Raw genomic sequence first — 144179 nt, 5'->3', positions numbered from 1 at the left:
GTCACCTATTTATACCCTCCATGATTGTAGTTTGATGTGTGTGTGTGTGTGTGTGTGTGTGTGTGTGTGTGTGTGTGTGTGTAATTTCATATGTATGGATGCTTTGCTTGAATGTATGTCTGCGCTACATTTGTGCCTGGTGCCTTCAGGGGCCAGAAGAGGTTGTCAGGTCCACCAGAACTAGAGTTACAGATGGCTGTGAGCCACCATGTGGGTTCTGGGAATCAAACCCAGGTCCTCTGGAAGAGCAGCCAGTTCTCCGAATTGCTTAGTCATCTCTCCAGTCCCCCACCCACTTGCCCTAATTATATTTTTCTGCCACAATGGTCCTGGCCACACTTGCAGTGATCCTCTTCCTGTTAGTACATGAAGAAGAGCCACACTGAGTGGACTGTCATGGGCAAGGTGCCTCGTGTCTATTGTGATGCCTGAAGTATGGAATCTTATTTTAATTTTTGTTTAGTGAAGTTCCCCAACAGCATGATCTGATTCTAGCTATTGTTTCTTGCCTCTTTCACTTTGGGAATGTAGCTTTAATCTATTAAACCTCCATTCATCATCTGTTAAGTGGAGATAGTGGCATTTAAGGGGCTGGTGTAAGGGAGAAACTTGTAAGTCCTTAGCACAGTACTATACACAGGGAAAGTTACAGAACTGTTAACAACTACTGTTCCGCAACATAGGTTTTTGTTTATGTTGAAACAGGATGTCCCCACATAGCCCTCACGCTCGCAGTCATCCTCCTGCTTCAGTCATGCACCACCATGCCCAGCCACGGCGGGTTTGGACAGGAAGAGCCTGGTACAGTTGATGACTTACTCCCATAAGCCATTGCTGGTCTTTCTCTGTTAAACAGGAAAAGATATGGTCTGCTTCTTACTGGTGACCATTAACGTTTGCTGTAATAACCAAAACTTCCTTAGTTAACCATTGTGAAGGGCTGGGATGTTCGGTGCTGGAATTTCTGAATGAGACCCTGTGTTTGGTCCTCAGCACTATTTCTAAGCAATGTCTAAATAGGAGACAAAGCTCATTATGATAGCTAAAGTAAATGAAAGTCAGGTATGTATATATTTACTGTATCACCAACTCTCAGCTGTGGCCCATTATATCACCCCTTCTGGCCTGGAACTCACTATGTAGACTAGGTTGACTTCAAAATTGTGTTGATCTGCCTATCCCTATACCTGAATTACAGGTGGGAGCCACCATCCTGGCTGACATGAGTTTAGTCTTTCAGCTAATGGAATCTCATACCTTAGTATTCAGTTTTTAAATGATACATAAAATAATGTAATAATCAGTGATGTTTCAGGTCCAATAAAATGTGGAGTTCTGCACATGATTGCTTGGGATGGCCCCTTTTGGAACTATTTTTTCAGAAAAAAAATATTAAATCAATCATTGGCTTAAAATTATTTTTGGATGGAAAGATTAAATAAATATATATATATTTATTTTTTGTTGTTTTATGTGGTTTTGAGGGATGTATTCGGTGTTAATGAAATGTTTAATATTCAATTGGAACATATGCGTTTCCAACTCTATAGTATGAAATTGCTCAGCCTTCTAACTTTAAAGTAATATTTAAAATACTATTTTAAAAATTACATCTTATACTTCTGGACTTTGTCAGACTGCATGCTTTGGGTGATTTCTCCTGATTTCCAAACACAGTGTGGGTCTGAAAGGGTGTGTGTAAGCACAGACTTTCCACAGTGAAGCAAGTATTTACATCCAAAGGAAGTAGTGCTGTCTGTGACTTGGACAGTTGCTGATGGGTATCCTGCCTTGGACCTTAATTCCCGAGCACCAGATGTGGAGGAAGAGATAAATCCCTCATCATGCTTTGAACTTGACAATGCCTACCCACCCTCATGCTGGGAACGGAGCTCAGACAAACCTCTGTTGGCTCCAGACTGGATATTTGTGGGAATGGTGAGCCATATGCAGCTCTGGAGGTGGCTGGAGTGTGTCTTCCAAGCATTCATTTGAGTGTTGGCATTTATTCTTTGATGTGACGTAAGAATAGAGTGGAAATCGGCCGATTTGATGCTCAGAGGTGGGGTTTGGGGGCAATGAGTAGGATTTTGTTAGGTTGTCAGGTTGGAGGTCCTGGATTCTGGTGGCTTCAGAAGGAGAGAGGAGGAGGAAGACGAGGAAGAGGAAGACGAGGACGAGGCGAGAGCTCTACATGTGGTCCCTGTCTCCCACTACCTTGGAGCTCTGGCAGCCAAAAGATTATGAGCACATGTGGCCTCTTAACCTTGGACCTTAAGAAATCTGAGTCATACTTAGCTTCTTTTCTTTAAAAGTTACTCAGTCTCCAGCATTTTATTGCAGTAATAATAGAAGATGGACTATATGGGCTGTGTGTGTGTGTGTGTGTGTGTGTGTGTGTGTGTGTGTGTGTGTGTAACATTTGACAGAAAGACAGAGTATCAGGTTATCAGATTTCTTTTAATTTAGAGTAATGAACAAGATCAGAGAGAATTGTTATTCTGAAAGTTCTCCTTTGATGGAGGAGGATAGCATGTCTCAGCCATGCAGAGACTAGTAAATCAGAAGACAGGAATTTCTCAGTGTGTGTATGTACCACTGTCCTCCACTAACTGGGGCAGTGATGTCCTCAGCTCATCTTGCAGATTTTACTCCCATGTCTTCTTTTGTGTCTAAGAAGTGAAAGTTATCTCAGATTCAGAGAGCCAGAGAATTTGTGCTGCAAGGGATGGATGGGTACTAGTGTCCCCCAGTTGCTTTATAAGTGAGGTGAGGGTCTAGATTCTGGCCTCTAGAAGTTAGGATGTGTTTGGGTTCCTCGGAGTTAAGACTGTGAGATTCCCGACGCCTCATAAGCTGAAGTTGCTAGTTTGTCAAATGCAATTGTGTAACAAGAAAATTTAAAGGAAATGATGTAGGTACCCAATGATGGGTTTCCACAGAAACCTCCCCTGGCTAGCTTCAGTGAAAATGGGGGAATTTATTGGAAGGAAGCTGAAGTGCTGCACACAATTGCATAAAACTGAAGGAAGAGCTGACCAAGCAAGACTGTGATGGGAAGCGACATGTGGGGGTGGGGTGGAAGCCAGTGCTCCCAGCAGACATCTCTGTCTCTGATTTAAGTAGGAGACCCTGTTCTTTCCTTCCACACAGGCCTCAGCATAAGCAGGAAGTGTTGAAACAGGCCTCTTGGACCAGGGTACCTCTCCGCCCCCATCCTCTCACCCAGATTTATTTTGGCCTGGGGTGGAGTCCGGACTTGTGCATTTATCTTAAAAGATCTGGTGTTATTCAGATACACAGCTGAAACACTGACAGACAGAGAATGTTCTGTTTTAATCAGATTGACTAAAAAAGATGTTTCAGTGGATTAAGGGTGATGGATCTAGCATAGATCCTTATAAGTATGCCACTGCATACAGGACATTCACTAGAGCCCTACCAGATGAAGTCCTTAGTAGATGCTCTAGGTATATTTTTTCTCATGTTCTTGTGGGGTTGGTGGCAGGAGCCATACATTCCAAATGAGTCAGCTCAAGGCTGAGGATTAAGTGTCTTCCCAAAGTCCGATGGTAGTTTAGGATTCAGATTTAGGTTGAGATCACAATTCTCAGCAAACACAACCATTGCAACAGCCAACTACGCCAGGATTCTGACCTACTCCCTTGGGTTGGTGCCCATGAAGGAATATGTGGTGACTTTGGCAAGAATTCTCTGCCTGTATGGAGGTTCGTACTAGGTGGGAGGATTTCCACGGCAAAAATAACACTTCCAGACATTCCTAACATCAAGGATTTCAGATGTGGGTCCAAGGGAGAGTGCATCTTTATGGAAGTGAAAGTATTTCAATTGCAGGAAGAAAGTTGGGCCTTGCTAGGTCTTCAGGGCTGGTTAAGGGAAATATGAAAAATGTGTGCATGGCTGATGCTGAGGGTAGTTTAGTTAAAAGAGGAGGAGCAGGTTGGGATGCATTCAGTGGTAGTGTGCTTACATTGCTTGCTCACTGTCCTGAATTCAGTTCCTGAGAACAAACGACCAAAATAGATAAATAAGGACATTTCGATTGTCTTGCCTTTTTAGGAAATGGAGATGTAATTGAGTGTTTGCACTTGGAGAGTTGGTAAGAATAGTGTGATATGTAAATATGGTGAGCTGGTGAAAGCATGGTTTTGATGAGGGACGGGCACAGACGGATGGGATAGCTTAGTGGTGGTGGGCTGCTTAGCATGTACATTGTAACCTCCACAGAAAAGAAAGGAGAAAGATAGACCTCACCGAAGGCTAAGACTCTTCTGCCTGAGTGATTTGGAAATGAGCTGATTTTAACATGAAGGGATGGGGGACTACAGGCAACTGTAGAGTCTCTAAAGAATTAATCCTTTGGGCTTAGTCATTAGGCAAATGTAGCTTCCTGGTTGCAAAAAGAGAAAACATACCCACACACAAAAAAAAAGAAAGAAAAACTCAGGCCCCTGGGAACAAGTAGCTTCCTCCTCCTAGGGTGGCATGAAAAAGTCCCTTTCCTGCTCAGCGTGAATCTGACTGGGGAGGTGGCCAAGAGGCCACGGGGTGCTGGAAAGGGAGAAGCTGTACACACTGGCTTCGGGGGCAGGCTTGGAAGGTGCCTCTTCAGGCAGAGAGGCGGTCGGTAATTTTACATCCACAGAAGGAAAGAGAGGGCTCCTGTGGCTGTGCCTCCTCTCACCTGCTTCTTCATCTCCTCTCCTTCAATTTAATGAGACCTGAGGGTACAAAGGAGAATTCTTTAATTTTTACTTCCTTGTGGATAGACTCAAAGAAGGAATGTGAAAGCCAGTCGAAAAAGAACCATCCATAAACATGACATTTTTCCCCCTGCCATGTGCTTGAGCATGAAGAAAGCAAGAAGAAACCGCGCGCAGCAAGCAGAGGAGTCGCCTGGAGCCAGTGTGAGCCAAAAATCTGAAATTTTAACCACTGAATTTCAGGAGAAGGAATTGAGGGCCACATTCGGGAGCTCGTGCTGAATAGCTAATTGCAGGGACAGTCAGAGTGCTGAAGCTGTTAGTTTTTTCAGGCATGAAATATTTCGTTTATAGAAACTTTAATATGCACATAATTGACAAAACTATTAGCACAGTTTTGTTGTTCTTAAAAATCATTTTATTATTTTATGTGTATGGATGTTTTGTCTGTATGTATGCATGTATGTATGTATGTGTACACATGTGTACCTGGTGCCCTTAGATGCCATAAGAGGGCATCAAATCTCCAGGAATTGGAGTTACAGATGGTTGCAAGCTACCACATGGGTGCTGTGAATTGAGTCTCTGTCCTCTGGGAAAGGAGGAAGTATTCTTGACCACTGAGCCATCTCCAGCTCCAGTATATATTAATTGTACAAAATAATAGATTTAACTATGAGATTTTCATACATGCATATAATGTACTTCCAGAGTGCATACTCTCTTCCATACACTACTCACCTCCATTTCCCTTCCTGATCACCTCCCTCTTCCCCAGAGCTCTTAGCAAATTCTACTTAATGATTTTGTTTGTACAGAAGGTCCCAGGAGCTTCTCTTCCGTCAAGTGTTATTTAGTTACCATACTCGGCTTTCCTTGCTGTAGGGGAAAGGGAAGGAAGCTGGGACAGAACCCATTGTTTACCTGCTTTGTGAGACACATTTAACATCTGGAATTTGATTTAATTCACAGTAACCTTTGGAAGAATGGGATATCTAAATTTCACAGATGAAGTCAACTAACTTACATTATGGAACTTTCTGGTGTTTGAAGGAGACCCCCAAATGGTGGTGCTTCCTCCCAGACACTGGATTAGGTACAAGCCACACCCAAACACCTTTTTTTCTCAGAGATCCTTTATTAATCAGGGAAGAAATATTAAAGTGGCTGCTTTCTGACTCAGGTAGAAAAGAGCAGCAAATGACTTTGTAGGTGTGATTGTTAAGAGGAGAAAAGGAGAGCACAGGCTGTGTGAGAATAGGCTAGGATGTGGTAATAAAGGAGATAGAGGAAGAGGGAGAAGGGGAAGGGGGTAGGGATATTTGTCCTAGAGGGACAAAGGACTGCCTCTGGATAGAAGGGGGACAGACGTAGCCCTTAGACAAATAGTGGTTTATAAAGGCAAAGGGGGAAACCCTGCATTAGGATGAGGTGTTTGATTTTAATCGGGTGAGTTAATTATGTGAACCAAAGGGGACTTTTGATTGTTGGACCTTGATAGTCAGCCTCAGGAGAAGGAAGTGACCAGATATGGGATGAGACCTTGGTGTCTAGCTTTAGGAATGTAATCTAATGGTTTACAGCAAGGCAGAGGGAATAGGGGAGAAGGGCAAGGCCTGCCAGAGCCACATGCTCGCTCTAGTAGGCTAGTGTTCCTTCAGTGCTCATGTGGCTATTCGTAAGTAGAAGGTCCAGGTTGGACCCCACTTCCCCATACCACAGCCTTTTGCTGCTTTACCACAGTGAATCGATTGTTTTAAAGTGAGAATCTTTTAGCTCAAACCCTTTGAGTGTTGCCCGATTCTTAATGAAGTGAGTGGGAGCTGGCTCAGTTCAAGGTGTGGCCATGTCTGACACTAAATAACTTTGGGAACTAGCATTTATTGGTCATTTATTATAAACAAAGAAATTGTGGCTAAAAATGAATAGGTTCTACTTGCAGATTTGTTCAGGACCACAAAACAAATTTCTGAGTTCACATTTGACTCAATACATGGTGTTTGGAGGAAGACTATTGTTTATCCAGAAGCTTAGGAATTTTTTTGTTTTGTTTTGGTTTTTTTTTGTTTTTGTTTTTTTGTTTTTCGAGATAGGGTTTCTCTCTCTGTGGCTTTGGAGGCCGTCCTGGAACTAGCTCTTGTAGACCAGACTGGCCTCAAACTCACAGAGATCCGCCTGCCTCTGCCTCCTGAGTGCTGGGATTAAATGCATGCGCTACCAACACCCGGCTGAGGCTTGGGAATTTATTTAGTGATTTTTGTTTCTGTAACAGGTCAAGATGCCTCTCTTCACTTAAGTGTGAGATGTCACAGAGGTGACAAATGTGAAGTTGTGTCTACTCTCAGGGAGTATGCAGTGGAGTTGAGAGAGTTGCCCATGTTTCCAAAGCAGAGGGTTCCATGCACACATAAAGTCACACTTTGAGAATTATTTACATTGTCACTTGTGACTGGGAAAAGAAGAAATGAGAGGCAGAGAAAACTGTGAGCAAGGGAAGGCCACTTGGCATGGCCTTGAGTTCAGTTTGAAGGGATGGTTAGATTTGCCTACATGGGAAGATTGATGGTGCTGCCTTGTTCACTAGTTGAAATCTCTGTCCCTGACGGAAGGTTTCTGCTGGAGCCACACTGATGATGACAGGACAGGCTGGAGCTAGGTGTTGTACAGATATTTATGGAATGTTTACAGTGCCTTGTACCGGCAATTCAGTAGTGTACACCGTTGACAGAAACCCTCACTTCCAATGCTTTCATGGGCCTGTATTTACATGAGAGAATGATGGATTATGAATTAGGGAAATTCTTGTGCTTGTGTTACAGAGGGACAAAGAGAGCTATGGGTTAGAAGGACCCGGGGAAGAGGACATCACACTTTATAGCTTGTTTCTGTGTGTGTCCTTTGTATTCGACCAGGAAGATAATAGATGGGAGAAGTCCTCGAAGAATTTTAAATGTAAAATAATATATGAAAATCCTTGTCATAACCACAGTACAAGGGCAGAGGGAAGACCAACCCCATGGGAACCAGCTGGGTGTAGCCACACCTCAGCAGGGCTATCCCAGATAGCTCCTTAGTCCTTAATGTCATGTAGGTCTTCTGGAAAAGAAGACCAGTGTGGAAAATTCAAACTCACCATTTGCTCACACATTCCCTTCCCTGCACTCAGAACTCAAGTGGTCACACTGCCACAGAATTTATGGGACTGGATAGGGTTGGATCTCATTAGTAAAGTGGACACTGGATAACTGGTGTTTCCAACACTGAATGGCTAGTGGGCTGAGGAAGTTTAAATAAAAAAATGGAAATTCCACAAAATTTTGTGATACTCTAAGTATTTTAAGAATTTCTCACCAGGCACAGTGGCATGTACCTTTAATCCCAGCACTTGGAATGCAGAGGCCAACATGGTCTATGGAGTGAGTTCCAGGACACTCAGAGAATACCTGTCTCAAAAAACAAACAAGCAAACAAGAAACTTCAACCTTTCAATATACTACTGAGGCACAAAATATTTTATTTTAATTTAGTGTTGGAATTTTATGGTAATAGTATTATAATCTGAAATGTTAACTTGTGCTTTTGAATTCTTTAAATATTAAAAATTTCCATTTAATTTTATTTTATAGTTTTTAAATTTTATTTATTTATGAGACAGGTTGGCCTTGAACTTAAATAGCAAAGGATGAACCTGAACTCCTGATCCTCCTGCCTCCACCCCAGGTGCTGGCACTAAAGGTGTGTGCATCCCACTGAACAGATTTTGCATTTTATAAGACAAAATATTCTGAAACTGATTGGCAGTATTCCCTACAGTGTTAACCCTTCTGGAAAGCCAGTAATGTCTCTGTCTAGGGTGTGGGCAATGTAGAAAGTGAAAGCAGAATTGCTCAGTGCTGGCTGGTGGTCATATACTGTGTGACCTGACACCATCCTCTAGGTGCAGCCTTTGCCGGCCCCTCCCTCTCCTGCTAGCTGTGTTTCTTATTTTTCCCAAGTACTGGGTGCCTCTCTAACACTCTTGGTTCTTGATTGTAATTTTTTTTCAGGTAGTCCTAGAATGGAAGATATTTTGTGAGTAGTGAGTGAGGTCTAAAAATAGAGTAAGTTTTGATTATAAGTACCATTTGAAAAGATGGCATACAGTAGAAGGGAAAAATCCTATTTCTGTTATTTTTTAATAACCATAGTCACTCACAAATGGGATGTGTATACCTTGCCACACAATTTCTCAAACCTTGGAAATGTACTCGATGTTACTTTTCTGTTTCTATTCCGTTTGATTTCCAGTTGATACTTACTGTTTTTGAATCACACTAGCCCAGCAAACCTGGCTTCATGAAGTTAAGATGTGGCTGGAAGGAACACACATAGTGTGAGCCTTCAGCTGGGCTGAAGAAACCTCGATGCTAGAAACCATGGCCATTTCCCTTGAAAACTTGAAGCACCCTGAGGCACTCTGTGACATCATTGATGCCCTGAGGCAACTTGACACATGGAGAGCCATCCTTTTACAATGTCTCTTCTACTTAATCTGTGGCACTTCTTGGCCTTCCTTATTTTTAAGAGGACCAGCTCTGAACCTGGTTATGCCTTGTTTCTTCCTTTCCATTTTTAAACTCCTGGGGTGTGTTAGAGTCTCAACAGGACACTTCAGCATCCTACACTGCATAGCTTAGCCACATGGTAAAGTGCCTTATTTAAGTTTTGAGAATCATGGCCCTGGTTCATTACTGGGGTTAATCGTCATACTTTACCACATGCTCACAAATGTATCAGCCCTCAAGGGAGAAAGCTTTTCTATGTCCTTGCCCACTTTCAATAGATGTGGACCCCAGCACAATCCAATGGCCCTGTGAGCTGAGACTGCCCTGTTCTCAGGTGAGGCAGAGCCAGGCATCAGATCACTCGCAGGTGGCTACCTCCCCTGGTTTCAAGGGCCACATTGGGTGCAGGTGAACTGAATGAGTTAGTGTTCAGTTGTAACTTTTATAACCATGTCTTTAGAAGGGTAAAATATGGTAGCTCATGTGGCAATGAGGAAAGAGAAAAATAAAAACTGACCCACCATGGGAGAATAAGGATTAAAATTTTTATTTCAATTTCCTTTGCTTCTAGTAAAGCCTTGCAATCTTTTTATATAAACATAATATATATTAAATGTATATTTATATAAACATTATATTAAAATGTATAAATGTATGCTTATATAAGCATAATGTATATTAAAACATTTTTGGACAAAATTAAACTAAATATTTAATTTAATTATATAGCTCTTTTAGAATTTTTGTACATGTATCAGAATAAATAGTATCTCACAAATAAGAACAATTTTTTATGCTCTGTGGATTTATTATCACGTGTGTGTGTGTGTGTGTGTGTGTATACGAGTGTTAGAGACTGGACCCAGGCCCTTGAGCATGTGGAACACCATTGAGTGCATCCCCCGTGCTGATAAAATTAATTAAAAAGCAGTTCCTAACTCTGACAAAGCAAACCCTGCATATAATTTAAATATCAAAACAGGGACCAAGGAGATGGCTCAGTAGGTAGTTTCCACAAGTGAGGACATGAGTCATATCCCAGAACCCATGAAAAGCTGAATACAGGGATGCTCTTCTGTAATCCCAGCTCTCCTACATCAAGATTGGAGGCAGAGACAGGAGAATCACCAGAAACTCATGCCAACTAGCCTGAGGCCCAGAGCAGAAGAAAGAAGAGACTGTTTCTAAACAGACTGATGACTAAGGGAGTCCTCTGATGTCATATACATACCATAATCCTTCCCTCCATACATACAATGGGGGGAGAGGGAGACACAGAGAGTGATATTAAATATCAGAACAATAAGTTAGGCAGTGGTGGTGCACACCTTTAATCTCAGCACTTGGAGGGCAGAAGAAGGTAAATCTCTTGAGTTCAAGATCAGCCCAGTCTATAAAGTGAATTCCAGGACAGTCAGGGCTACACAGAGAAAACTTGTCTCAAGATTTATTTTAAATATGTATTTATATATGTAATTTTTTATTCACACATACATATGTATATTTTAGCTCTACAGTAGTCCACTGAACAGTGTGGCACATTTTCCAGTGGCTGCTGCCAATCCTGTTTTTACTTAGTTGAGTTACATGTTAAAAGTGGTTGCTCTGCCAGGTTATAAATTGCTGATAAAGTCCTGTTCACTATGTAAATTTATACATTATACAAACATCTCAAGTACATTATCAGATGTACTTGGCTCTGTTTTTTATGAGCCCTGTCTAGTTGTACATTTCATTTCTTACAGATGGCTACAGGCATATCAGGAATAATGACTTTTATCATTAAACATTAATAGCTTGCCCAGCTCTTATCAGGCATTTTCTCAAAGTAAAAAAGAGACGTTTGAGAACTGTCCCAAGAAGATTTAGTGCAGTTCTTCTGTCCCTCCTTTTCCTCTGTCCCCATCCTCTTCCCTGCCCCTTACTCTGTCCCTTAGACTGCTCTGAAACTCCTGGGCTTAAGTGTTCCTCTGGTTACTAAGGCTGAGCAGGCAGTGCGTCCTTGGTGTAAAGGCTGTGGAGTATTGCCAGGCGCATGATCTGTAGTAGAACTTTTCTTATAGAAATGCTTTAAGGTAATAGTCTTTTCAAAATTGAGGATTCATTTCCTGAAAAATTGATTCAAAAGTTTGCAGATTGTTACCTTTTCTATCACAATACATGAAAAGCGTTAATGGAGTTAGAATTGTAGTAAACTGGCAGGAAGAGTCCTTGTACAACCTCACTGATCCTGCTCCCTACCAATTTCCATATTAGCATCTAGCATTCCTGCAGTGGATACTGGAGTGATGAGCCAGTACCGACACATTGTTATTGGAAGCCCGTGGCTGTCACTACTGTCACTTTTTATGTTGTATGTTCTATGGATTTTGACAAATACATAATGACATGTGTTTACCATAAGCATCATGAAATAGTGCCAGTAAAACATCTGGGTTTGTCTGTCCATTCCTCCCTCCTCTCAGCCCCTTGACAGCCCCTGATCTCTGTTTTCACTGTTTCTACATTCTGCCTTTTCCAGGCTGTCATGTGGTTGGAGCATGCATCACATAGGCATTCTCACACTGGTTTGTTTCACTTCGTAATAAGCAGTACAGGCTCCTCCATGGATATCTTGGTTGCTTTCATATTTGTGGTCAATAATAAATAAAGGTACATCCATGTGCAGGTTCTTCAGCTCCTTAGGGTAAATATCAAGGAGTAGGAGAAAGTTAAAAGCTGTTGCCCTGAGTCTCTGGGTTACTATTCTATATGCCCCTAGCAATGAGTGAAAATTCCTGCTGCTCCTTATCTCCTGCCAGTGAATGCTGTTAGTATTTTAGGAGCTTGCCAGTCTCAAATGCTTGTGGACATCTCATTATCATTTTAATTTACAGTCCCCCAGTATATGATGTGGAGTATCTTTTTATGTGCTTACTTGCCATCAGTATACATTAAAAAAAATCACACTTTCTATTGATGAGGGGAGCTCCTGCAAGTTAGAGAAACTGTAGGAATCAATTCTCTCCTTCCACAATATAGGACCAAGGGAGCAAACTCAAGTCTTCAAGCCTTCAGGCTTAGTCATGTGCGCTTTGCTCCCTGAGTCATCTTGTGGGCCCCTGAGCTTTTTGTTTTTGGGTTTTTGTTGTTGTTGTTGTTTTGTTTTGTTTTGTTTTTGAGAGGTTTTAAAGTCTCTGATACATTTTAAAAATGGGTTGCTTTCTTTCTTAGTATTGATTTTTAAGAATTCCTTCTATAATTTGCATGTCAGTCTTTTACTACAGAAAATTTTTTATAAAGATTTCCTTCCTGTAGTGGCTTAACTTACTTTTCCTTGTTTCTTTGATCTTACTTTTTCTTTTTAAGATATGGTGTTACTAAGTAGCCCGGGAGCTCCTTATATAAACCAGGCTAGCCTGGAACTCCCAGAGATCTGACTGCTGCTGCCTTCTGAATGCTAGGATTAAAACCACCCTCCCCAGCCATCCTTCACTTTAGAAACAATGGTTTTTATAGAGTAGACATTTCTAATTTTAAAGAATTTCAACTTTTTTCTTTTGTAGATCTTACTTTTGATTTGTATCTTAGAATTCAGCACCAGCCCATGTTTACCTGTTATTTTTTTTTCCTGTGTTATCTTCTAGTTTTTTGTTTCACATTAGATCTGTGACTGTGACTGGGTAAGGGTTAGGCCATCATCCGCTATTCCATATAGGTGTTTCGATGTTCCATACTGTTTGTTGACAAGATTGTCCTCTGTCTAGTGAACCACCTTTATTCCTCTGCCAGAGACCAGCTGGTTATGTGTGTGTGATTCTATTTCTGTCTACTATGTCATTTTAAATGAGTTTAGTTTCTTTTAGTGAAAATGAAATCTGAATTGCTAATCTTGGTTTGGCTTTGGGGCCCTTAACTGTGCTCCGAGAAGGGAATAGGCTTGCTGTTTCTTCTATCTTTAGTTCCTGAGACTAGTTTATATTTAAGTTCACAGGCAGGGTGCGATCAGGTCTGTCTATCCTGAAGACACCTCTGTCAGAGTGACAGACATCTGTTTGGACAAGTTCTCTAGTTATGCTTCTTCTATTTGCTATGAGATATTAGCCCATCTTTCACTGATGAGTAAGAATGCATTTTTGTTCTACCCAGTCTCTAACATAACATAAACAAAAACTTAACGGTTGTGTCATCAATAAGATGTTAGATTTACGGTTAAGGAGGTTTCATCAAGGGACATTAGGCAGTGCCAAGAAACATTTGTGGCTGTCACTAGTGGTAGTAGGGTTGGGGAGATGAAGAGCTGTAGGCTACAAGTGAGTAGAGGCCAGGCTTGCTACCAAATGTCCTACAATGCACAGGACCACTCCCTCCCACCCATCCCCGCCCCAGTTATTTTTCTGCCTGAACTGTTTGTATTACGGAGGCTGAGAAACCCTGTCCAGAGAAGGTAATGTATTTATACCTTGGACATGTTTTCCTCATTGTGTCGCCTCTAAATAAGTTAGAGTTGTGTAGATTTGCCGCCTACAATTGCAGATGTCAACCCTTCCACAGCAGGAGCTCAGTTTTACTTTTCCCTAATTTCATCTGTTATTTGCCTTTTGTGTGAGGCTTTGACTACTCAGTTGAGACAAAGTCCACAGTTGTGTGTACTTCTAAATATAGATGCCTGGGTTGGTGGTCTGAAAATTTGAGTCTAGAAACAATGTTGATTCTTAGTGGTGCTGCTTGGTTGATTCAGGGCCTGCCTTTTAATTTACCCCTCAGGGCTTTCAAGAGGCTCATTTCTCTAATGTGTATACATTTCCATGAGCTCATCTCATTTTCATATTGTTCCTTTTTTTAAAGAGAAATAAAATGAAAAAGAAAAAGAAAAACAACCCGCTCTTGGTTTCAGCAATCACCTCTTGTCTTCCTCTGTGAGACTGCAGCTAAGACTTATGCAACCAGGGCAAGCCAAGCGGTAGGGGCCGCTTCCTGCACATGGACCCAGGGACCACCACGCAGAGCAGGGACAGGGCCCTCAGTAGCTGTTCTCTGGCATACACTACCTTGTGCCCTGGTCTACTTCTCTGAAGTTTGCCAGTTCTTTTTCTGCCTCTCAGCTAAGCCCAGGCATGAGGCTTTTGCCTGGACACTTGTTTTTTTCTGTGGTCCCTCCTAAGTTCCCCAATGGAGTCTTTCAGCCCTCCAGGGCACTCTTGTGTGTCCAGGGATTTTCCTTATGCCTAGGAAAACTCACAAGTGACATTTCATTGTCTTTTAAATTCTCAGCAAGGTCTGCAGCTCCAGCTGTACCCATCCATCTCAGGTTCATCGGTACTACAGACTACCAGAGTTGCAAAGGCTGTGGGCCAGAAAACACATAGAAGCTTTATGTGTTTTCATTCAAATTATTTCATTAAAGATTTAAAATATTCTCGGGCGTTGGTGGCACACACCTTTAATCCCAGCACTCGGGAGGCAGAGGCAGGTGGATCTCTGTGAATTCGAGGCCAGCCTGTTCTCCAGAGCAAGTGCCAGGATAGACTCCAAAGCCACAGAGAAACCCTGTTTCAAAAAAAAAAGATTTAAAATATTCCTATTTAATATTTTATATATAAAATACATAATAAAAAATATATAGTGACTTCTACATAGTATATAACATAAATTGTTATGTAATTTGTACATGGTACATATTACATATAATGTATTACATATATACATAGATGCTATACATATGCATATCGTATACATATATATATATATAAACTTTATATTCATATAACATTTAGAAAAACAAAACTGAAATGTAAATATTATAATATAATATTATAAAATTTATTCCTAGACCCTTTTCTTGTTTATTTGTACCCTTCCCCTCTTCACAAATAGTATCATGCTACATAATACTGTCTTTTCCTTTCCCACTTAACCATTGTGCTACTATCATTCTATGCCAATAACGGAGTACCAAATAGTCCAATGGCTACTCAGTACTCTTTTACATTGAGGTATCAAAGTCTGAATTTACTTTCCAAAAGACAATCACCAGAACATCAATTTGATAGTTCCTCAAATATTTCAATATATATAAAGACATTTCATTTAAAATGTCTAGATATTGATTCTATTTTAAACTATATATTTAATTTTTTTAATTGTATGTATGTGTATGTGCGCATGCTTGAGTGTGCACTCAATGCATGTGTGGAGATAATTTCTCTCCTTCCACGCTTATTATATGGGCTCCAAGCACCAAAGTCAGATTATCAGGCTTCTCAACAAGCACATGAATTAATTGCTGGGCCGTTCTGCTGACTCCATGGTGCTGCTGCTGCTTCCTCCTCCTCCTCCTCCTCCTCCTCTTCATCTTCATGTGAGATTTTTACTAATTCTTTGAGAATTTTACACATTCACAGTGTATTTTGATCGCATTCATTACATTCATCCCCTAACTCCTCTTATATATCCTCCCCAACTTCCTGCTCTCCCTTTCTTTCTTTCTTTCTTTCTTTCTTTCTTTCTTCCTTCCTTCCTTCCTTCTTTTTCTTCCACTGTGTTTGGTTTGTGCTATCATACACTGTGGGTGTAGAGATATCTACAGAGTTTTGGTTGTTCCAGGAGCCATATTTTTAAATAAAAGAAGCCGCATCAATAGCTCATCAGTGAAGGGTGGTGACTTGTGAGCCCTCTCTCCTCATGTTGTGAAGCCGGATTGATCTTGTGCAGGTCTTGAGCAGACAAACCACAGTGAATATGAGTGAGTGGTCCTGTCTTTTCCAGAAGACACTGTTTGACCTGGTGCTTTCTCTCCTCTGGCTCTTACACTCTTTCCATCCCATCTTCCATAAAGGTCCCTGAGCCTTGGATAAGGGTGTGATATAAAAGGCCTGTTTGTGGCTGAGGACGTCATGGCCTAACTATGCATTTTAAAGATACTTTTGCTAAATCTTCAAAGGGGCATGTCAACAGTGATACATATTTTAGCAGTGAAAAAGTAGAGTTTTGACTGAAGTTTGGATTTAGATTTAGGAGCATCCCAAGGACACTGAAGTGAAACAAGCATTCCCAGCACTCACACCATGCTGGAACGTGGTGATATATAAGAAGGCAATTGAGGCATTCAGTTGCCAGCTGTTTGGAAAGGCATTTGGTGTGAAAGGGTAGATCTGTCTGAGATGTGGAAGTGAGAGTGTGAGGAGGAACATGAGAGAGAAGCAGAAGTCTAGAGCTACATGAGCAATAAAAACACAACCCTAAGTGAGAGCATTATAAAGATTACTTTAGAAGTCAGAAACTGGATATTGTAAGGAACAGTTATAGAAATAAGCAGACATCACATGGATACTTAAACTGCAGTTACTGTGAAGAGTTACTGACAAAGCCCCAAGAAACTTCAGTAATCCTTAACTTCTAAAAATGGGATATTCTGAGCCCGATGTGCTTCATGCCTGTAACCCAAGCATTGGAGAAGCAATGCCTGGGCTGCACAGTGGGCCCTGTATACATTCCTAATGGACACCTTAGAAATATCCATAGTAGGGCTGGAGAGGTGGTTCAGAAGTTAAGAGCATGAATCACTTTTGCAGAGGACCTGAGTTTAGTTCACAGTAGCTGTGTTGGATGGCTCACAGACTGCCTACAATTCCAGATCCAAGAATATCTAGTGCCTCTGGCCTGTGTAGGCACCTGCACACAGTCACATACTCTTATACATAGTGACATTTTAGAAGTCAAAACTTAAACAATAGACAAGAGCATTGCAAATTGGTTAAACTGGGTAAGAATTGTGTTCTCAAGCTAGTAAAAGAACCATAACACTCTGGTGTCTAATATGAAAGTGCCTAAGACTTAAGTTGAAAGAAATCAAGTGTTGAATGGGTCTTCTTCTTCTTCTTCTTCTTCTTCTTCTTCTTCTTCTTCTTCTTCTTCTTCTTCTTCTTCTGATTTATTTATTATGTATACAGTGTTCTGCCTGCATGTATTCCTGAACACCAGAAGAGGGCACCAGATCTCATTTCAGATGGTTGTGAGCCACCCTGTGGGTGATGGGAATTGAACTCAGGACCTCTGGAAGAGCCACCAGTGCTCTTAACCTCTGAGCCATCTCTCCAACACTGAAATGGTCATCTTCCAAACCAAAAATCCTAAAAGAGCTGACGTTCATTGAAATGACGTATGAGAGCTGGTCTGCATGTATTTAGCCAGTGACTAGTTGTCTGGCAAGTAATTTCTCTATGGTATTGAAATAGCCCCACAATAACTGTCTGTTATGCAGAACATTTCATAACACCCCCCCCCAGTAACTTTCTTATAAATAATTTATCCCTAGACTAGCTAACAGGATAAGAAAGGCCTGCATTCTAGAAGATTTTTGCTGCATTGGCCAACCTGAAGATGGCTCATTGCTGCCTCCTGCCACACCCAGAAGTTCATCTTACACTGAAGAAACATGAGTCCAGAAAAGAGTGGTTTCCTTCTTAAGCGACTCTGGAGACTGGATTTAGTAATCTTATTTGCTCACCTTTATTTATTCTATCACCCCTCTCATGATCCTCTCACTGTCCCTTCTGTCCTCCAGGAAGAACTGCTTCCTTTTCTAAACACTCTTGTGAATTCCTTTTAGTAAATCCAGTGAAGCAGTGTTCCCAGGAATTATTAAATTCTGCTAGACAGATATGTTGCTGCATGTGTGTGTTATAATTTCAGACTATCTCAGCATCAGTGAGCTTTGTGTCCTCCTGTAAACTGTTCATGTCATAGCTAACTCCACAGTCCTGGATCTGTGGCTGTGCTTGGGTCCTGTAATACATCATAAAGGAAACACTTCAAACTTGGTAAACTCCGATAGAAGACCCAACTGAGGTCTAAAAAAACATACATTTCAAAGAAGGCATTGAACATGTACAGAATTTGTCAATTGCCCATTTTAGAATTAAAAGGAAACAAAAATAAAGAGGAAACAAACTGGGGTGTGATGGTACATGGCTATAATCCCAGCATTAAGAAAGTAGAGTCCTGAGGACCACAAGTTCAAGGTCAACTAGTACTACTTAGTGATCATCTCATAACCCTCCTTCTCCCTGAATGCCAGATCCAGTGATACAGACCTGTAATACCAGTATTGACACACACACAAATGCAACTCTCACCTTACAGGGATAAGAGAGAGTTTATTCTAGAGCCAAATTTGAGTGACCATGGCCTAGAAACACAGATTTGAGTTACCCCCAAATTCCAAATTCTAATGTGAAATCACCTTCATGAAGTTTTGTAGTTTTATAGAAGAAAGGAAGTCATAAATTAAGGTAAATTTAAAATACATTGTTGGGTACATCAGAGAGGTGGTGAGAGCAAGATGTGCGAAGTTTTCTATAGGTCCCAGATGCTATCTGATGACATTCTTAGCTTTGGGGATGGTGGAAACCCAGTGGTCTGCTAAGTTAACAAATCCCAAAAGGTTTTATCTATTAATCAAAGGGTTTAGTTCTAATACAGATGGGCAAAGAATGGCTGACCCAGGGGCTAGAGCTAGTTTGGTGATAAGAAAGCCTCTGAAGTGCGCTCTCTCCACATCCTTTTAGCTCTCTCTGATTAGTCTCTTCAGACAGCTTCTCTCCTGGAGTGAATTCTCATCAACACCAGCTCCTCAGGAGGATTGCAAATCCAAAGCCAGCTTTAGTTACAGAATTCAAGGCCACCCAGGGAAACAGTGAGATACTATCTCAAAATAGTAAGTAAAAAGAATGTAGAGGGAGCCAGGCATTGGTGACGCACACCTTTAATCCCTGCACTTGGGAGGCAGAGGCAGGCAGATCTCTGTGAGTTCAAGACCAGCCTGGTCTACAAGAGCTAGTTCCAGGACAGCCTCCAAAGCCACAGAGAAGCCCTGTCTCAGAAAAACAACAACAAACAAACAAACAAACAAACAAAGAATGTAGAAGGACGCAAAGTCCATGTGCTCAATCTAACACTACATGTTTTCCATGTAGAAGTCTGGGAATGAACTTGCTAATACCTGGTAATCTTTGCTTTTCTGTAAAGCCAGGTATCACCGAGTCCCCCAGAATCATGAGCACTGTCTCTCAGTCAGTAGAACCTTCCTTATGCTTGTTACAAACTGTTCCTCCCTAAGCCCAGACTCGGCAGCACTGTTTCTCTGTCAATAGAACTCATTCTGGTGGAAAAGGTCACAGGTGCTTTGCTGTAGAGGTAGCTGCGCTGTGCAAGGAACTTTCAGTGTAGCCATGCCTGAAGCTTTGTTGTGATAATTGTCACATGGAAACTTTGGCCCCCAATGTTTTGCTCTGTTAAATGTGTAAAAAATAAACTGTTTGGTGTCAGACTCCAGAAGTTTTGGCAGAGCACCAGCTTACTAAGTCAAGCTGAACCCAAGTTTCAGTCTTACCTCACCTGGGTCATATTCCCGCCAGCCAGGACACTTTCAGGAACCCCCATAAAAGAGGACTGAAGACAAAGCTAGAGTTACAGTGCTTGCTTAGCATGCTTGGAGCCTTAAATTAAATCACTAGAACTACTAAAAATTAAAAATAAAACAGAAATAAGCTTCGCTGAACCACATCTTGTTTTGAGGTAGGGTCATTTAAAATATATTTGATTTATTATTTTTAATTATGGGTACGTCTTTAGGCTTGTACACATGTATTCAGGTGCTCTTAGGTGCCAGAAGCTATACTGGAACCCTGGAGCTTCAGTTGCAGGTGATTGTGAATTTCCTGACACAATTGTTAGGAATTGAACTTGGGTCCTTTACTTGAGCCCCAGGTACTTTTAACTGCTGAGCCATTTATTTCTCCATATCCCTGAGGTGGGGGCTTTTTTTTCTCTTCTTTTATTTAAATTAGAAACAATCTTATTTTACATATCAATCCCAGTTCCCTCCCCCTCCCATCTTCCTATGCCCCCCACCAATCCCCATCCCATCCCTCTTCTGCTCCCCACGGAGGGTGAGGCCTTCCATTGGGGGGAATCATCAAAGTCTGTCACATCATTTGGGGCAGGGCTTAGGCCCTCCTCCCTGTGTCTAGGCTGAGAGTATCCTTCTATGGGGAATGGGCTCCCAAATTCCATTCTTACATTAACTAGGGATAAGTACTGATCCACTACCAGAGGCCCCATAGACTGCCCAGGCCTTCTAACTGACACCCACATTCAGGGGGCCTGGTTCGGTCCTATGCTGGTTTCCCAGCAGTCTGGGGTCCATGAGCTCCCCCTTGTTCAGGTCTTCCTGTGGGTTTCCCCAGCCTGGTCTTTACCTCTTTGCTCATCACTCCTCCCTCTCTACAACTGGATTCCAGGAGTTCAGCTTAGTGTTTAGCTGTGGGTTTCTGCTTCTGCTTCCGTCAGTTACTGGATGAAGGCTCTAGGACAGCATATAAGGTAGTCATCAATCTCATTATAGGGGAAGGCCATTTAAGGTAGCCTCCCTACTGTTGCTTAGATTGTTAGATGGTGTCATCCTTATAGGTCTCCAGACATTTCCCTAGTGCCAGATTTCTCTTTAAACCTATGACTTCCTCTATTAAGGTATCTCTTTTCTTGCTCTCCTCTGTTTTTCCCCTGACTCAATCTTCCTGCTCCCTCATATCCTCCTCCTCCCTCCTCTTCTCCCCTTCTCTTTCTCCTACCCTCCCACCCCGCCCTGTGCTCCCAATTTGCTCAGGAAATCTTGTCCCTTTCCCCTTCTCCGGGAGGTGGGGGACCATGTTTGTCTCTCTTAGAATCCTCCTTGTTTCCTAGCTTCTCTGGTGGTGTGGATTGTAGGCTGGCAATATTTTGCTCTATGTATAATATCCATATATGAGTGAGTACATACCATGTTTGTCTTTTTGTGACTGGGTTGCCTCACTAAGGATGGTTTCTTCTAATTCCATCCATTTGCCTGTGAATTTCAAGATTCCATTGTTTTTTTCCGCTGAGTAGTACTCCATTGTGTAAAGGTACCAACCACATTTTCTCTGTCTATTCTTCAGTTGAGGGGCATCTAGGCTGCTTCCAAGTTCTGGCTATTACAAATAATACTGCTAGGAACATGGATGAACAGATGTTCTTATTGTATGAATGTGCATCCCTTGGGTATATGTCTAAGAGTGGAATTGCTGGATCTTGAGGTAGATTGATTCCCATTTTCCTGAGGAACTGCCATACTGATTTCCAATGTGGCTGTACAAGTTTACACTAGAGGCCAGGGCATTTTTAAGGTAGATTTTTCTTTTTGAAAGTTCTATACACAGAAGCTCACCATTTTAAAGTATCTAATTCTTGGGGCTGGAGAAACAGCTCAGTGTTAAGAAAGGTTCCCAGCACTAATGCTGGGCATCTCAGGATTCCTTGTAACTCTAGTGTAAGGGTATCCGATTCCTTCTTCTGACCTCCGAAGGCACCCGCATTCACATGCATGTAACCCACACACAGACACACAAGTAAAACTAAGAATAGCATGATCTTTAAGGGCTCCAGCTCAGTAGGTCTCAGTATCTTTTCTGTGGTGCACACCTACACCACTGCCTAGTTCTGGAACCACTGCATTTCTGTGTAACTCTCTTGAGGGATGTATGCACTGAACGTCAGCAGCAGGAAGAAACACATTTTGTGAATGTGTCCTCTCCTCAGCCAGTAGGGAAATATCTTAATCTGCCAGCAGAGTCTCTCCAGTGGAACTAATGTGTTTTCGCACGACTCCATCTCCTTAGGATGGCAACCTCGTCCTTCAGGTTTCTCTTCACTGCCTGTCAACCTGGCATCTGGCTAGGATCACTCTAACACTCTTTGGGGAAGAAGCCACAGATCACTCCATGTTCTGCACAGGCCTGTGATCTTACTGAGTTGGTCTTGCTCATAGAGTGGCTGCTTAGACTTTACTGGACACTGCTGACTTGAGAGAAGTTATATGGATGCTGAGGATCTGTGGATCTCCTGAAACCCTTCCATAGGCTCAGTGAGGAAGGCTAGAAATGGACTCTGGGTTTTGACACCCACTCCACACCGAAAAGAAAGAAGTGGTAGCTACTTGAGACTGGGTTGCCTCTCTTCTAAGTCTAAAATATACACCCAGTCTATATCAGCTATGCTTAAAGCAAATTCTTACCTCATGACCCCTTTCTCAACTAACCACTAATAGAAACAGTCTGCAGCATAATCATGTAATTCTAGTACTTGAAAAGCTAATGGAGAAGCATTGGAAATTTGAGGCTGGCCTGAGTTAAACAGTGAAACTTTGTCTTAGAAGAACTAAATAAAACCAAGTAATAGCAGGCATGGACTGGATATGAATGCAGGCTCTATCCTAACCCATCTGCTTTTTCCTTTACTCCTTCACGTTCTTTCTTTCTGTATGTCCGGTCCACCTCTCTTGTCATCCTCAGTCATCTTACCATAAGGCAACACTTGAACCACAATGGCTCAACAATCCCCACCCAACCCCCGCTACCCCCTCCCAGCCCAATTCCTATTCTCCCTTTCACCTATGGCACTAAAACCCTGGGGAGGGCCTGATGTTGAAACTGGACAAACAGAAACCCAGACAGCTATCTGGAGGAACTCTAGGGCTGAAGGAGGAGCCTCCTCTTTCTCTTTTCACTTCCTGTCTCATGGGAGCCAGAAGGCAGTTAAGAAAGGGAGCTGGAGACTATCCAGGGGCTCCCCTTTCTGCATCTGTGGAAGATCCTTAGGAGACACAAATGTTCTTAGTGTCCAGATAACACCCCTATCAGCACAGTGATCTCCGAAGCCCACTCCACAGCACCAACTCGCCCATTGTGACCAAAGGTAAGGTCACTAGCTTAGCTGCTGAGGCAGCCCTGGTTTTTCTGGGATATGGATGAAAAGATCAGAGACGGTTTGAAAATGACTACTGAGATATGTAGAGAGTCTGGCCACACCCCTTTCGGCTCTGTCTGTTTCACATGGTCTTTGTTGTGAGGCTTGTCCTAGTGGCCCTCTCTTAAAACTGACTATTCTATGTGCCTTTGTTTCTCTGAGTTTCATTTCTGAAGGTGAAGCAGAAAGGGAAGCAGTGGAAGGAGGGTGATCGAATCCTGTCAGTGACTCTTTAACCATATTTGGACCTCACTTTTGAAGGCTGATAACTCCTCTTGGGCTTCCACTCTCTTTTCTTGTCTTCATTCCTCTTCCTAACTCTGGGTACTTCCAGAGATGAAGCCTGTTCACAAAGAGGCAGTGGAGTCGTCGTAGGTCTAAAACAAGTGCAGCTTTAAAGCCAGATGGCCAAGTTCTGAGGTGTTGGGTCCTTTGAGGCTAGAGTGATTGATCATACCCTTTTTCTCCCATATCCTAGAGCCCTGCTCCCTCCCCCCTGTTGGCCTTAGGCAAGCACTTGCAATATTACAAGGTTAAGTAAGATGAGGAGATTAGTGCTCCCAAGAAGCCTTTGGGTGAGAGCTGACCTCAACCTCATGTCCCCACTGCCTTAGCCAGTGGTAGGCTTGCAGGTCTGTGCCAGTGTGGCTAGCAACACAATTCATATCATACTACTTTATAACAGCATGGTATTTAAGTCATCTATGGTTATATGGACCATTCATAGAATCAAATTTTGTTACAATATTCATGACTGTGGAATGGAATAGATTAGAATACAATAATATAACTAGAAGGATAGAAGGATCTAGAACAGTCAGATTTCTTCCCTCCCCACCCCCCACCCCCATGGTTCCTTCTGTATCAAAAGCTGGCCTCAAAGTCATGGAAATCCTTCTGCCTCAGAATCTTAAATGCTAGAATTATGAGCATGAGCTAACATCTGATGACTGAAAGTCAAATTCCTTGGAGAGAAACTGGATCTAATTTCCTGTTTCAGGTCTAAATTCTGCTAATCTGAACAATGGACAACAACAACCAAAAGAACCTTTCGTTATGTAGCTGACAACAAGGTGAATAGACATAGCATAGAAACTTGTCCCTTGGTCCTAATTTATCGCTATCTATTGGCTCCTGTTTATAATAGGAATAAAGTGGCTGTGCATACTGAGGTCCTGGAGTATTGCTGATGAAGAGATCCTGGAAGCACAGCCAGGGTGTCTAGGTGCACAGTGGCTTTCTTATCTGCAGGCAGCAGTCATTAGGTACAGATAGAGTTGAAGAAGCAGGCTGGGAGCAAGGAGTTACAGTCTGGTATTCTAGAACATGTACTTTGGTCTTAAAAAGAAATCATTCATTTACTGTTGCAAGTTCCTTAAATGAGAACTACCCATGCAAATGAATGCTTGTTCTCATGAAAGAAGCTTCTAGAAAGAGAAGTCCTCAACCTCCCCATTCTTGGGTGTTGGTGTGTGCTCCTGTGTGAGTGAAGGGTTGTTGTTTGCCTTTCTAGACCACAGATTCAAGCTTTTGCAGGTAATCCAGACTTGTCTTTTTTGATATGTCATACCCTAAATGAGAATGATATTTGTTTATTTATTTGTTTGTTTTTTGAGACAGTTTCTTTGTGTAATAGCCCTAGCTGTACTAGAACTCCTTCTGTAGACCAGGTTGGCCTTGAACTCAGAGATCCTGATAATGATTTTTAAAATGCATACTTTATTTTTTAATGTTTATAATATTTTTATTTGTTGACAATTTCATACTATGTAACTTGGTTCTATCCACCTCCAATTCCTCCCTCTTACTTTCCTCAGACAGTCCGGCACATCCTCCCCAACCTTCATGACCTCTCCTTTCTTGTGTAACCTGCAGAGTTCAATTAGCTTTGTGAAATACTAATGGATCTTGTTGACTCCACTCAGTCTCTTGCAGGTAACCAAAGCTGTTATGAGTCCATGAGTAGAACAAGCCAGGTCTACATACCATCTCACAGCATCCTCTCCATCCTTGGGCTCCTCAGGCTCTTACATTCTTTCAAACCCCAACTTCCATTGTGTTCTGAGCCTTGGAGGGGATGATAGATGTCCCATTTAGGGCAGAAGTCACTCATTCTCAACACTTTGACTAGTTATGGGTCTCAGCATTATCTGCTACACACTGTAAAAAGAAGCTTATCTGACCAAGACTGAGAATAGCATTAAGCTATGAGTATAAATGTAAATATTGTGAAGACAGTTTGAAAACAAATCCAGTTAGCAAAATAAGAGGAGTGTGTTCCCCTGCTTGGGCCTATGAAGTCCTGAGATGTGGACTTTTGACCATGTTTATAGCAGTAGGCATAAATTCCTTCCCATGAAGCAGGCTTCAGATCCAGGCAGAAAGATACTGGTTGCCTCATATTCTACTTTGTACTAGTGAACACATCTCCAGATTGGTATTGTAGTATTTGGAATTCACCACTGGGTAATCCAGTGATGTTTCTTCTCCCTCAAAGACCTAGATAGCAGTGTTCGACACCATGAAAGCCAGCCAGAATAGAGAAAGTTTTCAGGTCAATTCAAGCTTTATTTCTCTATGCCCTGTATCCAAAATGGGTGGTATCTCAGCAATAGGGTCTTACACATAGCTATGGGGGACATCCAAGAATGATGACTATAGCCTGTGCTGTTTGGGGGGCTTCTGGGGCCTTCCTGACCAATAACTCACAGGCAGGTATCTCATGCTTGGCACTAAGAATTTTTGTTGTGTTTTTGAGACAGGGTTTCTCTGTGAAACAGTCCTGGTTGTCCTGGAACTAGCTCTGTAGACCAGAAATTCGCCTTTCTGCCACCCAAGTGCTGGGATTGAAAGAGTGAGCCACCACCACCCAGTGGCACTGAGATTTTTATTTAGTAATTTATTGTAGACATATTTTTCTTTGGGCCACCAGCTCACAAATAATGATACAAAGACTTATTATTAATTATGGAAGCTGGACTTAGCTTAGGCTTGTTCTATTAGCTCTTATAACTTAAATTAACCCATTTCTTTTCATCTATTTTCTGTAGCATGTCTTGGTTTACATAACAGCTTGTGTAGCATGTAATCTCTGATCTGTACCATATGTCCGACTTCTTTAGAGTCTCACTGGTGTCACTCAGATTCATCTTCTACTTCCTCTCTCTCCCTGCTTGGAAGTCCCACCAATGCATCTTGCCTAGCTATTGGCCATTCAACTTTTTATTTCACCAATCACAGCAATACATTTTCACACAGCATATACATATCCCAAAACATTTCTTGTCTCCTGGAGAAGCACTGTCCATCCGTATTAGAGATCTGTATTCAGCCTGCCCCCCGAAAAAACCTTTTTATTACACTTTTGAGATGGTGTGTGCTCGCATGCCAAAGCATACATATAGAGGTTCTTTCACTATGTAGGTCCCAGGGATGAAACTCAGGCTGTCAGACTTCAGGCAAGAACTTTTACCTTTCAGCCCACTTTATTTATTTATTTTTATATTTTAAAAATTAACTTTACAAAGTGATGATTTTCCATAAGGGCTCTCAGTTTTAGTTAACACTCCCATTGGATAATAATTACTTTTAAACCATGCATCTACATACTAAATGTGCCTTTATTTAATACTAGAAATGCTATGAGACAGATTTGGTTACCATAGCACATGCCTAAAATCCCAGCACTGGAGAACCTTAGGCAGGATGATTACAAGTTCAAGGCCAGCCTGGACTGCAGAGAAGTAATATGAAAAAGAAAAAGAAAGGTGTATAATGCCAAGAAGAAACAATGCACACAGTATCATCCGTGGCATTTAACTAAGTCCATTGAATATAAAATTAGAATTCTTGATAGAATTCTTCACTGTCCCTGAAGAAGGCCGGCCTCTTCTCTCTCTCCTGGTGATTCACACTGTCCCTGAAGTAAACCTGTGCTGCTTTGGGGGCTTCTGGGGCCTTCAGGGTGAACACAGAGCTCATCTGTGCTAGATCAGTCACCCACGGCTTAAGCACATTGCTCCCACCTCTTTTCCTTGGTCCTGACTTGCTGATTTCATCATATTAATCTCATTACCGGTTCTCGTGGTGGAACATATCCTTTGGAAAGGTGAAACAACACCTCAAGCTTTTGATGGGAATAGACCGCAGTTGGGGGTTTTCTGGTTCCTTCACGGAGCATAAAGAGCCGCAGGACCTATCTGGGTTTGTGGGCCACCGGACCGCACCTGAGCTCTGTGCTTGACCGCTCAGCTCGAGCCACTCTGTGTGCTACTCTTCATGGTATTTACACTTTCTGTCTATCACACAGAACAGACATTTGGCTCTGGGTTAACTGTGGTGATGGTGAGAGAGGAAAAACAAAATACAAAGCAAATAATAATCCGTGGAAACACTGGTCTAGATTGACATCCTGCCCCGCCCACCTGCCGATTTATCTTTGTCCTCCTCAGACAATCGTCAGCACCTCTTCTGCATGCAAAGGGCCTGAAGGATGGGCGCTTGCTAGCCCAATTTAACGTTTCCCATAAACTTATCTCTCAAAAGTAGAGTTCTCCACATCTCTGCATCCGTCCAGTTAGAGAATTTCTGTGGCTCCCTGCTGAAATGAAGGTGGCATTGCTTTACTAGCCACAGACAAAACATGTGCCAACAAGAGTTCCTGGTCACTTATACCTATATGTGCTCATGTGTCAACATGCCACATAGTGTGTGTGTGTGTGTGTGTGTGTGTGTGTGTGTGTGTGTGTGTGTGTAATTGATCATTTTTGTAATGTATCTTTTTTAAAAAAAACAAAAATTGGTTTATCGAGACAGGGTTTCACTATTGTAGCCCAACAGTGAAGTCCTAGAACTCTCTCTGTAGATCAGGCTAGACTCGAACTCACAGACATCTGTCTGCCTCTGCCTCCAAATTGCTAGGATTAAAGGTGTGTGCCACCACCATCTGGCAAAAATCAACAAATTTTGTGTATCTGTTCATAATATCTGCTTAAGCTTTTCACTAAAATTACCTTTTGGAAATTTTCAAATCTGCAGAAAAATTCGATGAAAAGATATGTCCTTTTCTTAGAATCACTAATTTTTGCATATTTGACACACTGTCTCTCTCCTCCACCTCCCTCTCACTGTGGAGAAGTATCAGGAGGTACAAAGACTTCACTCTCACACATCCCCTTCCTGCATTTCCAAGGCGCGTTTACCAAATCCGTAAAACTGAAGCAACCCCTTGTATCACACTGGAGCCTCCTCACAGCACCACCACCCCCCCCCCCGGCTGTCCTGGCTGTGGGTACTGTGTCTCCCCCCCCCCAGTCCTTTTAATATGGAACAGTTCTGCATTCTTTTCCCTATAGAAGTTCCAGGCCAGTCACTTTTAGAACAGGGCACGTTCTAGACTTTTCTAATTATATTTTTCTTCCCACCTCCCATATTACCTTCAAACTATCATGTTGGCTCTACTCTAGAGACTCGTCTTTTTTTTATTTTAATAATATTTATTTATTTATTTATTTATTTATTTATTTATTCTGTTTTTCGAGACAGGGTTTCTCTGTGTAGCTTTGGAGCCTATCCTGGCACTCGCTCTGGAGACAAGGCTGGCCTTGAACTCTCAGAGATCCACCTGCCTCTGCCTCCCGAGTGCTGGGATTAAAGGCATGTGCCACCAACGCCCGGCTTTTTTTTTTATTTTTTTTTAATTTTATGTGCATCAGTATTTTTGCCTGAATGTATGTCCGTGTGAGGGTGTTGTATCCCCTGAAACTGGGGTAACAGACAATTGTGAGCTGCCATGTGGGTGCTGGGAATTGAACCCAGGGCCTCTGAAAGAACAGCCAGTGCCCTTAACTTGTGAGCCGTCTCTCCAATCCCTGGGTTTTGCATCTTTTTTTTTTTAAGATTTTATTTATTTATTATATATACAACATTCTGCTTCCATGTATATCTGTACACCAGAAGAGGACACCAGATCTCATAACGGATGGTTGTGAGCCACCATGTGGTTGCTGGGAATTGAACTCAGGACCTCTGGAAGAGCAGTCAGTGCTCTTAACCTCTGAGCCATCTCTCTAGCCCGAGACTCGTCTTTTTAAAAACAAAATTGACAATTAGTTTTTTGAGACTGGGTCTCACAGTGGACCTGAGACTGGCCTTGAACAGTATCTTCCAACCTCGGCCTTTAAGCTTTGAGATTACAGATGAGCAACCATCTCGGCTCCAAACTGCAGGTTTAGAAAGGACTATTCTAGAGGCTGCTACCACACATGCTGACTCATGAAACTAGAGTCCAAGATGCATTTCACCCTGTCTCCTTCTTCACTTCTGATATTCCTTGTCAGGAAAGACCCACATGGGTCTGTTGTCAGCCCAAAGCCTGCTATCTGAGGTGGTACACCTATGCCTTCTCTCACTGGTAGGCTGAGCTGGGTATGGCTGCTCACTTGTAATTCCGGCATTCAGGAGCCAGCCATGGCACGTCACTGTGAGTCTGAGGCCAGCCTGGAGGACAGAGTAAATTCCAGGCCAGCCTGGGCACAGAATGAGACCCTATCAAAAATTTAAAAATAAGAAAGAGAAGGAGGAAAAAGGAGAGGTAGAGGAGAAGATGGAGGGGGAAAGGGCCTTGAGTCCTGCCTGGAGTAGCAGTGCTGTTTTAGGTGTGGGGGCAGGCAGTACAGCAAACTCAGCCAAGGCGGGGCTGTGGACAAACAGGATGCCCATCTCCTGATGGGACCCCAGATGCTGCCCTCTCTCTGGAACTTCCCTGTGCTCAGGGTCTTCAAGGGCTTTTCTGTACTGTGTTTTCTCAAGTATAAAGCACCATCGTCAGTTGGATAACATTTTGGGGATGGGTGGGGTGAAGAATGGATTGGGGAACAAACTTATGCTTATTTACAGGTCAACTCTGAAAGCCATCACTATTTTAGAAACCTAGGTTATGAAAAGAAGAAGAAAGTCTGTTTTGAAGCCAAGTGCTCGCTTCCCCTTTATTCTGGGAACTACCGCTTGCCACTTGGCTAGTTTCAGAAAAGGAGTGGCTGGCCTTCAGAAACTTCACACACTGACTGTTGAAGAAACAAGCCCAAGTCCTCAGAGCTAGCCAAAGTGTGTGGGACGTCTGCAGAAGGAAGGACAGGGCAATGAGCAGAGCTGTGCCGGTCCATTCCTGCTGCCTGCCACTTTGAAGTCAGTGAGCAGAATCAGGAGTGGAATCTTAAAGCCACACTTGAGTCAGTGAGCTGGTGGCTTGGGAAGGCAGTGGGTTAATTAACATCCTGGAAAATCTCTTCCATCTCACCCTCAGCCAGCAGATTAGGGAAGAGGGTGGGGGGAGTCACCCAGAGATCAATCCTGCCTTGATGGTTGGGTTGGGAGCCAAGTTCCTGAGACTTTTGTGAAGTTCTGCCTCTTGCTCTCATCCCTGCACTATTCCCTTATTCCGTGGCTATTTGAGACCAGGTACCACTTGTTCTTCCTCCTCCTCTCATTCTTTTTGATGTTTGAAAATAATGTTTTGAGATTTTAATATAATTACATTATTTCAAGTACTTCCCCAAAGGTGGAGTCAAATTAGTTTCTATACCAGTCTTGGACTCCTTCTGGGCATTGGGGCTTGGGCTGGGGGTGGGGTAACTCAGAGCAAACAAACATTGTGCTGGGATTCACCCCTTAGTTCTGTCTGTAGTCACGGCATGTAGGTGTGGATGCCACTATGCCTCTAGTACTGCCACCTTTCCTGGATTGCAGGGTCCGCTATCTTGCTAGGAAGCCACCAGACAGGATCATATAAATGATCCCTCAAGCATCCTTACCTGTGTCTCCTTTATTTCCAGTCTTGACGAAGGCCACCACCATCTTTGTAGGTTCCCAAGCCCCACACAGTAGACTCTAGCTGGGAATCACACCAGCCGGTGGAGACCCCGCCTTTTATCAGCCCCTTGAATACTTCAGATGGGATGTGTCACATCGGGGAACACAAACTAAACTGATAGTGTTGTACCCACCATGGTCCTATGTCTCCGGCTCTCACCCTTTCCTTGCCTTTCCTGCCGGATCCATCACCAAAGGACTCTTGTTGCGCTAGTTCTTGGGACTGAATTATCTGGGGTCTCTATGGCTGCATTTGGAAATCCTTCCTAGAACCCCTTTGCTGATATTGCCACCAGATTTAAACCCGTCTCATCTGAATCTTCACAAAGCTTCTTGGACCAGCGCCATCTCTTCTTGCCCGATTTAGAAGCTTTTTCTTTATTAGGACTCATGTGTCCTGTGTCATAGACTCACCAGACCATACTGGAATACCAAATATATATATATATATATATATATATATATATATATATATATATATATGGTTTCCTTTATAGTAGGAATTATGTTGAGTTGGTGTAAAGGCGAGGTGCTCAGTAAATAGTTTTGAGTAAATGAAGGAAGGAACAAGCGAATAACCAAGATAACCTGTTTCCAAACAGCATCCACCTTTGAATATATCAATCAATGTGTAACAATGAATAAAAACATATTCTTTTTGCTCTTCTTTAATATAAAGATTTGAGTGGTTTTAAGACAGTTCTGGATTAATTAAAAAAACAATGCCATTGCTTTTCTATTCCAACAGGAAATATGGGATGTATAAAATCAAAAAGGAAAGACAATCTGAATGATGATGGAGTAGATATGAAGACTCAACCAGTACGTAACACTGACCGAACTATTTATGTGAGAGATCCAACATCCAATAAGCAGCAAAGGCCAGTAAGTAGAATAGTCTCAGGGGAGAGATCCCACAGCAGGATCAGAGCATGGCTGTGCAATTAAACCCCAATCTTTGCATGCAAAAAATCATATTGATTACATAGACCCCAAATAAGTTTTATATGCCTTGTAACAATCCTTTGAAGAATACATAGAGATTTTGGGGATAATCCAGCTACTTACTAGATGATAAACAGGTCTTTAGTTGTAGAGTAGCATCTTTCATACTACCAATGGAAGACCCAGCATACACCTAGGCCTGCGGGACTCAGGGTAGGTAATAAAGTCAGCTCAATGATCTAGGGACAAAAGATTAGTTGGATTTAAATCAGAAGCTAAAACACATGCTAGTGTGTATTTGGGGCATTACATTTTATTCTATCTTGTCTTTTCTTCAATGGACTTGAAATAGTACAAAGACTGATGTTGTTATGATTTGTGATATTGGAGTAAAAGGTTAAGAAAAAGCACATCTAGTTCAGTCTCCAAACTTTATACATTAGAAACTTTATATGAGTGATGTACCACCTGATGCATTTGAAAAAGAAGTGATGCCATATTTTAAGGACTAAATCTGCTTTACTTTAGGGCTTGTAAGCTGACATGTAATTCCCCAATTGATGCCTATATGCCCCACCCCACCCCACCCCATACCTGGGGATTTATGGACTGCCCTGGCATTTAAACTGAAAGCAATTTATTCCAACTTAGCCCAAATGGCTTTGTTGACAATTTGGCCAGGCATGATGGGGTATATCTGTAATCATAACACTTTGGCAGCAGAGACAGGCAGATCCTTGTGAGTTTGAGGCCAGCCTGGTTTGCATAGCAAGTTCCAGGAGTGAGACCCTATCTGAAAGAATAAAACAGAAGAATTTGGTGTTTATCCACTTGTATCTATGTTTTTAAGAGGCTTGGCATTTTAGAAAATTGTCATTGTCCAGTCCTGCCTAGCCCATCCCCATTGTCTATAACCTATCAGAACCAACTATCATCATTTAGACTGATAGAGTTAGTTAAAGAGAAGTGGAGATGAATGGTTATTGCATTGTATTATTAAGTTATCTTACATGATTTACCTGTCCAGATAAAGTATCAGTTTCCATTGCCCATCTGGGTAGATCCCAACCTTCTGTGCCTCTAGTTCCAGGGTATCTGACACTTCTCCTGGCCTCTGCCAGCACCAGGCATGCACATGGTACATAGATGTTTCTGCAGGCAAAACACCTATACTCATAAAAATAAAGAAATAAATTTGAAAAAAATATAGAAAATGTATCCACACAAAATGACTAAAATTATTAAGAGCATTAGTAATTTGTGATGGTGAATAAAGATCAATATGCAATTTAGAAACACTTCATAAGTATCGATAGATGTAGGGTTGAATTCTTAAATAAATGTGATTAATAGAAGGAAAAATAAAAATATCATGGTAGTTTTCTTGTAGACTTCAAAGCTCTCACTAAAAGTTCTGTTTATTTCTCTTAGCAAATACTACGATTTTATGTGCTTTAAAACCTAAAGATTTTTTTGTTTTGTTTGTTTGTTTGTTTTGGTCTGTTTATTTGTTGAAGTGTCTTTTATTTAGGAAAACAAGGGAGACTAGTAAAAAAAAAAAACCCACAAATATTCAGTGTAAAAAAGATTACAAGTAAGATGGAATGCAATAGTGAGCATGTTTAAAATCTCTCAGTTCCCCAGTGCTCGCCAGAAAAAATCGCAGATTTTAGTTCAGGTTCCTGTGGCCACAGATGCTTTCCATAAGTTTCTTTGTTTGGCTTCATTCTATGACATAAGTAGGGCTCTCAGCCTTTGCCACATGTAAAAATTACGTGGACCTCATTGATTATAAAGGGCTCTGAAAGAAGGTGAAGTGGACTAATGCAAAGTCAACAACACTTAAGGAAAATCTATTCAAGAGAGATCTACAGTGAGGTTATGGGGTCACATGTATGTGTTTTGGCCTTACAAAAGTGGTTTAAAATGGGCTGAATGCATGAGCATGACCTGTAGTCTCCATTCTAGGAGGGCCCATTATGCCCACATTTTAGGGCCAGCCCAGCCAGCCAGGAGGTCTCTTATAAAAATGTGCTTTAACGTATTTGTAAACTAACCTCTCTGGTATTTGCTTGCTTTCAGAATTATTTAATTTCTCATCTAATTGCTTCCTCTAATTCATATCAAATAGACTGTAATTCTTAATTATGCAAATCTAAATGACTGAAATAACAGTATAAAACTTCTTCAAGTCTTGAATGTTAATATGGGCCCACGATTTCTTACTCTTTCTTACTCTTCCCTCAGTGAATTAGAGATTTTATGGGTTCACTCTTAGTGATTTCAGTATAAACATTTTGGTCCTGTTCCATGGAATGACTTGAGGAGAAGCAGAGGAGATGGTTTAAAGTTCAGGTCCTGACAGGACCTCCTTAAAAGAGACCGCCAAGCCTTGCACACCCCCAGAAGTGCTCTTGTGTGGAAAAGGTTTGGCTTAAAAGGTACCTCACATGTCCTCTGTGCTAAAAGGGTCTACCCAGTGATGCACCCTGCTGCTGCCATAACTGAGGAGTGTCCCTGACCCCTAGACAGAGTCAGGGTCAGACAAGAAAGCCTGACTCTGTTGGACTCCGTTTGTCTGTTAGTGACAGGCCTGATCAAGTGTTTAAATAAGTTCAGGAAGCATGGAGATAGGCTAGTGACAACATCTCAAAGCCGTTTGGTGTTCTGTCATTTTGGTGTTCTGCTGGGATGGCCCTACCTACTGCTTGGTTTCCATGGCTGCTGTGCTGCCAATCTTTAATTCTATCTAGGCAGAAAGAGGCATATTTCACCAAGGCCCCACCCAACCAGTGAGTTTATGCCATGCTTCTTCCCCTTCTACATAGGGAGCTGTAAGTCTAGAAGCAGCTATCACACTAGGCAAACTGCCACCTCAAATATTAGCACTCTGTTAAAAGCAAGAGAAAGGATCATGGCGGGCTGGCCTCTAGTCCCCAACTCATGAAGCCCTACTCACTTGACCTGTTGATACAGACCAAGAACTACATGTCCAGAAAAAGCCCTGAAAAGGACTGTACAGGTGGGACCTGAGGAAGATGGCATTGGATGCTGGAGCCTTGCTCTGAGCCCTTGCTCTGAGGCAGTGGCAACACCCTATAAGCTTTTCTGTTCAGCTCATCTTTCCTGCTTAGTAACTGCAAATCTAAACCTCACTTGTTGCTGTTAGAAAGATGTTAGCAGCATGCATGCAAGAAAAAGTTGATCATGATATTTTTTTCCCTAACGAATACTCTTTCGTAGGTTCCAGAATCTCAACTTTTACCAGGACAGAGGTTTCAAACAAAAGGTATGTTTTCTTAGCAATATAGTTAATATTCTGTTTGTTGTTGTGGGAAAATATATATATATATACATACATATATATATATATATATATCATAAATTTATCATGCCTTTAACCATGTTTTAAATGTGGAGTTCAGAGGCAGGAAGTCCACATTGCTGTGCAAACCTCACCAGCATCCATGACAGAAGGTTTCCATTATCCCAAGTGGAACTCTATCATTAAACACCCTTGCTTCTCCACTCCCTTCTGCTCTGGGCAGCCACCATTATACTTTCTGTCCCTGCGGATTTGATTGCTCTAGGTAGCACACGTGAATGGAAATTATACAGTCTTTGTCATTTGTGCCTGGCTCATTTAATTTAACATGAGGTTTTCAAGGCTCATCTATAATATATTGTGTGCCAGAACTTCGATTCTTTTTGATTTAATATTATTCTATTATATGTATATGTCACATTTTGTTCATTCCACTGATGGATACTAGAGTAGCTTCTGCCTTTGGGGGACCATGACAGTGCTGCCATGATCAGACGTATATTCTGTCCTAAACATAGTTTTGAAATTATAGTAGGTTCCTGGGCTTGGTGTACACAGTATGCAGCTGGTATTATTTTTGTTGTTGTTGTTGTTTTCTTTTTTTTAAGATTTTATTTATTTATTTATTATGTATACAATATTCTGCTTCCATGTATATCTGCACACCAGAAAGTGCACCAGATCTCATAATGAGATGGCTGTGAGCCACCATGTGGTTGCTGGGAATTGAACTCAGGACCTCTGGAAGAACAGTCAGTGCTCTTAACCTCTGAGCCATCTCTCCAGCCCGCAGCTGGTATTATTTGTAGGTGGGAAGCACACAGCTTCATTCCCTGGCCCTTCTCTCCACTGCTTCTTTCCTTCCTTTGTGTTTATGTTGATAGGTTTTGAAAGTGTTTTGCTTATATCTTTTGTTCTTAGATCCAGAGGAACAAGGGGACATTGTGGTAGCCTTGTACCCCTACGATGGCATCCACCCAGATGACTTGTCCTTCAAGAAAGGAGAAAAGATGAAAGTCCTGGAAGAGTAAGTGTGCCCAGATCCTGGCAGCACCTTGACCATAGCTCTTGTCAAGGCAGCAGGAATAGAGCAAAAAGAACTTCGCTTTCAAGTGTGGCTGTGGGCACCTCTATTATTTCTCCCAACAAGGACAGACATTAGGTTCTTTCTTTACTGATGTGCTACCTAAGAAGTTTGGCTCTGTGTCACATGCTACTTAAGATGGCCACTATAGAATTTGGGAAATAGCTCAGTCATAACCTAGTTAGTTACCAGGACTCACCTTTAAAAAGGAAAAGGCTGGGTACGGTGGCACAGCACTGGGGAGGTGGACACAAGAGGATCCCTGAGGACTCTGCCCAGCCATTCTAGCATACTTGCAAGTTTGAGGCCTGTGAGATACTCTGTCTCTTAAAAACAAGATAGGCAGCACCTGAAGAACGACGGATAAGGCTATCTTCTGGCATGTACACACATGTAAACATGTGATGTATACCTGCAAACACAAGTGCACCTGCACAGTCATGAACACACACACACACACACACACACACACACACACACCAATTTGAAAGGCCATTTTTATTTGTTATATTGCATAGATTCAATGGGGCTCATGAGACCACTGGTGTGATTTCTAAGGGTTTGCTAAGGATGCGGTACCACAACCACAGTCATGTTGGCCAGTCCTGCTCACTTCTGCCCTGAAGCTGCTTGGATGTTTCATTTCCCTGACCCCTGAGTGTTGACTCACACATGCGTGACCCTGGTCAGGCATAGGGCACAGGGCAGGGAGGAGGGAGAAGGAGGAACTCTGAGCACTTCAAGTCTAACTTCCTTCTTGTACTGGATTTGCATGAAGCAGCACCCCGACCCCAGCCTGCCAAAGGGGGAGAGAAGGGAGACTCCCTCACTGAAAATGAGGCACTCAGTGCTGTCCTGAGCTTCAGCATGAACTTGTGTTTGAATGTGGCCCTTCCTTCTGAGAGTTGCCTTGAATGCCTTCAAGGATGGCCTTGAAACGTCACTCAGTCTGTTCCTTGGAATTTTAACTTTTGAAATGGGCATGACACCAAAGGATTGTGATAAGCATGGTGTGTGTGTGTGTGTGTGTGTGTGTGTGTGTGTGTGTGTGTGGTATATGTGTGTATACAGTTGTTTCTGAGCATCTGTTACGGATGGTTTTCAGTACCGCTCATGCATGCTAAAGCCCATGTGTTCTTGTCTTTGATACAAAATGGCACAGTATTTACATATAGCCTACAGCATCCTCCACATACCTTATTTTTTTTAAAAAAAAGTATTCTTTGAGAATTCCATACATCTGTGCAATAAACATGGTCATATTCACCCCCTACTTCCTCCAACACCCCTGCATTCCACACATGCCCCTTCCAACTTCACATCCTCTTCCTTTCTTTCTCATAGCCAACTAAATCCAACCAGTGCTGCCCATGTATGCATGACAGTGGGGTCATCTCCCAGTGGCCATGTTTCCACAGAAGAGTTGTTCTCCCTCACCAGGCCGCTGTCCACTCCCAATAGTTCCCCAGTTAGGGGTGGAGCCTGGAGAGCTCTTTTACTATAACCCCCCAACATTTCAAATCACCTCTGAATGACTTCTCATGTCTAATACAATGTGATTGTGATTATTATGAAAATGGCCTTATCAAACAGAGAAGAAGAAAACATAGATATAAAAGTTTCAGTCCTGAGATTGTAGCTCAATGGTAGGAAGTTTGCCTAGCATGTTCAAGGTCCTAGATTCAATAACCCTGCCTAGAAAAAAGGAAAAAGTTCAGCCTAAAAGTTCTACATATTTTCAGTCTTCAGTTGGCTGAATTTGAAGCATGCACAGGCTGCTTGTGTGAGTAAACAGTTTACAGTACCTGTGAACTGTACTAAAGTTAGTTATGATTGCCTTTCTCCCACAGACAAGGGTCAAGTCTGTGGGGGGGGGCATTTGGAAAGGAACATGGAGGCTTCCAAAGACCCATTCCATCCCCCCCTTTAGTTCAGCTGCTGCTTCTGGGCCTGGTCCTTCCTCCTTCACCTCCCTGATGCCCTCTGGGTTAGTGTAGTATCATGCAGAGTCATGGTGATGAGGCTAGCCTACTCTGAATTGGTTTGGGTTTATTATTATTGTAGTTGCTTTCCTTTATTCATGGGGAAAGTGGATGTTTTTACAAACAAGTTTATCACACATGCATTCTAAATTGCTATTCCTTTGTCTCGATTGCTATAAGGATCCTTAAAAACATGCCTAAGCCATATGGGGAAATGAGAAATGTCTGGTTTCTATAAGGTGGACCATTTCCCCAACTCTTTCCTATGCAGCACTAAACATATCGAGACACACTGAAGTTGTAAGGATGCTTTTTTTTTTTCCCTCCGGTCACTAACCTATCTTTCATATGAAAAGGAAGAACTTTCCTTCTGGGATTCTGGGTTGCCCTACTTGCCTTCAGTCTGCAGAACCAGCACCATAAGACAATTGCCACTCAGCTCATGCCTTCTGTTTCTCTTCCAGGCATGGGGAATGGTGGAAAGCCAAGTCCCTTTCAACAAAGAGAGAAGGCTTCATCCCCAGCAACTACGTGGCCAAGGTCAACACCTTAGAGACTGAAGAGTGAGTCCTTGGCTCATGGCCATCCAGTTACTTCTACACAGTGCATTCCATTGCTTGTTTACGTGTGCATCATCTCTTCCCTCCCTGCCCTCCCTGCCGCAACACCTAAGAAATGTGAAAATGTCTTCACAGGTGGTTCTTCAAGGACATAACCAGGAAGGATGCAGAACGACAGCTTCTGGCGCCAGGGAACAGTGCGGGAGCTTTTCTTATCAGAGAAAGCGAGACTTTAAAAGGTGGGTGAATGATTGGAGACCTTGAAGAAGACTGGATAGGGACTTGGGGACTCTTCCTAGACATGGAACCTAGGGCCTTATGCGTGCTAGACAGACAATCTACTACTGAGCTATAGCCCTAGCCCAGGGAATCCCTTTAAAAACTATTCCAGGATGAATAAAATGAAGACTATAGTAGGTTCTGGTAGTAAAGGAGGTGGCTTTGTTTTGTTTTGTTTTGTTTTGTTTTGTTTTGTTTTGTTTTGAGACAGAGCCTCTCTATGTAGGCCCTGGCTTGCCTGAAAATCAATATATAGACAAGGTTGACCTCAAGCTCAGAGTTCCCAGCCTCTGCCTCCTGAGTGCTGGGATTAAAGGTATGCTCCACACTGAGATGTTTTAAATTTTAAATATGTCATTATTATTATTAGTGCGTGTGTGAGTGTGTATGTGTGTGTACATATGTGCATTTTTGCCTGTAAAGCTGGAGGTCTAAAGGCAACTGTGAGAATCAGTTCTCTCCTTCCATCATAGATTCTAGGTATTGAATTCAGGTTGTCAGGCTTATCCAGAAAGTTCTTTTTACCTGCCTAGCCATTGTGCAAATCCTTTCAAAGTGAAAATTTCATATTTTGATAAGACATAATAAGCTCAAATGATAAATGTTAATAAATGAAAAATAGCCATAATTATGACCAGGTCATAGCACACTTCTTATTTTGTTGTGTTATTATGAAAGTGAATCTTGAATATCAAGAAGAAACTCAGAATTTTACAGAAAACTATGGTAAAGAAGGAAAATGATTGATGACTTGCCTAGCAAACAAAATTCTATTGTCATTTATCAAGTCAAATTTTTATAGGGCTTTTTTTTCCTTCTTGAAGCAGTGTCTTACTTATGTAGCCATGGCTAGCCTGGAACTGGCTGAGATTCACCAGCTTTGGCCTCCTAGGAGCTTGGATTAAAATCATCACAACTGCAGGACTTTACTATGATGCATTAGAGACACACAGTTTTTATTGGATATTTTATGGTAAAATGAACCACAGTGTCATATAATGTAGACCTCACTAATAACACATAGGCTTGTCCTCTTCACTTTCCCACAGGAAGCTTTTCTCTGTCCGTCAGAGATTATGACCCCGTGCATGGAGATGTGATAAAGCACTACAAAATTAGAAGTCTGGACAATGGCGGTTACTACATCTCTCCACGGATCACTTTTCCCTGTATCAGTGACATGATTAAGCATTACCAAAGTAAGTGAACACAGAAGCTTGGAAGAGGCAAATTATTTTTATAATGATTGGTATCAATCAGCAGACACTACTTTGTATGAAAACTTCCTTCAGGTAATGTAGTGGGTAGTACTCTACAAGTAGTTCTAACTCAATATGTAGATGCTCCTTGACATCTAATGTTCTAATAAGCCTATTTTGAATTAAAACAGAAATTGAAAATGTGTTTCATTTCCCTTGTCTTCTGAATGTCCCAGCTTAATGTAGCCTTCAGTAAATGTGCTTAGACACTTAAATTTCCCTACAGTTTGATAACCTACACAGTTGCTATCAGCTCACACAAGCTGCCAAGTACTAGACTGGAGGTGAACACGGATTGGTTGTGTAGGCACACTTTCATCCAAGTGCTAAACTGGAAGTGAACACGGGTTGGCTGTGTAGGCACACAGAGGCCACCATTAAGTTGAGCACTGTAAGTGGGGCTATCACTATATCCAAGTGAGACTGCTCCTGTGGTAGCCGCAGCCTTCTTCCCCCGTGTGAGCTATTTAACATCCAGTGCTCCCCCTTCCTGTGGAAGAAAGTATATATTAATTTTTTACAACACTTTTTTTTTTTTTTTTTTTTTTTTTTTGGTTTTTTGAGACAGGGTTTCTCTGTGTAGCTTTGGAGCCGACACATATTCTTAATGTGTGCAGATATTAAAAGTAGAAGATCTGAGACCTGTGCCAGTTTCTAGCCTTGTCCCTTTGTTGTGACTGACATCAGATGCAGGAGCTACTGTGGCCACTTTCTGCTGCCTCCTCTGACAGGCTCTGTGAGAAAGCTCATTGAGGGTTAGCTTAGGCCCAAACCATGGAGCAAAGGTGTATGGAGACAGCGAGGGGCCAGGCTTACAGAATCCTTCCTCCTTCTCTCATTCCCATCCACTTATGCTTCTGGCTGAGGAACTGGTGGCTTACAGTACTGTGGCCCTGTTCTGGAGTGCAAGGGTAACCTAACTTCATCCCTGCCCATGTACCACTGAACTTCCAAGGACTTAGGAATCAAAATACGTTTTTGTGGAACTGTTTTTGTTGTTTTTGTTTTTATATGGTGGTAGTGTTGATGAATAAAATAAAACGTTTCAAATTGTCTTCTAGTAATTTTGAAAGTTGTGATTATGCAAAAGTTACCCCCCCCCATGAGCAGTTTAGATGGTATCACATTGGACATGAGAATAAGAGTTTATTCGAGATCTCCTGGGTAGGCACTTCTAACATAGAAGGATGTACCATATAGGTTCTGCATTAGAGATTCAGCCAGCCAAGTGTCTTTTATGCATCTGCACTGATCATGTCTTGTCAGCATTCCCTAAACAATATAGGATTACAGTATGGTGTTTACATTGTATTTGGTAATATAAGGATTGCAAAAATGATTTAAAATAAGGTAAGCACATAAAGTACTACTTTATTTTAAGATTTACTTATTTATTTAATGTATATGAGCACTCTACCTGCATATATGACTTTATGCCCAAAGAGGACATCAGATCCCACTATAGCTAGATGGTTGTGAGCCATCATGTCATCCTGGGATTTGAACTCAGAACTTCTGGAAAAACAACCAGTGTTCTTAACTGCTGAGCCAACTCTCTGGCCACGTCTTTATTTTATATAAGGCACTTGAGAATCTGGTTTTGGACCCTGGCACCCATCTGCTATGGCTGCACACTATATTGCTTATATTTCTCTTCTTTCTTTCTTTCTTTCTTTCTTTCTTTCTTTCTTTCTTCCTTCCTTCCTTCCTTCCTTCCTTCCTTCCTTCCTTTCTTTCTCTTTCTCTCTCTTCTTTCTTTCTTTCTTTCTTTCTTTCTCTTTCTTTCCTTCTTCCTTTCTTCTTCTTTTCTCTTTCTTTTTTCTTCCTTTCTCTCTTCTTTCCTCCTCCTCCTTTTCTTTTTACATTTATTTATTGTGTGTTGGGGAATCCAGGACTGAATCTAGGTTATTGGGCTCAGCAGAAAGCTTTTTTACTCACTGAGCCATCTCACCAGCCCTGTATGCATTTCTTAGCATTTGTTCTTCCTCTTACTTTAGAGCAGTCTGATGGCCTTTGCAGAAGATTGGAGAAGGCATGCATTAGCCCCAAACCACAGAAGCCATGGGATAAAGACGCCTGGGAGATCCCCCGGGAGTCCATTAAGTTGGTGAAAAAGCTGGGCGCAGGACAGTTTGGAGAAGTCTGGATGGGTGAGTGAGCAGTCAGTGTCCCACTCTGGAGAGGATGGTGATGGGTCCAACCCTCCATCAGCCACCGAGCCAGGCACTGAGCTGCCCAGAAGCATGACTTCTGGCTTTCCTGTCTGTCTCAGGCCAAATCCTGGCCTCGGGATCTGTCTGTTTTGGTAATTCCTTTCATCTTTTCTAGGATAGGAGTGTGGGTGCTTACCGAGGTCCTCTCTCCTCTTGCATCAGTCTCTCATCCTCAGACTCTGGGTGTACACTTGCATCCTCCATTTAGTGAAAGCTACACTCAGGCTTAGGACCCATTAGCTTAATAGGGAGCCGCCAGTTGAATAGCCTGGGAGTCACCAATAAAAGACACCCAAAGTCCCACCATTAATGAATTCTTCCTTAGAGCCAAGTGTTCTCTTCTAAGACCAAGATTTGAGGAGAGGCTTGCTCTGGAGAATTCTTTCTCTTTATTTTTAATTTAAATTTTATTTTATGTGTATGGGTGTTTTGCCTGCATATGTGTGTGCAAGATTTTCATGCCTAGCACCCCCTGGAGGCCAGAAGAGAGTATTAGATCCCTTGTATTGCATCACAGAGGGCTGTGAGCCTCCAGTGTGGGTGCTAAGATTTGAACCTAGGTCCTCTGCAAGAGCAATAAGTGTCATTAACCACTGAGCTGTCTCTCCAGCCCCCGGGAAATTCTTCTTGACCACCTCACTTTTCTCAAGTTTTCATGGAATGTAAATTTATTTATAATAAGGTACATTTTTTAAAGTTTCTAAGTATCACATTTTTTTCCTTTTGGTTCTTTTTTTTTAAAAAAATTAGTGTTTGTCTCAGACAGGGTAGCATGAGGGGCCACACATGTCTGCTTCACTCTGTGCCAACTTTAAGTGGATGAAAGCAAAATCAATTTCCAGGTAGCAGGAGCAACTAGCATTTGAAAATGCCGCAGCTCTGGCTGACAGTAGTGAATGACACCAGCCTGCAGCAGCTGGAGACCTGGAAGGGATGTAGGGTTCTCCCCTTGGAAATTCAGGCTCTGCTATCTCAGCTGTGTACTTTGACTACTGGCACTCTCATCGCAGAAGTCTTAAATATGCAAATACCGACCTATCTGCAATTAATTGATATTGCAATGTAAGTCTGAACACACAAAATTTATACAGCTTAAGTAAATTACTGTCACACAACTCTCTCTTCATCTTCATTGGGTGGGCTGTCTCAGAGTCTTTACTTGCTCTTCTCCCAGCTGCCTGTGTCATAATGCCATCTCTATTTTCCTCCTCTTTAAAGAAATTAACATGACATTAGCTAACAAAATGAATGCTGCTTACAGAATAGTTCAGTGGCAGTCAAGAGGTTCCTAAGCTGTGAGCCACCCCAGTCTAGATGCATGTATTTTCATTACCCCAACAGCAGCCTTTATACCCACCAACACTCGGCTTTACAGTTTGGAATAGTACTGGTAAGAACATTTATATACAAAATATTACATGAGCACATTTTCATTTCTCTTCTCTATATACTAGGAATAATTACTGGTTTGTCTATTTTGAACTTTTTTAGAACCTACAAAACTAGTTTTTTAAAAATCTTTTTTCCTCCCTGAGATATTTATGTTTATTTCTCAGTGTTTATTCATCTTTCACATGCACAGAATAGGGCAGGAATGGTTTAACAAATGCAATATACTACTCACCTATATTCACCGGTTGCTAATTCTTCACTGTTTGCAATCATGTGTAAACGAATGTGCACGTTTTGTTGCTATTGAGACATTTGAGAGCAGTCACCTGTGGTGACTCTTTGCTCTTAACATTGGCACCTACAGCTGTCAATATAGTACTGATGCTACCCCCCCATGGATGCAACAATGTTCTTTGTTTGTTTGTTTGTTTTTGAATTTCATTGTGATGGTCATAGTAGCTGTACTGAGTTTATTCTAAAATAAGTATGCATCAGTAAAAGAACTTTGTACAATATTCATACAAGGGCATACAACTCAGCACTGAGAAGCAATAAGCTAGTGATATAGTCAAAACGGATGATCTCAGATTCCTCATACTAATGGAAATATTAGACACTAAGCATTACTTGCTTTGTGGTGCTAATGTAGCATGCAAAGAATGGGCAGAACATTCTGCAAGCGACTCCTGGGGATGATGGTATCAGTGCTGGTGGGACATTTGGAAACAATATGAGAGGGTTTGAGGCTGTTATTACCTTTAAAAAATGATTTAATTTTTAAAATTTGTTAATTTATTTTTACATTCTAATCCCAGTTTCCTCTCCCTTCTCTCTTCCCACTCTCCCTACTCCCCCCACCCTGCCCCACCTCCCATCTGTTCCTCAGAGAGAGTAAAGCCTCCCCTAGGAAGTCTCCTAAGTCTGTCCCATCATCTCATTGAGGCAGGACCAAGACACTTCTCTACTCCCCCCTCCCCACCCCCCCCGCCCCATGTCTAGGCTGGGCAAGGTATCTCTCCATGTAGAATGGGCTCCACTAAGTCAGTTTGTGCATTAGAGTTAGATCTTGGACCCACTGCCTGTGGCCTTATTGTTCTAGTCACACCATTGTCACCTATATTAAGGGAATCTAGTTTGATCTTACACAGATTCTCCATTTGTCAGATCTGAGTCACTGATCTCTCAGTAGGTCAGGTCAGTTGATTCTGTGGGTTTTCCCATCAAGGTCTTGACTCCTTTGTTCATATCACTCCTCTCTCCCTTCGATTGTACTCCAGGAGCTTGGCCCAATGGTTAGTTGTGAATTTCTGTATCTGCTTCCATGTGTTTCTGGAAGAGAGTTCTAGCTTCTCTGGGGTTATAGATTGTAGGCTTGGTATCTTTTGCTTTTTGTCTGGTATCCACTTATGAGTGAGTACATACTATATCTGTCTTTCTGAGTCAGGATGGTCTTTTCTAGTTCTGTTCATTTGCCTGAAAATTTTAGAATGTCATTGTTACTTACCACTGAGTAGTACTCCATTGTGTAAATATACCACATTTTTTTTTATCCATTCTTTGTTTGAGGGGCATCTAGGTTGTTCCCACAACAATGTTCATTTGACAACTTTCCAATGCCTAGGATCATAGATCTATACTTATCGCATCTTCAGCTCCCTTACTATGGAAAATCCATGTGTCTTATCTTTATCTTTTATGGCATTCATATCCTATAAAACACATGGCCATTGTCTTGTAGCATGCCTGTAGATATGGATTTTTTCCCTAAGTGTCCTGAGGTGTGGCTCACCTGTTTTTGGGTGTGGCACCCAAGCATTGGACAGTGCTGTGTTCTTGGTACCATCAGCTTGCACTAAAGCCATTTAGGGAAAGTTCTTTCTCACAGATTAAGGCATGTACTGGCAGATTATATAGTAATTACAAGAGAGAATCTTGAGTCCCTATGGAAATATTTAGTGGATTTCCTTAAAATCACAGAGAATAGCAACAAGAACAGGATCAACTACAGTGCACCTCTCGGACGTAACTAACCACTGCAAGCTATATTTTGATAGATTCTCAATTTTAATCATAAATCCAATGTGAAAGTAATGCAGTTTGGCCTTTCTATGTGTGTTTGTTGGCTAAGGGATTGACATCTGTCCTAAAGAAAATTGAAGGGCGGGGCTGGAGAGATGGCTCGGGGGGTTAAGAACACTGCCCGTTCTTCCAGAGGTCCTGAGTTCAATTCCCAGCAACCACATGGTGGTTCACAACCATTTGTAATGAGATCTGGTGCCCTCTTCTGGCCTGCAGGGATACATGCAGACAAAACACTGTATACATAATAAATAAATAAATCTTTAAAAAAAGAGAAGAAAATTGAAGGGCAGTTCAGCCATACAGTGCTTTCCCTGGGCTGGCCTCATTTACCCCAAAGTTTGGAGTTTTCTTCCATCCTCCTCAGGTTCAGCTGTGAAACAAGAATTAAGGGATAGAACTACATAGTGAGGGATATGCATACCCATGGGCAAACTAAATACACTCAAAGCCAGTTGGTTGCTCAGGTGGATTGTGTGTATGGAACTTACATTTCCATTCATACTTCTTAAGAGGATGTTGTCGTTGCTGCATCGCCTATGAGTGTCAGAAAGGTCCATCTGCTATGGGCAGCAGAGGTGTCAGGGCTGACCTGATGATAGCCAGCTTGCTTCAACTCCTGTTTCTACCCTAACAAGGAATAGTGTGCCCATAAACGCATGCACCACAGTTCTTTATTCCTTTGCCAGTAGCACCTAAGCATGCTTCCATCCTTTGCCTATGGTGGACAATGCTGCTGTGACCCAGAGGGACACCACATTCAGAGCTGCAATTGCTGGATCTCTTTTGTTTGTTTAAGATTTTGTTTTTATTTATGTATATGTATGTGTCTCTGGGATGGAGGGCTATGTACAAATGTCTGTGGGTGCCTGTGGAGGGAGGAGAAGCTGTTGGGTCCTCTAGAACTGGAGTTACAGGTGGTAGTGAGCCATCCAGTGTGGGTGCTGAGGAACCAAACTCAGGTCCTCTGAAGGAGCAACAGGTACTCCTAACCAGTAAGCCATCTCTCCAGCCCCAGTTGGTAGTTCCTCTGATGCCCTTACTTGTAACATTTTAAGGAACTGCCATACTGTGGAAACTCTGAAGTGGGAGCATCGATTTACATCCCCATGGACGTGTGCAAGGGTCCGGACTCCAAAAGTCTTTTCCATGGCTAGTTGTCATTTCTTCCAGGTCTGTTGGGTTCCTGTGATAATGTTTTAAGGGCGGTGAGAACTGCAAGTTTGATTTGCATTTCCCTCTAGATAAGCAATGCTGAGTATTTTCTCACGTGCACACTGGGCATTTCTGTATCTTACCCAGAGAAATGTGCAATCAAGTCCGTTCCATTTTGTTCCTTAACTGATGGGTGTGGTGGCATACTCTTTTAATCCCAGCTCTTGGGAGACAGAAACAGGCAGGTCTCTGTGAGTTCAAGGCTGGTCAGGTCTACATAATGATTTCCAGGCTAGATGGTGATACATGGTGAGATCCTGTCTTAAAAAAATTGTTTATTAAATCCTGTCATTGTTTATTCAGTTCTTTAAAAGATATAGTCAGGATAACCTGTTTGAAGTTGGGTTATAACAGACCCTATCTAATAGGAGGACTCTTGCCCTAATTGAGAGAAACAATGCAGTATTACTATAGAGGAGAAAGTTACTAGGGTTTCTACACAGTACAAAGGTGGTCTGTTTCTTTTTTGTTGTTTTTTTAAAATATTTTTTAGATAATTGGCATCTCTACAGTCCCATCTGTGTTCTTTCCTATAATCACATACGAATTGAATGCAACTTCTCTAAAAGAGCCGCTCAATTCCTAGCATCGTGCAACAGCTCTCAGCCATCAGTAACTCCCATTCCAGGGGGTCTGATGCCTTCTCTGGCCTCCTTGGGCACCAACCATGCATTCATGTACAGAAATACATACAGGCAAACACCCAGACACATAAAATAGAATTTAAAAAAAGAAAGAAATGCCAAGTCAAAGTAAATAACAGTTTACTTGTGAAACAAGTTTAACTTAAAATGAAAGGAAGGAAAGAAGGTAGGAGGGAAGGAAGGAAGGAAAAAGAGGAAAGAAAAGAAAAAAAAATCGGAAGCGAAAGCATATGCCTCACAAAAGCCTGAAAGGAATGTTTGTGGCAGCATTATTCATAATAGTGGGAAAGTGGTCTAGAATCCCAGTGGTTCTGAGAATGAAGCAGAAGGATTTTAAATTCGAGGCCAGTCTGGGCTACGTGACAAAGCTACCTAAAAACTAAAGATAAGCAACACAAATTTTCACCAAGAAATTAATGTATACGCAAAAATGGTTGTGTCCATAGAGTAGAAACTGCTGACAAAGGGAATGAAGAACTCCTGCAGACCATAATGTGGATGGCCCCCTGGCAGGTGCTGGTCACAGGGGCACTGTTCCATGGCTTGTTTTTATGAGGTGTCCAGAACAGGCAAAGCCACTGAGACTGAAAGTAGGTGCCCAGCTGCTGAGGGGCGATGAGAGCCTAGTGGAAGAGACTGCTCAGGAGTATGGGATCTCTTTGAAGATTAATGGAAATGTTTCAAGTTGTTTATGGTGACAGCTGCACCACTATGATGTATTGTATGCTTGAAAAGGACAAATAGTATGACGCGTGAGTTCTGTTTCAACGAAGCTGGCATGTATGTGAAATACACAGGATAGTGAGCTTTCAGGTACCATTTATCCATTCCCCTATTGTAGCATCTCACAAAATTCTAGTAAAATATCACTAAGATATTCATTCATTCATTCATTCATTCATCCATCTGTGAGACAGAGTCTGGCTCTGTATCTTTGTCTTGTCCAGAACTCACTGAAGCCCAGGCTGACCTTGAACACAGCCTTCTCTCTCCTAGCCCTCCTGGGTGCTAGGAGCCACTATGTAGCCTACTTGTTTTAAAGTATTGCTTTCAAGGGATGCATGGAACAAAAAGGAAAAGGGAATGGTGAAAGAACAGAAACAGACAACTTGACCAGAGGTCTGAGTTTGACTGCTGGCCAGGAATCTTCTTGGCTGCTGGAAGGTTTTATTGTGCTGAACTTTAACATGGAGCACTGGGAGTAAAGCCCAAAGAAAATCAGCTGCTAGTACTATGTGAGTGTCAGCAGTTGGGGTGGGGTGGGGCGGGGCTGCCTCACTCCTGTGTGCATTGCTGTCCAGCCGTCAGAGCCTGAGGCTGACAGTGACACTGGAAAGTCAGATTTAGTTGTTTTCATTTGTTTTTGGTCATTGTTGTTGCTGTTTTGTGATTTATTTTATTGTTTTTGTGTATAAATGTTTACCTACATGTATGTCTGTCTGTGAAACATGAGAGTCCCTGGTATGTAGAAAGGCCAGAAGAGGGCATTGGATCCTCAGAACCAGAGTTACAGATGGTTGTGAGCTACTGTGTGGGTGCTGAGAATGGAACCCAGGTCCTCTGGAAGAGCAATCAGTGCTCTTAACTACTTAGCCACCTCGAATTCAATTTTTAATCCCCAAGGAATGTGTGAGCTAGTTTTTCACATGAGTACAAAACAAAATCCAGTCAATTAAAATTATACCATTGTTAAGCAAGTGAGTTATTATTTTTGTTAATCACAAGGGATTGTTTGCAGACTGCCTCTCACGCCCAAAGGTCTGAAACACAAGGAAGAGAATGTCCGATGTGACCTGCCTTGTTCAGGAAGACAGCTATGGGGATGAAAGAGAGAGGTGTCTCTGCCTCAAGCTGTTTCCTCTCATTCGTGTGACCCCATGTGTCTGCCATGGTGCCTTACTTCCTTGTGTATTGTTAATATTCCCAGAGATCTATCTGGACAGTGAGGAGGAAGAGGAGGAAGTTTCTTCTCACAGCTTGGTCACCGGGAAGCTTTATTTTAAGAAATGAAATTTTTTAACTGAGTTTTGCTTGATATAATCTTTGTTTGCTTTTCCAAGACAGGGTTTAACTGTGTCCTGGAGCTCACTCTGTAAACCAGGCTGGCCTCGAGATCCGACTGCCTCTGCCTCCTGAGTGCTGGGATCAAACACATCTGCCACCACCGCCCAAATGTCTTTTTTTTTTTTTTTTTTTTTGAAGATGGATTTGTTTTTGTGTTTTGTTTAGGAATGTTTGCATGCCTGTATGTGTGTTCACTATGTGCATGCCAGAAAAGGGCTTCTATCCCCTGGAACTGGACTTGCAGATGGCTGTGAACCACCATGTGTGTGCTGAGATCTGAACCAGGCTTCTGCAAGAGCAGCAAGTGCTCTTAACTGGGGAACCATCTCTCACCCTGATACATTCTTATTTAGAGACATCTTAGTTAAAACTTATCACCAGCCAACTTCCCAAACCAATACCTCCTTTTTTTTTTTCTTTTTTTAAAGTAACTCTCCATCCCATGGTATGTATACCTTTTAGCAAGCCTGGCTTGGCTAGAACTGGAACTTTCTCAAGCTGTTGTTTTCTTTAACTGTGACAAAATGTCACTCCATAAGAAGTCCTTTATTACCTCATTTTAAAAAATCTACCTGTGACAACAGCACAAATTTCTGTGACTAGGTTAATGAATCCCTCAAATGATTGGCCTTTGGGGGGATCTGCTGCTCTTTTGGAGCCTCGGACACAGCTGTTTAGCCACTGTTGATTCCAAGTTCTTTATCAGCATCTTTAGCAGTCACATTATTTCCGGATGACTCTTGCTCTGCCTCTGGAAAGCGTATTTCCATCATTTCAAAGGATGTAAACGTTTTCAGGCTCCATTGTCTTCATGATAATGAGGGGGAGTGACTTGTTCTTTAACTTTGATTTTAGGTGATGTGACAAGTCCACAGAAAAGCTACTGCAGGATAGTCATGAGTGATTATAAAGTCCCTCTTGTCCCTTCCCAGTCACAGCCTTGACTGCCCCAGGGACAGTTGCTGTTCTAGTCTTTGTCATAATTTCCTGACCTTTTCTGCTATGGTGCTAGAGGTGGAGCTAGGTTCCTGTGCATGCAGGCCTCAGTGCCTTTTCTATATAGTCTCACTACGTTGCGTACGGTCCAGCATGCATCAAGCAATACAGTCCAGCTTTGTCTGGGTTTAATAGAGATGGGTCATGCTGAATGTATTCTCTTTTTCTTGCCTCTTTTAGTAGATGCTTTAAATTAATTCATCCATGTTTTGGGATGTCATAACATTTCTTGCATCTTTGTTGCTATATAGTGTTGTTTGTGTGTATTTGAAAAGCATATAGAATTTTATCCATTCATTTCAACCTTTACTGGTGACAATCAGAGTTAGTCCCAGGTTGTGGCTACTGGGATCAGACCTCTGTGTTTTGTGGTTTGGTAGTGCAAGTATTCATGAATCTTTCTAGGAGGAATGGATTTACTGGGTCATAAGGTACAGTCAGGCTTCCATGTCTGTGGATTCAACCTATCTTAGGTGGAAAATATTTGGGGGAGGGGATTGCATTTACACTGAACAGGTACATATGTTTTTCTTTGTGTCTAAACAATACAGTCTAACAACTAAGTACATAGCATTTGCATTTTACTAAGTATCATAAGTTATCTAGAGATAATTAAAAGTATCCATGAAAACATGGATAACTTAGATGTAAATACTGTGCTATTTTATGCAATAGGCATCCTTGGATTTTGGTATGCTTCAAGGTCCTGGACCAGGGCCCCATGGATGATATGGCTGGACCAGTCCCTTATGGATGATGTAGCTGGGCCAGTCCCCTGTGGATGATGTAGCTGGACCAGTCCCCTGTGGATGATGTGTCTGGACCAATCCGCTATGGATTATATAGGGAAGACCATTGATGAATCTTTGATCCACTAATGCTGTTAACAGGTCCCAGATTCGCTTGTCCCTAGAAATATACGGTTTACACTTTCCTGAACGGTGGACTTGTACCTACAGCATAGCCCTAGAGGAGCACAGCCTGTGTGGTCACTCAGAAGGAGGCTACTGTCATCATCCTTTGTGGGTCCCTTGGGATTTCATCACAAAGCTTTGCCATTGTTGTTCAGTGGTGCTCAGAAAAAAAGCTCAGGAAAGGGCCCGAGGGAGCTGGGGGAATTTCTGTACCTTGAACTGGTCCAGCCTGGCTGGCCAGTGAGCTCTAGTAACTTTCCTGTGTCTGTCCCATCAGCACTGGTGTTATGGAGCTGTGCCTAAATGTTATATGGGAGCTGGGGATCCCAACTCAGGTCTTCATATTTGCAAAGCAATTGCTTTGCCCACTGAACAACTTCCCTATTCCCAAGAGGATAGTTTCTTCTTATGTTTTGCTACCAGTATGCTCCTATAACCGAGGGCTTGTTTAGAAATTAAAAAAAACATTCATAATGGAATCTGTGGTTCGGTGTAATTCTCTTTTTATGGACTCATACATTTCATTTAATGTGTGAGCGTTTGGCCTGTAGGTGTGTATGTATACTATCTACAGGCTTCAAGCTCCCAGAGGTCATAGAGGGCATTGGATCCCTGGAACTGAGTGAGGATGGTTGTGAACCACCTTGTGGATGCTGGTAATCAAACTCGGGTCCTCTGCAAGAGCAACATGTGCTCATTACTTCTGAGCCATCTCTTCCGCCCCTCAAATGTAACGTAGAAGGCAGGTAGATCTCTGTGTGTTCAAGGCCAGCCTGGTCTACTGAGTAAGTTCCAGGACAGGCTCCAAAGCTATGGAGAAATCCTGTCTTGAAAAACCAAAAAGTCTATATTTCACTTTATAAAATTGTCTGCAATTGTTCCATTAGCAATAACCAGAGTTTAATGTGTGTGTTGATATATTTTACACTGCCCCTTGCACACACTCTCATTCTCAATTGTATTAAAACAGGTTCCAAAACAATACAGAGAAACCCTGTCTTGAAAAAAAAAAGTTTTGATTTTCATGTTTATTTTGTCTTGAATAACATTTTATTAACTAGAAAAAAAAATACTAGTCCTTGTGGTAAAATGCATATAGAATTTTCACAACTATTGTTTTATAAAACCCTTTTGATTTTGCAGTAATTTTAAACTATTGTGGACCGAGTACAAAGAATCCCCACATACCCTCCAGTTTTTAGCACCACAGTGTGTTTCATCTGCCTAGTCTGTAACTCAGCTTCTTCTCTCTGCATTTATGAAGGGTGTTTGAACTCTCCATTTGACCATCATGCTCTGCTTTCTTCTGCCTGCCCAGGTTACTATAACAACAGCACAAAGGTAGCTGTAAAGACCCTCAAGCCGGGCACCATGTCTGTGCAGGCATTCCTGGAAGAGGCCAACCTCATGAAGACCTTGCAGCATGACAAGCTGGTGCGACTCTATGCTGTGGTCACCAAGGAGGAGCCCATCTACATCATCACCGAGTTCATGGCTAAGGGTGAGTGTCGTTCAGAGTCCATAACCCTAAAGGAGGTGGGCCCCAAAGCAAAGTGTTCAAGTGTTCACACAACACTCAGTTTTAATGTGAAACATGCTCAGTCCTGGAAAGTCAGAAAGTAATAGAAAGGGCATTTTCATAAGCATAGTCAGAGGATGGTAGTTTTTCTAATTTACTTAAAATTCATAGTCATAATTCTAAAACTGCTTAATTTTTTCTATAAGTAGCATTTTTTTCTATAAATAAGCATTATTTACATTTCTGAGTGTTACTGCAGAGTTAATGCAGAGTCTGTGGATGTGGCTCACGTGACAAGCGTGGGTAGGGCACAAATTTTGTTGTTTTTTAATGCCTGGAGGGTTTAGCAGTCACCTTTCCCTCTGTTAGCTCTTTTCAGGCTTCCAATCACCATTCTTTCCTTCTCCTTCAGTCTGGTAGGGATAAACTCTCGCATTTTTTTTCCTTAAATCTTTGGAAGAATGAATGAAGGGAACAAAGCAACATGAGCAATCACCCCACATTAATACTTGCTCGTGTATGATGGGAGTGGAGTGTGCTATCACAGCTAATAAGTTAGCAATTATTTTTAATCCTGGAGATCACACTTAGGTCCTCACTCCCAGTCGACAAGTACTCTTAGATTGAGCTAATAGATAGCAAGTCTTTTAGCCGATAGATTAAGAGCATGGTTGTTATATTTTTTTAAAACTCAGTATCTGTTAATAATTGCTATTCAGAATAGCATCTACACAAAGCGTTCCTCAGAAGAGGACATGTTTAGTTCTGTGTTTTGCTTTCGCCAAAGGGTAAGTGAGTTCTCACTGAACTGTGTCTCCATTTGTTAAAATATATAAATAAAACTCTATGGCTTTGGTTGCTATAACTGAGGATCCATATTCACAGCTAGGTGCTTTGTGATTTCATAAATACTACTGAATTAACTAATACTCTTAGTACCACAAATATAGCTGTGAAGTATAATAGCGTCTAAATTTATTGAGCACTTCCCATCTACCACTGTTGCCAGTATTTTCTGTGTCCAAGGACTAAGTGCCACTCTGAGATTCTGTGTCATGGGTGATGTAGTACAGTGTTAATTACCTGCCAAGCCCCACATTGTCTGCCTTACATTCCCTTACTTACAGCCTTACAAGAACTTATAGGGCTACGTTGCCCACTAGCAAAGATTTGTGGTGAAGTGAGTAGACCAAGGCTGCCTGTGAGATTGGTGCTGGGAGTTCTAAGGAAAAGGAGGTCTCACAGATGTGAAACCAAAAGGAGTAGGAGAGGCTGCCGCCAGCACTGTACTTAGGAAACTTAACTTGTTCCCAGTGCAACAGCTTTCCCAGTGCCTCTGGCTCCTTCCTTTGCTAGAATAGGATGGTGCAAATCTAGCCTGATGCCCGCAAGGGAAAGGCCATTCCTGAAGGCATGCTTCATGTCTTTCTGTCCCAGACAAGCTGAGCAGCACTCAGGCAGCTGCAGGATATTAATGCGCTGGCACGCACTCTCCCCGGGGCCTTGTGCATGCTGGACAAGTAATCTACCCCAGCTCCACTGCAAGTGCTTTGGTAGGGTTTCTTTTTTCCTCAAGTGCTTGAGTTGCATTGACTGGTCATTCCTCTGTCTGCAGGCAGCTTGCTGGACTTCCTCAAGAGTGATGAAGGTGGCAAGGTGATGCTCCCGAAGCTCATTGACTTTTCAGCACAGGTGAGTATTAGAAAGCCGTGTGTGTTTGTGTGCGTGTGCGTGTGCGTGCGTGCGTGCGTGCGTGCGTGCGTGCGTGTGTGCGTGTGTGCGTGTGTGTGTGTGTGTGTGTGTGTGTGTGTGTGTGTGTGTGTATGCGTGCGTGTGTGGTGTCCACATGTGCTGGGACATCACCTTCTGTGAAGTAGGCACCTCTTTATTCTGGATTACTTGCTATCATTCATAGACATGGTGCCTCTTCACTTTGGAAAGGCAATTCCACATTGTGTAAGCACAGCAGCTTTTAAGTCATGCGTGTGTTTAATTAAGTTGTGACTCTAGTCTCCTGACATTTTGAAGTCCTCTGAGTTCTTAAAGAGAGACTGTCTTCCCTGCTCCTCTTCCTTGTCTGGCTCCCTCCTGGATGTCTAATTTGGAGCCTGAGATGCAGTCATTTGTAATGTTTCCAATACTAGCCCAAGAGTTGCCTGTTTATTTTGGAGTCACACACTTCCTGAAGTATGTTTATAAGCAAAGGCAGATTACCCAGAAAACAAGCAACATGCCTGGTCCATCAGGGAATATATATTTGAGTGGTGCCAGCTACCGAGTTTTAATAGTTCCTTGGATATGTTAGTCATATTTGGCAATTTGCTTGTTTTGTTCTTCAATATTGGCCTTTGGAGGCTCGGGGTGGAAAGGTTGTATGTGCTGCAGTCCACAGTATGTTATGGGGGAGATTTTCCAGTGAACATAAACTCGTAAGAGCTGTCGTAAGGAAGCTGAAAACACCTTAGGAAGGACAGTTCCCATTGCCCTAGTGATAGTCTGAGAGGAAGTAACCTACTTAGTCCTCAGCTCATCATCTGACGAGGAAATCTGAATGTGATCTGCACCACCAGCATCTGATAGAGCAGTGACAGCCATGGTAGAGGGGGGGAGGGAGAGAGGCCAGTGGCCCTGACTTCTTAGCATCCTTAAACTCACACCCTGGCCCTAGCTCCCAGGTGCCACTGCAGGGCTCCATGCACTCAGGACCGTAGTATGAAGACTACTTCCCTACAGTAAAGGCAGTATGGTTGGTGCAGCTGTGGATCCCACAGAGCTAGAACAGGAAGCAAAGAAAGCAGAAGTCTGATAAATGCATCACTCTGAACACAGATAAAGAGGCCCTCTGCTCTAGTGGATGCTTTAGTGGGTGTGGGTTTTCTTACTTGGCCAGAGATTAGAGGACCACAGTACAGGTTCACATTGGGGCAGGGACATGGAAACATGGCACATGTGGCCTGAGGGCTGCACAGACTCACTCTTCAGCCTGGCTGAGGGTCAGTTTGTGCACATAGCTCTTTGGGTCAGACATTACATATAGACGGGTAGATCCAAAGAATGTCTTTCTCTTTTTGCATGGGTATCTTTATTTGATTTTATACATTTTATTTGGTAAAACATTATCTTGCTGTAGTTGAAATTTCTGAGGTCAAGTCTGGGCATCTGAGGCTGCCATAGAGGGTAATTTTTTCTGACTTCTAAGTAAAATGAAGCAACAGTTGCTTTCTAAGCCTTTGTAGCTTGCAGACATGATGCCTACAGAGCCTGCTCTAACTGTGGCTGTATATCTGGATACCAGGCAGGTTTAAGGGACTTCACTAGAACTAGCCTGAGTCACCTTGGTGACTGGGGAGGCTAAAAGCAATCAAGACACCACCACTGCCTTTTTCAGTTTGTGCTGGATGAGGTCTTATTCCCATGTCCCAGAGCATCTTTCCTGGTGGATGACCCTAGGTAAAATGATGAATCTTTAAGGTAAATGTGAAAACTGTTGTCACCGAGAATGTCACAGTCAGCAACAGCCAAGGATTCTGAGCATGCAGGCTTAGCACAAACTCCTTCCTCCCTCCCTTCCTGCCTCCCTCCCTCCCTTCCTTCTACCCTTCCTTCCGTGCTCCCTTCCTCCTTTCCTTCCATTCATTCATCCATCCATCCTTCCTTCCTTTCCTCCTTCTCTCTTCTCTCCCTCTCTCCCTTCAGGCCTTCATAGATTGAACCGCAGGCCCTGTACATATGGTGCTTGTATCTGTCATTAAGCTACACCCCTAGCTGAATTTTTCTTTGTAACTAAGCTCTAGGTCCTTTTGAGTTTATATTTGTTCAAGACACAGCGTCACCCAGACTCTCTCCTGCTCTCTCTGTTGGGGTGCAGCTGTGAGAGCACCAGCCATCCCTCCTGTCATTATTATTTGTTCTATTTGCTTGTGACTTTTCCTGCGTAACTAAGGTGGTGGGCTCACCCTGGCCATAGTCTGAAGTCACATCATCTTTCACACACTTACTTCTGCAATCCCCCTGATACCACTGTGATGTTCTCGGTCCCGTCTACAGTGGCATTGCCCAGTGTGCTGCCTCCTCTTTCTTGTACTTTTCTTAAAGTCTTCATATCAATCAAGCCCTGTCTTAATTGTCCTCCTGCCACTAGTTAACTCTACCCATTTTCTGTGGTGAATCACATGAGATAGTGAATATTAATAAAACTTATCCAAGCTGATAGCTGGCGGCCAGATACTCAGATAATCCACCGCCCCCACCCGCACCCTCTATCTTTTCCCCAGCTTATTTCTTGGGGTGGAAATTAGATGAGTCCACTTGGCGTTTGAGCCCTAACTTAACCAGTTAGTCGAGTGTGCCATGTGTCTATGGTCACTCTGTCCCATTATCATTGTCATATATGGTGGAGAGTGGAGAAAATGAGTGGTCACCATGGATACTGTTATAGTCAACAGCAGAGATTGGAACTGGAGATGGGTCTGCTAACAACCATAGCCTCAGAAGACTGAAGAAAAGTGTGAGGGGCAGAGCTGGGGCTTCCCCATGACCTACTTCCTCTATACTTTCTCCTCCCCAACCTCGCTGGGTGTCCAGTTGAGACAGGAAACCCCTGGTGCACATGGCACCTCCCAGTTCATGTGAGAGCTGATTGCATCACTTCCTGTCTCAGAAAAGTCTCATGGGGCCCAAGTGTAACCCATGCTTTCAGCCACCCCCCTCAGCCCATGCACCTCCTGCTCACCGGGTGGAGATGGAGAGATTTGGACAAGAACACATTTTCTCACCACTTTTCTTCTTGTACTTGATGAAGCAGCCTTGTGTTTTTCTTTGATTAGAGGAAAGTGACATTTCTAAGCAGAATACCTTTTCGTAAACTCCAGATGATAGAAGAAACACACTTGGCAGGAGAAGAGGTTGAAATTAGTTGGGAACATCCTGGGTCAGAACCAGAGGTGGAATCACAGTCTTGGAAAACTGAGAAGAAAATAAAGTACAGAATTCAGAAGGGCCAGATGGTAATCAGATAAATCACTCTGTCTTTCCAGCCTAGAGAAGCATTTATTGCTACTTAGCAGCAACATCTCTGAGATGCCAACTTTACCAGAAATGAAACACAGTTGTCTCTGAGCAAAGCTTCGAAAGCCAATTTGTTGTGATCATGTGATCATGACAGCAATTAAAGTTTGTTTCAGCATCTTCTACTTGATGAAGCACACCCCTTACCCAGTGAGAGCCCAACAACCTTGATGGTTTATATTGCTATTTAACATGTTTTACAAATGAATGAGTGAACTTGAACTTTCAGGTAGAATTGCTCAGACTTAGTTCTGGGTATTCTGACTACAGGCATTGTCATTTGGTGGTGAGTGCTCATCCTGTGACTATTTTGTTCCTGGTCTACCATGATGGGCATTTTACCTCCTTCGAAAGTCCTTGCCTTGCCAATGAGTTAATGATTTCTTTAACTCCTTTCTTCTTTCCATTCATCTTTGTTGTCAGCATACACCTGTCTTCTGAGTCTGGCCCTGAATTTCTGATCCTCTTGTCTCTGCCTCCCTCATGCTAGGATTACATATGTGCACCACCACTCCTAATTAAATCTTTGTTTATGTAGTAATTATCCTCAAGTTGTATTTTTCTATTGCTATTAAATTTGAAGTCACAATTTAAGTTTGAAATTAGTCAGCTGAAGAAAGGAATAAATGGGAGTTTATTTATCAACCTCTTTCAGTACCTAGGAGACTGGTCACTCTGATAAATAAGCTGGAAGGTCAGGATGGAAATGTCCTTAGGAAGCTTCTAAAGCACTTGACAATATCACAAAATAAAGTATGTTATCTCTACTCTATCTTTGGGAGGAACTGCAGTCTCTCATTTTCCAGCTCATAGCTGTTATCCAACATCATTTCTTCACCATCACTCCTATAATATCATTCCCATAATGTCCTAATAATGCAGTGGTTTTCAACCTGTGGATCAAGCACTCTTTGGAGGTCAAACGGCCCTTCCACAGGGGTCACTTAAGATCACTGGGAAACACAGATATTTACACTACTATTCATAACAGTAGCAAAATCACAGCTATGAAGTAGCAATGAAAATAATTTTATGGTTGGAATCACCATAAGGTGAGGGACTGTAAAGGGTCACAGCATCTGGAGAGTTGAGAACCACTGTAATAAAGAAATTACTTTATGTTCAAAACCTTACTTCAAATTTAAAAAATAAATGCGAAGCAAGCATTGTGCCACCAAGTTACACATCAGTCCTTCAAAATTAGTATCTATAGCCTGATTGCCAGTGTAAACGAGGCTACAAACAAAGATCTAGCTCGATGGCAAGTAGAAGCCTCCAGCAAAAGAATATTGTGATCTGAACACTGCTGTAGATAAGGGGCCGCATTGATCAGGACAAGATGACTCAGTGTACTTCATTAGGGATGGTTGCCTGGAAACCATGACTTACCAATGCACAATAGCCTGCACAATTGGTCTTTGCTTCATCCCGTGAAACAGAGGAAACACTGCTACAGTTTTGTAAATGGCACTACAGAAAGCGTTAATGATCCAGAAAACATTGACCCAAGAGCGAAGAAGCATGCTTCTTCCTGGAAATGGTCACACCAAGGCACTATTGTTTCTCACCTGCAAGGTGACATACCCAGATTAGGTGTGTCACAGACTCAGCTCTCACATTCCGCTACGCAGAAAATCCTTTTCTACTGAGATTACATGAATTGTCCTTCTGTTATAATGACTCTGATGCTCTAAAAAAAAGGGACATAAATATATCGCATTATTTTAGTAACCAGATTCAGACATGGCAATGTTCTCATTTCAAAATGAAACATTTTATTGATAAAAATAATTGTGATTATTTTTGTCTGTTATTTTTGAGACAGAGTCTTGCCATGTAGCCTAGGTTAGCCTCCAACTCCACTGCCCTTTTGCCTCTGCCCTGGAAGTCCTGGGATTATAGGCTAGCGTACTATTCTCAGTGACTTTTTAAAAAATTAACACATTTTTACTGTGCGTACATGTTTGTGCACATGCATACATGTGAAGATCAAAGGTCAATATGCAGGAGTCTGTTCTCCTCCTTTGAACATGTGGGGTCCCACCATCAAACTCAAAGCATCAAGGATGACTGGAAGCACCATCACCTGCTCAGTGAGCACTCAAAAGTCACCGCTGGTGACTGTCACCACCTTGCTATACTTTAGGACACTAGAATCCATTCCATATATTTTCCTGGAATTTGACCCATTTCTCTTTATCCATTCTGAACAATGAATTTCATTCAAAAATCATTTTAAGCATGTGACAACCCTTGTGCGCCCCCCTCCCCCCCTCCCCCCCCCCCCCCCGTGAAAACTTACATAATGGACAGGGGAACTGGGGCCAATGTCAGAGTGGCAAAACTAGATAATATGCAGTTTTCTTCCAGGAAAAAAATAGAAGAGACACTTAACTGTCAGTTAAAAATAGTGTAAAACAGGAACTCTGGGTTTTTTTGGGGGGGAGGGAGTGGGGGCTGGGTAGGGAGTAGCATCATAGGCAGAAGGAGTGTGGTTATAGATGACTGCAAATGAGGCAGAAGAGTCCAATCCCACAAGAAGAACCTTGTCATGTCTTCTTTGGGTTTTTGTTGTTTTGCTTTCAGGGCTTGATTGTTTTATTATTTATTTATTTTTGAGAAGTGCCTCACTCTTTTGCCTAAGCTGGCCTCGGACTTTCAGTCCTCCTGTTTCCAGTTGCTGGTGCAGCAGGTTCTGGGGTTACAGGTGTGGGCTCTCACAGCTGTCTTATTCTTGTTTTAACCTGGCTGGAAAGCTTCCTAGCACCAATGAGTCAAATCAGCCTTGAATCTTGATACTGTTTTGTCCAGGGTTGACAATTTTGTAGTTTGTGTTACTGTAAGTCACAAGCCAGCTTCCTCTTTGGGAATTGTCATGGTGTCCTGCAAGGCTAGACCTAAATGGGGTGGACTAGGGCTGGTGAGGGTCACAACCAGATGTCACATCCATACCGCTTTAAAAGGAGCAGCATTGTCAACCTTGCAAAAGCCTTTCTTAGGCTGTGCCTGTGTTCTCTTTACCTTCTCCACATGGCTCCATCGTTCCTCTCTTTCACCATAACATATAGGGATCACAGCAGGCGTGGAGCACAGCCTGGCACCTTGCTAGGGAAGGGATGTGTCAGACACATTGCTGTCTCCCAGAAGAAAATGGCTAAGTGTAGGAACCTGGGGGCGGTGTGCAGGAGTGCTGGCTGTGGGACTGAGGATCACTCCTCAGCTTGGGAATGGCTGTAGACTGCACAAGTGAGCTTTGAGCAGGAAGTTAGAGATTAGAAAAGGGAGCAGGAGGGTTAGAAGTGGAGCCTGAGGTTAAATGAGAGGCAATCGAGCAGGACAGACATAGGTTTTAAGGGACCTGGAAGTATCAAGAGGAGGAACAGTGAGCTGTGTTGTAGATAACTCTACAGTTTAAACCTGTATTAGAACAATATGGGCAAGCACGCTCAGCCAAAGCTCTCACCAGGACTGTGGCAGTTTTTCTCTTTTAGCTAATATTTTGCCACTTAGTGGTTAATAGACAGTGTTCGCAGTCACTGTAATATTCATGTAGATTCTCCACACCATACGCATAGTGAATCAATCTCTTTTCACTACGATTATAATGTGTCATTGCTGTTTTGTTTTGCTTTTACTCTGCATCAGGGAAGATGGGATGAGAAAGGAATGGCATTCACCTTTCATCCCAGAACATATCCTTCAAGCCTTCCTTCTGAAACAGCTGTCCACTTCCCCACTATCTCCTCTAAAGCCAAGAAGCACTTTGGTCGGGGAGATCTCAGTCTGAAGTAGGTGACTCTTTGTTTGGACACAATTAAGGCTCTCAGCAGGTGGATTCCTGGTGATGCCACAGCAGCCCAGGCTCCTGAGGCATGGAATAATGGCAGGCTGCTTGGCACAACTAGGGAGTGATAGGAATTAATTGAATTCTGCAGCAGGAATGCACTGCCAAGTCTGGCGTTGACATATTGGGAACAAGAATGATTAGAAAGGAGGTCTGTGGTTTGGGCATGCCTTAAATGTGCCCCCCCACACCAAGGGCCCATGTGTGATGAGTGTGGATGTGTGGATGTGTGGTGAGTGTGGATGTGTGGTGGGTGTGGATGTTGGTGAGTATGGATGTGTGGTGTGTGTGTTTATGTGTGGTGTGTGTGGATGTGTGGTGTGTGGTATGTGTGCATATATTTAAGAAGTGGCCTTTCTGGGGAAATCACAAGGCTGGCCCACTCCCTGCCCTCTGGTTTCCATCTTGCCACTGTAACTAGTAGCTGAAAGAACACACTTAAACAGAAAAAGGGAGAAGTCTTATTTGGCTTATTTATGATTGCAGGCATCCTGTGGTTGGCTTGCTCCATTGCTGTGGGCCTGTGGTCAGGGAAAGGGGGCAAAGGGACTGTCTGAGCAAACTTTCTTACTGTATGCTTGCCATGAGGCAGACAGCAACAGATAAAGAGTATGCCCTTCAAAGATATGCCAGTGACATCTAGCCTGCCCCACCTGCTAATGTTTCTCTAACTTTCCAACAATGCTGTCCATGTCCATTGTGAATTCAGGGCTGGGGACCTGGCTCAATGGAGGTAGGTTTGCCTTCACCCACCAAGTATTAGTTCCATCCCTAGTGCTGTGAGAAAAACAATTCACAAATGGGTTAATCCATCTATCAAACCTCATGGTCCATTCACCTCCCAGTAGCACCTCAGTGGTTCTTATTCAAGCAATAGCAGGAGCCTTTGCCAGAGCAGGCACCATGCTGTGAGCTAAACGGGCCTTCATTTCTTTAAACTTCCCTTGCCTTGGTGTTTTATTATAGCGAAAGAAAACTGACTGAGTAATAGGGAAGATCTAGAGTCCGGGCAAACAGCCCATGACAAACATGCTCAGTTGTCTACACTGAGCAGCTAAGGGACTGGCATCACTGGCCCTGGAGTGGGTATGAGCGCCAGCTACAGGCCTCGTAGGTTTCAAATGCTCTGCTATGGGGTCTGGGACTTGGAAGATGGGTGGAACAGAAGAGGTCAGGGTGGCTGAGCTGTAGACACAATTCAGAGGATGACCCTGGGCAGCATTTTAGGGATGTGCTGAGTGAGCCAGGGAAAGGGCACCTGGGCTCACCAGCAGCAGGGTATCCTTCGGAGAAAAGACAAGGCCACAGATCTACTGAGAACAAAGAAACTTGCATTACATTTTGGGGCAAGAGCATCTTTGGAGAACTCTGCTAGCCCCCTCTTGGTGCACCGGTTTGGGGGAAAGCCACATGTGGCTGTTTTCCATCCCCTGTTCCTAGTCTTCCCCCCTCCCCCTAGCCTCTGTCTGACTGCTCTTCCCTGTCCCCCCACACACACACACACCCCGCACCCCATTGCCTCTTCACAGGCCACTCCCCTCCCCACACCTATTTCATGGGAAAGAGGCCACTTTCCATTTGCACACAAAGGGAACTGTATAGTCTTCATTCATTTTTAAAGTAGGCTTATGTTAAGTCTTTCTTAGGAAGGTAAAAATGGAAATAAGATTACATGGACTCTAGTTATTGGTCTTTAAAAAAAAATGTTGGCTTCTTCCAATAAGAGCTTTCTTCCTTTATCTCAGAATTTGTGCTTCGTGACATTTGTGCAAATGGCCTTGCAGACCCCAGGGTTTGCTAAAGTACAGTAAAGTGGGGTCACTGGAAGTAGCTTGTATCCCAAGTTAAGAGCCATTTGGCTTAAATGTTTATCCTAAAGTCATCTTGTGCCTGGAACACATTCCCTTGGCTTTCCTTGAGGTGTCTGTGTGTGGTGTGTGGGTGAGGGGTGTTTCATAGTTCTGCATTGCCCACTGGGAAGTTCTTTCTGGACGCCACTGCCATTTCTGAGGCAACAGTCTGCTCCACAGCACCTGAACAAGAAAGCTTGATACACCACAGCAACCTGCCTATTTCCTTCTCTCCCCACACCTCCTACCCTTCTGGTTCTCTGAAGCCTCTATACCACTGTCTGTGCCCGTGAGATCATCTTCACTTTGCACATTCGAGAAATGGCATTTGTCTTCAAATCTTTGAGGTGGTTACTATGCTGACCTGATTTGATCAGTATATATTGCATACATATAATGAACTATTACATTACACCTACAAATAAATATTGTGTGTATGTTAAGAAAACATTAAAGAACAACAAGGTACCCAGTCACAGGTTGTCTTAGTTAGGGTTTCCGTTGCTGTGATAAAATACCATAAACCAAAGCGACCTGGGGAGCAAAGGATTTATTTCATCTTATACTTCCAAGTCTCCTTCCAGTCTCCATCATTGAGGAAAATCAGGGCAGGAACTCAGAGTCAGAAACAGAAGCAGAGGCCATGGAGGAATGTCAGTCCTGGCTTACTCCCCATGGCTCGCTCAGCCTGCTTTCTTATAAACCCCAGGACCATCTGCAGAGTTGTAATCAAAGCAAAGCAAAACAGAGTTCAATGATATAAGAAGTTCAGTGTTTGACGTCTGATACCAACTCACAGTCTTCTGGGCTCCAAAAGGACTAGGCAGCAAAACTTCTCTGGCACTGCCCTCTGCAGCACACAAAGCTTGTCTTGTAGGCTCAAGCCTGCTCCTCTCCATGGCTGCTGCTGTTATTGGTGCTTATCCTGGGATACTAGTATCTCCAAAATATTGGAGTCTCCATCTACACCAATACCCTCCCTGGGCTCTCTTCAGAGCCTCTGCCTCTGCCACAGGGCTCCAAGCCTCAATTTCTCTCTATGACCTCTTTCATCCTGGGGCTTCTTCTTCCAGGAACCTGGAGGCAGGAGCTCATGGAGAGGCCATGGAGAAGTGTTACTTACTGGCTTGCTCCTCATGGCATGCTCAGTCTGCTTTCTTATAGAACCCAAGACCACCAGTCCAGGAATGGCACCACCCTCCATGACCTGGGCCCTCCCCCATCAATCACTAACTTAAAATTTGCCCCACGGCTGGCCTTCAGGCCAGACTGATGAGGACACTCCTTCAATTTAGGTTCTCTTTTTCTAATTGGCTCTGGCCTGTGTCGAGTTGACATAAAAACTGGCTTGCACCCACAGACTGCAGATAGGGAGCCCTTCTTTCTCGTGTCTCCTCCTCTGCCTTCTTCCCAAGTTTCACTGAGTAGGTGTGACAACACCAGGTTTCTCCTTTCTCCTCCCTCTCTCCTCTTCCTTCCTTTTTCTCCCTCCTCTCTTATTCTTGGTTTTTTAAAAATGGTAGTAGAATAGGAGCTCGAAGATGGCTTGGTATGTAAAACACTTACCACACAAGCAAGAAGACTGACTTCACATCTCTGGAACCCAGATAAAACTGAGGTGGAGATAAAAAGTCTCCAGACAGCAGGCAAGCAGAAATCGAGAGAGACCTGGTCTCTAGGAAAGGGCTGACCCTTGAGGTTTCCCTCTGGCCTCTGCATGTGTGCTATGGCATGTTCCTTCTCCCTCAGCCAAAATAATGCACCCACCAATGCCAGCTCACTGTTGCCCCTCCATGGCCCCTGGCGATGTCCTTCGGTTACCTGCTATCATCCATCTTTCTAAGTCTGCTTGTTGTATGTGTCTCCCCACCTGGATGTCTTTCATCCCTGACAACTCCCCTCAGTGGGTTCCCACCAGACCTGGAGCTCCAGTGGTAGAACGCACCTTCCTTCCTCGTTGCTGCAGCTCACAAGTGCTTCCTGTCTCAGCGCCTTTCCCAGATTTACTTCCTGGGAGATACCGTTCTTGGCCTCATGGCCACACTCTTGTTGCCAGTGTGTGTCTTCCCACCTAAGCCATCTCTCAAACCCTGCCCTCCCCTGGTTCTCTGTAGTCACCGGAGCATTTCTTCCACAGCATGTACAATTAATATTTCAATGGTTGTGTTTGAATCATCAGTGTGTAGCAACAGTGCCTCAAAGATAGTAGGTACTGAGCAAAAAACTTGCTCACTCATTTTACTGTCCACTTAAAGCGAGGCACACCTCTCTTGCTTTACACAGCTCTAAACCAGTGGCTGGGAGAATGTGTGTCATCTTGAAGGCTGTCTGGGTCTTAGGTGTTTATTTACCTGCACAAAAGTTGCCTGCTTGGTCAAAACAAACAGGAGAGAAGGAGGAAGTAGAGTCTGAGAACCCGGGCTGTCAGAAAGAAACAAAGAGTGGCTTTGTCTCAAATTCCTTGTGGCATAAAGAACACCAGGAAGATCGAGAAATTATAAAGGAACCGTTTGAAACTGCAGTGTTGGGGGTGGGTGCACAGCTGAACAGGTTTCTCTTGGTATGTCAGGGCCTTTTTGGGCCTCCTGTTGGTGTTTCTGGAATTCATGTGGTGAAAGCACTCTTCTCTACAAAATTATGATTTGTAGCTGCTAGAAAAGTTTCCAGCTGCTTCTCCAAGTGTTTTTAACCATTTCCTGGGTCATGCTCTATGCTATGGAACCAACTCCTTGTTCCTTTAAGATATGTCAACTGGTACAAAAGTGTTTCTTAGCTCAGATTTTCCTGGTGCATTCCTACACCATGTGACCAATCCTCTTGCTGGTTGTAGACTCTGCTTCATCCCTTGAAGTCCACACTGCCAGACTTGGCTTGCTGGAATCACCCGGGGCAGCCTGATGCTTCCCGCATGATGACACTGAGCTCTGGCTCAGTAGTTGGTTCTAAGCACATTGCCCGTTGTTCCTTGCGCGTCTCACCGTCAAACACAGGCCTGTTCTTGACTTCCTGCCCGCCAGGATTGTGTTGTGAGCCACACTGTGCAGTGATGATCCCTTGCGGTGATGTGCTGCCAGTGGACCTTTGGTCCTGCTCTGCTTCTAATTTAATTTTAGCATCACTCTAGTTCTTCGTCTCTCACCCCTTATTTGTCCCCACACTTCATCCATCCTCATCTTCTCTGCTTTCTGGTGTTGCACACACCCCTCAGTCACCCCTTCTTGGTAAAATCCTTCCTTGCCGTGCACAAAGCCGGCTCTTCGCCTCTTTGACCCTTACCATAGCAGCTATGCCCAGTATGTGACAGCAGGCTTTTTGTACTCCTGATTCAGGAGCAGTCCTCTGTGGTGCCCAGGGGTCCTGCTGGCTGCCTGTTCCAACCCTTTCATGAAATCCTGGGCAACAATGTTTCTCCTTCATCTGCACACTGCCCACCTCCTGTGGGTTCTCAGACCTGACAGGACCTTTCCCTTGAGAGGCCCCTCAGGCAGCCTCTGCAGGCCTGACTGGATACACTGTGTTGCTCGTTGAGTTCTAGCTTCTCCTGCTGTTTCTAGATGATGTCCAGGAAGTTCCACATTGGTCTTGTTCTTCATTCCTGTGACACACACACAGGAAAGATGATAAAGCCTCTTCTCCCCGCCCTGCCTCTCCAGCCACTTCTGCTGGAGGCTTCTTCTCTCCTTACAGCAAACGGCATGCAGGTCTGCACCCATCTCTTTCAGTTCCTTCCTTCCTGCTTCCTGCTTCCTCCTGAGGCCACCATCACTCCAGCCAAAGAAGCTCTTAGGTCATCAGCTGCGGCAGGACACTGAATGCACCTCAGCCTCTTCCTGCATGGTTCACCAGCAGCAATAGAAGCAACTGCTCCCTCTCCCCCCTCGTGGTTTTTGGGGCGCTCTTCTGGGTTTTCTGTTCTCCCTCTTACCTCACTGGCCATCTTCCAAGCATTAAGCATTGACATATGGAATGTTCCAAACTCAAGGCTCCAGCTTCCTCTTTCTCTACATTCATGTCCTGTGTGATTGTATGGACCCATTGTATTCTTGGACTTTAAATCACTGGAATTTATCCTTTACTTACACCAGAGTCAACAGTCTGCAATAAAGGTATCAAAGGCCTGGCTTGCTTGCCAGCCCTAGGGGAAACCTTTCCTTGGCTCTTAAGCTTGTGGTGGCTCCTGGCTCTCCCTGGTTTGAGGCAGGATTCTGTAAGTCCTGCCCACCCACTCCTTCCAGCCCTGTCTTTGCCTGGGCTCCTGTGCAGGAGACCAAAAGCTTCTCTCATTGTTTTCTTAATGGCCATCAGGCATTGAATACAGGGGCCACTGTAAGCCTAGGATGGGATTTCATCTCAAGATCTTTAATTTATTAAATCTGCAAAGATTCTATTAGCAACAGTGGTTCTCAACCTTGCTAATGACACTGTGACAGCTGGCTTCTTCCACTCCTGATTCAGAAGCAGTCATCTGTGGTGCCCATGGGTCCCACTACACATTCCAACCCTTTCATGACACTTTAACACAGCTCCTGATGCTGTGGTGACCCCAAACATAAAATGATTTTCATTGATACTTCATAGCTGTAATTTTGCTACAGTAACCTTACTGTAAATGTCTGTGTTTTCTGATGGTCTTAGGCGACCCCTGTGAAAGAGTTGGTCACCTCCCAAAGGGGGTCAGGATCCACAGGTTGAGAACTGCTGATTTACAAGGTCATACTTTTTTACATTCTGAAGGGCTGTAATTTGGGGGCACTGTAGCTCTAGTAAAACTGTACCTCTGAGCGCATTGTAGCTCCTGTCTCTTGTTCCAATGGCTCGCTCCAGCCCACTGCTTTCTTGGCTTCTCCTCACATACTGACCATGCCCAGCTGAGTGACTTTTATTCCTGCCCCAGAACCATCCATGGCTCATCTCCCTCACACTGATGGCAGTACCATCCCTAGAGTTGCCAAGCCCCACACCTTGACGCTCACTCAGTCCTGCTACTTCCAGCACCTCACCCCTCCTGACGATTACAGAATAACTGCCTGGCTGGTCTTTGCTTCTGGTTCCTGGCCAGAGTGCTATGGGAGGACAAGTGCTGACTCATTCCTTGCTCAGAGCCACCCGGAACTTTGTGCATCTCTCAGGACAGGCAGAGCCCTGATAAAAGCCACTGGTTGGCAGTTTATGTTAGATAATATCAGGGGTTATTTCTCTTCATAAATTTCTGTTATTTGTTGGAAATCTGTCTCTGAGGATCTCACTTATGTTTCTTAACCCAAGTCTCATCTTAAGTGTTTGTTTAAGTCTATGTTTACCTGGGCCTTATTATCTGTAGCTAGGGACAAGACATAGTGTCCTCAGGCCTTGTATGAGCCTGGAAGGCACTGCTGTTGGGAAGTTGCTGGGTGGTGAGCGATCCTTTTGTAGGCCATCCTGTCTTTTCCTCTCAGAGGCACATCTGCTGGACAAACTAGACCCTTGTCACACTCTTAAGTCAGGGAAGCCCAGAGATGTCTGCCCACCCCAATGAGCCCAGGCAACTCTGACTGATGAGTGGACACCTTTCTTCCAGCATCCTTCCAGCCTCAACCCTTCCTGCCTCCACATTCGTAAGGAAAAGCTGGAGAGGTGCAGGGGAAACCTCCACAGGCTCCATCCGTAAACACAGGTTATTTTGAAAACTCACTTCAAAGGGGATAAAATATAAATAACGATGACCCTGAACCTGTTTCAGGTTTATTTGGAATGTATTAGATCTTGTTACAACCATCCCTGAAGTTCCTCAAGGAGTGAGTGAGTTAGAGACTGCTCACAGAGCATGGTTGAAATGCAGTGTGCCTGCCTGCCATCTGTTTCCTTTGTTTCTGGCTTGGTGTCTGTTTGCCAAATTCTTACTTTCTGTCTCCATTATTAGAAAGGAAACATGAAGGGTGTAGCTTGTAGAAGGGAGAACTGGTCAGCAGGTAGGCGGAGGGATGGATGGATCAATAAATGCAGTCCTCCCAAACAAGGAGGCTCCGGCCTCAGAAGGACCATGACCTCCTGCCCTTTGATATGCTAACAGTGAGTCACTGGTGTAGCTCAGTGGTGAGGCCATTGGGTTCAATCCTAGCAACAACAATAATAACGAAAACAACAACAGCATGCTGAGAGTGAGTGTACCAAGAGCAGTTTATCAAAGCTACAGTAACCAGAATTCCAAAGTACATACCAAGCTGTTTCTTAAACCCTAACATTGATGTGATTGTATGAAAACAGACAGCTTGATGGCTAATACTGGAAATCCTTCAAAGCCAATATAACATGAAACAAGTATCCATGCTTTGGAAGGTTCTGGGAAAGTATGTTCAGAATTTTAATGATTAAAAATAGCATTTTAGCCTGGTCTGGTTCTGTAGAAGTGTAATCCCAGCAGAAACAGCTCCAATTCCAGGCCAGTCCAGTCAACTTACTGAGAGCCTGGCTTAAAATTTTAAAAGTAATAGTTTGAAAAATATGTAAAGGAGCTGGAGAGATGGCTTTGTAGTTAACAGCACTTGTTGCTCTTGCAGTTCAGTACCCAGCACCTACATTAAAATAAGCAACCTTCTGTAACTCCTGTTTCAGAGGATCAGGTTCCCTCTTCTGGCTACTGAGGGAACTGCATGCATGTGGTACAAAGACATACGGCAAAACACCCATATACAAACTATAACAGTAAATAAAATTGTTTTAAAAGATTTATTTATATTATGTATACAGTGTTCGGCCTGCATGTATTCTTGCAAGCAAGAAGAGGGCACCAGATCTCATTAGAGATGGTTGTAAGCTGCCATGTAGGTGCTGGGAATTGAACTCAGGACCTCTGAGTTCAAATAAATTTTTTTTAAGATGTAAATATAAAACTGGGATACTGGAATAAAGCTCAATGCTTAGGATGCCCAAGGCCATGGGTTCAGACCCCAGGAACAAAATAATAATAGTAATAGTAATGATGATACAAAAGATAAAATAGCATAAATATTATTATTAGAAATTAGTGCATGTTTGCTATGGAAGTATTGGAAAAGTAGAACTCAAATTATGATTCCAAACATCTGTTTATTCTTACGCTACATTTTCATTTGATTTTTGAGTAATATTTTAAATACTAGCATTAATGGTGGATAATGGATAATGTAATTAATGATTAATAATGGATAAAAAAAGAAAATTAGCCGGGTGGCGGTGGCTCACGCCTTTAGACCCAGCACTTGGGAGGCAGAGGCAGGTGGATCTCTCTGAGTTTGAGACCAGCCTGGTCTACAAGAGCTAGTTCCAGGATAGCCTCCAAAGCCACAGAGAAACCCTGTCTCAAAAAAAAAAAAAAAAAAAAAAAGAAAAGAAAAGAAAAGAAAAAAAACAGGAGAAGAAGAAGATTAATTATCCTATAAATTGTAGTTTATAAGATAAAACTTATTTCCCAACACTTCCTTTCAAATTCAAGGATACATTATGCTCTCCTCCTGTATATTTTAAGTTTCAACTTCATCAATTACCACATTTTGGGTATTTTTCAATTCTTCATAGAGGGACCTCGTACATCTATTAGTCATCTTGGTATCCTCCTGTGGCTGTGCTGTGGTTTATGTAGTGACACTCAGTGTTGTGGTTTACATAGCCACACTCAGTGGCCTTCTCTGTGGCCTGCTATGATTTATGTAGTCATATCTTTCTTCTTAGACATTCATTTTGTTTTTACGATTTTGTTGTTTGGTTTGGTTCTGGGCTTCTTATTGTGGCAAACATGGATGGGGATATATAAAGGCCTATGTACACATGTTTGTGAAATTATGTTTGAAGGATAAATCCTTGATTATAGATCTACTACTCCCAAAGTGTGTGTTCATTTTTGATTTGGGTAATTATTCATAAAAATCTTTAAAATGGAGGAGTATCTTTTTCTTTATTTTCTTGCCCAAACTAAGAGTTGCTATTCATTCTCTAATCCAATCCAGTAAGTCTAATTTCCTTTTTAAAGTTATTTAATGTTTGTGTATATGTGGATACCTGTGTATGTGTTTTTATACCACATGTGTACAGTGAACACAGGGGCCAGAGGACAGCATCAAATCCCCTGAACTAGAATTACAGGAGCTTGGAAGCTGCCTGATGTGGGTGCTGGGAACCAAGCCAGGACTCCCAGAGCTGCAAGTGCTCTTAACCACTGAGCAATCCCACTAGCCCTGTCTAATTTCTTATTTCATTGCTACAATTTGTGTTCATTTTCTGTGTGTGAGGCCAGGGGTCTTTTGTTCTATTTATTTATTGCTGGCAGTTTTTTTTTTTTTTTTCTGGGAGCTTCTTGGGTAGTCTCTTTTGTTACCTCTTTGCCACCAATCCTTTAATACTGTGTTTTAAATCCCACAGTAGGTCCATATTCTGTGCACTGTTACCTATTTGTAGGTATGCAATGGAATGTTTTAGCTTTTATTTTTTATTGCAATTCTATAAAGGAGTGTATATTTATCACAATGTAGTGTATATCTGTTACAGTGTAGTGTGTATCTATAACAATGTAGTGTGTGTCTATCACTATGTTCTCGAGAGCGTGGCTTCCATTTCCTTAGCATTCACTGGAGATGGTGCTTCGGCCACACCCAGTTCTGCACTGCTCCAGCAGCAGTGAGAGTGCACAAGGCTCTGCTTAGCTGTGCTCCTTACGATGGAGCCCAGGAGCAGGTAGTGGGGTTAGAGGGTATGTGTCTTAATTCCCTCCAGAGTCATAGCTCGTTCCCACTGAACATTTTTGGCATTGAGTTGAGGGAATCGTTTCTTGTTCAGAAACATGGGAGTCACCTGTTGGGTCAATGCTCATTCACAGCTGGGGCAGCCATGACTCTAAAGACACACACAATGGCCAGTGACATTTCTCTTGTGCCCCCCCATCCCCGCCCCCGGTCTGGAGAAAGTGGGAAACTGCATCTTTCTCCTTTCTGGGAGGTCTCTGCTCACTCATCACAGACCGGGATTCGGGCGTTTCCACCACTACAGTGGCAGGGAAGATTCCTGACATGTCAGTCACTCTCAGAAGTGATAAGTCACTTTTACGAATCCACTGTAGCCAACCTACATAGCCCCAGGTCCTCCCCAGCCAGTGTGCCTGAGGCCAGGCTGTGCTCCCCACCTGACCTCTCAGAGATGGCTCTAGTATTCATCATTTACTATTATAAGCCCAATACTGATTTTACTCATTTTCCTATTGATACAGTGCCGGGCTGAGGGCTTAAGTACCAGAACACAGGCCAAGTGTGAATCCATTTCCACGGGTGCCTTGCCCCAGGAAACCTGTTGGACAGGTGGTCATATGCTGATCCGAGACTAGGCTGCAAGGTTCCCAACACCTTCTATTGACTGAATAATGTTCCATGGTATGGTCATACTACATTTTGTGTTTATCTATTCACCCACCAGTGGATATCTGGGCTGCTATTGTGAACAGTGCTTCTCTGAACACAAATGTACAAGTCTCGTTCAAGCCCTACAGTGGTTCCTCGATTTTGTGTGTGTGTGTGTGTGTGTGTGTGTGTGTGTGTATGACTACCACACCTGGATTTTTTTATGTGGGTTCTAGGAGTCAAATCTCCTTTATTTTTTAAAAAAGAGAATTTATGAGATCTGTAAGAATTTTATTTTAATAGTAACAACCCACCATGCTGGTTTGCCTTGGCTCAGGTCCACAGCCCCTCAATAGAGCTTGTTCTTTTCTTGTTGGTTTACACATTCATTTCTGTGTCAAGTAGTCTTTATGGTTTGTTTTGCAAGAGAAAGTCTAAGACAGTGTTTTTGTTGTTGTTGTTTTGTTTTTTTATGGTAACATACTAATTTAAACACAATCAATTACTAGGTAGAGCCACACTTGGAAAGCTGTGTCCCTGGGGGATCCTTGCCTGTTGTCTGCTGGTAACATTCTGACCCATCACAGAAATGGCTTTGTGTAGGGTGTCATCCTCAGCTGTGAGGACAGGCATAGAGTTAACTCTAGACCTAGGAAGCAAGCGGCACTCTTGGAAGGGAGGGGAGCTTGGTTCACAGAGCAGCTGAGGTAGCGGCTGATCCTCTCGTCCCTCCCCTTGGGTGGCTCCTCGTTTAGTAGCTCCTCCTATTCATCTGGATGACAGCCCATTCCCACACAGGCTGCCTTGTCAGTCCTGGCTTCTCATCGAGGCTGGGATTTTCTGAGATTTGCTAGAGAGGTATTCAGCCCTTCATGAGGTGCCTTGATTCCCTTCTTCCTGAATCAGCTGACTCTGGTGTGGGTGCTTCTTATTGAAAACAATAAGCTTTTCCGGGCTATTTGCTGATGTCCTCAAAAGCTGTTGTAATTAGGATGGACAGAGACACCAGAGCAATAGTTCTGGAGCAGGTCACCCATGTGGCACTTCGTTATCTGTCCAAAGCCTCGGGAAGTTTCCCGGTGACAGCTGAGCCAGCATCCATGAACACATGATGGACATGGTAAGGCACTGCCTGGATCCCAAGCATCACGAAGCGGGGGCTAGCTAGAAGCTACACTGTGTGGGGTGATGGGGTTGGCAGCTTCCTCACAGGGAGGCAGATGACTGACTTGGGAGTGATTATCATGAGTGAATTCTTTGAGCTCTGCCTGCCTTTGCGGACATAATTGACATTTCCCACTAGGGTTAAATCTCCGTAAAGAAGGCCTCTGTTTGTCACTGAGAGCCTTAGATGTTCTCTATGCCCCCAGCATGCAATGGTGGTGTGAAGCTCCAGTTCATTGGTGGAGAGAGACCAGTGCTGCCTTCCTCAGCCTGATCCTGACACAGTGTAAAGTGGCTCCAATGAGACAAATCACAGTGTGCGCCCCTTGTTTGGGGAATGGGAAGACAGTTTTCTACTTACGCATTGTTAATGGATGGGAAGTTTATATGAGCATGACCAAGCAAGATTCTTCTAAAATCCTTAGTCTGGTTTAACAGTCCTGAAGTTGTATCCTGAGAGACAATTATTTGCAAAGTAATAAGACTCTGGAGTTTATATTCTGTCTCCATCCTGCCCACCATAAATGTGCATATACATGTAAGGCTGTGTGTACACATGTAAGGCTGTGTTGTGTACATATGAAGCCATGTATGTACATGTAAGGATGTATACATGTAAGACTGTGTCTGTACACGTAAGGCTGTGTGTGTACATGTGAGTCCATGTGTATACAGGTAAGACTGTGTGTGTGGTAATTGTAGGAAAATGAGACAGCAAGAAATGCCATGCTGTAATGACCACTTTGTGTGAAAATCCACACCATGGTACATGGCATGACAAATGCTGCAGCAGCCACAGGCTGCATATACAACCGAGGTCACAGATTATATCACCCAGTGATGATGTCACCACCTTAGTTTATGTAAATGTAGCACATGATGCTTGAACAGTAATAAAACCACTTAGTGATGGATTTTTCAGGATGGATTCCTGTTGGTAAGCAACTGTGTAGCTATGAATATACTAAAACATGGCAGGCTAGCAGTCCATAGTGGCCTCTGGGATTCTGACCAAGGTCTGAGATCCAGCCCTGACCCAGCTCACCCTACAGCCCCCAAATCTGAGCCTCTCCTTGAAGGGAGTGGTGTTTGCTGCCTGTTGTAGCTCCTTGAGTGACTTCCGTTAAAGGCTGGTACTTCTGTGTCTGGCCTGTGGTTCTGGACTCTGGTTGTGAAGGGCAGCCCCTTCAGCCGTTGGGTGCTTAAAGGTGCTCAGCTGGCTGGCTGAATAAGCTATCACCCTGAAGCCTCTCTTCCTTCCCAAGATGCATTAGAGCAGCTGCATCTCAGGACTCTCATTTCCTGACTCTGCAAGTCTGTTTAGCATCTAACAAGATCAGGCTGTCCTTTACCCCAGGTAGCATCATTATTACCTTCTGTGGTTAGGTTGCTATCTGCTGTGAACCCCGTGGTTCATGGTTTTCTGCCTTGCTTGGTAGCTCTGCCCTTCCTCCCAAGATAGCAGCACACTCTGCAAACATGTATTTCACTGAAACTGGAACACTTGCTTCAGTCATGAACATTTTCAAGCGACAGTCAACATGCTGGACAGAGTGTGGTAACGGAGTGTACCTCCATGGGCTTTCTTCACTCTGGTGTTTTATGGGGTCCTTACCTTCTCTAAGCTTCATTTTCATGTGTTCAGTAAAAGCGAAACGTGCCTAGTGGTTATTAAGGCCAAACATGAATTAAAGATAAAGGATGTAAAACACAGTAGATACTTAATTAGTAGCAGAGGAAATGGTGATTATTTCTTACGCATTGGTGATTATCCCTTACTACCTAACTTTATTATCACCATCACTACCACCATAACCACCAACACCATCATCACCATCCCCACCACCACCACCACCATCATCATATACCAAAACATAATACCACAAAGCCATCTCCTGGATCAAGGAGATCCTTCCTCACTAGACTTAGCATCTCTAGCAGCTGCCACGCTAGAGGCTTTTCTGAGGTGTTAGGACACAAGGAATGAGAGGCTTGAGCTCTTCTTTCTTAGGATCCCAGGGCACGGCAGTGCCTTAGTTTGATGGATTTCTATGACAGTTCTTTCTGTAGTACTAAATGCTAAAGTGTCCTAAAAGATGAAGAAGGTATCCTAAGAAAAGCCTCCCCCCTAGACTAGACCAGCAGAAACTGGCTCTGCTTTCTTCCTGCTGCTGTCAAATATAGCCAGATTTGCTCTGGCTAATGTAAAACAATTTTTAATTCTAAAGTTTTTCTTGTTTTCTTGCTTTTTAGAAGAAAAAAAAAAAAAGCCCAACACAGTAGAGATGGGGACAAGAGAGAGGGAAGTGGAAAAGAAGGGCTGTGATGCTTGATAGCCTTCTACCTTGCTGGGGTGTCTAGTGTTTACCCAGTTCAGTTAGAGCCATGCTTAGAATCTCCTCTCAATAACACCCATAGCACTGTCTGGAAGCTGAGCTCCACAAAGCTCTGTCTGGAATAGAAAGCCAGAGTAAGCAAGGCCTGACAAGACTGTTCCTGTTTCCGAGGCCCTTGCAGTGTGATAGGAGCCTTCCTAGCAAGTTCCTAGCATGTTCTTAGAATGAGCTGTCCATGCAACTGTGTGACCAAGCATGAGGGTAAGGTGAGCCCTTGCCATCTGTGATGCTGCTCACATCTGTGTGTCCCACACAGGTTTCCAGTTACCTGCAGTTCAAGCCCAAGCTGGCATTTCAGGCAGCTCCAGCTCCTTTGCACTTCTGGCCCAGGTTTTAGATAACTAGTAGGACATGGGTAGGTAGGTGTCTGCAGCCTACCATTTCACAAAGGTGCAGCTACTAAGGAGGACTAGAAAGGGCCTAGACAGCATCACTATTGACCTTGCAATTGTTTGTGTCCCATTTGAACCTGCCTCTGGCTCATTTCAGGGAGACATCACGCTGTCTTAAGCCCAAATATTGCAGCCAGTTGATGACAACTACGTGCTCCCATTTTTCTGCTTAGTTCCAGTGCACTCTACTTTCCCCAGCTTTAGTGGCCTTTCCTAGTAAGCCTAGTTGAGGTTGGTGTGTGTGCCAGAACACAAAGAAACTCCTACCTCCCTCACATTACATCACCCTCTGCCCTCTGTGCCATGCCTCACTGGTCTGGGTGCTGAGTCTTCTAGAGGAAGTCACACACACCAGCATGCCCTCACCGGGCTGTCATTCTCACCACCGTCTGTGAACTTCCTGTTGAAGCTATTTTGAATATTTTCCAAGTAAGGGTGCATTTTCTGAGTGCCTAGGGCCGTTGAGAGTGGGGAAAGCAGAGACCACCCAGTCATTGCAACCCAGACCAGCCTCATGTTTTCCAGTTGTCAACAACTTGTTTCTGCCTTGGGTGCTCACCAATCATCACATTAGTATAATTCCTTACAAGGTCTGGCTCCCATGCCATGTGCTTTGAACTCTGTCTAGAGCCGGATGGAGCAGCACATGCAGCTTACCTGTGCCCAGGGATGCTCACACTTGGGCATGGGCATATGAGATGGGCACATGGGCAGACTGGATAACTGTGGAGATGCACAGGCTCGAGGGTGGTAGCCAGGAGACTGTGGGAGTGACATGGTGAGGAGGCAGGTGGATGAAGCAAAGCCAGGTCCTGTAGGACCTTGGCAGCAATGTTAAAGCATCTGGGCGGTGTTCCTCGGTGCCAATCAGGAGTGAAATTCTGGGTTGACTAGACTTTGAGGTAGTTTTGAGACATATTGACTGTTCTTAAGTTTTTGTGACCACAAGATTGACACCTGCCAAATCCTGTGTGCCTGGATGGCTCTGAAAGGGGAACCAGGATATGGCCCAGAGGAGAAGGGAGTGCTTAAGAGCTGCTCCTTTGCTGAGCAGTGGAGGCGGATGGGGCTTGGATGGGGCTTGGATGGGGTTCACATCATGAGGCAATGAGATGGGGAAGTCAGGTCCTCCCAGATGAGCTGCTTCAGTTCAACACACAATCTGGCAGAATCAATTCACTCTTCTATCTCTCTCTGTCTCTGTCTGTCTCTGTCTCTCTCTGCCTCTGTCTCTCTGTCTATCTCTCTCTGTGTCTCTGTGTCTCTCTGTCTTTCTCTCTCTCTCTCTCTCTCTCTCTCTCTCTCTCTCTCTCTCACACACACACACACACACACACACACACACACACAAACACACACACGCACACGCGTGCTCTTGCTTCCTTCCTTATCTTTGTGTAATTTGGCAGTTCACTCCTTTAATTAACTTTGGGACTGTGATGTGTTTCTACCAGCACACTACGTAGTAGTTTCTCCTCTCTGTGCTATTGTTTATCTGAATTCCTCATTCTTCCCCATAGTCTTGCATTGTTGTCAGTATCCTCTGTTCATCCTGAGGGACTGTGCTCAGAGCTCTGGAGAGCCAGTACCACACCTCTTCCTTAGCCTGACTGGAAGGATCTGGCTAACCAGGACATCCCTCACATCCTCTTCCTGATGCCTTATTAATGTACTTGTATTAGAACATTTCTTCATTTCTATTGTCTCAGTTCTATCACAAGATACCATGGACTGAATGGCTCAAACAACAGGCATTTATTTCTCACAGTTCTAGGGACATCCAGGAGAAAGCATCTGCACATTCAGTGACTGGCAGGGGCCTGTTCACAGACAGCCTCCTAATAGCTAAGGCTGCCCAGGGTAAAAGGGACCAGGGAGTTCTCTGTGACCTCTTGTATAAGGGCACCAAGTCTGCCTCCCCCGCCCCCCTCCCCCCATCCCCCACCCCCGCCACACACACACACAATGACTTTACGACCACTAGCACATTTAGGATAGTATTGAGGGTCAAGGTGTCAATTTATGAATCTGGGGAACTCAAACAACCAGAGCATAACATGTTTCCTCACTCAAGAATCTAACATAAGGACATCTGCACATCAGCATGGCCAGGGTTTACAGGTCTTAAGAAGAGTCTTCACCCTTTAAAAAACGTTGAAATATACTGTTATGTAAAAAACAAAACATTGCCATGGGGCTGACGAGATGGCTTATCATTTAAGACCATGGCTGCTCTTACAGAGGCCCCAAGTTCAGTTCCCAGCACTCATGTGCTCACAACTGCTGGTATTTCCAAATCCAGGGCATCTGATGCCCCCTTCTGGCCTCCATGAGCACCTGCACTCAGTGTTTACATTCCCACACAAAGATACAACACACACAAATGCACACATGTAGTGAAAAATAAAACCTTTTTTAAAAGTTGCCATCATTAGACAAATTAGGGGCAGATTTTAGAAAGGACTTGACGGTGACTTTATCACTATCTTAAAACCTTAAACATAACATAACAAACAGGAAAGGATCTCAAAAACTCATAGTGTTTTTCTTGATGGCCAACCATGACAGCTTACCTAAAATACAAACCTGGGCCCATTCTGTTTGCAGATTGCAGAAGGCATGGCATACATCGAGAGGAAGAACTACATTCATCGTGACCTTCGAGCAGCTAATGTCCTGGTCTCTGATGCACTCATGTGCAAGATTGCAGATTTTGGCCTTGCAAGAGTAATCGAAGATAATGAGTACACAGCGAGAGAAGGTATGGATACTGGGTCATACAGGCCATTTCTTTGCAAGTGTATAGTGTACTTTCAGCACCTTTCACCCCCATGCCTGATGCCTTCCCCTTTCTCACCCCCCATCCCACCAAGTGTTCCCTCTGTTGCCACTGACCACCTTGTTTTCGCTTTCAAGGTCTTGCTCTCTAACCCATACATGTATGATCAGATGGTCTAGCGATGGGAGAAAATCTACTACCTACATATCTGACAGAGGGTTAATATCTAGACTATGCAAAGAACTAAAAAAAAAAAAAACTACATAATAAGAACATTTTAAATTATTGTCTTACTGTCTCATTTCAGCTTTTTTTAAAGGTAAATTTAACAAAAAAAATCATCATTTTGAAAACTACTTATTAGGTACAATATTCATGATGTGCCACAATTGTAGCTTACTTCTTAAGGAGCTCTCTCTTGGCTAATGACACTTAACACTTTAACAAGGTCATAAACAGTAGCATCTTTCTTCTTCTTCATTGTTTTGAGACAAGGGAGGTGTTTGTCTGTTTTACTTTTTGGTACTTGGGATTAATGAACTAGGGTCTCAGGCTTACAAGACAAGTGTTCTACCATTGATTTGTAGCGGGATCTTGTGTAACCCAGGCTGGCCTCAAACTATAAATCTTTCTGCCTCAGCCTCCCAAGTGCTGGTATGTGTACCACACTCCCAGCCTTCTATTTCAGTTAACCAAAGTAAAACAAAACTAAATTTGTCAAAATTAGGATTCTTTGTTTACCCTGTAAGGCAAATTTCCTCCCTCAGTTACAAAGTACTGTGCTTCTCTGACCTGCAGTGATATTTGTAACACATTCTGTGCTGCAGACCACAGATGAAGGACCTCAAAGGTTCTGCAGCCCCAGAGACCCCTCTGTAAGGAGACGAGCTGGGATTCAAACCAGGGAATCCAGCCTCAAAGTATACGAGAGAAAATTTATTCTACTGGTTTTGTTGACACCAACAAGCACTGAGTTTTTGAAAAATAAATCTTCTGCCATATGTCATTGGCATACTGATCTTCGGTTCTGGATTACACACAGGGCACAAAGACAGTATGGAACTTTGTTAGGATTATACCAAAGAGAAAGCAGTAACCCAGAGATGGTCCTAGCATCTCCCTTCCCTCCCATCATGCACCACTGCTCCAGTTTGTCAAGGGATGATGCAGGAATTAGTGATGCTGCCCAACACACACAGGTGTCACACAACTCTCTTCACTGTTCTTATAGGAACTTCCAGTTTTTGGGTGGGTTTTTTTGTTTGTTAGTTTTTGTTTGTCAAGACAGGGTTTATCTGTATTGTTTTGGAGGCTGTCTGGAACTATCTCTTGTAGACCAGGCTGGTCTCGAACTCACAGAGATCCTCTTGCCTCTGCCTCCCAAGTGCTGGGATTAAAGGCATGCACCACCACCACCTGGCGGAACTTCCAGTTTTAGTAAGACACTGCAGAAGAAACCTCATGCAAAGACATAGTGCAGACAAGTGATGTTTTCAAGTGATGGCTATGAACCCCTAGCAGTTCCCTGATGCTGGCATCTGTGCCAGGTCTTGCTTTCCTCAAGGGACCTTGTGTTTCCCTAGCTAAATCTGCATGTTCCTGATCCCTCAGCCTCACCAGCAACTCAGGAACCTCACTCCATCACTGTCTCATTCTAAGTAGATAACCATGCTCCTTTCTAACCATCTAATATGATTTGTCAATGGAAGAAGGGATCATGACATTTGGAGCAGCACCTGTGATTGCCTGGGCACAAGCTTAAAATTATTTGTGAACAAAAGAATACACATTGACACATATAAAATATATGACACATATGGTACATATATATATCTGTGGGTATAGTTCAGTGTTGAGTGTGTCTGATACCCAGCACTAAAAATTAAATAGGTAAATTTAAATGAAATAAAAGATACATCCATGCAAACATAGAGTGAACTCATTAAAGAAAAAAATCTGAAATGTTTTGTGGGGAAAGGTTGGTGGGGACATTTTGTTATGTTTGTTTGGTTTGGTGTTTTGAGATGGGGTCCTGCTTTTCTGTCCAGGTTGGTTTTAAACTCCTAGAATCAAGAGATCCTTCTGCCTCTGCTGAGACTAAGGTGCACATCAGCATGCTTGACTCTGAATAAAATATCTACACTGAATGTCAGTGCTAAAGAGTCTGGTTTGAAAGGCAAACATACACACTGGTCTTTACATTGTATGCCATGTCCTTTTGAGTTTGAACTTAGGCCAGTTACAGTGTCCCCTAGGGGTTTCAGAAGAAACTGTGCTTCTAAGGAAGGGAGGGTCCAAAGGGAAACATGATAGGGAAGTAAATATATTTGAATGACATTTGATACCACGTCCATTCTGATTGTGTGTGTGTCTTATCTATTCCAAACAATAACTTGAATTTCCAAAAACCCAGAGGAGAGAATGATCCATGACCTTCTATCTTGAGCTCTGAGTAAGAGTCTGTGTCTCCCTCCCCAGGTGCTAAGTTCCCTATCAAGTGGACGGCTCCAGAGGCCATCAACTTTGGCTGCTTCACTATCAAGTCTGATGTGTGGTCCTTTGGAATTCTCCTGTATGAAATCGTCACCTATGGGAAAATTCCTTACCCAGGTATCGCTTGCCTACTCCCCACTCAAGTGTTCTGTGTGAAGGAAGAACTAAGCAGTTTGAAGACATTTACAAAGCAAAATAGTGCTATCTACCCAATCCATGCCTCCAACAGAGCTTGGGGTCATGCTTCTTGGTCTTTATCTTACGATTCCTTCACCAAATCCACCACTTACAATCTTGACTGCACCTGGCACTACCTTGGGTGCTTAAATGAGGCACATTAGACACTTGTTGCATCTCCTCCAAGGCAGGGCTCCAGATGCAGCAGAATGTACAAAGAACCAGGGTCTTCAACGTCTTCTGCGTGTTGTGAGAACTGAGGTGATGAACAGGGTGGTAGGTCTGTTTTCGGGAAGGACTCTTCTGGTCTTAACTCGGGATGCCACTGAAGACATTGTTCAGTATCCACACCTGCATTCCCTTGTGCCCGCTTCTGCCTGGCCTGCCCTCCTCCAGAGTCTGTAAAGGGCCTTCTCAAATTCCCAGTTTCCCTTTAGTGTCTTTCAGTCAGTCAAAACTGTGTGAATAACATTTTTTTAGTAGCTAGAGAGGTAGCTCAGCAGTTAAAAGCACTGACTGCTCTTCCAGAGGGCCTGGGTTTGATTACCAGTACCTACATGGCAGCTCACAACTACCCATAATTCCAGTCCCTGGGGATTCAACACTTTGGCCTCAGGAGCTTTCTGCCAAGTGGCTTCAATGCAAAGTGGAAAGCAGAAGAGCAAGCAGGCTCATGCAGAATGAGCTAAGCAGAAGGGATGGCCTCACTTCCTGAAAACTCTCCTGGTGACTAATGTGGGCCTTCAAGAACAAGCACTGGTTCCTGTGAGAAGGGTATCCATCTTGCTTACCAACCTAGCCCTCTCTTGCAGAGCCCACCTCACAATTCTTTCAGAATACCATTCAGTCCTCAGCATGAGTTTCAGGAGGACACACCATACCCAAGCCATGCACTTTGTTTGCTGCACTAACATGGGCACGGCCAGACAGGCTCTGGGTACCATGCTGTCTGTGGCCACTGACCTCTCCTGTCTTTGTCAGGTGTTTGCCACTTCATCTGGAACTTGACAGGGTGTGTCAGGGTGGGCCAACATGACTTTTGCTGTCCCTTTCCGTAGGCACTTTGCTTGCACTTTCTTCCCCTTGGTTCAGGCCACCTCTGTCTCTCCCTGACTGCCAGATGTCTCTGAGCTTCATCAAAGGTGGAGTCTAAATTTCCATTTCTGGTTCTCCTTTTCACTGTTGTTTGTTTGGGGGTGAATTAAAGGGGGGAAATGGGAGTGGAGCCAAAAGAGCCTCATTTATGTCTTAAAACCAAAATTACGGTTGTATTTGTATACGGCTCTTCTGAAGAGAAGAGAGGGATCTCTGCAGGTGGCCTTCTCTTCACTTTTCTCTTACAATGAGAACAGGCTTCAAGATGACACACATTTTTTGTGTCTTTTGCATGATGTCATCTTGTTGTCTCTGGCTTTTTCCAACCACGTGTGAACCCAAATGTTAAAATCCATCCTACTGTGAATATCTGACTTGACCTTAGAAAAGATGATTCATCTTCTTATAGGGTGTATTTCTGGTTCCTTCTACACTAATAACCCCTTGCCCAGAAGCCCTTATGTCCTGAAAGACTGTAATGTTCTATGGTCTTGCTGGGTCCCCTCTCTTGTCATTAACCCCCGATTTCTTTTCTATTCTCGGTCCCACATCTTCCTCCTTTCCATGCTCTTTGACCAGCTTGTAGCTTCTGCTTATTTCTGCTCTCTGGATGCCACTTCCTGCTCTCTGGATATCTATCACTTCCCCTGTCCCCAAGTGAGAGCATCTTTCCCTCTGGGCTATGTGCCCTTGGAGACAGCTCTCCATGTTAACCATCCCTCTGCATCCCTCAGAACTTAATGCTATTTTATGACCCCTGGTGATTAGTAGTAAACAGAAAGAATGAAGAATATAACATGAAAGACTGGAGGCCTCCAGCCCATGGGTATTTGTATTCTTTAGCCTAGCCATAAGCTAAGTCGCAAGTAGTTTAGGGTGCTGTGGAGGTCTACCTGTCATCTCCATTCTTCTGTAAGACTTACCATATCATGGCTTGCTTTATGTGTTGGTCCACTCAAGCATAAAAAGATGGCTTTCAGATTCTCCTTTGTTCTCTTACAAATCAGATTCCCCAGGCAGGCAGAGCATGCTGTCCTTGGTCTGCAGCATTGATGATGCTCTTCAGAGTTAAGAGAACATGCTAGAATAAGGAAGAAAACATCTGCAGGGAGGACCAGGAGACCCTACAAACTTTTATCTTCTTTGGGCATCTGGCCTTTTATGTAACCAAGGATTCTTCAAGAAGGAAGTGAAAGAGATATTCCTAACCAAGCTTGCAGCTGCATTGCTATTTGCACCATCCTGAGTGCAACCTCCCTCCACTAGCACCCTAGACTTCAAGCAGAAGTAAAACCAGACATTTCTGCAGAAATGGACCCAATAGTCAGAGTCACATAAGTTTGTGGAGACCCAAGTTCCAATTACAGAAAGTGATACCTACCTGCTCATTGGCTGGGCAGCAAGAACCAGAAACCTTCTAGTTAGAGGACTCCAGGAGACAGATAGGAAAGTGGCATTTCATAAGTAGACTTGAGAAAAATTAATTCACCAGGTAAACAACTTTTAAGAGATACAAATGGAGGAAAGGGACTGGAGAGATGGCTCAGCAGTTAAGAGCACTGACTACCTTTCCAGAAGTCCAGGTTTCAATTCCCAGCACCCATGTAGTAGCTCACAACTGTCTATAACTCCAGTCCCAGAGAATTTGATGTGCTCTACTGGTCTCTTCAGGCACATGAGATACCATAGATATACACTTGGGCAAAACACCCATATACATAATGAAATTTTAGAAAAGAGATAAAAACTGTTGTAAAGCATATTTGATTCTTTCCATTTAGAGACCATCCTTCTTCCATAGATTCCACATCAGGAGAGCCCCTTAGTACCTCTGTTCTGTGAAGGAAAGCCAGTGAAGGGCTTTAAATTTTTAGATGCTAAAAAGAATCTGCCTCACCAAAGAGGAAACTGAGGGTGACTATTGGGCTGGTATGATTAATGTAAGAGGTCAGCCAAGTCCAGTATCAATTTGCATATATGTGTGTGCATGTTAATGTGAGGGAGTTATTTACAGATGTGCAGGTGCATGTGTGTGTATGAGTACAGGTACACATGTGTACACATGCCTGTAGAGTCCAGAGGACAACATAGGGGTCATTCTTCAGTGCTTTCTATTGTTTTTGAGACAGAGTCTTACATTAGCCTGGAATTTGCCAAGTAGGGTTGGCTGGCTGGCTAGCAAGCCCAGAGATCTGCTAGTCTTACCCCTGCTGCTCTCGAGCCCTGCTGCCCCCCTATCCCCACTGCCCCCACCCCCACTGCCCTGAGAGTTTGGATTACAAGTGTGTACCACTTTGCTTGGTTTTTGTTTGTTTGTTTGTTTGTTTGTTTTGTTTTGTTTTTTGGAATCTGGTAGTCTAATTCAGGTCATAATGCCTATGAGGTATGCCTGATTTTGCTTTTGCAAATTGACACACATGCCCATTCTAGAACATACTTACCGAGTTGCCTGTAGAGTTCCTTCTCTGTCTTAATTGCTGGGAAAGGCATCCCAAACACTGCCCGCCAGGTGATTTAAAGCAGCAGAAATTCCACCCTGCTGTGGATGCTGAAGAATCCAAGAGGTCAGGAGTTGGGAAAGTGAGTCTCACCTGAGGTCACTCTCCTTGGGTCTCCTTGGAGAGTAGATGGCTGTCTGGTCCACTCTGTGTTATATGGACCTGTGTGTGTATGTGTGTGTGTGTGTGTCTTCTTGGAATGATCCAGGTCACATAGGATTAGGACCCACCTCCAAGACTCATTTTAACTTAATCACCTCTTTAGGGACTTGTCTCCAATTATAGTCCCACTCAGGGGGACTGACTGTTAAAACTTGAACCTACGAATTTGGGGAGAACATGCTTCAACCCATAAGTAGACTCAAGGAAGCCTTTTTCAGTCCTAGCTTCAGAATGCCAACAGCAAACCAGCTCCTGCAGTGCTCTGTCATTGAGCTGGGCTTCTAAACTCAACATGGCTGCTTTTTTTGTTTGCTTTTGGCCTCAGGGAGAACCAACGCGGATGTGATGACTGCCCTGTCACAAGGCTACCGGATGCCACGCATGGAAAACTGCCCAGATGAGCTCTATGACATCATGAAAATGTGTTGGAAAGAGAAAGCGGAGGAGAGGCCGACGTTTGACTATTTACAGAGCGTCCTGGATGATTTCTACACTGCCACGGAAGGGCAGTACCAGCAGCAACCGTAATGGGCGCGAAGACCTGCCCATTGTAGTTAGTTGGAAAAACAGCCTTCGGGCGCAGCTAATCATCTCATGCCAGGACCCTCTGTGTTCCTGGTTCCTGATGGACAAGCCAAACTAACTCAGGAAGAACACCCTGGACTTAGGATGCTGTTTCTTTAATGGGTGGCCACTGCTCAGTGGGACCAGAGTCAAAATACAAACACCTGCTCTTTCCAGTATGCACCACACTGGCTCCGTGGACTGAATGACTCAGGTTCAGAGACTGTTGCAACAAATTGCCAGATGCAGCAAGAACTAAACTCACTTAGCAGAAATAACCCCATGCACAAGCAGATGTTCCCTGGTCTTCTCCATGCTTTGGCTTACTTTTAAAAAGAAAAAACTACTAATCCAGCTGTTAGATTTTACACATGAAGCCACCAGCTTTAAACTTTTTCTAAATTTGAATGTTGCTTTGGAGATTTAGTTCCTCCCCACCTCCACCCCTCCCCACCCCACCCCACCCCACCCCACCCCACCCCACCCCACTCCACCCACTCCACACCCACTCTGGTCTGAGACTGTTAAACATTTTCCTTTGTGGTAAGATAGTCGGACAAGCGGTAGTTTGCACTCACACTGCAAGAGACCACCACCGCTGATCTGGAGCCCTTTGAAGCCATCCCACCATCCAGAACTCCCAGCCAAGGCAGGAGAGCCTCAGGTTCTGCCCTATGGAGGAACGTTTGTAATTGTCTGGGTATTTCAATGACAGGATTCGCTAAAGGCTTTTTGAGGGGGTCCTTTGGGAGAACTGTGAGAGTAATCTGTCAGGACTTTACCGGCCTTCCAAAACTATAAAGGATTTCTTTGACTGCCTCAAGTGACTTGAACATTTTATGAATCATATATTTTAGCTGTACTCTAAGAAGTTAAAAATGCCATATTTGGGACTATTTTTGTGATTCTGTATCATTTCTCAATTGTGTAGGATGTGTGAGAGACTATTTACACCTACAGTTAGGAAGAAGGTCACCATGGAGATGCCTCCAGCAGACCTGAGAAGCTTTGTTACCTGGGTTTTCCATTGCAAACTCCAACTGGAAACCCCTGTGTCTGCCTCTTGCACTTACGCTATTGTGTATATACTTAATAATTCTATTTTTGATTTTATTTTAATACACCCAATAACATCTTGAGGTTTTTCGTCTTGTGTTTCAGATTTTTCAACTCTTGTCAGTGTATAAATAAGAGCCAGTTTGGAGGGGGGTGGGGAGCAAGAAGTCATTGCGTCCAGTCACGTGACATGAGCTTGTGGAGGTTCCTCCATGGCTGGGGCATTTAATGGCTGGAGGACTGAGGAGTTAGTTGATGGCCTGGGTGCCCAACGGTCTGTTCTCCAAAAGGCTTTGCAGGTACCATTAAAATTGTAACTTGTATGTTTATTTTAGCTGGATGCCTAGAGGAAGGAATTGAATATTCCTTAAACGTTAATTTGTCTTTTCCCTGCTTTTAAAAATAATATCCTTTTGAAGTATTCTCAAGCCCTTCATTTCCAAGTGCCCCATTTAGAAACACTTCGTGTGCATGTTTGGTCACTTGATCACAGTAGCAGGTTCTCCAACACCCTTCCTTACACATGCTCACACACCCTCATCTCAGAACTCACCTGTATTGGCCAATTTATTTCACGGAAAAGAAGTGCAAAGAGTCCTTAAAACAAAAGAGAGCTCTAAAAAGTTGCTAAGAATTAATTTTTACCTTGTCTTACTTCTCTTGATTCTACTTCCATTTTCCATTTGGCATCTCTCCTCCATGAAGTATTAGATCCATTCTTCCACATGCTCACTTCATCAGGAGCCATCGGGTACACTGGGCGGGAGAAGAAGAGATAGCTCAGTGCGATATTTAAGCGATCACCCCAATCTCTTTCTACCAATGCATCTCACTGTAATCGTGGATCTCTTTGGGCCAATGGCAATCATTCAGCATGCTTTCAGGAGACAGTTTCCTGTTGAAGAAACCAGTGGATATATGAAGGGCAGGAACATTTCACCTTAAGTTGCCTGCTTTGTGGCGACAAGCACAGCAATGGCAAGATAAAACAAGAAAACTGTTAGAAAGGGGGCAAAAACAGGCATGACATGTGAGGGTCATACTAATGGGAATGAGGCACTGAGAAAGGGTTTCACTGAAATGATGGAACAGCCAAAAAAGAGGCTTCAAAGAGAAGCTAGGGACTGGTGCCGCAGCAAGGGAGGTACAGCAGGGCATGGGGCACATTGGGGATGGTGCTGCAGCAAGGGAGAGGTAAAGTCAAGAAACCTGGATCAAGCCATGTCTCAGAGAAAAGGAAGTCCAGGTCTAGGAGTGGGCTTACTTAGACCACAGGTGACATTGAAAGACCCCTTGGAGGCTCAGGCCCAGGATCTCAGCCCAGGACCTCGGCAACCCCGATCACCAGGTGGAGGCAAAAGCTTGATGCAAACAGCAAGAGGCTTTATTGCAGTTGTTTAATGAGCTAACCCCATGTTAGCTCAGGCCTTTCATCCATCTACCATGGCGGATGGCTGGGAAAGATGCTGCAAAGCCACGGCATAGAGATCTTATAGGGCAGCGTAAGGGGAGTGTCTAGGGGTACACACAGGCTCAGGATTGGTGTGCCTCCAGGCTTGGAGGGCTTGCCCTGTGTTGATTGGTCAACTGGTTGTTATGGCCCATAGGCTCTCCCAGGGTGATTGCTATGTCTGCACGTCATTGCTGTGCACTTGTCTGTAAAGCACACCCAGAGCTGTGAAGCATAGCACCACTACCTAACTTCTGATTGGTTCCTTGCCACGAGGCAGGCATCTGACCTCCTAGTGACCAAGGCAAGGTTCAGGCAAGCATGTGCTAGGCTGTTATGGCTGGCAAAATGGGGAGCTGTTCCCTTCAACATCACTGCCTGATCAAGAAGGCTTCCACAGTCTCCAGCATGCATTGACAGGCAGAATGAAGCCAATCTGAGTGAAGGCTTTTAACGGGGTGAGTGTAGGACGTCAAGGCAGGGGGAAAGGTTATGCACTGACTGTTTGGAATCTTTGTAGCCAGTTTCGGGAACTATTCCTATTTGTCTAGTGCTTAGCTCTGGGTGGTTAGGACAGGTAAAAAATGGCATCAACTCCATTGGTTGGTTTGCTTATTAGAGATGAGCTGGAGCTGTGGGTTTTTCTAAAAGCTCTGCAGGGGGGAGGGGGGACTTTCCCCTCTAGGGTCACAATGTCCCCAGATGTCAAAGCTTTGGGAAGAAAAAACTAAAATGCATGCTGAGGCACAGAGTTGAAGACAATAGCAAGTCCCAAGGGATGCAAACAGGCAGAACAAGGCAGTGTTTGCACATTCCAAAGAAGAGCACAATCCAAAGAGATTCCTGGTGGGTAGGAATTATACTGCCCTGGTTCACATGCCCAGCACCCAGGAGAGCACTTGAAAGGGAAAGGGGATCTTTCCTAACAAGACTGTAGGGAAAGCAGAGAGGAGGCCAAGATGCTGAGGTGTGGTGAAGGCCTGTGGTGGCTCGGTCTGTGCTGCAGCCAGGCAGCAATGCTAGGCACAGAAGACAGAGACTCAAACCCCAAAACAATGCAGAGGGTGTGGAGCTGATAAGTAGTTGTGAAGGGGACAAGCAAGCAGAAATCTCACCTGAAGGCAACCCATGGGGCTCCGGCAGGCACCTGCTTTCCAGCCTTTTCCATAGTTGCTCCAGGACAACATCAAATATGCCGGACACCAGCAAACTTTGGAAAGTGTGCTCTGGTCACCTCAGAATCAGGACCAGTCTCCACTTTCTGATTGTTTCAGGTGTAAAAATGTGAAGGAAGTCCTGTTATGGCTAGTTGTCTAAGCTGCAAAGGCTGCCATTGACTTGAAGGAAATGCATTCTCACCTCTAGGAGGCCAGAAGCCATTATCAAGTTGTGGATAGAGCAGCTTCCTGCTAAGGCCTCTGTCTGGCTTGGCACCCTGAGGTCTTGTTCCAGCCTTTGCATGTTCTTCCCTCTGCACGTATATGTCCATATTCCCTCTTCTTACGTGGACATCAGTCTTACTGGTTTAGAGGACACCCCCATAACCTTATATTTATTTATCTCCCTAAAAACCCTATCTCCAAATACAGTCACACTGTGAGGTGTTCAGGGTAAAGACTTCAATGTATAAATGTGGTGCAGTAATTCGGCCTACAATACTCTCTTGAGAAATAAAGAATATGAACCAACATTGACCTCATGAATGAAAGCACACTGACTGTGTGGGGCAGCTGGGACATTCTCATCTGCCTGTGTTCACCCCTACTAAGGCAGGGGCAGGCACAGCACATAGGGGCTGGGCCTGAATAACACAGCATTCTCTACCACTGCTGACCCTTTGAGCCTTTCTGAACTTGAATTTATTCACAGCCTACCTATGGTGGGTCTGAGTGAAAAATGTCCCCCACAGGCTCATAAGGAGTGGCATTATTTGAAATGTTTAGGATATGGGACCTTGTTTGAGGAAGTGTGTCATTGGGGATGGCTTTGAGGTTTCTCTTCCTGCTGCCTGCCAAGATATAGAACTGTCAGCAACCTCTCCAGCACTATGTCTGCTCTAGTGACCCCATGCTTCCCACCATGATGATAATGGACTGAACCTTTGAATGTAAGCCAGCCCCGATTAAATGCTTTCCTTTGTAAGGGTTGCTGTGGTCATGGCATCTCTTCACAGTAATAGAATACTGACTAAAACACTACCCTACTGAATTTTGGAGCTGCTGCTTACCAACTGGGGGAATTTATTTGAAAATACAACCCAGTTTGCAATTGGGCTGTGCTGGTCACAGTAAGTAGGAAAGGCTGTCATCCAAATCACTGTTGGAGGACACGTGCTCAATGGAAGAGGTCAAGCACGCATGAGACCCTAAGACTAATGCCCAGTACTGCTGCCCTGTGGTGCCACCCCACCACCCAGAGGAGCCCTCTCAGTCCTGCTATTTCTGTAAAACACTAGGAGAAGGTAAATAGGACACACACACACACACACACACACACACACGCACGCACGCACGCACGCACGCACGCACGCACGCACGCACGCACGCACACACCAGTGTGAAGGGAGGACTTAGTAAACCAGGAATTAGAGTAACTGGAGGCCTGTGCTGGGGCCTTACTGGCTGCTGGATATGAGCCTAAAGACAGTATTAGAGTGGGGAGCAATAAGAAAACGTATCAAAAGTGGGGGGCAGGGGCTGGAGAGATGGCTCAGTAGTTAAGAGCACTAGCTGTTCTTTCAGAAGACCTAGGTTTAATTTCCAACACTCACATGGTAGTTGTCAGTAACTCCAATTCCAGGAGTTACTGGTGCCCTCTACAGGCCTCTGTGGGCACCAAGCATGCAAGGAGGTGTACAGGCAAAACACTCACACACATATAATAAAATGATTTTTTTTTTAAGTGAGGGGGCAGCATAGTATCAGCTGCTCCTCAGACACCCTGAGCACATGTCTCACTGAGCCAGCCCTGCTGAACCCCACTGCTCCTCTGCTGAACCCCACTGCTCCTCTGACAGTGGGTGAGCATCAGAATTGTTTTCTGGCAGAGGGCAACCAGGCTAGTCTCGATTCTCATGATGTAAAAGTATATTATGCACACATGCTTTAGCCACATTCATGTGCTCTTGCACACACATGACTAACAATCCCACCAGGAAAAAATCATTTCCATTGCTACTCCAAGGGACATGTAGGCACACCACCGTTGAATTCTGTTTAATAATAAAATTATTTAGGAAACAGAATTCTTTTGTTGCTGCTGCTGCTTCTTGGAAATAGCACTCTTCTCTGACACACGTTGCTATAATCCTCAAAGATTTGTCTGTTTTTGTTTTTGTTTGTTTATGCAGTGCTGGGATGGAACCCAGGAATTATCCTGTAAGATCGTTTTTGGCTGCTGAGCCACACCTGAAGCCCAAGATTGTCTTATTCTGCTGCTGAATCTGTTATTTAAATCATTTCTTTCTCCTAAAGAAAGCAGAACTTGGGCATGGAGAGATGGCTCAGTAGTTAAGGGCACTGGCTGCTCTTCCAGAGGGCCTGGGTTCAATTCCTAACACCCACATAGCAGCCCACAATTGTCTGTAACTTCAGTTCCAGGGGATCCAACACCCCTTACACAGGTGCACCAATGCAAATAAATAAATCATAAGAAAGAAAGAAAGAAAGAAAGAAAGAAAGAAAGAAGGAAGGAAGGAAGGAAGGAAGGAAGGAAGGAAGGAAGGAAGAAGCCAGAACTTGAAAACCAAAAATGGGAGTGAATTTATTCTCAACTATGAGAAATAAGTAACAGTGAGACACTAGACTGTCATTCATTCATTTGCTAAATTGGTGACAAGTGCTAATCATCTGCTGTTCCAGCAGACAGTATGTGGAGTAGAGTCCTCAGGACAGCGGCAATGTGACGATGACTTGGGCATAAACCTCACACTTCCCAACACACACCCTTAGTCCTACAGTGGTGTACTTTGTCATCATCTTTCTGAACAATGGAGAGCTAACTCTGTGTGAGCACCAGTGGTGAGAAGACAGAGACACAGCTCCATGCTGCTACCCTCAGAAGCATAAGGAGGTCCCCTAGTCTTTCAGAGACTTCAACTCAGGGCCAAACTGATATTCATGACTTAAGATAAAGAAGAAATTTCAGGTGTAGACACAAGCAGAGTTGGAGACTTTGTTAAAGATGTTTTAATATAGACTGCAGCATAAGAGTTAGGAGGAAGGGGCTGGAGAAATGGCTCAGAGGTTAAGAGCACTGACTGTCCTTCCAGAGGTCCTGAGTTCAATTCCTAGCAACCACATGGTGGCTCACAACCATCTGTTATGAGATCTGGTGCCCTCTTCTGGTGTGCAGATATACATGGAAGCAGAATGTTGTATACATAATAAATAAATAAATAAAATCTTAAAAAAAAAAGATGAGGAATAAGCTGGGTAGTGGTGGCACATGCCTTTAATCCCAGCACTCAAGAGGCAAAGGCAGGCAGATCTCTGTGAGTTTGAGACCTGCCAGGTCTAGAGACTGAGTACCAGGACAGGCTCCAAAGCTACACAGAGAAACCGTGTCTCAAAAAAATAAAACAAACAAACAAAAAAGAATTACGAGATAGAGAGTGCTTGGAAAGAGAAACAGCCAAGAATATGCACAGGTTCTCAACAGAGTCACTGTTAATAGCCACATATGCTACTTAGGTGGTTCTCAGGATGCATCTCAAAGGGTTGCTAAGAAACGCTTTCTTTCCCTCTCCTTTTCTCATTCTCTTTTGACAAGCAAGATTACAGGAGAACTCCAGAGGGGCCTTGAATGGAACTTAAATCCGAAAAAATAAAACCAGAGACCATCATGGTTGTGTAACACCTTTAGTGTGTGTTCTTTCCCTGTAAATGGGATTTCTGGAGACATTCATAGAAAATTACAGGTTTAGAGCAGCAATGAAAGAAAGACCTTGAGCAGCTCAGCTATTAATTGCACTCCTTGCTTCTCTGCTAGTTAGAGACTTCAGCCACAATCCTGGACTAGGAGTTTCTCTTTCTCTCTCCCTCCCCCTCCCTTTCTCTTTCCCTCACTCCCTTTCTCTCTCTCCCTCTCTCCCTCTTTCACTCACTACTCACTTTCTCTCTCCCTCCCCCTTCTCCATCTCTCCCTCCCTCTTTTTCTCTCCCTTCCACCCTCTCTCTTCCTCTCTCCCTTTCTCTCTGCCTATTTCTCCCTCTATCATTCTCTCTCCCTCTCTCACTCCCTCTAGGTTTCTCTCTCTCTCTGTCTCCATCTTCTTGGTCTCTCCCTCTCTATCTCCCCTTCCTCCCCTCTCTCTCCATCTTCCTGCTCTCTCTTGTTCTCTATCTCTTTCTCTCTGCCTCTCTCTCCCTCACTCTTTCTCTCTCTCCTCTCTCACATACACACTCCTTCCCTTTCTCTCCCTCTCTCCTTTCCTCTTTCTCCCTCTATCTCCCTCTTGTTCTCACTCCCTCCCTCTCTCTTGCTCTCTCTCCCTCTTTCACTCACCCTCTCTCTTCCTCTCTCCCTCCCTATCTCTCTCCCTCTGTCTCTCTCCCCCTCTCTCTTTTATATTGCCCCAAATTCCCTGCTTTTCTATCCATTCTCAGTAGAAATAAAGACAAAATATGAAAAATTCAATAAAACTTAAAATTCAATAAAATTTAGTTTTAGAGTGTTGGATTACAGAAACCATTATTCCTTATTAGTCAATAATGTAATAAAGCATCCTTTTGGAAAATGAATTCGCATATAGATAAAATGCTAGAGCAAGTGGGAGGGAACAAGAATCAAGGTCATCTTTCTCAACCCCAGCATGAGGCTGAGGACAAAGTCTAATGTCTACTCACAGAGAATTTGGGGTGATGAGTTCCTCCTAGACTAACATTCAACTGTGTGCAGTGGCTCACAATATGAATGTAAAAAAATCCCACAAAGTGCTGTGCAGTGGTGGTGCACGCCTTTAATCCCAACACTCGTGAAGCAGAGGAAAGTGAATCTCTGTAAGTTCAAGGGCAACCTTCAAAGACAGCCAGGGAGAAACCCTGTCTTGAAAAACACACACACACACACACACACACACACACACACACACACACACACACACACACACACCACAATGCACCTACAAAATAAGGATTGGATATGTCTCCCCTGTGTGTGTGGGGGGGGACGCTTTTAAAGTTTTACAAGAACTAGGGCTCTGTTTTTGTTCCTGTCTGATGTAGGCATTTTCTGGTATGTTCCAGAACGAATGTTACCTGAGGCTGTTGGGTAGAAGAGCATAGTACAATTAAGCAGAGGCCTGAGGGAAGAAGAGGAGGCCCAAGAAAAGTGGCTCATCACTCCTCCACTAAGCAAGCTCATGTAAGTGGTGCCCATATTCTGGGCATCCAGGCTCTGAGTTTTAACTAATTCCAGAGGTAGCCAAGTTCACAAACAAGAGCAGCCATCACAGTGCATTCAAGATTTGTGTATTTCTATTTCAATGCTGGGGATGGAATTCAGGACTTCGCACACATTAGGCAAGTGCTCTACCACTGAGCTGTGTGTGTGTGTGTGTGTGTGTGTGTGTGTGTGTGTGTGTGTGTGTGTGAGAGAGAGAGAGAGAGAGAGAGAGAGAGAGAGAGAGAGAGAGAGAGAGGGAGAGAGAGAAGTGGGAGGAGGAAGAGGATAGAACCTAACATCTCACATATGCTAGAGAAGTTCTCTAAACTACAGTCCTAGACATGCTAGGTTTTATTTTGACATAGGGTCACATGAAATTTCCCTGACTGGCCTAGGATTCACTCACCACTCTCCTGTCTTAGCTTCCTGAATAGCTGGGATTATAGGTATATATCTAGTAATAGTAGAAGTTGTATAGAGGTTTTATTAGAAATCTCTGCACTCACACTTTTCTGAAAACCTAAAATTCTTCTATAAAATCAAGTTAAACATAACAACAAAACCCTAACGTCCATCTGTTCTATTAGTTGGCTCCTGCTCAATGAAGCACAGATCCTCCCCTTACCTTTTCCAACATCCTACTTAACACACCACACCATTTACTCACTGGGTCCATTTTCATTTTAATTTTGGGTGTTTATCCATGAAGTTAAACTTCACTAATCATAAAAAGTAAACGTAATATTCTCTCCACTTCTGAAATCACAATAAAGGTCTTCTGAAATAGGCTTTAAATACTCGTTCTTGTTAATTCCTCAAGAAACAGCACCATCTAGTGTTGTGTCATATGAATAACATACTAAAGGCTCTGCTACTTCCCTTTATACATAAACCTAGACCTCATTTAAAACTGAATCGAAGGAGCCATTATAGGTTTAAAGAGAAATCTGGCACTAGGGAAATGTTCTGAAATCTACAAGGATGACCCCAATTAAGAATCAAAGCAATAGCCGGGCGTTGGTGGCGCACGCCTTTAATTCCAGAACTCGGGAGGCAGAGGCAGGCAGATATCTGTGAGTTCGAGACCAGCCTGGTCTACAAGAGCTAATTCCAGGACAACCTCCAAAGCCACAGAAAAACCCTGTCTCGAAAAAAACAAAAAACAAAAAAATCCAAGCAATAGTGAAGAGGCTACCTTATATGCCCTTTTCCTATAAATATATGTTATCCTATAGCCTTCATCCTGTAGCTTATGGAAGCAGCAGAGATCCACAGCAAAGCATTGAACCGAACTCCTGGAATCCAGTTGTGATGAGCAAAGGAGTCAAGACAATGCTGGGGAAACACACAGGAACAGCTGACCTGAGCAAGTGGGAGCTCAGGAATCCCAGTCTGACAGCTGGGAAACCTACATAAGACCAAACGAGGCCCCCTGAATGTGGGTGTCAGTTGGGAGGCCTGGGCAGTCTATGAGGCCTCTGGCAGTGGAACCAGTATTTATCCCTAGTGCACAAATGGGCTTTGGAAGCTCAATCCCCCATGGAGGGACACTCAGACTAAATACACAGAGGAGGGCCTAGTCCCTGCCCCAAATGATGCGACAGACTTTGATGATCCCCAATGGAAGGCCTCACTCTCCCTGGGGAGTAGATGGGAGTGGGACTGGAGGAGGGTGGGGTGGGGTGGGGGCATGGGAGGATGGGAGGGAGAGAGAACTGGGATTGATATGTAAAATAAGATTGTTTCTAATTAAATTTTAAAAGTTCATTAAAAAGGTATTTGATAAAACTCTTCCTTCCATAGCAAAATCAACAAATTAAACACAGAATGTATTTTAAGGGGTTGGGGATTTAGCTCAGTGGTAGAGCGCTTGCCTAGCAAGCACAAGGCCCTGGGTTCGGTCCTCAGCCCTGGAAAAAAAAAAGACAAAATAACAAAAAAGACCAAAAAAAAAAAAAAAAAACAAAACAAGGTAACAATGTATTTTAATAAAATAAAAGCTATAAATGACAAACACACAACTGCATTATACTGAAAAAAACTGAAATGATCCATGCATGATGTACACATGTGTGAAGACAACACTGTTAATGCCACTGACTTTTGAAATGTGTGTTTATAATTATAGTAAAAACACAAAAGAACAAGGATTTGAAAGCCCATTTCCCTTCAAAACTGTTCGCAATTGTTATAGATTCTTGAGGAAATTGGTATTTTTCTTTTTTTATTTAGATTTTTATAATCATTTTACATATCAATCCCCCATTCCCTCTCCCTCCCATCCGCCCATTCCTCCTACCACTCTCCCCAACTCACCCCCCACCCACTCCCCAAGGACAGTGAGGCCTTCCATGGGGGACCATCAAAGTCTGTCACATCATTTGGGCGAGGACCTAGGCTCTCCTTGCTGTATCTGGGCTGAAATAGTATCCCTCCATAGGGAATGGGCCCCCAAAGTCCATTTGTATACTAGGGATAAATACTGGTTCCACTGTTAGCGGTCCCATAGTCTGCCTATGCCTCCTAACTGGGACCCACATTCAGAGGGTTTGGTTCAGTCCAATGCTGTTTCCCCAGCTTTATTACTGGGGTCCCCATGTGCTCTCACTAGGTCAGGTCGGCTGTTTCTATGGGTTTCTCCAGCACGGTCTTGACTGCTTTACTCATCCCTCCTCCCTCTCTACAACTGGATTCCAGGAGTATGGCTCAGTGCTTAGCTGAGGGTGCCTGCTTCTACTTGCATCAACTACTGGACGAAGGCTGTTCAGGGTCCTGGTTTGGTCCTGGTTTAGTTCCCACTTTCTCAGGTCAGCTGTTTCTGTGGGTTATCCAAGCATGGTCTTGATTTCTTTGTTGGTCACTCTTTCCTCTCTGAAACTGGATTCCAGGAGCTGGGTTCAGTGCTTAGCTGTGGGTGTCTGCTTCTGCTTCCATCAGATACTGGATGAAGGCTCTAGGATGGCATTTAAAGTGGTCACCAATCTCATTATAGGGGAAGGGCATTTAAGGTAGCTTCTCCACTATTGCTTAAGTTCCTAGTTGAGATCATCCTTGTGGGTCTCTGTACTATTCCCTAGTGCCAAATTTCTCTTTAAACCTATAGTGGCTCTCTCTATTGATGTGTCTCTTTTCTTGTTCCCCTCTATTCCTCTCCCCACTCAATCTTCCTGATCCCTCATGCTCTCTTCCCCCCTCCCCTTCTCCCTTCCCCACCATGTTCCCAATTTGTTCAGGGGCTCTTTTCTTTTCCACTTCGTGGGAGGACCGTGTATGTCTCTCTTATAGTCCTCCTTGTTTCCTTGCTTCTCTGGAGGTGTGACTTGTAAGCTAGTGATCCTTTGCTCTATGTCTAATATCCATATATGAGTGAGTACATAACATGCTTGTCTTTCTGTGACTGGGTTACCATCTTAGGATGATTTCTTCTAAGAAGTGCCATCCATTTGCCTGAGAATTTCAAGATTCCATTGGTATTTTTTTTTTCACTGAGTAGTACTCCATTGTGTAAATGTACCACATTTTCTGTATCCATTCTTCAGTTGAGGGGCATCTAGATTGCTTCCAGGTTCTGGCTATTACAAATAATGCTGCTATGAACATAGTTGAACAGATGTCCTTGTTGTATAATTGTGCATCCTTTGGGTATAAGAATGAAATTGCTGGATCTTGAGGTAGACTGGTTTCCATTTTCCTGAGGAACCGCCCTACTGATTTCTAAAGTGGCTGTACAAGTTTGCAATCCCACCAGCAATGAAGGCACATTCCCCTTTCTCCACATCCTCTCCAGCATAAACTGTCATTGGTATTTTTTATTTTAGCCATTCTAACTGGTGTAAGATGGTATCTCAGAGTTGTTTAGATTTTCATTTCCCTGATGGCTAAGGATATTGAGCAATTTCTTTAGTGTCATTCAGCCATTTTTAGATACAGAATTAGATATTTTTATTAATTTATATTTTACATTCCAATCCCAGTTCCCCCTCCCTTCTCGCCTCCCACTCTCCCTACTTCCCCCCACCTCCCTTCTGTTCCTTGGAGAGGGTAAGGCCTCCCCTAGGAAGTCTACTAAGTCTGTCCTATAATCTCATTGAGGCAGGACCAAGGCACCTCTCCACCCCTCACACCCCAGTGCCTAGGCTGAGCAAAGTATCTCTCCATATAGAATGGGCTCCACTAAGTCAGTTTATATATTAGCATTAGATCTTGGACCCACAGTGGCCTCATGTATTGCTCCGGTCACACCATTGTCACCTATATTAATGGAGTCTAGTTCTGTCTTATGCAGGTTCCCCATTTGTGAGACCTGAGTCAGTGATCTCTCACTAGCTTGGGTCAGCTGATTCTGTGGGTTTCCCCATCATGGTCTTGACTCCTTTGTTTATATTATCACTCCTCCCTCACTTTGAATGTACTCCAGGAGCTTGGCCCAATGGTTAGTTGTGGATTTCTGCATCTGCTTCCATCTGTTTCTGGAGGAGGGCTGTAGCTTCCCTGGAGTTGTGAATTGCAGGATGGGTAAGGAATTAAATTTTAAATGACTTGACTCTACTTACAGGTTCACTCTAGAATCTGTGCTTATGTAAGATCCCATTTCTATCTTTGAAAAGTGCAGTCCCAAAACAATGTTTATGAAGGATATTTTATCTGAAATACAAACTCGCAACAAATTCTAATGGACACTTTTTATTTTAAAGCTGGAAATACCTTAAGCTTTCTAAAACAGCAGATCTCAATTTCAAGTGTCAGTTCAAGAAACCCTAACACTATCATTTATCTTTTTCTAATCCAGCAGCTACACAGAGCTCCCTCCTGAGTATGTCCATGTTTGCTTTAATATCAGAAAGTTATTCATAAATCATGACTTTATTGAGTATAAAGTTAAAAAGAAAAATAGTACCCACTGAAGACCTGAAAAATGTCTTAAGTGAAAAAAATGAAATAATATATTATCCCTGGATCCTCAATGATTTCCAATAAATGTCATAAAAAGAAAGAGACAGGTGAGCTAACTGGCACCTTCCACAGCAAATAAGCAACATAACAGTTTGCTGTGGTGTAAAAGACTAACCCACCCTGTCCATCCCTAGATCCCTCTATACTTAGCTTTAGTGTAGATCCCGGGAAGGTCTTGCTGCTAATTTGAATGCCACTTCTCACCCTCGTGACTAAAACCACATTAATATATAATATATAAGAATATCTGGGTAAGAGGTTTGTTCTTGCATTAAGAAATCAACTCTGGGAGCTAGGGAGATGGCTCAGGGTGAGATCCTGAGTTTAGATCCCCAACATCTACTCCAAGTCCCAAGACTCCTGCAGCAAGATGAAGGTAAAGGAAGGGGGATGCCTAGAGGCATCCAGGCCAGCTAGCCTCATGTGCACAGGATCGAACCATTTAAAACCCCTCTGTCAGGAAACGTGTGTGATGAGGACTGATGCCTAAGGTTGTCTTCTACATCTGCACAAATTCTCTCTCTCTCTCTCTCTCTCTCTCTCTCTCTCTCTCTCTCTCTCTCTCTCTCTCTCACACACACACACACACACACACACACACACACACACACACACCACGGCATGCAGGCATCTGCATTCATACACATGAACATATAAACACACATCATACAGAGAAAAGAGAGAGAGATTGGCAGAGAAATAGAGAAAGAAGAAGAGAGAGAAAGGAAGAGTAGAAGTCTGGTCTGGAGAGATGGCTCCACAGTTAAGAACACTGACACCGCTGGGGAGCCTGGGCAGTCTATGGAGCCTCTGGCAGTGGAAAAGTATTTATCCCTTGTGTACAAATGGACTTTGGGAGTCCATTCCCCATGGAGGGATACTCTCTCAGGCCAGATACATGGGGGAGGGCCTAGGTCCTGCTCCAAATGATATGACAGACTTTGATGATCCCCCCCCATGGAAGGCCTCACCCTCCCTGAGGAGTGGACAGGGGTAAATAAACCTAAATAAATAAAAGAAGTAATTTTCAAGGTGAGATTGGTTTTGTGGTTTTTTTATTTTGTTTATTTGTTTCTCAAGCTTTCACTTAGGTTTAATTTGTACTAAAGTCTCTGATGACAATGACTCCAAGTTACAATTCTAATATTTTGGTAGTTTTTGGCTATCCATCAAAGCTTCTTTTAGGTTTGGGGTTTATACATTTTCCTGAAATCAAATTACTACCCAACTTCAATGACGATACATGAGGAATGATGTACCTACTGGTAATTTGCTCTATTAGTTGGTATCTTTGCCTGGAAATAGTAAATTAATCCAGCCATTAAAACAAAACACTGAAGCCAGGTTCAGGGTAATAAACACTTTAAGATTCCAGAACTCAGGAGGTCGAGGCAGGAGGAACAGTAGTGTGAGTCTAGACTGGAATATATAGTTAGATCTTGTTCCAAAAGAAAGGGAGGGAAGGAAGAAGAGAGAGAAAAGGAAAAGAAACAAAAGCAAGAAAACAGAAAATGGTCTGAGACAGGACTTACATAGTAGAGAATTACAGAATAGACTTTGCTAAATGGCTCAGCCTCTAAAGAACTATGGTATTATGCAGTTCAAAAACTTGGACATGTCATTCCAAAGACAGACTCGGTGGCTACTGGGAGTTCCTCCTTTTGATTGTGCCACAACCCCCTTCTTCCTTGGAAGCTTCAATCTTCAACACCTTTCAGAGGTTTTCCTGCCTGGCATGGATGCATCCTGGAATCAGGGATGCAAAGCTCCAGGAGACAAAAGCTGTTCACTATATTCTGTGTCACAGTCCAGGTCAGCAAAGCATCTTCCATGATCTTCATCTCATTAGTAATGGCAATGGCAGGGTGACACAAACAAAACTGGTCTCCCTGTTGGCGAAAGAAAAAGTCATTTTTTTCTTCTGCTATAAAAAAAAAACAAAAAACAAAAACAAAACAAAGTTTGCTGGGCATTGGTGTTGCACGACCTTAATCCCAGCATTCCGGAGTCAGAGGCAGGAAGATCTCTGTAAGTTTAAGGCCAGCCTTGTCTACAGAATGAGTTCCAGGAAAAGCTCCAAAGCTACACAGAGAAACCTTGTCTTGAAAACCAAAACCAAAAAAAAAACAAAACAAAAAGAAAGGAAAAAAGGAAGGAAGGAAGGTAGGAAGGAAGGAAGGGAGAAAGAAGGAAAGAAAGAAGGAAAGAAACCAAAATAAAGATATATAAGAGAGCAATGACTCTGCCTGAGACGATGACAGTTTGAGACAGTTGCCTCTGTAGCCTGACTGGCAGAGGCTCTGATGTATGCCTAAAACACACAGAAGACAGACTGCATCATTTCATATCCCCCCCGCCATGGGAGATTTAAACTGTAGTCTATGTTATTGGAGGATCATCAGACAAACCAAATTTGGTAGTTATTCTTTGAGCACAGAAAGACTCAATAATCAGGCAGAACCAAAATAGAACTGAGCAGGGCAGTGGAGTGGAAATGAACCTCTTCTGTGACCTCTGATGATGAAATCTACAATGCGCTGTTATGTCAGTGTTTACCTATTGTCGGTTAAACACATTATTGCAGTCATGGATCATCACAAAAGTCACAGTCCTTCCAGGACGTTTTGTCTGCTGGTGAAGGTGCATTTCTAACTATGGGCAGAATGATAGTATTGTGTGGGCCTGTATTTATTGTCTGCTCTCACGCCCTCGGGGGCTAGCTCACCTATACCTAACTACCAGGTCCAGGTCTACTGTATTGCCCAGGTGAGGTGCAGGGGCCATCTCCAAGTGCAGCAGCTTGTGAGAGGTGGGGCCAGCTTTTTTGCTCTTGTGACCTCAGGGCCAGCTCTCCTACTTGCCACAGGTGGTGAGGGGCTCACGTTATCAGGGTTGGCTCACACCCCCTTCTAACAGGGGTAGCTCTACTGCGCTGCCCAGGCAAGATGCAGGGCCCAGTTTCCCGAGTGCTGCTGCTGGTGGGGGCAGTTCTCCCACTCTCATCCCTTCAGGGCCGGCTCACCCATATGCCTCTAACAGGGTCAGCTCTACTACTGTGCTGCCAAGTTGAGGTGCAGGTCCTGCTCTCCTGAGTGCTGCAGCTGGGGAGGGGCAGGATGAGTTCTATCACCTGCCACAGATAGCGAGGGGCGAAGGAAGAGGGCATCTTTCCTTTGCCCTCACCACCAACGGCATATGAGGGGGCAGAGCCAGCTCTTCCACTCTCACAACCTCTGGGCAGGCTCACAGAGTCCTTGCCAACAGGGTCAGCTCTACTGTGCTACCCAAGCGCGACGCAGCCTGATTTCCCGAGTGCTGTAGCTGGTGACGTGCCAGCCCAGCTGTCCAGTTCTTATGATTTCAGTGCCAGCTCTCCTACCGCCAGCCCTTTCCCTTTTGACTAGTGAACTATGGAACTTTTTGCACTTTATAATTATATGATCCAATTCCCAAAATATGTGTGCATATGTATTCGTATGTGCTTGTGTGTGCGCGTGTGTGTGTGTGTTTGTGTGTGTATATGTGTGTTTGTGCATGTGTGTGTGCTATTGGCTCTGTTCTCAAGAAAATCTTGACTAATATGGCACCCATTATGTGTGTTTTGCTAGGTGTTAGGTGGGACTCCAGCCAGGTGAAATACCAGGCTCCCCGCTTCCTGTTAGGTGACATGGGAGCACATCCCACTCCTGCCTGCACCTTGGACTCAGGCCAGCTCCTAGCAAGCTCTTTTTTTGTTGTTTGTTTGTTTGTTTTCGAGACAGGGTTTCTCTGTGGCTTTTGGAGGCTATCCTGGAACTAGCTCTTGTATACCAGGCTGGTCTGGAACTCACAGAGATCTGCCTGCCTCTGCCTCTGCCTCCCGAGTGCTGGGATTAAAGGCGTGTGCCACCAACGCCCGGCACTTTTTTTGGTTTTTCGAGACAGGGTTTTTCGAGACAGGGTTTCTCTGTGGCTTTCGAGGCTGTCCTGGAACTAGCTCTTGTAGACCAGGCCGGCCTCGAACTCACAGAGATCCGCCTGTCTCTGCCTCCCAAATGCTGTAAAGGCGTGTGCCACCAACGCCCGGCTCTCAAGCTCTCTTTTTAAGGCCAATGGCAATGACACTCAAGGATGCTTTCTTCTCAATGGTGCCTTAAGTGGATCCCACCTTTGGGCTTTTGTCCTGAAAAACCAGATTTTGCCTAGGTCCTACATTGTTTCTATCTCCAAAGACAACTATTAGGCCTCTTTGTCTTAAGATTTCTTTCCATGAAGAAGTCGTATTATGAAATAAGGAATCACAAGGTTCTGACATGGTGTCCCATGTCTGTGATATACAAATAGAGCCTGCAGTAGACTTTTGCTCTCCTCCTGGGGTCTGGTGAGACAGATGGCTTCTAACTCAAGCTCCTCCTTTCATGCCCAGTGTTAAAAAATACAATAGACCCCTAGTATAATTTTCTTTTAGCAATGGCTTCTCATAAAGACATTCATGAAAGGTCATAGGATTTACACCCTTTCATGGATCAAATTACAAGTTGATTAAAATTTTTAAAATTATATACAGTAGATGTGTTTCCTGCTGGAGTGAAAGAATTCATTTTCAATTTTAATATAATTTGTTTTGGAGCTGGTTATAACTTTGGAAATTAGTCACTGAGTTTGCAAACTTTTCTGTATAACTAAAATGATAAACATAGCCCTTAAAAACTGAGTTAAAACTTTTCAATAATTTTCATGCCCTGGGATGGTGTGTGAAGGTGCAGAGGTCTATCTATAACTGAGTGAAGCCGAGAGCAACACTGCAGGTGCAGACACACCCAACCCACTGTGCAGGCAAATTAACAACCAATGAGTCATTTCATTAAATTATCAAGGAAAATAATTCTTTTTAGGAAACTCCTCAAAGTCAAAATTAAGTCGTGCAAAGATTTTAATTTGCTCTAATAAATTTTATATCAATCATGAATCTTTGGCCTTAATAAAAACATGTAAAAGTACATTGTGCTGTGAGTGAGTTCTGGGGTGTGATAATGGATAAGAGATGCTCTTAGAGGAGGCGGGAGGGTGGAGAAGCCCAAACAAGCATCATGAGGCCTGGTCTCATCGCATCACTCTGTGGTGGGCTCCAGAGGCTTCAGAGTCAGGACAAGAACTGTTTTTCTGTCCGGCAGAACAGCAAATGGAGGAATGAGTGTCCTGTTGAGACGGATGTGGTAACCTGGAGGCTGGGCCTCTAGAATCATCTCCCTGGGTTCTCCAGAAGATCTAGGATGAAATGGAGATGAAATCAATTCCAACTCTTACTATAGCGTTTTGCTGTCAACCTCCTTAGCATCTTGGAGCCTCAAGGAAAGCAAGAAAGGGAAAATAAGCAAAGCAATCTGCCTGTTCCACAGAGCTGTTTCTCTTGGGTGGATGGCCAGGAGCTGAGGATCAACAGCAAAGGTCTCGTGGCCCAGGAAAGACAGGAATGAAATCATGGGTAAAGCCAGCTCCATGGCTCTCCTGCCTATTTAAGGTGGGGATGTTTCACTTCTCTGTTCTTTCAAAATTAGAACCAGGTGGCACACGCCTTTAATCCCAGAACTTGGGAAGCAGAGGCACATGGATCTCTGTGAATTCAAGGCCAGCCTGGTCTACAGAGCTAGTTCCAGGACAGCCAGAGCTACAGAGAAATCCTGTCTCAAAAAATAGCTCATTATTGAAGTATAATTTAAGATGTCCAATTCATGACTTATGATATATCTACATATCTATCATGTATAACATAAGCACATTCAAAATAGAACTTTCCATTCCTTCCAAATGTGCCCTGAGGATCCTCTGCATCCTTCACCCTGCCCCCTACTCCTGTTCCAGACAGGGCTCATCTACCTTTTGTAACCATAATTTTGGCTTTCCTAACATTACACAGAAGTGGAATCATATGGCAATGAGATATGCAGAATGTTATTAACTGCATAGGCTTCCCTGTTCATCCTTGGCTTCCTCTGCTCTTGTCATTTACCTCTGGCTGCAAAAACTCATATGTTAGCATCTGATGACGTCTTACCATCAGGAAGGAGCAAATAGGAGAACAGAGATCTTTTATATTCATCAGCAAAGAGCAACTAAAACATTCCAGGGCTACCAGCTTATTTTGTTGAGAGATTCTTCACTCTCACTTTTCAGAGGTCTTCCTATAGCCAAGGATGAGTAGGAAAAGCAAATATGGATACTTGACTTAAGTACTTCACAATGGTGGGAAGCGAATCTGATAACACATAAATCTAGACTGTGTGCTTGGTGAAGGGAAGGGTAAGCATACTGTTGGTTTCCTTACTTGCCCTGAAATCCTGTCAACATAAATTAAAAGGACTTTTTTTGAAAATAGTTTTTTTTGGGGGAAGGGAGGTTGAGACAGGGTTTCTCTGTGGCTTTGGAGCCTGTCATAGAACTAGCTCTTGAAGACCAGGCTGGTCTTGAACTCACAGAGATCTGCCTGCCTCTGCAGGGATTAAAGGGGTGTGCCACCAAGGCCTGAAAATAGATTCTTGTCTCATACAATATACCCTGATTATAGTTTCTCCTCTTTCCACTCCTCCCAGTTCCTGCCCACTTCTCCTGCCCTCCAGATCCACTCTCTTTCTATCATTAGAAAAGAACAGGCTTCTAAGAGATAACAACCAAATATGACAAAATAAAATATAAAAAGACGAAGCAACAACCATCATATCAAAGTTGGACATGGTAACCCAACAGGAAGAAAATAGTCCCAAGAGCAGACACAAGAGTCAGAGACCCATTTGTTCTCACAGTCACAAACCCCATAAAAATAATAAGCTAATAGATGTAATACATATTCATAAGACCTGGTGTAGACCCATGTGGGCCCTGTGCTTGCTGCTTCAGTCTCTGTGAGCTCATAGGTACCTTGCTTAGTTGACTCACAAGGTCTTGTTCTCCTGGTGTCCTCCATCCCCTCCAGCTCTTAGAATCTTTCTGCCATTCTTTTGTGGATTCCCTGAGCTATAGGGAGAGAGATTTGATAGGGGCATAACATTTAGATTCTCTCTCCAAGTAATGTCTGCCTGTGGATCTCTGTATCTGTTCCTTTCTGCTGCTGGAGAAGCCTCTCTAATGATGACTAGATAAAACATTGATCTGTCACTATTGCAGAATATCATTAGGAGTCATTTTATTAATACATCTTTTTAGACCAGTAGGATTTGGTTTTACCCTAGGTCTCTGGGCTATCTAGTAGTCTCTGGTTCTTGGTTACCCAAGCAGTGTCTGGTATGGGTTCTTTCTTGGGGAGTGGGCCTTAAGTCAAATCAGATATTGGTTGGCTATTCCCACAAGTTCTGTGTCACCATTGTTCTAGCATATTTTGCAGGCAAGATGGGTTGTAGGTCAGAGGTTTTGTGGCTGGGTTGGTGTCCATTTTTCTCTTTCAGTAGCCTGCAGAATATCTTGTGGTGATATCTTGCTTGAATAAATAAACCCTGTCTGGGGGACAGAGAATGGAGTTTGCTACTAGCTAACCATAGAAGTCTGGAGGTCTGTACAGACAGACAGGAAGTGATATAACTGGGCAGGAACAGGATATAAGCAGAGAGAAACAGGAATCACTCTCTTGTCTGCTGAGATTCTAAGGAGGTAAAGTGTGCTATGGCTTGTTTCTTCTCTCTGATCTCTCAGCATTTCTCTCTATATCTGACTCTGGCTTTTTATTATCTAGACCTATTAAGAACTTCATTTACAATATCTCCCACACTAAAGAGACTAGAATGTAGGGGTGAAGGTTCCAAGTAGAAACCAGCACAACTTCTCCATGTTCAATTATTTCTGTGGGCGATGTTCTCAGCAATATGACCCACCTTCAGTTTGTGGAGAGCAACCTTTTGTCTTGCAAACAGCCTGGTTGTTTGGGGATTTTCATGGGACCCCCTTGGCCAACAACTCATTTGAATGCAACATGTCCTGCCACTGGAAGCCTTACCTGCCTACAAGAGATGGCCAGTGGAGACTTCATATCCCCCATCACTAGTAGTCCTCACTAGGATCACCTTCATAGATTCCAGGAAGTTTCCACTGCACTAGGTTTATGTACTACACCAAGTGGTCCCCAATTCCAGCCATCTCTCCATGCACACACTCTCTCTCCACCCCATCTCCCCTGCCACTTGATCCCCTGCTCCTCCAGTCCCCACTCTCACCCAGTTTGCCCTTAAAATCTTTTCTATTTCCCCTCCCAGGGGAAGCCAGGCATTCCCCTTAACACTTCTCCTTTTTACCTACCTTCTCTAGGTGATTGTAACTTTGTTATCGTTTACTTAGTGGCTGATATCTATGTATAAGTGAATGAACACATACCATATTTGTCTTTCTGGGTCTGAGTTACCTTGCTCAGGGTGTTTTTTGTTTTTTTGTTTTGTTTTGTTTTGTTTTGTTTTGTTTTGTGGTTCCATCTATTTGCCTGCAAATTTCATGATGTAATTTATTTAACAGCTAAGTAATATTCCATTGGGTAAATGTACCACATTTTCCTTTATCCTTTCTTCAGTTGAGGGACATACAGGTTGTTTCCAGTTTATGACTATTTGAATAAAGCCAAAATGAACATGGTTGAGCAAGTGTCCTTGAGGTAGAATGGAGCATCTTTTGGGTGTATTCCCAAGAGTGGTATACCTAGGTCTTGAGGAAGATCGATTCCCAACTTTCTGAGGAACTGCCATAATGACTTCCAAAGTGCCTGTACAAGTTTGTACTACCACCAGCCATGGAGGAGTGTTCCCCTTGCACCACATCATTGCCAGCATGAGCTGTCACTTGTGTTTTTGATCTTAATCATTCTGACAGGTAAAAGATAGAATCTCAAAGTAGTTTTGATTTGTATTTCCCTGGTGGTTAAGGATGTTGAAGATTTAAGTGTTTCTCAGCCATTTGAGATTCCTCTACTGAGAATTCTGTTTAAATCTGTACCTCATTTTTAATTGGGTCATTTGGTTTCTTGACATCCACTTTCTTGATTTCTTTATATATTTTGGATATTAGTCTTCTGCAGGATGTAAAGTTGGGAAAAATATTTCCCCATACTTTAAACTGTCCCATTGTCTGATTGATAGTGTCCTTTGCCTTATAGTTTCATGTTTTCATGAGGTCCCATTTGTTAATTGTTAATCTTAGTTTCTGTGCTATGGGTGTTCTCTTCAGGAAGTTGTCTCCCATGCCAAATACCCCATTTTTTCTTCTATTAGGTTCAGTGTTTCTAGTTTTAGGTAGAGTTCTTTCTTTTTAAAGATTTATTTATTTATTATGTATACAGTGTTCTGTCTGCATGTATGCCTGGAAACCAGAAGCAGGCACCAGATCTCATTACAGATGGTTGTAAGCCACCAAGTGGTTGCTGGGAATTGAACGTGGGACCTTTGGAAGAGCAGCTAATGCTCCTAACTGCTGAGCCATCTCTCCAACCCTTACATTGAGGTCTTTGTTCTACATGGACTTGAGTTTTGTTCAGGATCTATTTGTATTCACCTACATACAGATATCCAGTTTGATTAGCATCATTTGTTGAAGATGCTATCTTTTTTTCCAGTGTGTATTCCTGGCTACTTTATCAAAAATCAGGTGTTTATATGTGTATGGATTTATGTCTGAGACTTTAATTCTATCCATTGATCTACATGTCTGTCTGTTTTTATGGCAATCTCATGTGGTTTTTATTACTATATCTCTGTAGTACAACTTGAAATTGGGAATGGTGGGGCCTCCAGCAGTTCTTTTATTGTTCAGGATTGTTTTAGCTATCCTGGTTTTTTTGTTGTTGCTGTTTTGTTTTTTCATATAAATTTGAGAATTTTCCTTTGGAGGTCTGTACAGAATTATGTTGGAATTTTGATGGAGATTATATGGAATCTGTAGATTGCTTTGGTGGGACAGGCATTCTTACTATGTTAATTCTACCAATACATGAGCGATCATTCCATTTTCTAATATCTTCATCAATTTCTTTCTTCAAAGACTGAAGTTTTTATCATATGAATCTTCCACTTCCTTGGTTAGAATTACCCCAAGATATTTTATATTATTTGAGGCTATTATGAAAGGTGTTGTTTCCCTGGTTTCTTCCTTAGGTCTGTTTGTCATTTGTATATAGGAGGGCTACTGGGTTTTGTGAATTAATTTGTATCAAGCCACTTTGTGAAAGTGTAGGAGTTCCCTGGTGGAAGTTTTAGGGTCACTCATGTATATTATCATATCGTCTGCAAATAAAAATACTTTGACTACTTCTTTATCTATTTGTATCCCTTTGATCTCCTTCAGTTGTTTTTTCCCCTAGCTAAGACTTCAAGTACAAAGCCGGGTGGTGGTGGCGCACGCCTTTAATCCCAGCACTCCGGAGGCAGTGGCAGGCGGATCTCTATGAGTTCTAGAGCAGTCTGGTCTACAAGAGCTAGTTCCTGGACAGCCCTCCAAAGCCACAGAGAAACCCTGCCTCAACTAACCCCCACACACACCAAAAGATTTCAAGTATCATACTGAATAGATATGAAAAGAATGAAAAACCTTATCTTGTTCCTGATTTTAGTGGAATTACTTTGAGTTTCTCTCCATTTAATTTGATGTTGGCTATAGGCTTGCTGTAAATTGCCTTTATTATGTTTAGGTATATCTCTTTGTGGTAGTTTGAAAGAAAATGGCCCTCAAAGGGAGTGGCACTATTCGGAGGTGTGGCATTGTTGGAGTTGGTGTGGTTGTGTTGCAGGAAGTGTGTCACTGTAGAGGCAGAATTTGAGGTCTCTTATATGTTCAAGATACAGCCCAATATCTCAGTTCACTTCCTGTTGCCTACAAGATATAGGACACTTGGCTACTTCTCCAGCACCATGTGTGCCTGCAAGCCACCATATTACACCATGATAATAATGGACTAAACCTCTGAAAATGTAAGCCACTACAATGAAATATTTTTCCTTTATAGGAGTTTCTATAGTCACAATGTCTCTTCAGAGCAACAGAACCCCTAAGACAACCTTGTATCCCTAATCTCACCAATACTTCTATCGTGAAGAGGTGTTGGAATTTGTCAAAAAAAAATTCTGCATCTAATGAGATGATCATGTGTATTTTCTTTCTTTCATTTGGTTTATATGGTAGATTACATTTACTAATTTTCATATAATGAACCATCCCTGCATCTCTGGGATGAAACCTACTTGATTGTGGTGGATGATCTTTTTTATGTTTTTTTTTTAATTCCACTGGTAAGTATTTTATTGAGACTTGTTTGCTTCTATGTTCATAAGCGAAATTGATCTGTAATTCTCATTATGTATTGAGTTCTTATGTGGATTGGGTATCAAGATGACTGTGGTCTCATAAAATGAATTTTTGTGGAATAATTTGAGAAGTATTGATGTTAACTCTACTTGGAAAGTCTGGTAGAATTCTGCACTAACACCATCTAGCCCTGGGTGGTTTTTTTTTTATTTGCTTATTTGTTTGGTTAGTTGGGAGATTTTAATTACTGCTTCTATTTCACTATAGATTGTAGGTCTGTTTAAATTGCTTAGCTGATCTTGATTTAACTTTGGTGAATGGTATCTATTGAAAAAATTATTCATTTCTTTTAGATTTTCCAATATGAGGGAGTACTGGCTTTTAAAGTATGTCCTTATGATTCTCTAGATTTCCTTGTCTGTTGTTATGTACGCCTTTTCATTTTTTCTTTATTAATTTGGATATCCTCTCTCTGTCTTCTAGTTTGTCTAGATAAGGATTTGTTTTATCTTGTTGATTTTCTCAAAGAACCAATTCTGGGTTTCATCAGTTCTTCCTGTTCTCTTTGTTCTTACTTTATTGATTTCAGTTTGACTATTTCCTGTATCTACTCCTGGGTGAAATTTTGTTTCAGGTGTGGTGTGTAGTTGTTAGTATGAGACCTATCCTTTTTTTTTATTTTTTTAATGTAGGCACTTAGTGCTATGAACTTTCCTCTTAGCGCCATTTTCATTGTATTCCGTAAGTTTGAGTATGTTGTGTTTTCATTTTCATTGAATTCTAGAAAGTCTTTAATTTCTTTCCTAATTTCTGTCTTACTCATTTTTTCATTCAGTAGAGAGATGTTCAGTTTCCATGTTTGAAAGATTTTTATTGTTTCTGTTCTTGTTGATAACCAGCTTTAATCATGGTGATAGAATGAAAGGGTTATTTCAATTTTCTTGTATCTGTTGAGACTTGCTTTGTGTCTGAGTATGTGAAAAACTTTGAAGAAAGGTTCTATGAGGTGTAGAGAAAAAGGTGTAGTATTTTGCATTTGGGTGAAACATTCTATAGATATTGATTAGGTCCATTTGGTTTATAATGTCAGTTAGCTCCAGTGTTTCTCTGTTTAGTTTTTATCTGGATGACCTGTCCATTGGTGGGAGTGAAGTATTGAAGTCTCACACTTTCACTGTGTGAGAGTTAATAGGTGATTTAAGCTGCAGTAGTGTTTTCTTTCACAAACTTGGGTTCCTTTGTGTTTGGGATATAGATGTTAAAGAACTGAAATGTCATCTTTGTGGATTTTTCCTTTGATGAGTATGTAGTATCCTTCCATATCTCTTTTGTATTAATTTTGGTTTGAAGTCTATTTTGTTAGATGTTAGAATGGCTACACCAGTTTGCTTCTTAGGTCCATTTGCTTGGTATATCTTTTTCCAAACCTTTACCCTGAGGTTCCTTCCTTTCTCCCTTCCTTCCTTCCTTCCTTCCTTCCTTCCTTCCTTCCTTCCTAACCAGGGATCTGGGAATGACAAGGTACCTTTAAAAAACAAAACTGAAAGAATAAGGAAAGGTGTCTTACAAGGAGGCTGAAGGAACTGAGACAGAGGGTCTTGCTATGTGGGCTAAACTGATCATGAACTTTTAATCCTCCTGCCTCAAGCCTTCCAAACGATAGACTTATAGGCTTCAGCTAACTTGCTCTGCTAGAAAACCATGCTCATCAATGAAGGTCTCCCCAAAGCACAGCAGCACCCACTGGCACCCTACTGTGTTTTGCAGAAGTCAGCTCTATGAATAATGAACAATAGAATTTTTAGATCAAACAAGAGAAAGATGAGGTTTTTTTCATGATCATGACAGAAAAAAATGTGTCCATCTGGGCAGTGGTGGTGCACACCTTTAATTCCAGCACTTGGGAGACAGAGGCAGGTGTATCTCTGAGTTTGAGGCCAGCCTGGTCTACATTCCTCATTTTAGTTCAGCCAGGGATACACAGAGAAACCCCGTCTCAAAAATACCAAAAAAAAAAAAAAAAAAGGTGAAAAGAAAAAAGGGTGTCTGTGTAAGAATAGTTTAGCTGGCCATTCCCAGAAACATACAAGAGAGAGCTATTGAGTGTCAGGAAAAGACATCCAGGCAAGTTAAGAGAATTCTTACAGGAGATGGAAGGAGTATGGAGAAAGAACATCTTATGTATTTACTGGAAGTCATAGTTAATGCCTATGTACCTACAGCAATCTTATATCCTACCATTCCCATATATACTTACCATAGAAAATACTTAGCCTCTTTAGCATAACCTAAATGTATAAAATGATAGCCTTGTCCTTGTGGGCTGGTCTGTAGAATTCAGGTATCATATAAAAAGAGTTGCAGAACATCTGTGTTTTAAGACAAAGCCTTCATCTACTTTAGGCTGCAGGAAGAGCCAGTCTTACCTCTTTGGCACTTTGATAGCCTGGCTCAGGTCCCCTGACTAATGCCAGGCAGAGTGTCAGTACAAGTCCTACAGCACAAAGAGAAAACATGGTCTATTCTGTTTCTGGTTTGAATTGCAGCTAGTGTAAGTGATGAAAATGCAATTGTTCTCACCAGGTGTATCAGTGGGAGAATAACACTTCCTGTCCATTGCTCAGCAGGTCACCCACTTGTTCAGGTTTAGTTGACCTGAGTAGTCTCTGGGAACCTCTGTAGTTCCTTTGTTTCCACCTTTTACTCATCTACATAATATATAAATACAAAACAAACACAGTATCCTTCAACCTATTGCCTTATGCTGGCAGACAGGAAAGTCTAAGTGACAAAGCATTAATCATCTTTCTTAGTTTAATGCTTTATGTTGGAAAACAGGGACTTGAAATGACGAAGGTCAGTGTTATTGTTGCTGCTTTAATTGCAAAGAGAAAAGGTGTGGCTGCACATACCTATAACCCCAGTGTTAAAGGGGTGATAGCAAGAGAATTGTGAGTTTGAAACCATTGTGGGCTACACAGTGAGACCATTTTTAAAATTAAAAACAAAATGAAAAGCAAAGGATTACAGAAACCTTATCACATCACAATGCTTGTACAATACTTTATAAGCCTTACCTTTTCTTGGTACAATTTGTCTAAATTTAATATAGTGACTCTAGATCATATTACTGTTAGCAGAGTTTAGCTTCCTCTATTTATTTCTAGCAGAGTTTAGCTTCCTCTATTTATTTCTTTTAATATGTGAGTATTCTAAAAATGGCTTGTTAATAGAAATATTGGATGTATAGTCAGATCAGAAGATGAGGGAGTGCCTAGTACTACACAAAAAAGACAATTTTGCGACCCAAGGGCTCATGTTTGGCCATGAGAAACCTCAGAAACAAAGCACCATGGGGAAAAAGGGTGATGTAGAACAAGTAGGTTTAGGATTGGTTCATTTGCATTAACTTACTCAGCTTTTGGATATTGGCCGCTAAGTTCCCAAGTTCTCTAGTACCTGGCCATGGGGAGTTATGGCAAAGACAGTGGTGTGGGGTGTGGAATTCTGACAGAAGAAGTGGACGTGGAGGGAGGGAGAGAAGGAGGGAGGAGGAGAGAGGGAGGGAGGAAGGGAGGGAGGGAGTGAGAGGGAGGGAGAGGGAGGGAGGGAGGGAGGGAGCGGGAGGGAGGGGGCTTTGGGCTTGTTGGATTCAACTTGGAAACTGACCATGTGAGGAGTATTCCTCCTGAATGTAATGTGAACAAGAATTCCAGGGGAGAAGCTGTGACTCCAAAGGCTGGTTGACTGGTGAGAGCTTCAATGATGTGGTGAGACTGGAATGTTGCAAGTCCAGAGACCAATTACCTTGGGCTATCTTCAACCTCCTTAATAGCCATTTACTGTCCACCTCTTACCTGACCTGACATCTCTGTGACCATTAGGTAAATCCTTCAAAGTGCATAAACAGACCCTAGTTCCCACCAACCAAAAGGCTGTAACTGCTGTCAGTTATCATCTGAGGCCAGCAGCTGAGACTCCTGCTTTTCTGGAACCTTCATCCTTGATGTTACCACCAAAGAACTTGAAAAGTGTCTTGATCTGTAACATCCTTTCCTTTGTTTTGTTACTGTAAAACTTCACAGAACTGGGACCGTGTTGGAACGTGACATTTGGGTGACCTGAATCTGTGTTCCTGGCCCATGATCACTCTTATTTGGCTCCAGAACAAATGATCTCTGTTGTTCCTTTGAGGTGAGAGCTGTTTTGTTTGCTTTATTTTTCTACTGGCACAGAGCGAAGAGAGTAATGATGGAGTCAGGAATCCTAGACTATGAGGCAGACATACTGATGAGGCAAGTCCCACCCACACAGGAATGTTACACTGAAAATTCCATTCATAAATTAAGTCTTATTTTTTAAGCTGGATTTAGTGCTATTTGTTTAATCTAATGTGAATTTTTTTTAATATTTAAAGACAGGCAGACCAATGGGCTCACTGGCCAGTCAGTCTAACCTACTTAGAAAGTTTTGGGTTAGTGAGAGGCCCTGTCTCAGAGAAAAATGGATGTTACATGAGGAGTGACACATGAAGTTGTCTGCTGCCTTCATATGTTCGTGAACACACACACACACACACACACACACACACCCATGCACACTCATGACCTGCACACACATGCACACACAACACACATGTACACACCACTGTCACACACACGTGCACACACATCCACACACTCTACCACCTTTGAGGTTTTGACTTGTGCAGTTGTTCTTTGTTTCCTTCCCTCTTCTCTCTACATCTTCTCTGGTTTTAATTGAATAATTCTGTGGTCAAGTTTCATTTCTGTTCCCTGGCCTGTTGCTTGCATTTCTTTTAGGAACATTTGAAGAGGCAGGTGTGGTGGCACATGCCTTAATCTCAACATTCAATGTCAGCCTGGTCTACACAGGGAGCCCAGGCCACCCGGGCTACATGGCAAGACCACCTCAAAAGAAAGAAGAAAGGAAGGCGCTTCTAAGGACTGCCTGGCTTAAAAGGTACTTTTGCAACCAATCTAAGTTCATTTTTCAGTAACATCACACTGCTTCATGAAATCACAGATGCCTCAGAACAATGTTCCCAGCTCCTCCCTCCTCCTTCCGGAATTGCCTGTCTTCGTTTTATTTACCCATGTGATATAAACATCCCATGCATTGCCTTTAGGTCAGCTGATCCACTTATCCTTCATTTAATCCTCTTTTTATACTCTTCCTTGGTTTTCATGTATCTGTATTTCTGAACCAGTCTGTATGTGACATACTTTCTCTTCCAGGCTGACCTTGAATGCTTAAAGTGCAGGCCTGTGTATACTAAGCCTGCTGTGGTGGCACACACCCGTAATCCCAGTACCGAGAGTGGAGTGGGAGGGATGAGTCAGGAATTGAAAGCCAGTCTCAACTATAAAGGGAGTCCTAATCCAGCCCTGGCTAAGCAAGATCTTGTCTCAAAACCAATTATAAAAGAATTAAAACAAGAGAAAAGAGCCTCTCATAATTTCAGAGCATAACCTCACTGCTACCAATTGTATACTTAAAACCATAGCAGGAAGTTAGTGTCAAACCTAAGGTTAAAAGGTTTAATCAAGATATGATCAAAATACATTGTATACATGTATGTAAAATTTCAAATAATAATTAAAATATATTTGAAAAGAAAAAGAAACACAAAGGATCTGGGGAGAGGGCTCAGTGGGCAAAGTGCTGGCTGCAGAAGCATGGGGACATGAGCTCAGATCACTAGCATCTAGGAGAAAGCTGGGCTGGCAGTGTCTGCCTGCAACCCCAATGCTGAGGGGCAAGGGTGGTATAGAGGAGGGTGATCAGTCAATCTAGACAATCAGTGAAGTTCAGGTTCAGTCTCAACAAATAAGGAAGGAAGGAAGGGAGGAAGGTGGAAAGGAAGGAAGGAAGGACGGACAGAAGGAAGGAAGGAAGAGGGCAGAACAGGGACAGAACCCATTGGAGTTATATATATTTGGGTTGTATCGGGGTTGCTGGGCACTTAGACTAGACCTCTCCTTCACAATCAACATCCTATGAAAACGAAACCTACACCTCTCTCTCAGTCTCTAAAATCTTTTCTGATCTACTACATCACCAAACTCTTTGAAGCTATTTTGTACATATGCTTTGCAAACATATATTATGAATCTCCTTTTCTCTTAACATAATGGTCTCCAGTCCATCTGTTTGCCTGAAATGTCACATTTCTTTTTTATATGCAGCTGAATAAAACTCTAGTTGTGTACCACATTTTTTGATCCATTATTTTGATAATGGACATTGTTCTATATCTTTGCCATTGTGAGTAGCGCAATGCTATATTGGATGTGCAAGTACCTCTGTGGGTGCTGACAAAATCTATTACTACTGCTGGTGTAGCAGCAGTAGAAAATATAGTAGTCATATTTTCAGGTTTTGTTGAGTCCCATATTGATTTCCACAGTGGCTGCATCTATTTATGTTCCTCTTCTCATGTCACTGCTACAGTTTTTATCATTTGTTTTATGATAGCCATTCTGCCTGTAAAGCACTATTCATTTTCATTTCCCTGAAGGATAGGGATATTCGAAAAATTTTAAACATCTACAGGCCATTTGTATTTCTTATATTCAATTCATTAATACATTTATTGATTTGATGGGAGGGTGGGATTTAACCACTGGAGCTTGATGTCTCTAGATCCTAATGCCCGAGCTGCCCTGCAATTAGCCAGGCTTCCTTCCACCCTTGCAGGTGCTCTCCCTCTGCAGACTGGTCCTGTGTCTAAGTCAGACAGTTCCATTCACCAGCTCCTGAAGTGACTTTGTGTGCTGCTAGAGTCCCTTCCAGAAAGTCCTGGGCCTGAGCTTGTACCTTTAAGTGCTTTCTTCTATCAGTCTCAGAGTTACAGGTCTTTTTTTTTTTTTTTTTCGAGATAGGGTTTCTCTGTGGCTTTGGAGGCTGTCCTGGAACTAACTCTTGTAGTCCAGGCTGGTCTCGAACTCACAGAGATCCATTTGGCTCTGCCTCCCGAGTGCTGCGATTAAAGGCATGCACCACCACCGCCCGGTGAGTTTCAGGTCTTACATGAAGGTCTTTGATCCATTCTGAGTAAATTTTCATACAGAAATAAGGTTCTACTTCGGGCCTTTTGTATGCAGACATCTAGTTTCCCCAGCACCATATCTTGAAGAGGCTGTCATTTACAAGGTATGCTTTTGATACCTTTGTGGCTGTGTGGGTTTATTTCTGGGTTCTCCTGTACTATACTCTAAATTCTAATTTTATTCTATTTATTTGTATTTCTGTATGAATTTTATGACTCTACTTCTGTAAAGGATATCATTTGAATTTTGAGGGGGTCATTTTGAATCTGAAGGTCACTTGGGTTAATAAAATTGTTTTCACGATATTAATTCTGATAATCCATGAGCATGGGAGATCTTTCCATCTTTTAGTATTTCTTCAATTTTTTGTTTCAGTGTCTTAACTTTTCATTGTAGAGGTCTTTCACCTCTCTATTGGGCTTATGCCTGTTTTCATTTTTTAAACTATTTTGAATGGGATTTCCCCTGATTTCTTTCTCATTACTGGCATATAGAAATGCTACTGAGTTTTCTATGCCCATTTTGTATCTTACCAGTTGGCTGAAAGTCTTTGTCAGATCTAAGAACTCTATGGTAGAGTCTTTAGGGTCTCTTGAGTGTCATATTATCTGCAAATGGGGGCAGTTTAACATCCTTTCTTGGGCTGGAGAGATGACTCAGAGGTTAAGAGCACTGGCTGTTCTTCCAGAGGTCCTGAGTTCAATTCCCATCAACCATATGGTGGCTCACAACTTTCTGTAATGAGATCTGGTGCCCTCTTCTGACCTGCAGGGATACATGAAGACAGAACACTGTATACATAATAAATAAATAAGTCTTTAAAAAATCCTTTCTTATCTGTATCCCTTTTATTTTTGTGTCTTATTCTAGCCAAGACTTCAAACACTATATTGAATAAAACCTGAGAAAGTGAACATCTTCATCTTATTCCTGACTTCACAGGAGATGCTTTTTAAGTTTCACTGTTTGGTATAAGGCTGACTATAGGCTTGGTGTATATAGGCTTCTTTTTATGTCAAGGCATGATCCTTCTATTTCTAGCTTTCTTGGGACCTTTACCATGAGGATGCTGAACTTATCAAGGTCCTTTGTTCCACGGATTGAGTTGGACATACAATATAATTTATGTCTTTTAGTCTATTTTGTATATCATACATCAGTTTGCATATGTTGAACCATCCTGTATCACATGATAATGAAACCAACATGCCCATGATGTATGTTGCTCAGTTCAGTTTGCAAGACTTTTTGTGTCTATAGTCATCAGAGAAGTTGGGCTACAGAGTTTTTGTTATTGTTGTTGGCATCAGGATAATGCTAGTTTTGTGGACAGAATCTTTTAGTGTTCCTTCTTTTTCTGTTGTGTGGTTCATGGTTTGTTGACTATTTAAAGGTTGGACAGAATGCGGGAATGAATTTATCCAGTCCTGGTATTTTCTTTGTTAAAAGCTTATTGATGCTTTAATCTCATTGCTTATGAGAAATATTCAAATTGGTTATAGCCTTAAAGTTTGTAGGTCATGCGTGTCTAGGCATTCATTTCTTCTCCCCTCCTCTTTCTCCCCCTCCCCCTCCCCCCATGCTCTCAATTTGTTCAGGAGCTCTTGTCCCTTTTCCCTTCACCATGGGACCATGTATGTCTCTCTTACAGTTCTCCTTGTTTCCTAGCTTCTCTGGAGGTGTGGGTTGTAGTCTGGTAATCCTTTCCTCTATGTCTAATATCCATATATGAATGAGTGCATACCATGTTTGTCTTTCTGTGACTGGGTTACCTCACTTAGGATGGTTTCTTCTAGTTCTATCCAGTTGCCTGCAAATTTCAAGATTTCATTGTTTTTTTCCACTGAGTAGTATTCCATTGTGTAAATGTACCACATTTTCTATATCCATTCTTTGGTTGAGGGTCATCTAGGTTGCTTCCAGGTTCTGGCTATTACAAATAATGCTGCTATGAACATAGTTGAACAGATGTCCTTGTTGTATGAATGTGCATCCTTTGGGTATATGCCTAAGAGTGGAATTGCTGGATCTTGAGGTAGAGTGATTCCCATTTTTCTGAGAAACCTCCATACTGATTTCCAAAGTGGCTGTACAAGTTTGCACTCCCACCAGAAATGGAAGAGCATTCCCCTTTCTCCACTTTCTCCACTTCTCCACATCCTCTCCACTTTGGTGGTTTTGATTTTAGCCATTCTAACGAGTATAAGATGGTATTTCAGAGTTGTTTTGATTTGCATTTCCCTGATGGTTAAGGATGTTGAGCAATTTAAGTGTCTTTCGGCCATTTTATATTCATCTAATGAGAATTCACTGTTTAGTTCTGTACCCCACATTTTAATTGAATAATTTGGTGTTTTGGTAACTAGCTTCATGAGTTCTTTGTATATTTTGGAAATTGGCCCTCTGTCGGAAATGGGAGTTGGTGAATATCTTTCCCCATTCTGTGGGCTGCTGTTTTGTCTTGTTGACTGTGTCTTTTGCCTTACAGAAGCTTCTCAGTTTCAGGAAATCCCATTTTTGTTGATCTCAGTATCTGTGCTACTGAAGCTATGTTCAGGAAGTGGTCTCCTGTGCCAATTCGTTCAAGGGTACCTCCTACTTTCTTTTCTAAGAAGTTCGGTGTGGCTGGATTTAAGTTGAGGTCTTTGATCCATTTCTACTTAAATTTTGTGCATGGTGATACATATGGATCTATCTGCAATCTTCTATGTGTCTGCATACAGTTATGCCAGTACCATTTGTTGAAGATGCTTTTTCCATTGTATAGTTTTAGCTTCTTTGTCAAAAACCAGGTGTTCATAGGTGTGTGGGTTAATATCAGGGTCTTCAATTCGATTCTATTGGTCTACCTGTCTATTTTTGTGACAATATCAAGCTGTTTTCATTACTCTAGCTCTATAGAAGAGTTTGAAGTCTGGGATGGTGATGCCTCCGGAAGTACCTTTATTGTGCAGGGTTTTTTTTTTTTTTTTTTTTTTTTTTTTTTTTGCTATCCTGGGCTTTTTGTTTTTCCATATAAAGTTGAGTATTGTCCTTACAAGATCTGTGAAGAATTGTGCTGGGATTTTGGTGGGGATTGCATTGAATCTGTAGATTGCATTTGGTAAGATTGCCATTTTTACTATGTTGATCCTACCTATCCAAGAGCATGGGAGATTTTTCCATTTTCTGGTATCTAATTTCATTCTTTAACAACTCAAAGTTCTTGTCATACAGGTCTTTCACCTGTTTGGTTAGAGTTATCCCAAGATATTTCTTTTGATTCTGGTAATTTTCCTCCCTGATTTCTTCAATGATTGGGTTGTTATTCAGGGTGTATCATGAAGTCTTGATGTATTTGTGTGGAGTCTGTGGTCTCTCCAGCCTCCTTACAAGTATTTTTATTGCATCAAGAAGCCATATGGAAGCTGTGCAGTGGTGGTGCACGCCTTTAATCCCAACACTCAAGAAGCAAAATTCAAGGCCACTCTGGTCTACAAAGCTAGTTCCAGGAAGCCAAATCAACAGAGAAACCCTGTCTCAAAAAAAAAAAAAATCCATATGAAGTGATTGATCTAGCCCCCTAGGGTTGTGTGATACACACTGTAATGTTTGTGCAATAACCAACTGCAATGCATACATCTTTCATAATTCATCTCCATTTTTAAGCAACATATGTTTGGGGCTGACAATGCATCATCTTGGCATCATAACTAAAATGTAAAAAAAAAAAAGAGCAAACAAAAAGCAATGGGGGACTGTTCTGACTTTTATGTGGTTGAGATGGTTTCAAACTAAAAGCACTAAAAAATATTCAAGGAACATGTGCTTTCCAACATATGTGACATTGTGGACGATGGCAATAATTCAATGAATTATAAAAAAAACAGCAGTCATAGTTTTTACAACACTAGCTTATATCTCTTTTCTTGATTTTAAGAGATAAAATACTTTTTGATCCTGTGGTCATACCTTTTGTTTTATTTAAAATGAAACTTAAACAGTATTTATCTTTGAAAAAGATTTAAACTACCAGTGTTGAGTCTTTGAAAATGGAAACACTTGAGACCTGGACATAAACAATGTGTTAAACTTTAAGGGAACATGCTGGGTGCAGTGGATTCGTGTCTTTAATCCCAGCACTCCAGAGACAGGGGCAGGCTGATCTCTGTGAGTTCGAGGACAGCCTGGTCTACAGAGATAGTTTCAGAACAGCTAGGGTTGTTACACAGAAGAAATTCTGTCTCAAAAACCTAAAAAACAACCTTAAGGGAACATAAGTGAAAGACAGATGTTTTTTAAAACCAAAAATTTGGAGCTGGAAAGATGGCTCAGTGGTTAAGAGTACTGGCTGCTCTTCCAGAATTCAAGTCCTAACACCCACATGGTGATTCACAACTGTCTGTAACTCCATTTCCAGGGGATCCAGCACCCTCACATAGATACATATGCAGGCAAAACACCAATGCACATAAAATTAAAAAAATCATTAAAAAAGCCTGATAAATAATTTCTAGAATTATTATCTCAGTAGGCTTTTTTTGTTTTCTGTTTTCTTCAAAATTCTCAGTTTTAAACCAATCATGCCTAAAATTCCAGTGTTCAGGAGTCTGAGGCAGAATAGTGATTTCCAGGCCAAACTGACTTATATAGTGAGACTTTCCTGCCCCCCCCCCAAAAAAAAACCCAAAACAAAACAAACAAAAAACTTTTTATGGTTTTGCTAGAGGCATACTTATGCTCAATGTCTTATTAAATTCTTTTTTCTTGGGCTTAAAATAGGTGAAGTTCTTAAGCTGTGGCTCACATACTGTGAAGAGGCAGTGATCAACAAACACAAAAACAGTCGTTTGGAAACTGTTTCATGAGTCTTTCCTGCTTCTACTTCTCGGAAGTAGAAGTATATATGTGGTGAAGTCTTTTCAGTTTCAACTAAGATTCCTGAATGTCTTGTCAGGACTTGCATAGTTCATACATTCAAAAGCTCTAGCAAATTTGTTTTTGAAGTCACCTCTAAACCTGGCTGGGTTCTAACTGGGAAAACAATTTACCTCCTTTTGCTTTTGGAGAACTCAACACCACATGTGAATGAGACAAGGAATTCAAGGAGTTGTATTTCAAAATGTGTTCCATTCCCTAAAATTTAAATGAATTCATTTTCAAATATTTATACAGCTTGTTTTCTGTGCCAGGCACTATGTTCTTAATGTCTTAAGAACATTTAAAAAATTAATTCACCTACTTTTCAGGCAATTTCCATGAGGTACTTTTCTTATTTTACAACTAAGAAAACTGAGATACAAGAATTAATGAGTAACCAGGAGGTGGTGGTGCACGCCTTTAATCCTAGCAATCAGGAGGCAGAGGCAGGCGGATGTGAGTTCAAGGCCAGCCTGGTCTACAGAGTGAGTTCCAGGACATGGAGGACTACACAAAGAAACTCTGTCTTGAAAAATTGGGTAGGTGGGGGGTAATGAGTAACAAGATGCATAGTATCAGGGACACAGCAGGGAGAGAGTCTGTGTTTGGGATTGACAGTCTGTGGAAGAGGACTGTCTGGCTCAGAGCTATGGTGACACTGCCTCTTAGTAAAAAGTGTCTTAGATGGCTATCTATACAAAATATAAACCAAACACTTGAGGAACTTAAGAATCAATTAAATTTCAGCTCATGATTGTAAAGATTGAAATGTCATACACAAAAATCGAGAAATAAAGCTCTGGCAAAAAGAGGATGGAAACAAATTGGTGAGTTTCACAACATTCTGGAATCCAGAAAATTAATGCTGGCTGACCAAAAGAATACAGTGTGAAGGTGACTACAGCTGGTATGGACACTGGGATTCTCCGGCTTCTCAGGGTAGAAGTGGGTTCAGAATTTGGAGTTAGAAGAAAGCAAAAACCAGGACCTTCATTTAGAAACTAGCAGAGTGTGGGTGGGCCAGGGAGCAACCCAGGGAAGCTCAGCACTTGCCTAGCCTATGTGAGACACCAGGATCAGTACTCAGTACCACAAAACAAAGAGCTATGCTGCAGGCTCCAGCCTCAACAAAGCATCCTACAACACTGCATGGCCTCTGAGAAGAGCCAACTGAAGGCTTACATGAGGACCTCAGCTCCTCACTGCAGGTGTGCTCTTGTGAGGTCCCTGAAAACGAAGCCCACACAGAATAAGCAGAGTAAGAGTGTGGGAGAACAAGTGTATCTACAATAGGAATAGGAAAGATCCCAACCGTATCCATAACAACTCAATTTTTACATTTTTCAAGACAGAGTTTCTCTTATGCTACCACACCTGGCAAAACTCGATTCTTTTAAAAAAAAAAAAAAGATTTATTTTTATTTTATGTGTATAAGTGTTTTGCCTCTATGCATCTGTGTTTGTATGAATGTATGTATGTATGTGCACTTTGTGTGACTGGAGCCCAAGGAAGCCAGAAGAGGGAGATGGATTCCCTGAAACTGGAGTTACCAATGGGTTGCAAGCCTACCTGGATTCTAGAAACCAAACCCAGGCTCTCTCCAGAGCAGACAGTGCTGTCAACCACCAAGCCATCTTTTCAGCCCCAAAACAGAATCCTTAAGTATAAATAAAATTAGTTAAATATCTGTGTTGAATCCAAACACTGTTACATTCATATAGAGGACTTGAGCATTTGTAGATGTTGGTACCTGCTGAGTTACAGAACCAATTCCCCATTGGTACCAGGGGACAACTGTAATTAAGACAGAAAGGACAAAGATGTTACAGAACTGATGCTTTGGGTCCCCGGAAACTGGAGCTCCTAATGATTGTGAATCACCATATGGGCACTGGGAACCAAACCCAGGTTCTCTTCAAGAGTGGCAAGTGCTCTTTAACATTTTATTGAATGAACCATTTCCCCAGCCCCAATAGCCTCAATTTGTAAACAGAGTAATTCCTCAATGTTCTGTTGTAGAAAACTGTATACTAAATATTATTCTTTTTACTATTTCTTTTCCCTCTCACATTTAAACAGTAAGAGACACATTTTCACAAAAATTTCATAATTTCCCCAAATCATTTTGATGTTCTAAGTGGCCATTTTCTTTACTTTAATGGGTTAACAATATAACTATAAAGCATATAACTTCCAAATACTAAGAGAAAACATAATGGAAAGGCTACATAAGTATATTTAATGGCTTCTTAGGTGACACCAAAAGCAGAGGCAACAAGAACAAAACTAGACATGTAAGACCTAGCCTGGAATATGCTGTTCAGCCCCAGAAACAAGAGACCCAGACTCACCCACAAGGTAAGGACCCCTGAAACTTGTCCTCTCACCCTCACATGCACACTGCATATAACACACTTTTTTTTAATGGGCAAAAGTTGAGTGTGGTGTCCTGTAGCTGCAACTCCACCATTCAGGAGGCAGAGGCAGGAGAATCATGAGAACCTATGGCTAGACAGGTTGTAGGCCCTAGGGGAGACTCTGCTATTTTACTGCTACATAGGCACAGTATTACACCATTCCTAATGACTTGTCATTATGCTCATGTATCACTGCATTTCACAGTTCTCACCTGAGAAACTCCTATTTGCAGAAGATGGTAATTAACACAGAGACCCCTGATTGTCCAAGGTGCAGAGAAGAGACTAAAATGTTCAGTCCTAAAGGGAACATATATGCAACACACACACCTCTTAAGGCTCACAGATCATTGAGAAAGATGGGGCTGGAAGAGTGGAAGAGCCAGATCCAGACAAGGTGGATGACTACGAGGAAGCAGTGTCCTCTGGAAACAGCAGGGCAGCTGCACATAGGAACATACAGCAGTTGAAAAAGCATGCACAAGACCTGTGCAAGCCCAGGCCACAGTAAATTCCATCATGGAGACTGGAGTTGGACACAAAATCCTACTTCTAGTCGTGGGCATTGACAACTGGTAGCTGCTGGGAAAGGAAGAGACAGTTTTTCTCTAAGAGTGTAGACCCTGGTAAGTTCACCCCACACTGTAATGGGAAAGCACACATCCAAGAATATTTGGGCAGCACAATTTGGTCTTGATGGGTTTAGATAAAAAAGGACACAAAGTTGGATGGGTCAGCAATGGATGCTGGATCTGGGAAGAACTGGAGGAGAGGGGTGTTATCAAAACACATTGTACAAAACTCTCAAAGGAAAAAAACAAGTGAGGTTAGCCTTAGCTAGCAGCTAATCCATGCAAACCTCTTTATAAATTAGGTATGGGGTTGGAGAGATGGCTCAGTGGCTAAGAGCACTGACTGCTCTACCAGAGGTCCTGACTTCAATTGCCAGCAACCATATGGTGTCTCACAACCATCTGTAATGAGATGTGGTGCCCTCTTCTAACTTGCAGGCAGACATGCAGAGAGAACACTGTATACAGAATAAGTAATTCTTTACAAAAAAAAAAAAAAAAGTCAGGTGTGATGGCACAAGCTTGTAATTCTAGAACTCCTGAGGCTGTGACAAGATTGCCACGAGTTTGAGGCCAGCCAGGATTAAAACTCCCTTAAACACTGAAAAGAAAAATCCCTGCCATGTGACCTGGATGGAGATCTTAATGCCATTATGCTAAGTGAACAGGCGTGTATGATTCCATTCATATGAAGGATCTTAAAATAGCCAAACAACAGAAAAAGGAAATGAAATGGCAGGTGCTAGGGGCTAAGGGAAGAAAAGTGGATTATGTTTAAAGGCGCAGAATTTCAGCTTTACAGAGCAAAAGCTCTGGGGATCTCTTGCACAATATTAATATAATTATTACTTAACTTCTAAAAATCATTCTTCCTAATTGTTGTTGATTTTCATACAAATATACAATGAACTATGACCAGGTCTAATCCCCATTTTCCAACTCCCTCATATCTCCCCCCCACTTCATTTTTTTTTTTTTTTTTTGATAACCCACTAAGCCTAATTAGTGCATGGGTATGGTTCCATCTGCTGGAACACAGGATAACTATCGGAGGAAACACATAAGTGAGTCAGTCCCCTTCCCTCATCAGCTATCAACTGCTGGTCCAGACAGTACCTCCCTTTTCTATGTATGCCCCAAGTCTGGCTAGCTTGATCTTAACAGCTTATCTCTTAGTGGCCAAAGAGAAGGCCCACTGTTTGGGAGGACTTGTTTCTTTCAAAGGGGGTTCTACTGCCATGGCTCCTCCTGGCAACAACTTAAACCATATCTAACTCCAGGTCAAGGGATCCATCAACACTCTTCTGGCCTTGAGCAGCAGGCACACATGTGGTGTACAGACATACATTCAGGCAAAACTCTCAATCCAGAAGTTATCTTTTAGCATACATGCTAAAATATCACAACTGGAATTCGATTCAAAATATTCTGAGGGGAGTGAAATACAAGCAACACCAACTGACAATCCTTAAAGGTAAGTTTTAACAGCTCATTAAACCATTTTTTGTATTTTTGAAGCTTTCAATTATACAAGACTTTTAAAAAAATCAAGATAATGAAATTGAAAAAAAATGAATCAACAGAAATGCTAGGCAAAACAGTTAAGTAAAGTTCTCTGAATGTAAAACCAAAATAACTAAAAGGGTACACGGAAGCAGCAGGCCTTCTAGAAGGCCACATAGCTAACAGGAGCCCCAGAAGAGAGATATGGCAGATAGTGCACAACTCCAAGAACTACCCTGTGTACATCACAAGGATGTCTTTGCACTCCGATGATGGTGGAGACGTAAATGCACTCATTTAAAGGCATCCTTAGGTTGTTTTACTGAAAATAAAAATTCCCACAACCTATGACTAAAAATTTCTTAAAATATCCCAGAAAAACATTCATACATGAGCATTTGGTATATGCTTGTTTTATATGGCTAATTTTATTGCATTTACTTATTAGTTATATGTGTATAGAGGTCAGAAGGTAACTTGTGGGAGTTGATTCTCTTCTTCCACTTTGTTCAGTCCTGGGATTGAACTCAGGCTGTTAGGCCTGGCAACAAGTCCCCTTTATCCACTCTAAGCTATCTTGCCAGTCCTATAATTTTATCAGTTGAGTGCACACATCCACAGTGCAACCAAAATTCAGAAATTTGACTTCTAGGGATACTTCTTAACACATCCAAATGGAAACACACTATTGTGAACATTTAATTCAAATTGTTCTTTGAACAGCAAATTCCTTGAAATTATCTAAAAGACTGTTAAGAGGAATGAGGTTAAACGGTACATACATTCATGCAACATGTGCAGAGAAATATGCTGTACATATGCAACCACCAGATCACACACACACTGAAGTATTCAGCCAGAGGAAAAAAATTAAGAAATGCTCAAATTTGTGGCAATAAAGATGGAACTGAGGACAAAATAGTAAATACATCAGGCACAGAAAAATACTGCATGTTTTATCACATATGGAAGTTAGAATGAGTTAATTAAGTGGAGACAATAGGTCACCAGAGGCTAAGAAGGGAAAGGAGAATGGAAAAGTGACACTAGAGTGAGTTACAGCATTTTTTTTTTTGGACGGGGTTTGTCTGTGTAGTTTTGGAGCCTATCCTGGCATTCACTCTGTAGGCCAGGCTGGCCTCAAACTCAGTACTTTACAGCACAATAGAGTGACTGACTTTCAGAATAACTATTTTACAAAGCAGTATCAGTGATTCCAAGACTCACAGAATAATGAAATGGTGCCTGTAAATAGATGCAAATTTGAACTACCCTGATTGAATCATGTAGAATCACATTGCATATTGTTTGTACAAATTAAATGGAAAGCCTAGGAAGCCTTTAAGTTTGATTCCCAACAACAAAATTCTCTTAATTTAAAATTCTCGTAACACAATTTTTGGGGGTGTTGTTTTAAGTTAATTAAGAATAGTAACTACAAAATATAAAGTGAAATTTTTATAGAAAATGAACAGGCATTTGTGTGATTTAATGTGCTTTGAAAGTAACTAAAGTTTCATTTCACCTAATTTCAAAGATAAAATTTTACTTGTGTCATGTCCTCCTGTTAGGCCTGCCCCCCTTTTCCATTGAGGATGACCCAGTTGGCAACTTCATAACTGGGATCTCAGATATTTCTCAAAGAATCCTTACAAGTAACTAATACCACTGGCTAGCTTGTTCTCTGGAAACCCAGAGTTAACAGAAATACTCATATATGCATTTGAGGCACAAAAGAATTTAGCTTAAAGGAAGTCTCGTAACTTGATCTAGCCTTCTGATCCAAGAATCTAAATTTGGAGTTTGATTCTGTAGCCAAAGCTTTCCACTCAACATCCTTTTGCCTGTTTTACTTTACATCCACAAACCATACACATAATGCCCTAGGGATGTCAGGTGTAGAAACCTGAGATTGCAATGAAATAGCTTCAACACCCTTGGAAATTGCTAGGTCACTCAACAGCAGTGTCCTGAATCAGGGAAAAGTAATTCCTTCATACAAGATTCACAGAACCAGGATTCCTTGGCTACTAACCAGTTAGCCTGTCCTTTCTTAGATTCTCAAGGTTTTAGCTCAGCAAGTATTTTGAAAACTTCAAAGAATTAAAAAACTTCCCAATTTCCAGATACTTAAAAAAAAAAAAACCGGGTCCTACTAAATGCAGCCCTGCTACAGACTAGGCTGGCCTTTACTTTTTTTGGTTTTTTGAAACAGGATTTCTCAGTGTAGCTTTGGAGCCCAACCTGGCACTCACTCTGTAGACCAGGCTAGCCTCGAACTCAGAGATCCGCCTGCCTCTGCCTGGGATTAAAGGCCTTTTAAGAGAGATCCAACTAAAAGAAAACCATTTGTAGGTGAAGATGTAGCTTCACCCGTAAAATATTCTTTGGCCTTAACAATGTTTTCACAGAATAAATCTTTCATTTAATTCTCAAGAGGCTGAGTTCTTGACTCAGGTGCCAGTCTTGGGTTTTTATTTGGTTAATTCAACACACCTGAGAAAAGGGAACTGCCTTCATTATTGTGTGGGGGCATTTTTGTTAACGGATTCAAAAGGTCTACTCCACTGTGGGAAGGTTATCATTGCCTGTATAAGGTAGCTAAGAAGGCAGCCAGTACCTATATAGTTTAGTTCAAAAGGCCTAGGCCAATATCCAAAGGAATGCATTCCCTGACTCCACTAAGTATATATTTCATAATTTATAATACTCATTCACAACTTCTACCCACTGGATGAAATATCTTTACACACCTTAACAAAGCATTTTAAAGGCCGGGGGTTCCACTGTACCTGTTAAAGCCCAGCCTTGACACTGGTAAAGTTCAACACGGAAAACCTGTTGTGAGGTCTACTTAGGTTAACACAGAAGTTCTAGAATGGTTTATTTACTGTTTCAGTTTTATCACATATCAACAGCTTCAAGTTTTAGATGGGATTAGCCTGGTTTACCTTGAGACCCTGACCCAAACATCATCCCCAGACCTAAAGGTCAAGTAATATATCTGCACTCCCCTACCAACCAAATTTAGCCTTTATTTGGCTTAGTGACCTCTAGAAAAGTTAACTCTTCTTTTTCTGTCACTTTACCAACTCGTAGCACACCTCTAACTGCCTGTTCAGCAGTTAAAAGAACTTGTTCTTTCACTGAGGACTCCAGTTCAGTTCCCAGCACCTATACAGTGCCTCAAAAAATCGTCTTGAACTACAGTACAGTTCCAGGCAATGGCACATCAGGAACCCTTATGACGACACAAAACAGAAACATGAGAAAAAAAGTTCTCTAGCCTGGGTGGCGGCGGCGCATGCCTTCAATTCCAGCACTCGGGAGGCAGAAGCAGGCAGATTTGTAAGCTCAAGACCAGCCTGGTCTACAAGAGCTAGTTCCAGGACAGCCTCCTAAGCCGCAGAGAAACCCTGTCTGGAACACCCCCCCCTCCAAAAAACCCATTTTCTGAATAAAGGCCAACAAAACTTAACCGGCTACGTCAGTTTATTAAAATATGACTCAGGCATCTGCAATAGTGACTTCAACCTCCACGCCTGGCTCAATGCTGATGGAAGTGATCTGCTTAACAATCTCGGAAGGACTGTGCAAATCAATCAGTCGCTTGTGGATCCTCATTTGGAAACGATCCCATGTCTTGGAACCTTCACCACAAGGTGTTTTTCTTGTAGTGATTCTCAGAGTCTGCAACAAAACAGAAGAAAACTGTAGCGAATTTGTGAACCGTTTTTTCCCCCGTACACTAACCGATTTCAAATACTAGCAATTCCCACAAGACAGCAGCACTCTGTTGCTCTAACAAGACATCATACCCACTCTGCACCATCAAGAGTTTGGCACCTCGTACAAGCTAAATTGTCCTCTAAGAATTCCTTTTGTAACCAGGCCAGGAGCACCTGTTTCACACCACTAGATGATCCCACCCGCCATTTACCTTGGTGGGCATGCGCACCGGTCCCTTCACTTTCAGATTCTTTTCCTTGGCGCCTCTGATCAAGTCGGCGCACACTGCAGGTAAAGAAACACCGTCTTTCAGTTCATTCAAAGCGACTGGGGTCGCCTTAAGGAAGGCGGCCTATCGGCTCAGAATAGCGTATAAAGAACCATCACCGTAATTCAGCACAGTAGGTTATCTCCTCACCGCCGACCGCCCCACGCCCAAGGTGCAACAGGCACACTGTGCACACCCGAGGCCACCGTACTGACCCTTCTCCAGCGACTTCACGTTGCGGCTGGTGAGAGTGATTCGAATTCGGTGAATCGCCACCTCGGGTTCCACGGGCGTCTTTCCGGTGTCCTTAAAAGCCTGTTACCGCGCAGGCAGAAAAACAAACAGCGAAGCGTTAAGTCGCGGCCCACTCACAACACACACGACGGCCACCGGGCCCCTCTCCCGGGCCGTCGCCGCGGCGGGGGCCCTCTGCCGGGGTCCACGTTCGCGGCGCCCGGGAACACGAACCCCGCGGACACCCCAAACCTCACCATGGCTGCGGCGCGGCTTCCTGACCGACTTGTTCCTCGGCGGGAGCGAACAGCGGTGAGTCAGGATGGGAGAAGACAGGACTCCTCACACGCACCGCAACGCCTGAGAAAGGAGGGCGGAAGGGCCGGCAAACACTTATATGGCACGCTCGCATCCGGGTCTCTCGTGCCCCGGAACAGGAACCGCTCCGCCCACCCAGAGGCGGCCGCGGGAGGCGGGGCTGCAGCGCCTGCAGCGAGTTGGCGGGAAAGGTGAGGGCGCGGGCGCCCCCTATCGGTTTGGCTGAGTCACTGCCCCGATTCGGGGGACTCACGAGGCAGGAACCCGGGCAACTCCTGCCCCCCCCCTCCGCTCTGTGCTGAGTCCCTTGCAAAGCGTGGCCCTCCGTGGTCTTCACAGAGATTCACGTGCTTCCCATGCACACCCAGCCAACGTCCTTTTCTGCCTAACAAGTGAACGACTTTTCTGGGTTTCACTGGCACGGGCGCTGGGGAAGAGCGACCCGGACAAGCCAGGGGTTTGAATGTATTTACTTGGTGCTGCAGATAGAATCCAGGGCTCAGCAGGAAAAAAAAAAAAAAAAAAAAAAAAAAAAAAAAATCACTCAAAACGTGAACCCCGAGCTCGATCCTGTTCATCCTCGGTGGAAGGAGAGAATGGATTCCGGAAAGTTGTCTTTTAAGACTTCCGATCAAGAGCTGTGGCACCCACGCCCACCCTCCCCCTCCCCCTTCTCCTTCCCCTCCCCCTCCTCCTTCCCCCTCCCCCATTACTAACTAAAATTACATTTTAAATTTTTTCGGGGCGGGGGCGGTGGTGGCGCACGCCTTTAATCCCAGCACACCGGCAGAGGCAGGCGAATCTCTAAGTTCGAGAACAGCCAGGCCTACAAACTGAGTTCCAGGACAGCCTCCAAAGCAACGCTGAGAAACCCTGTCTCGAAAAACAAAAAAATCATTCGGAAACTCTTCTTTAGAGCTGAAGTGCCCTTTTGTGATACTTCCGCTTTGGGCTTCCCAGAACAGTGGGAACGTCTATGTCTACCCGAGTTTAGCGTCTACACCTCCAGCCCAGGGCTCTGTCGGGTCACATTGTGCCTGCAACCCGACCTGCGACCCGTGTGCCCAGTTTTAACTAACACATCCTCTCCTCTGTGTTGCGATGACGCAATGTGTATTGGCTGAGACCTCCGAGGACTCCCTTAGAACCGAGCATCTGTTCGTAATATAACCGGTGCCCAAAGACAGCGGAAGGAAAGCCAAGCGAGGTCAGACGCCCTGAGGAGCAGAGGAGGGTGCAGGTTGATCTCCCCCTCCAAACTCCCACCGGGTCAAGGATGAGGGCTTGGTCACATAGAACGCGAGCAAGGAGGTGGACTCAGCACAAGACAGGAGAAAATAACATTAATTTGCAGCTGAAAAGTTATTTACTCAGACCTGCCAGACTGATGAAGGTCTGCACACTGACCCCCCCCCCCTCCAATCAGAGATTTAAAGATGCTCTTCTGGGCTGGAGAGATGGCTCAGAGGTTAAGAGCACCGACTGTTCAGCACAGAGGTCCTGAGTTCAATTCCTCCCAGCAACCACATGGTGAGCCACAACCATCCGTTATGAGATCTGGTGCCCTCTTCTGGTGTGCAGATATACATGGAAGCAGAATGTTGTATACATAATAAATAAAATCTTTAAAAAAAAATAAAGATGCTCTTCTTCTAATCTTTGGGAGAGAAGTGGACTTGAAACTTCTAATCACCAGCATTGGCTCACTTTCTGGCTCACAATGCACTTTCCGGCTTTCTGGCTCACAATGCACAAGAAGATTTCCTTCAATGAACAATTAAAGTAAAAGTGTTAATATTAGGAGATGTTTTTCAAGTTAAATTATTTTTTAAAATATAATCCACGGACTGCAAATACTCTACTAGTAGATTTCACAGCAGGAAAAAAATCTGAAATCTGTATTCTTTTTTTTTTTCTTGCTTATTTGTTTTATTTTTTTGACACAGGGTCTTACTAAGTAGTTTTGGCTGGCCTGAAATTTACAGAAATCTTTCTGCCTCTGGAGTGCTGGGATTAAAGGCGTACACCACCACCCCAGCTAAAACCTGCATTCTTATTTTAGTAGCTGTGACCTCAATGAAACTTTAACTCTGTTTGATATATTTATAGGGTCATCTGCAACAAATAGGCAAATGCGTAATAGCCCAGCTTCCTGATATGTGATCTGTATTGGTATCAAGAGGAGCTGGATCTTCAGAGACTGCACAGCAATGCTCCAAGGTTTCCAGAAACTCCACGGAGTGCTTGAGAAATACAATCAGAAACTTTTTAGTAGCCGAGGCTGGCTTCAAATTTAAAATCCTCCTACTTAGTGCTACAGGATTACAGGGGCTTGCCACCACTCCCAGCTAGAATTATTTTCAAAAACAAATCTTAGACTCCTTACTTCGTAAACACTTGAGAAAATGGTGAACACGTAAACTTCTTGAACAATAAGAAAAGGAATGTTGAACTTGTCAGTGGTTTCACACGCCTTTAGTTTCAGCCTCTGGGAGACAGAGGCAGTCGGATCTCTGAGTTCAAGGCCAGCCTGGTCTACAGAGTGCATTCCAGGACAGCCAGGACTGTTACACAAAGAAACCCTGTCTAAAAAAAAAAAAAAAAAAAAAAAAAAAAAAAAACCCAAAAAACAAAACAACAACAACAACAAAACATTAAAAAAGAAAGAAAGAAGAAGAAACAAAACAAAGAAAAACACAAGGGCTGGGGATGTAGCTCAGCGTAGAGCCCCTGCTTAGCTTGCCCCAAGGACTCTCCTTGGACATCAGGCACATATATGGTACACACACATACATACAGGCAAAAACTCATATGCATAAAATGCACAAATCTTAAAAAAAAAGAGCTTTAAAAAAGGAAAGCAAAAGGAGAGTTTCCTTTAAAAATCGTAATTATGGCTGAGGATTGACTACAGAGCGTTTGCACAACACGCATGAACCTCACCACACTAAATAAATAAAAATAAATATAACCATCGTATGTCCCAGAAATCCCACCTTTGGGTGTCTGTGAAATCAGTATCTCAGGGCTGGGGAGACAGCTCAGCAGTTAAGAGCACTTACTGTTTGTTCTTCCAGAGGACTCAGGTTTGGAAGGTTCTTAATTATCTGTAACTCCAGCTCCAAGGGATCCATTGGCCTCTTCTGGCCTCTGGATACCTGTACACAAGTGGCATACACTGAAAGACACATGACCATAAATAAAAATAAATATTTTTAAAGTCAGTATCTCAGAGAGATACCGCCTCATATCCACCGATTTACAATAATCAGAGTATGGGAACAATCTGAGTATCAGCGGATGGGTAAATAAAGAAAAAGATATACATAAAAATGGAATATCACCTGCCCTTTAAAAAAAAAAAAAAGAAAAGGAAATCCCGATGTATATCTGTGAGGCTGTTGGGATTGTATTAGGTGGAGTAAGGAAAACAAATAGTGTGTGTTCTCAATGATAGGTGGCAGCCAAAATTCTAACTCATAGAGGTGAAGAGGTAAAGTGTGGTTACCAGGGACAGGGTGGGACAGCAAACTCTGAGATGTTTGGTAAACATAATTGTTTAAGACTTTGTTGGTTTTCATTTCAAACTTTTTGCTATGTTTTTCTCTTGGATTTTTTTTTAAAGATTTATTTATTTTAAGTATGATTGCTCAATTTGCATGTACACCTTTATGCCACAAGAGGGCATCAGATCCCACTATAGATGGTTGTGAGCCACCATGTGGTTGCTGGGAATTGAACTCAGGACCTCTGGAAGAGCAGCCAGTACTCTTAACCACTGATCTCTCCAGCCCCTTCTCTTGAAAATTAGTGGTTATAGTGCTGCCCAAATTTCCAGGTAAAAGGTAATTTTCTATGTTAGTGTATAAGGTAGCTATTGAATGAAAAGTAGAAGTTAACAGTAAGTAAAATGCTAAAGGAAAACACTTATTTTCACCATTCCAAGATAAACAATTTAAGACTTTAGGTATGTATATATCTTTTTAAAAATATGGCCTATATCCTATGTACAATATGATTCCAAGAATATTATAAGTATATTTCTGTTTCATTCCTTTTCTTTAATAAAATAATTGTTACAATAATAATTAGTGTGTATGTGAGTGTATGATGTATGTGTATGATCTATGTGTGTGTGATGTGTATGTGTGAATGCTGTGTGTGTGCTCTGTGTGTGTGTGTGTGCTGTGTGTGTGTGTGTGTTCTGTCTCTTTCTCTCTGTGTGTGTGTGTTCTGTGTGTGTGTGTGTGTGCGCTCTCTCTCGCTCTCTCTCTCTCTCTCTCTCTCTGTGTGTGTGTGTGTGTGTGTGTGTGTGTGTGTGTGTGTGTGTGTCTGTGTGTGTGTAGGCCAGAGAACAGTTAGTTTTCTTTATTCCATCTTTACTTTTGGTTGTGAGCTATTTTTCCAGCCCTCATTTCACCTTTATGTATTTATTTACACCTTTATTCATTTAATTCCAGGGATTGAACCTGTTGAGCCATCTTTGCCAGGCGCTTTTCATCTCCTTTAATGACAATTGTGACTGAAGTCTATAAAGAAACCACGTCTGTATTGAAGACTGATTGACTGGTCCTAATGTCACCACGAAGTTAGTCAGTGGAGAAATGCAAGTTTATGGATGAGCGTCAACAGTAGGTTGGGCTTGCTTTAGTCCCTTAGGGACTATTTGTTGCCAATTTATGTTTCTTCTTAACTATTAGTTAAAAATTTCAGAATGTATTATGTACTTGACTACTGAATTCTACCACCTCTAAATCTAAAAGTTATAAGGTAGCATCAGAAACCTCCAGAAAAGGCCTCTTCCACTCTGTCATACTTGGCCATTTAATGTCCCCATCGATGTGTCTGGTCAATGCATTGATTTGGGGCTTTTTTTTCTTTAAAACTTCATATAACCTCTCTGAAGTGTACATCATTCTGAGTGACCGAGTCTGTGTTCCTGTGCTATGACCACTGATGTCCTGCTTAGGAGAAGTGCTCTCTCATTCCTTTTGGAGCAAGGGCTGTGTTTTGCAGGAACACTCTGTATCATGAATTGTGTGGAGGATTCTTTGGTAGTTTTGAGACATGGGTTTGTTCTCTCCTCTTTCCTCTCTCTCTCTCTCTCACTCTCTCTCTCTCTCTCTCTCTCTCTTTCCCCTCTCCTCTCTCTCTCCCAGCCCCCTCTCTCTGATAAACAATCCCAGTAAGTGTAGGGTTGTCTATCAGGCCTCTTAAGCTCAGTAGTTATGTGTGAGGCTGGGTGGGGGCTGTCTGTATTGCAGGGTATTTAGTCATACCTTTGGCCTTTACCTCCCTCCCTCCCTCCCCCTTACCAACAATAACCCATTCCCTCGAGCTCTGACATCAAACACAGGTCCAGTCACTGCCCAGTGTTTCTTGTGGGGCATAGTCAGGACCCTTCCTCACTACTGCTGGAGCACTGTTACAGATAAGTCATTATCTCATCCTTAACACTTCACATCAATTTTTCCTTATTAACTTGATTTCTGAGAAAGTTGTACTTAAGTACGTACTTCCTTCAACAATAAGATTTTTAGGGTGGAGAGATAGCTCAGTGTTTAAGAGCACTCTCTGCTCTTCTACAGGACCCGGGTTCAGTTGCCAGCACCCACATGACAGCTCACATCTGTCTGAAACTCCAGTTCCAGGAGATCTGGTACTCTCATACATGCAGGCAAATCATCAATGCACATAAAATAAAAAAACAAAGTTAAAAAAGAATTTTTTAAACGTCTATTATTCCTATTTTTAGAAATAGATGTTTTTATTCATATCAATTCTGGTTTAAAAAACATTTTTTTTTTTGGTTTTTCAAGACAGGGTTTCTCTGTGTAGCTTTAGAGCCTGACTTGGCACTTGCTCTGTAGACCAGGCTGGCCTCGAACTCACAAAGATCTACCTGCCTCTTCCTCCCACGTGCTGGGATTAAAGGCGTGAGCCACCAATGCCCGGCAAGGATTTTAAATGTGAAAAAGTTGGATTAAATATCCATTTTATTTTAACTTATAAAATAGTCTTTTTTGGGGAGGGGGTGTTTCGAGACAGGGTTTCTCTGTGGCTTTAGAGGCTGTCCTGGAACTAGCTCTTGTAGACCAGGCTGGTCTTGAACTCATAGAGATCCACCTGCATCTGTCTCCATGGTGCTGGGATTAATAACTTGCACCACCACCACCAGGCCTAAAATAGCCTTGAGACAATTAGAAAATGTTTTCAATATCTTTCTGTAGCCTTTTTGTTTTTTTTTTTTCGAGACAGGGTTTCTCTGTGTAGCTTTTTTTAGAGTCTGTCCTGGGACTTGCTTTGTAGACCAGGCTGGCCTCCAACTCACAGAGATCTGCCTGCCTCTGCCTTCTGAGTGCTGGGATTAAAGGCGTGAGCCACTAACTGCCTGGCCTTTCCTTAGCCTTTTTAAACACTTTTTTTTTTTTTTTTTTTTTTGAAAAAGCTATATTATTGTGGGTCTGTGAACTGCCACCTACTGGCCTTTGCTGCAATGACAGTGTCGTCCTAGTCCTTCCAAAAATTTGTGGCAGTTGAAAATGACTTAATTCATGGAATACATCTGTATATTTGTGAGTAAAACAATGAAGGCAAATGATAAAGTTATCATTGGATAGTCTGTGTAAATGGTATCTTCTTTGTGAAATTTTGGCTTTAAGTAAACATTTTAATTTAAAACTTCATCCGTCTGAAGATTAAAGGTAAAAACCTAAGAAAAGTTGAAAATCTCTGTGACTGCCCGGATTGTATTGGTCAGTGGAGCAGAGAGACAGTTTCTCATGGGTGCCCAAGATAGTAGGTGGATACAGAATGGCCCTCAGCAGGCCCCAGCAGCATGGCTCTCAGAAGTTCTCTGTCCATGCATGTGATCCTTAAGTCGATATTAGGGGACATTCTACTTAGGAAGAAGCTAAAGTTAGATGACAGCTCATGGCCAGGGAGAAATTGGTGTGCATTCTTAGCTGTCATGCTGCAGAATCACTGTAAGTCAGGGCTCACTCAGCAGTAGTGAATTTTATCTCTCAGCAGCAAGTCTGAGATGTAAAATCCTACTGTGTTCAAGAAAAGGAGCAGGCCAGGCGTTGGTGGTGCATGCCTTTAATCCCAGCACTTGGGAGGCAGAGGCAGGTGGATCTCTGTGAGTTCGAGGCCAGCCTGGTCTCCAGAGCGAGTGCCAGGATAGGCTCCAAAGCTACACAGAGAAACCCTGTCTCGAACAACAACAACAACAACAACAACAAAAACCAACCAAACAAAAAGAACAGGAGCAGGAGGACTTTCTGTAGCTCTCTTGGAAAGGTCACGGGCTTAGCTGGGATAGGAACTGAGGCCCAGTAGTTGATATTTCAGACTCTTCTGACCCCAGTCATTCTGAATAATAGCTGCCAGGCACTGTGCTAACTCCACACCCTCAGCAGTCCCTGGAAACTGGACCTGTTTGCTGTTATGGTTACTACCATCCCCAGAAGGATTCAGCACATTGGCTGTTTCATTATGTAGGCATAAAGAAAAAATTTTCCCTTTTTTGACAGGAAAAACCTGGCTCAAGAAGTCAATGTCAAGCTTCAAAGGAGGCTGGGAAAGTGAATACCTAGCCATTTTAAGTGCATCACCAAGAGAATACCAAATGTCTATCCAGAAGATGGTAGGAGAAAAAAAGCAAGAAGGACCAGCCATGTAACTTGTAGTTGTCATCCAGAGAAATGTTCTCAATCAAAAGATATATTTCTATGGAAGAGGAACACTTGCTGTTCTAGAGAGACAGAGAAGGAGACAAGGAAAGAGATATCTTGATACAGGAAGCCGTTATGGGCTTAACGAGAAACCTGGCACTAACAAAATTCCCAGGAATCCACAAGGAAAACCCCAACTAAGAAATAGTGGAGATGCTACCTTAAATGCCCTTCCCCTATAATGAGAATGATGACTACCTTATATGCCATCATAAAGCCTTCATCCAGTAGCTGATGGAGGCATAAGCAGAGATTCACAGCTAAGCATTGAGCCGAACTCCTGGAATCCAGTTGTAGAGAGGGGGGAATGACAAGCAAAGGGGTGAAGACCATGCTGGAGAAACCCTCAGAAACAGCTGACCTGAGCAAGTGGGAGCTAATTGACACTAGTGATGAAAGAGGCTGACATTTCTACTCAGGGTCCACATCTTATCACAGAGATACTTGTCATGTGTGTATGTGTTCCATATATATATATATATGTGTGTGTGTGTGTGTGTGTGTGTGTGTGTGTGTGTGTGTGTATGTGTGTGTGTGTGCATTATTTACAATTAGTGCATTATTTCATTGGAAAGGAAATGAAACTAGTTTCATTGATCATCAGCAGATGAATGGGTAACGAAAATGAGATACATACACAATATGAAATTTTATTCAGCTATAAAGAAAAGTGAAACCGATGAAGTGCATAGGGAAGGAAATGGATGGAGAAGACTGTGTGAAGTGAGGTGACACAGGCTCAAAGAGTTCTCTCTTGTATGCAAGTCTACTATGTACATAGGTGGGGGTGAGTGTGGATGCCGGCCATGAAAAACTAGGAAGGAAGCCAGAGAGAAAAGAGTTAAGGAAGGTAGGAGGGGCAACAGGAAACATGTGATATAGAAACAGAAAGGGGCGATGGGGGGTCTGAGGGGAGCAGAGATGTGGGCAGTAAGAGGGAGGAATGAGAATCACCAAAAGCTAATTTTGTTTGAAAATGCCGTAACGTGGACCAGCGAGATGGCTTAGTGGTTAAGAATGCTTGCTGTTAAACCTGACTACCTGAGTTCGATCCCCAGAATCCACAGTGGAAAGACAGAACCAACTCCCAAAGTTGTTCTTTGACCTCCACATGTGTGTTGTGATATGCACACACACACACATTTCTTTCTGTCCTTCACCCCTCATACTAATTTCTTTAAATGCCATAATAAAACCTAATATTGTGAATACTAATTTAAAAATAATGGCCAGCTGTGGTGATACATGGCTTTAATCTCAGCTCTTGGAAGGCAGAGTCAAGTGAATATCTATGAGTTCAAGGCTAGTCTGCCCAATATAGTGAGTTCCAGAGTAGCCAGGGCTACATATTGAGATCCTGTCTCAATTATTTTTAAAATGAGAAAACATCCTTTTTGAGATTGTTATCATGTCTGACTTGTACTATGCATTTACTCATTACTACTTGTAATGAATAAAGAAATACACATTTCCGTTTCTACCCTGAGTTATTTCAAGAAAGATACCTTGCTTTTACATCTTTCACAAATATGACTCATTTAATCCTTCAGCAAATATTAAACATCATATATATATATATGGAAAAGTCAGCATTCCTTGGGACAAGTGTGCATAGGTGTGAATGGGGTGCGGAAGCGGGAGGGCAAAGCCTGATATGCCTTCAAACTCCATCACCGTGCAATGGGGAGGCAACAGAAAAAAATGTAAAAATGTATTTATTTATTATGTATGCAGTATTCTGCTCCCATCTGTCTCTGCAGGCCAGAAGAAGGTACCAAACTTCATTACAGATGGTTATGAGCCACCATGCGGTTGCTGGGAATCGAACTCGGGATCTCTGGAAGAGCAGGCAATTCTCTTAACCCCTAAGCCATCTCTTTGGCCCCCGGCAACAGAAAATTTATTTTTTTATTTTTATCTTCCCATTTCTTCTGCTCCTCCTACTCTTTACACTCATCTTCCTCCTTTCTATTGTTTTTATTGTTAGTGTTTCTTAAAAGGATTTATTTTTTGTTTTCATTTATGTGGATGTATGTGTCTGTGTGAGTGTGTGCTATGTGTGTTCAGGTATCTGTAGATGCCACAAGGGGGTCTTGGTCTGCAGCTGGAGTTACAGGTTGCTGTGAACAACTCCATATGGATATTGAGAACTGAACTGGGGTCCTCTGGAAGAGTAGCAAATGCTCCTTACCACTGAGCCATCATTCCAGCCCCTCTACTTTGTTTTCATGTACATATGGTGGTTGTATGTTTGTTTCTTTAAATCCCGTGCAGTAGTAAGTCTGTTCTGTGCTCTTTCTGCATCTAACATTTCACTTAGCACGATGTCCTCTACTTTCATCCCTCTGTGACTAAAATCTCTTTCCTAAGACCGAATGATATTCTGAACATGGGGACTTGTAAATAATTGGTGACTTGGGTTTTCCAACCTTAAACTGGTCTGTTGCATGTGGTTGCAGGGAAACAGGCTCGCAGAGAACAACACAGGCTGGAGGTGGAGTTCAGTGCTGAGGCCCTGGCCTACTGGTTCCACCTCTAGTTAAAGCAATAGATGGGGTGGAAGGAAACTTCTTGTCATCCAAAGGCAACCTATCAATATTCAGGCTGGACTTTACCAACAGAGATTATGAAAAGTTGTTGGATTTGAGGTGCATTTTTCTGTGGTGATATTTTGTTTACGATCTAACAAATAAAGCTTGCCTGAAGGTCAGAGTACGAAGCTAGCCACACTAGTTAGCCATAAAGGCCAGGCAGTAGTGGCACACATCTTTAATCTCAGCATTAGAGAGGAATAGAAGGCTAAAGTGGGAAATTACCAATACGGAGCACTTACAAAACAAGACAGAACAGAAGGGTTCCTGTTGAAATAGAGAAGTGTCCCAGACACACTGTGGCCTATGGATTGAAGATGGATGCCCCAACGTTACAGAGGAACTTTGGGTGACTGTCCAGGTAGCCAGATGTCTCTGTCAATTCTAGAGTATATATATTATCCTTCTGTGGTCTTTGATAGAGTTGAAGACAGATAGTTATGGTTAAAGTTTTCTTCAGTTATTATAAAAGATAAGTTATCCTTCTTTTTATTTAGACATAAAAGAGGACATGCT

The 144179-nt window shown here is 42.8% G+C and overlaps 2 protein-coding genes and 1 non-coding gene across 6 annotated transcripts; 1 reads left to right on the top strand and 2 right to left on the bottom strand.

The window, feature by feature from the left end:
* The first annotated feature begins 31693 nt into the window (after positions 1–31693).
* Lyn (LYN proto-oncogene, Src family tyrosine kinase) lies at positions 31694–87196 on the top strand. Of its 4 annotated transcripts, XM_035439014.1 has the most exons (13): positions 31694–31766; positions 32031–32032; positions 35129–35174; positions 36132–36237; positions 38741–38839; positions 38972–39075; positions 40165–40314; positions 42372–42524; positions 53210–53392; positions 55026–55102; positions 80072–80225; positions 82722–82853; positions 86994–87196. In XM_035439014.1, exons 1-13 carry the CDS (start codon positions 31694–31696, stop codon positions 87194–87196), a joined length of 1482 nt encoding a protein of 493 aa, XP_035294905.1. The 4 variants fall into 4 exon arrangements, with proteins under 4 accessions (XP_035294905.1, XP_035294906.1, XP_035294904.1 ...); XM_035439015.1 differs by lacking the exon at positions 32031–32032 and having other exon boundaries at positions 31694–31762; XM_035439013.1 differs by lacking the exon at positions 32031–32032 and having other exon boundaries at positions 31694–31825.
* A 45065-nt stretch (positions 87197–132261) lies between these two features.
* Rps20 (ribosomal protein S20) lies at positions 132262–133437 on the bottom strand. Its single transcript, XM_027398918.2, has 4 exons — positions 133276–133437; positions 133000–133099; positions 132728–132801; positions 132262–132477 (listed from the first exon to the last, which is right to left on the bottom strand). Exons 1-4 carry the CDS (start codon positions 133276–133278, stop codon positions 132295–132297), a joined length of 360 nt encoding a protein of 119 aa, XP_027254719.1. The 5' UTR covers positions 133279–133437; the 3' UTR covers positions 132262–132294.
* On the bottom strand, positions 132870–132939 carry LOC113833814. Its single transcript, XR_003481965.1, has one exon. It is a non-coding gene; the product is annotated as a small nucleolar RNA U54 (small nucleolar RNA).
* Positions 133438–144179: the final 10742 nt, after the last annotated feature.

The sequence above is a fragment of the Cricetulus griseus genome, chromosome 2 (assembly GCF_003668045.3).
Source record: "Cricetulus griseus strain 17A/GY chromosome 2, alternate assembly CriGri-PICRH-1.0, whole genome shotgun sequence".
Taxonomy (NCBI): Eukaryota; Metazoa; Chordata; class Mammalia; order Rodentia; family Cricetidae; genus Cricetulus; species Cricetulus griseus.
Note: the sequence above shows the minus strand (reverse complement) of the source record. Positions and strands in the feature narration are given on the sequence as shown.

Bases quoted from the DNA above. Each gene is read 5' to 3' on its own strand.
- Lyn (XM_035439012.1), top strand. From the start codon at position 31,694: ATGGGATGTATAAAATCAAAAAGGAAAGACAATCTGAATGATGATGGA. The intron at 38,840-38,971 runs GTGAGTCCTTGG...ATGTCTTCACAG, and splicing joins AACACCTTAGAGACTGAAGA to GTGGTTCTTCAAGGACATAA. The intron at 42,525-53,209 runs GTGAGTGAGCAG...CTGCCTGCCCAG, and splicing joins GTTTGGAGAAGTCTGGATGG to GTTACTATAACAACAGCACA.
- Rps20 (XM_027398918.2), bottom strand. The intron at 132,802-132,999 runs GTCAGTACGGTG...CTTTACCTGCAG, and splicing joins CGTGAAGTCGCTGGAGAAGG to TGTGCGCCGACTTGATCAGA. The intron at 132,478-132,727 runs GTAAATGGCGGG...GTTTTGTTGCAG, and splicing joins CGGTGCGCATGCCCACCAAG to ACTCTGAGAATCACTACAAG.